Source organism: Ammospiza caudacuta, chromosome 24 (assembly GCF_027887145.1).
Source record: "Ammospiza caudacuta isolate bAmmCau1 chromosome 24, bAmmCau1.pri, whole genome shotgun sequence".
Taxonomy (NCBI): Eukaryota; Metazoa; Chordata; class Aves; order Passeriformes; family Passerellidae; genus Ammospiza; species Ammospiza caudacuta.
Genome location: NC_080616.1, coordinates 8,563,894 through 8,706,540, shown reverse-complemented (window position 1 = coordinate 8,706,540; position 142,647 = coordinate 8,563,894). Strand labels below are relative to the sequence as shown.

The window sequence follows — 142,647 nt, the reverse complement described above, 5'->3', positions numbered from 1 at the left end:
GCAGCCCCCTGAGGGGTCATTTCTCTTTGGCCGGAGAATACAAGGTCCAGACAGGATGTTTCTATGTTAGCAGCATTTTCTGTCTCTCACACATGAGAATTTCTCTCACTCTTCATTGCATTGTTACTAATTTTAGCCCCTTATTGGGTACAAGCACCTTACTGTGGCAGCTCCTCTCTCTATCCCACCTGCCTTTAGCTCTTCCAGAGCAAACACATGAGCTTCCAACTTATTCAACTTCCAGGACTTGATGATCCCCATGGGTCCCACTCAACTCAGGATATTCTAAGATTTACTCCCCTAAATTTCCAAACATCTTCAAATGCTCCATTTAAGCCAATAAACTTCAGCAGTGATAAATACCCAACTTTGATAGTGTGGTGGCACCTTCCTTACCTTCCTCAGCCACCACTGTGAGGGTCACCACGTTGCCTGCATCTTTGATGAGTTGCACAATGCTGTCATGGGAGAGCTCCACAATGGACTGGCTGTTTACTGCTGAGATTCTATCACCCACTTTCAGCTTCCCACACTGGTCAGCCGGGCTTCCCTCGATAACCCGCCCGATCTTGTGAGGAATCACTAAGAAACAAGAACAGGCACAGCAACACTGTAAGTATTCACAAAATTATGGAATATCCTGAGCGGGAAGGGATCCACAAGGATGAAAATCCAAATCCTGGCCCTGCACAGGGCAGTCTCAAGAATTCTACCATGTGCACAGCAGATAAGCATCACATAGACCCAGAACTGCCAGTCACAGAATCACAAAATATGCTGAGTTGGAGGGACGCACAAGGATCATCAACTCCTGGCACTGCAGAGGACATCCCAAAATCCAAACAAATCCCATCTTATGCCTGAAGAGTGTTGTCCAAACACTGCTTTAGCTCTGGCAGCCTTGGGCCTGTGACTGCTTCTTGAGGAGCCTGTTCAGTGCCTCACCACCTCCTGGGCAAAGAAGCTTTTCCTAATATTCAACCCAACTCTCCTCTGGCACAGCTCCAGCTGTTCTCTTGGTCCTGTCACTGGTCACCACAGAGCAAAGATCAGTGTTTGTCCCTCCTCTCCTGCTCCAAAGGGTGAAACTGCTTGTACAGGACACACCTGCAAATAACGAGGAATGCTTCACTGTGAGTGAATGGAGATGCCAACCACACAGCATGGCCTTGTCACGTACAGGGTGCTGTGCCTGAAGGAAAATGGGAAAGAAATGGATCATATTTGCAAAGGGATGAGTGAGAATGTATGTCCCTGGAGTGCACCAGAACAGTTGGTTTTACCATATATAGTGTAGTTTTCCATTTCATGCATCGACCCTGACAGACAGTGTGGGCTCAGAGAGACTTACGGCCATCCACTGTAACAGAGACATCCAGATGCATGGGCAAGCTCTTCCTACTTGCAAACAAAAATTAACCCTTAACACACTTTAAAAATATATCAAACTTCTCCTACTGGGGACTGATTCTCCTGCCGGCGACTGATTCAGTTAGGGGAGGACCTGAGCAGGGAGCCTGTGCAAGACCAGCAAGGTGCTACATCAGATTTGCATAGACCTGACTGCTTTTCCTGGTCTCTGAGATGAATATGCACTTGTAATAATTGTCTCAAATTTCCTCCAACTCTCCTGCCTTGGTTCCCTCAGTTCACCGCAGAGCGACACCATGCCCTGCACAGACTCCTCCAGAAACCAAAGCTTTGGGGCCAGAACAGACAGACTGGAGAACAGAAGAAATGTTCTGAGAAGTAGAAGGCAAAAAGTTTGATTTCAGTCCTTTTCCCAGAGACGAACGCAGAGGCAGAACTAAAGACAACTATGCCTGAGCCGCGTCAATATCTCACAACTGCAATACCAGACCAGACTACTTTTTCATTTTGATGATCTTTCTAGACAAACACACTCAAAGACAGTAACAAGTTCATAGTTTTCCACCAAATACTGTACACTGTACTTCCTCAGATCTCCAGAATAAGAATTTTTACCTGATTAGGTAATATAAAGCCACAGTTGAAATTATGCTTCCATTAAAATGCCAATGAATTAATGCAACATCACTGGAGCCTGACAAATATCTACATCCCAAATGCTGCCCTGGGACAAGTGCACACTCTTGGGTGAGATATAAATTCCCTTTTCCGCATTTCTGTCACAGTTGGGTGAACAAGAGCGTAAGTATAAAGAAAGACATACCAACACTCAACTGGCTGGGCTGTGCCAGTGTGAGTGAAAGCTGACTATGAGGGAAACACCAGCACTGCACAGGAAGAGATATCCGTGGAGAAGCCCCAGCGAGGTTAAGCAGAGGCAGAGCCACCAGGACATGGCACTTACCCCCAGGAGGAGGTTTGGTCTTGGAAGTGAGGATGACAAAGCCAAATCCTTCGTTCTCCTTCCGCTGCAGACGGACGTCGTAGACCTCCGGGCATGGCTGGTTGGCAAAGTCGACACGGTTCAGCCGAGGAGAGCCGTTCTGTGTCAGGACAGGCTGCGGCTCCTCCTCCTCTGCCTGCTTTTCCCCTTGCAGGGAACAGACAAACAACAAATAAGGTACAAATCACACAAAGCAACTTCAGCACAACCCTGAAGCTCAGTTGTCAGTACCAGCATGAGGTGGCAACAGCAGTTACTAATCAGAGCAGGGGGCCCTTGTCAGCTGTAAATCCCACCCCAGCTTTGTCATTCATGTAGTCACAGACTAATCTTCTCTAAAGTGTTGATCTGGACACTGGTCTAAAACTGCAGCATCTCAAGATCTTGCTCTGAAACAGCTCTAGTTTGAATACAGTTAATCTTCCTACACTCTAATGCTAAAAGACTTGAGAATACAGCATATAGAAGGTGCCCCTGCCCACGGCAGGGTGTGGGAAGAAATGTGTTTTAAGGTCCCTTCCAACCCAAACCATTCTGGGATGTTGAGAAAACAGACCGCATTATCATGCAATTTCCATAGCACTAATGGCTGTTCTAACTGCTACCTGCAAAAAGGTTTGAAGAAACCACTCCTGCATCATAACTTTCAGAGCCTTACCTGTGTCAGCAGTGCAAGCTAGCGAGCAACAGAGTCCAAGCCTCTTAAATTCTGCTTTTCCCCATTTAAGAGTTATAGCTCACCTTCCTCAATCTCAGGCTGCTCGGCCCCAGTGCAGTAATTAAGTTCCAGAGCAACTTCAGTGGATTTGATTACAAGCCCTAAGTGCTCTTTCTAGGCAAGCAGACACCTACCACTGAAGAAGATCTTCCTCCGGACAGTGAGCAGCACCTGCCCGTTTCGTGCAGCACTGGTCATTAAATCCAGAACTTGCTTGTGTGACTTCCCTTTCACAGGGACTCCATCAATGCACATCAGCTCATCCGCTGCACGCAGCCTCCCGTCCTTTTCCGCTGCTCCCAATGGGATTATGGCTCCAATATAAATCTGTGAGCAGAGTCCAGGGGTTTGAAAGGGAACATGAGTTCATCAGAACACACAGTGGTTGGAATCCACGTGAATCTGTGCAGAAGAGGTCTTTTGGGGAACATTTTTTTAAAGATTACCTCACTGTCTAGCTCTAGCAGAAATGCAGCCAGCAAGTGACTCTGCACAAGCTGATCTAGTGGAGACAATCTGGAGTCTCAAAGCATTCACTAAATACTTCAAAAATCTTTAATCTATATTTTTGTCAGTTCTTCTCTCTTGAGCATGTTTGCCAGTTTATTAGAAAGAAAAATTTTTGAAATGAGCACACACCATGTACTTATTATGTATATGATTTCCTAGATATTTATGACACAAAAGCCTCTGACATTCAATCTACTCTATTTTTATTTTTTTTTTACCAAGACTGAGGAAGAATGACTGGGGAAGAAATAAAAGCTTTTGAACAAACTCAAGTTTGTTTCTGAAAAGTTGCTTATAGACAGTTCCACATTTCAAGTTGCTTCAGTTCTCAGCTTTTGGTAATTAGATAATGAATTCAAACACCAACAGTTCTGCCTACCCCCCACCTCAAAAAGTGCTACTAAATATAATACAGAGAAGAACACCACACTCAATTTCACATGCTACAATCATTTTCAATTAAACAGAAGATTAAGGGTAACCACAGCTAGTATTGCTGGAGGTTAAGAATGGCAGGCAGCTCATCAGTACACAGCACTCAAGACCTCAGCTCCACACTTCCTAACAGCTATGGGTGTTATGGAAACCAAACACCACAAATGCTATAAACAGAAGTAACAGAAGTAACATTCTCTGTGTTTGCTTTTTACTTTAAATGCATATTAGTGAGGGAGAAATGAAAAAAAAAAGGCTAGCACTGAATCACAGCTGGGAATGGAAAAACCTAATTCCTTCACTGTAATTGGAAAACAATCTATGCAGATCTATTCCAAAAGCTTTTTCTCTCCACTTAAACAGCTTAAAGAAAGGTCCCTGATATATAGTACAAGTCTTAGAGCTTCTTCCCAAAGAGAAATTTATGCATGTTTGAAAATACAGGGGAGTCTCCTAAAACCTGCCCTTGGAGAGCAGACCATCCAGGGGTATCTGGTCTGGCATTTGCCCAGCTGCCTCCGACACAATGCATGCCTAAAAATCCAGCGGGAGAAGCAGGGAATAAAAGGGGTGTGTCACCATCTCAAACCTCATTTCACTGGGCAGCAAGGAAAGGAACAGCCTAATGAAATTTTGACAGAAGGAGCAACCACTTCCTTCCACTCAGCTGCTTCCCAGGATGCGCTGCTGTGCACAGCTCACCAATGACTGATCACTACTGGGATCAGATGACAATGGGCAAAGGCTGGGGACCAGCATGGCCCTTCCGAGGGCTCCGAGACACGGCAACAGCTGTAGAAACACCGCCAGTGTCCTCGGCCCGACAGAAAATTGCGGCCAAGGATGGGCTCGGTAGCGGGAAAGGTGCAGAACCTTGGAGAATGGAGTCCACGAAGAGGGGAAAAAATAAAGGTAATGAGGACTAACTCCTGATCTCTGAAAGGCAGGTACGAATCAGTCAATTTTGCCATCACTGAGCTGCCTGGATGGGATGATGGGAAATGGGGATGACAGAGTAGGATCATTCCAACAGCAATATTGTGAATAACTGCGATCAGTTTCACTTACAGGCTGATCTGGTCCGTCCCCACCAAGCACCCGGAAACCAAAGCCTGACTCTTGTTTTCTCAGGAAAACATCTAAATCTCTTGTGTTTGGAGCTAAGAAAAAGAAAAACAGTATTTCAAAACATGTAAGGAGCTATCCTCGATATTGAGGAGTTCTTGAAGGATTATGCTTTGGTGGTACACTCTGAGTCTTCTAGTGACAAAACACAGCAACCAGAAGTACAGTGATATTCTCTTTCCAAAATGGTAACATTAATTTTCAAAGCAGAAATCTCAACTACATCTGTGCAGCAGACCAGGATAAAAGCCACTCTGTAACACAACTCAGAACTACTTCTATAAGCAGGTCTACTGCAGTTTACTTCAGAACCACCCTTGACATTATTTCTGCAATTAACTGTTTTACTGAAAATACGGCTTAAACATAAACTTTATCTTTTTTGTCTTTCTGATTGCTGTTTGAATGATGCATTACTTGAAACGTTTTATCCACAGCAGGTTAACAAACTTAGCAACAAAGTCTCAGTAGTTTTACCACACATGCAAGAAGAGAAAAAATTCCCTCATAACACAGTATTTTCAAGATGAAGATGATGTACTTACGTTTGTCCTCGTAAATTGTCTTAGACTTCAGGTAGACTTCAGACGGGTCCAGTTTAGGAGAGCCTGGTCGCACAGCAGAGGGCGGGAAGGGCATCGGCTGCGGAATGGTATCGCTGACAGCTTCCAAACTCCCGGAACTGTCCTGCCTGTCCTTCTGAAACAGCCCACAGATGCAAAATCCACATTAAATAAAGGCATCACTACACTTCTGTGTGCAAAGACAATGAACACCATGCAGAAGAAATAGACAGGAAGAAAGGAACAAAATTACAGCTTTTCCAGTGGGTATGTCTGACCAGAGTACTAAAGTCTTCCTCACTTGTACATGAGTTTCTACTGGAGACTAGCATTGGAAAGAGTTTGAAGTGACTGAGTTTTAAGGTCACTCAGAGACGAGTGAAGATGGGCAGATGCTGGTAGTTACCAACACATGGGATGAAGTGGGGCAAAAGGACTGATCATGTTTGAAGAAGACACCGAATCCTTGTCAGGTGCCTGCCTGGCTGTGGGCCACAATCCAGCACCAAAGGCACACGCTACTCCTCACCAGCACTGCCTCCTGTCCTTTGCCAGGCTCCTCCCCACAAGCGCCAGGGGTGCCCCTAGCATGAGCTGTTTGCTGGAGCAACATACAACGGGGCAGGAGGACACACCTGGGCAGTGTGAGGTATTAACAACTTGCCTTTTTCGTCTTTTCACGATCTGACAGCTGCAACTCTCCTGTTCATGAGGCAAGGACACCTTGTGGTCCCTCATCTAAATCCTCAGTCAATTATGCAACAAAATAACTCTAAATATTTCTTCTGCGCTGAAATCCAGCCTGGAAAGCTGGCACGTGGCAGCGCATGCCAAACCACAGCAGGAGCAGAACAGATGTAGATCTGCCCTTTCACCAAGAGCAGAAGAAACTGCCCAGAGCCATTCAGCAGTTTGACACTTCTTGTATGTTTATAAACACAAGAACTTGCCCTTTTAAAGTGAATTATTTTGCCACACTGCTTAATGCCACTGAGCATCAAGCACTCTGTGGGCTGCTGCTGCTGTATGTGTGCTGGAATAGAATGCCAGTACCCAAGTCCAAACTATTTTTAGCACATTGCCATGGGATCCATGCTGACAGGACCAGGGCCCTCCAACTGCAGGGATTTCTGCTCTGATTTATTCAGTGCGGGCAGGTGGATGCTTGCAAGGAACTGAATCTGAAGATCTTATTGAGCACAGTCATCTTTGAGCATGCTGAACATGTGTGCTTGTGTCATTCCACTGCTGGGACGCAACTAAGGTTGCACTCAAACAAGAGGATAAAGATAGAAAGAGAAGTTACAGCTATGTTCTGGTAATGGGGTTTTCATAAATTTCCCTGATTTGTTCTGTACAAGAAGCATTTTTAAAGAAGTATCTGCGTTCGACCAGTCTAATTTACAACAGAAACCTTCATAATAAACATAAGCATTAATATCAGCATTATTAAATCAGAGGTTGCTCTATTAAGACCAAGGATTCTTTACTGAGCTAATACATATTAAAGATGTCCTGACAGATCAAAATTCCAAGAGCAATGAGTATTGAGCTAGGAATGTACAGCTCCATAGAGACTTGCTGAAAATATGGATCCAAAGATAAGCATTTCCAAAAGAGAGCACTAATCAGTCCATTAATTCTATGCGAGGACTGAGAAGAATCAAAGGGTCATAAACTTCCTTTAGGAATGAAAAAAACAGATACTGTATTTTGTTTCCCTTTTAATGGGTACTCTAACTTAGACGAAGAATTTTTGCCTACCAAGCAGATGTGGTTTTGCTAAACCATCTTGCAGGTTATCACAGGTACTAAAATCCAGAGGAAATGAGATTACAAAGCAGGTCAGAAACAAGTTAAATACATCACCAATACTCACTCCTTTGGCAGCTTTAGTAGGGGAGGGTGGACCTGAAGAAAACAGAAAGTAACTTTAATAGCAGGTTACAAAAAGTTTCAACAACATTTCAGCAATATAATCAGCTGCCCCTGGAGTAAAAATAATAGCAGCTGATTCACTGTGCTTTTAAATGGCAAAGTGACCAAAACCACCACTTTAGAGAAGTCTCAGTTAGAACGGAAAGCTGTACAACAATGAAAAATATCTATTTCTCCTTCTGCTGGAAGCTGGTCAGCCAAGTCACCCCTCAGTTCACAGGATAAGGAGACTTATGAATTTGTCTGAAGGAATTTCACTTGCCACACAGAAATCTAATTATTTCCTTAGCTGATTAAGGAACAGTAGTGTTTATACAGAAAAAGATCCAGAGACTTTTGCAAATACCAGAGGCCGAAGTCAGGGTTACAATAAAGCCTGAAAGGACACTGAATGGCCACGAGCTGCCTCATAATTAATTCAGATTGAGCTTCCTTTGAAAGACGGACACTGTCTACTACAGTTTCTGGGGAGAAGATGCATTCTGGTCTGTGACTGACAATCAAGGAAGGGGTATGAATATGCAAAGGAAAACAGATTTTTTTCTGCTATTTCCAGTGATCAGCACCACCTCTTCGCTAATCCTTCTTCCCATCTCCTGCAATCCCCTGTTCTTTACAGACACAATTACTAGAATATATTTGAAGAACCGCACAAAACTCAGTCCATCATATGCTTTGCATTACACTGGAGACCATGTGTTTGCTTTAGCACTCCCGAGAGACTTGGAAGAGACAGTGCATAAACATATCACCATATAATTGTTGAGGGAAAAAGACCCAAAGAAAAACGTAACTAAAACTTCAAACAAAACCCCAGCAACATGCTCTCACCCTAAATAGTGAGGGGTATAAATCAAACTTAGAACATAATAGCTCAGAGATAGAATGAACTGCTGCTTAGCTGTCAAGACTGGACACAATTTAGATATCACACTAAAATAGGACTTTTAAAAACTTATAACCAATATGACAACTGCAATTTTGTCTGTACCTCCTCTTAAGATAAGCAGGGGCACCTCTGCTCCGACTGGAAACTGCTTGAGCACCTCCACCACCTGCAAGTGGGTCAAGCTCTGCACATTCTGATGGCAAATCTCCTTGATGACATCCCCTTTCTGTAGGCCTTGGCACCACTGGCTGTCCAAAATCATCTTCACCTTCTGGCCTGTGGGACTGTCTGCAATGGCAAACCCAAAGCCTTTAGGCCCTTTGATCAGAGGGATGGTGACCAGCTCTGGCTGAGAGCCTCCTGAGGAGGCAAAGGAGACCCTTTGCTCTGCTGAATCCATAGAAGGGCCGTTCAGGCGACCATTGACCAACACTTGCCCATTCTGGTCCAACACAACTGTTGCCGCTACTAAATCTTGGCTGGACATGGAAGCATCTCCCTTGGCCACCGGCGGACCATTAATGACAGGCGTGGCTGTCACTATATCCACCACAGGGTCTTCATTGTCATCAGGAAGAGGGTACCCACGACACAAAGTCATGTTCACATACTGATTGATGGGAATGAGCTGAAACATCTGGACAACATCTGCATGGGTATGGCCAAGGACACAGCTTCCATTTATGTCCACGATGACGTCACCTGTTACAAAAGAAATTTTGACGGTGTCAAAAACAGAAGTGAAACCTTCAACAAAAGCCTACCTTGCAGAAATCACAGTGCTGTCTTCAAATTAATAACTTAATAACAACTTAATAACTAGTGTCTGGGATATTACCTCATGGCTAATATTGTCAAAAAGCATAAAGGATTTCCTCTTTGCATTTATTCTATTTCATCTCAGGACACAGTGTGCTAAATATATAAAGTTTAATCTGCAGCAGATTTAAAAAATGATACTGTACAGCCACAGGAGATGAAGCAGAGCACGCACACTACAGCAAGCAGATGTCTTCTACTTTAATTTATATTGCAGAGCATCCTAAACCCAATGCAGAATAAATCAGATTTTTTTGGCCTCGTGTTTATTTTAGGTCTGGCTGAACTTTAAGCTAGGATTGAGCACACACACATACTCTTACACTGCTGCCACACGTGGCTAAGAATACATTTTCAAAATGAACTTATGTGGGCTTCAGATCCCAAAACCTTGTTTCATGTTTTCATAATTTTGATGCGAAACTTTGCATGTGAGGTACAACATGTCCTGCAAACTGTCCTAACCCTTTAATGCCCAGGCATCAGTAAAACAGGATCTCCCTTATTCCATTAATTACAATCAGAATAGCTGCATGTCTTTTCCATTCCAACAGTTCTGCAGGATTGTTTACATTTTTGCAAAGGTGGAAAATGAACCACATACAAACAAGTTCAAGCAATACATCAGCAACAAAACAGGAAATTGTTCCATTTTGTAAGTTAATAGTATTTATCATTCAAAGTATGAGTTCTTTTACTCATTTGCTCAAGAGTAAGTGTTTATGTTATAGGCAAAGAAGCATTTCACCTTTTCTAATACGCAAACCAGAGGTTATGGTAAGGTTACAGGTAACTTAATTACACATGTAATAACCATGAAAAAATGCATAAGTCCTCATGGGTTGTTGATCCCTCTTCTCTCCTCCCTTGTCCAGCTCACACAACTTTGCTTCCTTACTCCTGCTGTTGGCTTTTTGCAGTTTTAATAATCAGTGTCATAGTTTCTGGCAGCAACAAGGCAAAACAGACTAGGATTCAAACACATTATTTTTACTTCGCTTACAGAGAGAGAAAACATTCTATGAATAAACATGAAGATAAGTGTCTTTGGTAAAGCAGAAATACTGAAATCTCCAGAAGTGCCCTTAAAGTCAATTTTTATCTAGAATGCTGCTTCTTTTCCTTTTCAGCCACTGCTCTGCACAGATCTTTCACAAATATGAAAATATTTTATTTAGTGAGGCTGTGTATGGAGTCCTCTAACCTCCTGTGCCTCAAGCTGTGTTCTCCAAAGTACCCCAGGAAATGGAAGTTTACAGAAATAACACTTGACCTGGAGCAATTCTTCCATCTTGCGCAGCGGGTCCATCTTGTAACACATTCTTCACCTGAAGAAACTCGTCAGGCCTGTCCCCTCCGATGATTGTGAATCCAAATCCCATAGTACTTTTTTTCAGGGATGTTCTTATGAGTGCTCCAGTAAGCTGGGATGGATCTCGAGTGAAGAGAGACCTTCCCGGTCCTTTAGAATTATTGAATACAGAGACAGGAGGGCAGTAAGCCAGGGTTAATTCTGGTTTTTAAGGTGTCACAAAGGTTAATGACTTGTCAGCTTCTGAAGCAGTTTTAAAGGATAAACAGACAGGGAAATGCTACACTCATTTTCCAGCTGAATTCAGTGCATGGAAAAGAGTTTTTCTGAACAAATTGCAACAGAGCTGTATGCAAACCTCCCACCTCAAATTCCCAATTTTTGTCCTTGAATACCAAGCTTAAAGTAGATCAAAAGCATAAAAACTCCAGGTGTGGCTTTACCTGCACTTCCAGATGGCTCTTCTAACCCTCCAGATATTCCAAAGCTGTTTATGAGAACCGGCTTCAGAACAACCAAAATTATTTAGAAGCAGTCTTAATGTGTCGGTTCAATTTTAACATGAAAAAATCCTTCAAAAAACCCAAAAGATCTTGGAGGGTAACATTGCAATGGCTAGCAAAAAGACAAGGCTGATGCCTTCATGAATTCCAGAACGGGATTTTTATAAAGCATACTTGCAGATAAAAATATGTGTGACAAAGAACACAATATTCAGTGATACCTGATTTGGAAGGGCCAGCATCAGTCTGTCCTAGCTGTTTTTTCCTTTTGGCTTCCAATACTGGGTTTTCAAACTGAGTTTTCTGGTTAATATGACTGCAGACATACAAAAGGTAGGTCAGGATTTCAACAGAAAACATTGACTCCTTCCCAAAAAAGACAACCCCAAAAAACCACATCTACAAACACTGTTTTTTATTATGTCAGATGAATGCTCTGGAGAAATGAACAAAAAACCTCTCATAACTAATACTGAAAATATGCTCACTCTTCCAGCGGTTTAATTACTTTGAGGCAAATAAAATTTTACTTCCTTTAATCGCCAGGCAGAGTTGTGATAGTTTAGATCTGAGCAAATCTGCTTTTTCTTTTGACCCATCGACCTATACTATTTACAAACTCAGGCATCACCTTTTCCCTAGCAGATGATAGAGAAGTACAGCATAGGAGGGAAAAACCAACGAATTTGAGCATAATTCAAATTTTGCTAAGTGAAAAATGTTTGCTCGTTCTCTGAAGCTACATTTTCAACTGTACCATTTTTCTTCTCCATGGTTAAGGAGAGATTTAATTTCCTCTGGCCTGAAGGAGATTCAAAAGAGCTCCTGCAGCAGTTTGGTGGTTATTGACTTGGCGTTTTGAAGACAGCAATGATCTACAAGTTATTTTTACTCTTTTGAAGTTATCAGGTGCCACTCTTAAGTCAAGTGACTCTGTTTTTGTTAGGCTAAGAAAAATGATATGAGCTCATTTCCATCTATAAATTATTTTGGTTGCAAATTGCTTTCTTTCCCCAAATGAAAAACAGTCCTTAAGTCTTTAAGGTCACACTGTGGATTTTCCCTCATGCCCATGCTACCAGAAGTTTGTGCCATGAGTTTGCAACCCAAGAACTGGTTTTCCTGGATATATTTAATAGTTTCACAGAATGTCTTGGACTGGAAGGAACCTTAAAGCACATCCAGCAGTTCCACCCCCTGCCACGAGTATGGATACTAGACCAGATTGCTCCTAGCCCTGTCCAACCTGGCCTTTCACTGCATTACAATCTCTACTTACTGGGGATCAAGGACTTCAGAGTTTCATGCTCAATTTTTTATGTATGCCAAATCAATAATTAGCACTTACTCAACGTAATATGTCCCATATTGAGGGTCTTCTATTTTCTCCCATCCATAAGGAAGTTCTGCAATCAGAAAGACCGTATTTTCCATTACAGGGGAAAACTGTCCACAAATATCAGAGTTTTCATTAAAGAACACCTAGACTCATGAAAAATATGAGGAAAATTCAGGTCTCGTTTTCTTCCCGGATGAAAGGTAAAAGCCTGTTCCAGGGAATCTGAAGCCCTGCAACTCTTACTCCTTCTTGCACAATGATGAGCCTTGTATTCAATGAAATCACACAACTTAAAACATATAATAAACTTAAAGACCTGTCTGTACTGAAAATTACATGCAAAAGGCTCCTTTTTATGGCAAATTCAGCATCTGGTAAGAGGGTGCCAGCAGCTCATGACTGACTGAAGGTAATAAGCAGTTACCACAGAGGTCAGCTTATCAAGTTTATTGTTCTAGTTATCTTGACCATGGAAATTTAAATCCTAGAATAATGAATATAGTCAGCCAGACATTTTAAGGATAAATTTGCCCTGCAATCTTGTTTGAGGCTGTCCTAAGTTTGACAATAACAGGAATTTCCCTAGCACATGACAGCATGTTACCAATTACTAATAGCAGTATTGCTCCACAGGGTCTGACTAAAGACCCAATGGGTCCATGAATTTAAATATTGTTCATTTGGATATCCTGCATCTCTGTTTAAAGAGCTGCATGTACGTTTAATAAGCAGCAGTATGCAGCCATTGCTCCAGCTGGCTTCATTATGGATACATGGCTGTTAGGCTGGGCAATTTTGGAGGATGACACGTCATTCTGAGCCTGCTTCAGCTTTTGGAACATGTCAGGCATTTGCTGAAGATAGAGCTACCGACAGAGCTACTAGCTACTGAAACTCTTTCCTAGCAGACTAAATTGCCCACCTGTGTAGGAAATGGTTGCAGAAATTGCCTGGAGGCTACTCACCTGGAAGTCTTGAAGGAATTTAAATCAATCAGTCAGATTGCTCCCTTAGCTTCTGCATTCAAATACTATGTCATATGCAATAGTTATCATCAGCAATATGTATTTTGCCACACCTTCTTTGTTATTCCTCTATTCTGTTACTTATGGACCTTCTTCTGCCATATTCCTCCTATACAACTGTTTCCAGTGAGATCATCACTCACGTGCAGCTTTCTCCTTAAGAATGACACTGGAACAAAACATCTCATATTCTGCTCAGGAATGTAGATACACCTTTTGTTTGGCCAGATTCTACTATTTCAGGGAAAATACACCAGCAAGTGTTAGAGGCACAGATCCTCCTCCCAGCCCCCCCAGTCCTATGTAAATTCCTACTGCCACCAAACAGGTGACACTCAGCACTATGCTGCCAGCTCCAGAGTCACATCTACCCAGGAGAAGCTTCTTCCACAGAAGTAATGGACTGCATCCAGTTGGAATAAACTCATACATTTATCAGTGACAGGTGGCAAATGCATTCTGAACATCTCACCTCCATCTTCACAATCTTCAGGAGCTTTGGCCTTCTTACAGAGTCGGGGATCAAGCCATGTCGTTGTCTTGGTGTTGTGACTGTAGAGCAGAACACATGCCAGTAAGAGAATTCTCTCACACTGAAGAAACTTTCCTTCAAGTATTTACTATTGTAGGAAAATGTAGACTTTAGATAATACAACCTTTATTTGTGCCTCAATCACATCACAAAATGCTAAAAAGAAAAGGAACCAGCACACTGGAGACTCTCCAGGGCACACAGGAAGTGTTAAAGGCAGAGATCCTCCCCCCAGCCCCCCAAAAGCTCATATGGGAACAACAGCTGTTTCTACCTGATAGGAAAAAAAAATGTCTAGCCTCCTCATATGCTAAACTCTCAGGAAGGTTTCTGTTTCATTTTTGCCTTAGAACTCATAAATGAGGCAGTTTTACATGTGCACACAAAAGCTACTTTCCTACCCTGGGCTTTCATCTGGGCTATTTGTATTTTGAAACATCCATTCCCAGTCAAGGAACACAAGCAGAGAAGAGAAGCTAAACAAGGTCTCAAATTTCAGGGAAATTTGACATAGAGAAGGTTTCCATGTCACGTGTCACTTAGCAATACTCAGCCAGCTCTGTATTTGTGAGATACAAAACTTAGAAAAAACAAACTGACTTTGCAGGCGGAACCATAAGGTCTTCCAGCACAATGGGAATTGTACCGAGCATTCAACGAGTAAGGAGTGTAACAGTAGGAAAATAGTAAATTTCATAAAGAAACAGAAGCAGCATGAGAAGAAGAGAGTGAAAGAGCAAGCTTTCCAGACTGCAGCCACCAGCATTTGTCTCCTCCAAGGAGTTGAGTTACTCACTCAATGAAGTAGATCATGCCAGTATCCGTGTAGGCCATTTCCCAGTTCTTGGGTAGTGGTTCCAGGGTCTCATCCCTTGACAAATAATTTCTGAAGTCCATGTTGCTGCTTGTCTGATTGTAGCTGGGAACAGGTTTCATCCAGTCAGGAGAATCTGAATATTTTTCTTTGTTTTCTGCAGTTGTTCAGGGAAAGTGTTTGTCAGATGCTTATGTTGTTTCTCACAAAGAACCACCCTCTTAATCTGGCTACGAGTGGATGTCAAACATGTCTCTCTATGTGATGTGCATTTTTTCACGTTTTTTTTCAGCTGTGAACTTCGAAAAGCTGACATGAAAACACTGAACTCTGCTCTTCCCCTGCCAAACAGAATTAACCTTGTATTATGTGCCTGAACCTACTCTGAAAAATCAACACTGGCAGAAATCCAAGTTGACTATGTTCTGTTGACTTTTCTACAGAGAGAACAGTGTTTGTAATGCCATAAAACAATCAAAAAATCCTACTAATATTCCTCAAAGAATCAGAAGGAAATGTAGAGAAGACCCAAACTGCCAGTAAAATAAACAATACCTTGCTACAAGCCACAACTAGAAAAAAGATCCCAAAAATTCCGGCAGGAAACTTTAAATAGAAGTCTCTATCCTTCAGAACTGAGGTTATGCTTGATACCCTCTGTGACATGACAATGTCCACGACCTTCACCCAACCACCAGCCTGACCATTGGCCCCTCTGTGGTGTTGCCAGCCCTGAAGATGACAAGACTAGGTCAGGTCTGGTCAGTGTAACACTGTCCTAAACAGTCACACACAGGATCAACTGCAAATGCAATGTGACAGTTCCTCTCCACCATCAATTCTCCCCCCTCCAGATGAGTAACCATGGCAGCAAAAGGAAAAGGGCATCTTGCCAATCCCAGAAAGGTCCTGCTGGACACCACTCCAGTCTCAACATGCTTGGCCTTGTTTCTCACTACAAGCTCCCCCTTGGGTGACTTCAGGTTGTATGACAGTTCCCCTAGGCAAAATCTGAAAATTTTACAGTATGAGCCAATGTTGCCCCTTCAACCAATCACTGCCTTAAAATTTCCTGTGTACAAGTTCAGTGATTGCCTCAAAATTCAACAGTAACATTTTCAGGGTATGAATTCTACGCTGTGAAGGACTCTGTTATTTCAAGAGTGGACAAATTTTTCCTTCCTGCTCGTGTAACTGGCCCTGGTCCATATCCAGCACCACATGTTCTGGACCAGCAGTGCATTTTATGATGCAACTGCACATCTGGCTGGGAGAACAGCTGGTTTTTTTTAAAAGGTCATCTCAAAATCAAATAGAAGCACCAGTCTGAACAGAAACTGCCTTCATACTTCACCTAAACTAAGGAAGCACAAATGTTTTTTGTATAGTCCTTATCCATTCATACAATACTCCAGGGAATTTCTCCCCTTGTCAACCAACCTATCCCTCCACTGCCATTAACTGCTTCCTTTTCTTCCTCTTCCTCCTCCTCAGGGAGAGAACTTTCCATTCTTTGCATTTTGCTGACGGATGTGGTTCTTTTCCTCTGCGATTCAGTATCAAAATCATTGTCAAAAAGAACTTGATCCACTGGATCAGGCTGAAAGGGGCTGGGCTCTGCTGGAGGCTTTGGAGTACCATAAAAATTACCTGAAAATGAGACAGAAATCAGGAGCACTGAAGCACAGATACTGCTGAAGGCACTAGCAGTGGCTGTTACCAGTTTAGTGCCCATGCAAATGTATTTTGGTGACATTTTAAAGCCTCAAAGAAGACATCAGCACTACCAAAACCCAATCAACAGTCAAAGCCTATTTATTCATACACTGACTTCTTGCTAAGGCAGCACTAATTGTCAGAAAACAAGAGGTTATCTGAAAACTTTTATCCTGCTACAAATTTTCTAAAGAAATAGATGGATTCAGAGCAACAGAAATATTGAAGTCAAAAAGCAAATTACTTTTACGCAGACACAAGGCATTTGTTTCCATAAAACCAGTTAACAAGTAATTGATTTTTAACACTTGCAATTTTCTACTGACAATATACTTGCAAAACAAAGATGTTGATATGGCTTCATATCAATATTTTCAAATCAATAGGCTGATATTTTTACTTCAGAAAAAAGAACAAATTTTTCCTTCAATATTTTAATCTGAAGTACAAAGGAATCATCTGCTGTTTTCTGGAAAAGAATTTCAGCAATTGACCTCTCTCCTGACTGCTCATATGATTTTTATTAGGGAATTGAGCACAAAGCAAGGAAGCTTCCCAGAATTCCTGCTGGAGTAACTTTTAGTGCCTGGATACGGTTTTGACCATGGAAATACATATACAAAAAAACCCTTCTGCAAATATCAAGCAAGGGCAAGGCTCAGAGAGGGGACAGTCAGATAAAGTGCAGCTCAGGGATAAAGAAAAAAACCTACTAGTTTAGCCTAAATTTGCTTACTAGATTTCCACAGACTGGACAATATTAACAGATAGTGTGGGATAAGGAAAACAAGAGGCACAGAGCCTTTCACGAGATTGATCACCATCTCCATTACAATGTTTTTCCTCAACACATTTAACAAACCCAACTTTCCTACAATCTGGTCTAGTGCTGTTCAACTTTTCATTGAAAAATGCTTTAGTTTCTCTGCTGGGTCAGAATTTCTCTTGCCATTTGTCTTTTTGATGCACACCTGAGAGAAGAACATGGCTCCGTTCTCTGAGGTGTACACAAAATTTACTAAATTCTCTTAAATTTGTACCAGGCACAAACAAACCCTTTCAGAATGCTTCCCGAAAATGCAACAGTGAAAATAATCTGGCGGGATTAAGAGCAGTTGAAAGGACAATCTGCAGATTATTAGAAAGCTTTAAACCAAGATTGCTCCTCCTCTTCACCGTAATCCAAAAACAGACTAACTATTGTCTCTCTACTACTGTCATGACCATCAAGTGAGCAGGAAAGCTGGTACCACAAGGAGCTACACCTGGACACAAGTATTGGGTCCTTATTCCCATTCCATTAAACATCACTGACATACCATCATATGTTCCACTTTCTAGTAAGGCTCCACTTTCTTCCAATGCTTTAAACTGCTCAACAGGAATGAAATTATAGTCTACCCCAGGGACTTCCCCATCTCTGGGAGCCCTTGTAGTGCCTGCAAAGACAGAGAAAACACTCTTGTAAGACACATAAATGCTGCTTGTTACCAAATGCTGCCTGCTGTACAGGTCAGTAAAAACAATGTATTTTCAAATCTTTATACAAATATTATGTCACTTCAGTAAGAGTTAAAACGACTCTTGGTAAGCAAGTGAACAATAACATATAAAAACTGAGACAGTAAATTATACAGGAACGACACTTCTGGTATTGGGGGAGGAGGAGAGAAGCAGCTCGGTGAGGTGGCAATTAATAGAGAATTCTTTCTCATGGTCAGTGAACCAAAAACAACTTTTGTGGCAGCTGACAACACGCAATCTCAGTCTGGGTTATTTTATTTTAACCCAGCTGTAAGGGTGCTGCATCTTTCCCTATTTCCACCAGCACCAACTCTCTAATTTGCAATGAGGTCATCATAACTAAGCACATTTGATTTTTGGGCCACCAAATCCATAACTCAGCACAGACTTTATTTTTTAACCTACGATTCAAAGTATAATTCAGCCACACTCCAACCCCTGGCCGAAGGTAAACTTTATCAGTAAACTGCTGTGTTAATGCAGAGGTTCTCAGTGTTTTGTCTATAAAAACAAGCTTCCCATAGTTATAACAGCTTAATTAAAGCTCTCCTGAAAGAACTTCACTGATTCATTACAATTCATTACTGCCTACAACCTAATAGCATTTTAAAAGCATGTATCATTTTTTTCAGGCAGCAGCACGAACAAGGGCTAGTAAATAAAAGCTAGTAATAATGAAATGCAGTTTAAGAAAGCCACTAACTCTCAGGTGTGCTCAGAGAGAAGAGAGTAGAATTCCTGTAGATAAAAAAACTTTACTTGACAAAGTTTTTAGTGTAATGAATATTTAAACAGTCAACGATGAGCTTTTTAATCAGTCTTCTTAGGGTGAGCAAACAATCTGCCTGTACGTTCTGCCACTGTCACCCCTTCTGCACCCAATCCCTCCTCCCACCCTCCTTCCAGCTGCCCTGCTCTGCCAAATGCACTTGACACTCAAGGCCTCAGTTTGCTCTTTGTGAAGAAAAAAACCATAACACATTGACAAAATTCAGGATGTTTTGGCACTGCTTGATCATACTGGGAAAGATTTATTTCTTGTGGTGGCTGGGCCATTCTAACAACTACTGACAAATTTGTGAAGAGCCACACACAGATATTACTGAAACAATCTGAACTTTGAATTCTCAAGTTTTTGCTGGTTTTCAGTCCATACTGGCTGGACCAATTCATGGCAACTTCAGATGTGAAGCTACTGTAGCAAAGCCAGAAGTCTCCACTACAAGGTAAAATCTAAAACAGATTAAGAGAGAAGGTATTTCAAACTCATAAATTATGTGGGAGTTAGCAGGAACAGATGAAATGAGGCTGATCTTTACATACTTACAAGGGATGGTTCTCAAATAGAGATTGTCTCTGATCACTTGCTGAAGTTTGTGGTCTATCGAGCCCTTCTGGAACTGAAGGCTTAGGTAGTGGCGCAAGTCCTTGTTGATGACTTTTCCTTAGAAAGAAAAAGAATAAATTAGAATAATCTGTAAAGCAGGATCTCACAATAAGAACTGTGTTTTACTGCTATAGTAGTTTCAGAAAAAGCACGCAGCTGGAAGAGCTGCTTTGTTTTAAATACAACAACCTTGATGGAAAATATCATTTTGTGCTATCAAATCACAGAATCCCAGAATAGTTTGTGTCAGAAAGGAACCTTAAAGCTCATCTTGTTTCACCCCTTGCCATGGGCAGAGACACCTTCCACTATCCCAGATTGCTCCAAGCCCCATCCAACCTGGCCTTGCATGCTGCCAGAGATGGGGCAGCCACAGCTTCTCCGGGCGCCCTGTGCCAGGGCCTCACCACCGTCACAGGGAAGAATTTCTTCTGGCACTGTGGTTTTCAACAGAGCTGACTAACAACCATTCCCCCTCATCTCCCGAACAAGGCAGCGACAATAGTCTGGAATTGTTTGAAAATCAATATAAAGTATTAAAATACAAGACCTATTATCAAAATTCAAAGTCTCTACAGACAAGAAACTATTTAACTGCATTTTGAAGTAGTTTCCATTCAATTTACACCTACTCACCAGTCACCTGAGTTCAATATTTTGTCACATGGGAACTTGCATTCTTCAAATTATAAAAAGAAAATATTTCCTTCTTAAAAACATTGCATAATAGAAGGGAGTTGGGTTTTTTTACAGTTAGTCCTTTACAATACTTCTGTCAGGTATCATTAGTGAATCTGTCACATCACTGGAGAACCATGGCTCCTTCAGCGCACAAATAACTGAGCTCTTGTATTACTGCCTCATCCTTCAGACAGGAGGGTACAAACCAATCTTTTGTCCCCTGTCAGCCTCCCAGAAAACACAGTAAACAGGGTTCAGTGACCTTGGTAAATTTAAGTTACGCACTACAGCAGAACACTCAGGGCTTTAGGGAAAAAGCTCAACCTTTGTCTCCAAACCTAGAGAAGGAGATGGGCAGCAGCAGATGGATGCTGGTGTAGCACAACAGCAGGGAAAAAGGCTGGAACAGACAACTGCTCCTGTAAAATTACATCACCAACAGGTTATGAAACGCTTAAACCTGCCCCAGAAGCATTTCTGACAGGAGCCTTTGAAGCCTATGAGCTCAGTGTTGTCGAGGAGACCACCTCAAACAGATCACAGACCCCACAGCAGTCCTCATACAAGGCCCAATCACCTACATCTTCAACCAATTACCGTACCTACATACATGTAAAATTTGGAAAAAATCCAAACCATCAAAATCCTCCCACCACTAACCAAGTTTTCCCAACCATGTGTCACTTCTGCAAAGCTGGTTGCGTGTTTTGGTTGTGGCAAGTTTATACCTTCCCTTCCCTTTTAGCCAAAGTGAAGGCATTCCACATCTTGTTCTCAACTCTCAAACATACCCTCAGCAACCACCACTCATCAACAGCAAACTGAATTTCAACCTGCACCCTCTTCCCTACAAACAAAACCATGTCACGATGAGTATTTCAAAATAGAACTAAGATTATCTATCAGCCCTTCAGAGAGGTCAGTGATGTCCACAGATTACAAAATCACCTTAAACCCTCATGCAAGGAGAGAATAAGCCCAGCACACCCTCTGAACAAGCAGCACATCCTGTGCTGAACACAAGTCCTGAGCTCCAAATGAAATCAACTTCTCATCTCCTTAAACACCATCATTTATTTAAAAATTACTTCCAAACACATAAAAGGCATTTTGCATTATAAGGACAACACCTCAGCATCATCCTTGTGGCTGTCCAGCAATTACACAAGCAACGGCAATTCCCACTAATGCAGTTCTCCAACCAACCCCTTCCCAGGAACACACTACAACTCCACAGTCCCCACCTCAATTCCCTATTTCACCAGCATGAACTGCTCGTCATAAAATTTTGGATTTGCTTCCTGCAGCATAAGGAGCACAACATGTCGTGGAATATGGAAACAAATGGGGTAATCTCCAGCAAGAAAAGTATTTTCCCGTTGTTACTACAAATTACTTTGCAGACAAGATAGTTCCTCAACATTAAAAAAAATGTTTTGCTGCTAAAATGGGTCCATCCATCTCCTTGTCAAAGCCAGATATGCACTTCAGTAATCCCAGCATATTTCTCTTAGGCAGATCAATACACTTATATTTCACTGAGGCAGATGGATCTGTTCATCAGCTACTTTCAGAGTACTGCACATTGGAAAAACCAGTCAATATGTGAGAATCTGTTCTGGATGTAGAACTACAGACTTTATTTACTCATTGATCTTTCCCTCTTCATGTCTAAAATTTTAAAAGCTTATAAACCCTTTTCAATAAATATCCACTCAGTTTAAAGACAAAATAAAGGCAAGGCTGCTACTAAGGATACACCAATGTTGAGGGATTAATCTTTATATTAAAAGTTTAGAGACTACAGTATATTGTGAGACCAAGATGACTGAATTGAAGACTGACGGGATTGCCTGGCGAAAACAGAAAAAAGTCAAACAAAATAGTGGGCAGAGGAAAAGTTACAGAAATTCACAGAGAGGATGGTGTGCATTAGAAAGCAGAAAAATCAAGCAATTGTAAGGATGCTTTAGGCAACCTCTGGCAAAAGTCAGATTATTTTCCCGCCAGGAGCTGAGCATGCTTCTTTTACATTTTTTCATACAGGCTTTTAGGAAAACCTCATGTATCAGCCTCTCCAAAATGACCTGATAAATGTTGGGTTGGTGTTTGCTGTGCTGCTGAGCTGCTTCTAAAGGATGACACCAGCAACACAGGGACCAGTCAAGAGGAACAATATACTTTATACCACTCAGGTTCTGCCAGATGAACAGGCACAAGCCTCTTGTTTTCAGTTTTAATTTAAATTAACCAAAAAGGACTGATCAGATGAGGATATGCCCACTGGAGTTGGAGGAGGAGAATTAAGTGGCTGCAGAAAAAAAAAAAAGGCCCAAGTGCCAGTGCAGCAAAACACAGCATTGTGAATTAGGGAGACAAATTAAGGGGACAAAAGTGGGCTGGGGCTAGGGTTGGTTTCTGGGTCCCAGTGCATGTAGCCAGGGCACACCCAGCCTCTCATCCACCAAAACACAGCCCTCATAGTTCAAGGACCAGGCAGGAGGGAGCTCTCCCGGCCCAGCCCGCAGTGATCTGACGCCACCTCCTGCAGATCCCCTTAATTCCACCCCTAAGTCTCCTCACTCCCCTCCCCCAGGGGAGTTTGAACAGCACAGGGTGAAAATTGGAGATATTACATACTGAGATGCAATTTTGTTTTCTCACTCAGGACATAGCAGAGGAGAAATGTAACCAGAGTATCATCTGGTACATTCAGAGTTCCACACTGTGAACAGAATCCCAAAGTATCCAAGGGCTCCGCTCAGCTGTATGATGTGTTACATAAGCTGTGGCTGCCATAGGCCATTGACTATGAAAATTCCAGTGAAACAGACGTTGAGAGCTATAAAGCAGCTCCATGATTTCACTCACAGTCTAACTAAAATAGGAATTCTCAGGGCTCATCAAGTGGAAAACAGCTACTGTTTAATTAAACTGGGCTGTCAATACACCCACTGAGATTAAGTGATTTTTGATGTGATCAAGCAAAAACCATTTAAATAAACGTTCAACTCCACAAATCAGGGATGCAGTGCTAGGAAACACAAGCTAGAATCACTGTGTAACACATTAGCTTTATAATATTCCCCAACAACTACTAACATACGATGATTTCACATAAGTTCCAGATCTGAACACGTGCATTCGCTGAGGACAATGAATGATTTCCAAGCACGCAAGAGAATCACTGCATTTATGAAATGTAGAGAGGTTGGAAAGATCCAGTGGTGACGCAGCCGTAAGTACCTGCCATCATTCACCTGAAAGTACTTTACTGTGACCTGGCAAATACACACCTATGCTCTCAACACAAGGAGAAGGTGCGAGGTTCAAATTATTACAATTAATACAGAAAAGAGACTAGATCATTTTGAGAATGTCCAACCCAGTCAGCAGGTGCTTCCCCATTTTGTGGGTTAGAAGCATAGATGGACTCCTGTGCAGAAGCCTGCTTTTTCTTCAGGGAAGGGGGCCCACAGTCCTGGGATTTTTGAGGAGAAAGGCTGAGACTAGCAGCAATGCCGGGCAGCTTGTGTCCCAGGTCACCAAGGGCTCCATGGCATGCTCACACTCAACACCTCCCTGTCTCCCTTCCAGGTAATGAAGGTAGGAACCCGAGTTGGTACTCAGCCTGTGGAAGAGACGAGTTCCCTCCCAAAAGAAAATCCAGGCCACTTTGGGAGGTGAGGTGACAACCATGCCTGAACCAGTGACCCATGAGGGAAAACAGATCTTGGCCCTATTAGTGACTCAGAATAACTTCTGCTCATTCCCTGAAAAACTGCAGCTTCTTCAAAATGCAGGCAAGTTCCTTGTCAGGTGAAGCATTACATTTCAAGGCTCTTCACAGCCACAATAATCCATTAAACCAAACTCATTTACTATCCGAAAGCTGAGAAATATAAGACAGGGTTATACCAAAAGGCTTGTTTAGCCATAGTTTGCTATACACCATCCAATAAATTCCTGGTAATATTGCCTAACTTACAGAAATTATGGTAGAGATAAGCATTACAGTATTAATAAATCATTTACCAGGCTGCTCAAAATACTGACAGGGCATTTACAGTACTAGTGAAAGAAATGAAAACCTGTTTATCCAGATTAAGGAAATAAAGTAACCACAAACTCCATTACAGAATGTACATCCCAGTTGACTTTGGGGATTTTCTTACTTTTGCCAGCAAGAAAATCTCCAGAACCACCAATAACTATGAATTTTGACTTTTTAAGCCTCCAGATTTAGATCACTCATTACTAAAAACTAAGAGGTGTTCAACACCAGCCTTCACAGGATGCCTTCAGATCCTCAGTTGAGGTGGTGACCAATTCAGAGAGACAAAGCTTCTCATTCCACATTCTTGAATATCTCAGGATTCTGTGCTGTTTCCTTGAAATCCTACAGGGTTGTAAAGATTCTCCCAATAAACCTGGCCACTGTAAGTAAACCAGTGGAAAACTAATATAATTGTGTTTGCTCATGAAATTCCATCATTAAAGCACTTCAAATTCTGAAGATAACTAAAATATCCTTTCAAAGGCATGTCACCAAAACGTATTTGAGAAACACAAGAAGGAGTGGCAAATCACATGTTGTTCATTCCAAAATATACTTGGAGCTCAGAGGGACAACATATGAAATGTAAACAGTGGGAGCTTGGACACAATCCTCCTGGATTTTAGTTCTGTCATAGAAAAAGTCACCTGTAACAGAAGGCTCTAGAGTGTGAGTATCTATGGGTGGGTTCCTATCTGCCATGAAAAAAAAAAAAAAATCTAGCTAGAGCTGCCAGTGCCATTCGGGCAGTGTATGAAAATAACACTTGGTACCCAGTTAACACTTGCTATTGTTCACAGATATACCAGAACCACAGAAGCTTGGAAATGAAGAATAAGCCTGAACTGCAGGACAAGGGCCAATGGCTTCCCACTGCCAGAGGGAAGGAATTCCTCCCCATGACGTTGCTGAGGCCTTAGCACAGGTTCGTCAGAGAAGCTGTGGCTGAAAGTGTTCAAGGCTGGGTTAGACTGGGCATGGAGCAACCTGGTCTAGTGGAAGGTGTCCCTGCCTATGTAATGAGACAATCCTTAAGGTCTCTTTCAAATGGAATCATTTTGGGATTTTGTGATCCAGCACTGTGAAACCAAGAGGTTGTTAACCTTTTGCCACCTACCCTGAGCTCATTTCCCTGCCTGCTCCAGCATATGCATGGGCAGGGTGGGGGGACACTCTCCTGCACCCACAGAGGGTAGCTCTGGTCTAAGAACAACCAGCAACAAACAGCTTTTTTTTTTAAACCACCTAAATGCACAAGCACTCAGCTCACGTGCCAAAACACATTCTGAGCAGGGAGAGCATCAGCAGAGCTCCGGGCAGATGCCAGCCCCTTCCCTTCCATCTGCTCCTGGGACATGGCCATGCCTCCGCAGGGCATCCCCAGCCAGCACATGGCAGGGCAGGGTCACGCACCACTTTGGAACTAAGGAAAAAGTAGGAAATTGAGATCAGCTGCATTTGGAAACCTGTATGTAGGGCAGCCATACTACTCAGTTACACGGCTCCAGCATAGGTCTCTACTTTCCTTCTCTGTATCTTGTTGCATCTTTAGACATTCTCAGCCTATGCATGACTTCCACAGAAAGGCAGCATTTTAAGTTGGTTTTATGCCCTGCACAGGCAGTAAAAAAACCTGCATAGCCTAATGAATTGCCTACAACCTTAAGGATTTTTAAATGAAAATTCTTTTGAGTTAAGTAGTTAAAACTTTCAGACTCCAGCTTCACACACACCAGTATCAGATATGATTACAGTAATACATCGCATGCACACAAAAATCCATTAACTATGGGAATACAGTTAGGAGAATTACCAGTGACCAGAGTTTACTCTGATAATGCCAAGTATTTTAATGTTCTATTATTAAATGGGAGAACAGCAAGGCTGAAAGGTCTGTGCAGCTGTTTCTGATAGAAGATCAGACACTGAAGGAGATATACACAGAACTCAAGTAATTTAAAATAATGAATGGGCTTCAAATAAATTGCACACATAACCATTTCCTTCAACTTATAGTGGGGAAAAAGAAAAATTCAAAATAACTTTACACAAGGGAAGTTTGACCTTTTTTATTATATATGGAGACTTCCCCTTAATTTGATATTTTCTCGAGAAGTGAAAAAACACTGAACAGATTAACAACATTTTGCCTATTTATAAAGATTTGCTGTATTTTCAAAAATGGGGTAAACTGGCCCATGATTTCCATTTCAAGTCAGATGCATTGACAGGGATGGTAAAGTACAAGAATCCAGATAAACTGCACCCTATGCACCTCTGCCACTGTCAGGTTTGAGACAGAGAAAAGGATTTACAGGGATGCATGGAAAAATCCCTGAGCCCAGCTGGGAGGTTGAAACACCTCACAAAAACCAAATGTGATGCACAAGATCTAATTATGACTCTCAAAGTGACAAAGGGACGTAAAGCACAAAAGGAAACAGGCTTTTGACACCACAACAGAAGATGAATCAAACACACTGAACAGAACGTGGAATTGTTAAGGTTGGAAAAGAACTCTAAGGTCATCAAGTCCAACCATCAACCAGCACCCACTATGTTCACCACTAAACCATGTCCTCAAGTACCACATCCATATGTTTCCTGGAATGCTTTCAGGGATAGTGACTCCACCACTTCCCTGGGCAGCCTGTTCCAAAGCTTTACAACCCTTCCCATGGAAAAAAATGTCCCAACACCTAGTATAAACCCTGGCCTCGGTGTAACTTGAAGCCATTTCCTGATCATGATCTACTCAGACCACCATGCAAGTGATAGAGCTGGTACAGCAACACACTAATGGGTTCAAACATGTTAAAAGGATGTTACAACACTCTAAAAGGTCAAAGTAACAATCAGAACTTGTAATACAAAGACACGTAAAAAAATTAAAATATAAAATTGTTTTAACAATAGCACTTTATTAAAACTCCTTAACTATGCACTCAAGGCCTTGCTCAGTTTTAATCATTGTGCAGCTCAATACATTACAGAGGCTATTCTGGGTAAGTAGTATCTGTTGCTGCAACACTTGCACTGTGAAGCTACAGCCATGAAATAGTAGTCCTCTGTAGCTGCCACAGGTTACAGTAATACATAAATCATTTAGTCTGCTCTTAATTGAAAAGTGGAGCACCAAAACAAAGACAAGTAATCTGGACAATGGAGATGATTTTCTTAGGGCTAACTATGGCTTGTTTTTCCCAATTTATAAATAATCTTCCACTCATTCCCTTAAATTTACAATGTGAGGTTTTAATTTATTCGCACTACAGAAAATGCTTTACTGAGACAGCAAACAAACCCATTTGGTCTGGAAAGCACAATTAACATATCCAACTGAACAAAATGTTACTTGAGTCCCCTGACTGTTCTAATATTAATGCTTCCCTTTGGAAATCTCCAGCTTATGTGCAAATTCAAACTTACTGACATTTAATATTATTCCATGTCACAGTGCAACAAGGGACTGTACACAGCACACCTGTGCAGGTTAACGTGTCATAGTGCTTGGCAGAAACTGCCAATCCTTCTGTCTGTCTAGAGAGTGCAGCATGTTTCAGATGTGATGTATGTCCAACATACCGTATCGCATTGCTTAAGCAGCGTGCATCTATACAGAATGACACACTTCAATAACATCCCCAGAGAAAAATGTCCTTGCAGCTGCTCTGTTACACAAGCCATTTAATCTGCTTGGGACTTGGCACTGCTTTCCCAACAGAAGGGTACATGTCCACATGTCAAGACCTTTTTTGAGTATTCAGATTAGAATAGAATTTACGCAAATCACAGACAGGTTTATTTTTAGCCTACTTTCCATAGGAATCAAGATATGCAATTACACTCTGCATAATGTCTAGGCCCACTAACCTATTTCAGTATGAAGTTTGGCAGGGCAGGAGTCTGACGAAAACACACTATTGACAAAGATGCTGCATGTCTGTTCTCCTTTGAGCAGACAAACCTGTGGGGTGACCATCCACCATGGAAAATGGAAAATGTTCCCAGCAGAGGTGTCCTCTAGCTGTGTCAGGGAGCAGCAGCGGGTGGACTGTCATAGCTGGACCTATAACTAACTTACACAACAGCAAACTGGGCTTTTAAATACCAGCCTCATTCTGAAGATAGCTGCTTTGCACTGCCTGCAAGTGTAACACCTCTTGTAACAGATCATTTCCATACAGGAATGTCACCCAAGGGCATTTTAGTGGCTTCTCAATGCCACTTTCCCATGAGATCTCCCCTCCCCAAGGTCCCACCACCACAGAGCCCCCCTGAGCACAACGGTAAAGGAGCAATTCCTGCTCCAACAAACGAGTCATTATGCAACCTTTATAAAGGAATTAGAGCTTCCTGAAAACGGCTTTTCAAGGAGCCTGGGAAATCCCAGCACTGCTGCAGGAAGGGCTGCAGCATTCCCAAGGGACAGCTGATGCTTAAGGCTGCAGATTGCACTGCTGTGACTCACCACACTCTGCAGGACTCTCAGGAACCTGGAATCACCAAGATCTACATGCCAGGGCAGCACTCCTCTGATCAAACCCATAGAAGTGCTGTGTCGCAGCAGTATTGATTAGAGACATCTCACAGTTTAATTGGAAAACAATCCCCCACAGTGCTCACTGCACAACACAGGCAGTCAGTGAAATCACTGGAAGTCCAGATGTGTACCAGCCATGACTAATGTCAGTGCCTGACTCACACAGTTCACACGGCAATTCTACACCTAGGGATGCTTTACTCAGTCTCCTGTAACACCCAAGGGCCAGGGGCACACCAGTGTGCAGCAAGCATCCCACAAAGTGCAGAGACACTGATCCATGCTGATCTATCACATCCATGAATCCCTCTGGTGTCACTGCATGAACTCCAACTCTATTATAACCCAATTTTCCAGGGAAGCCTCTGTTTACAATCTTTATCACAGGCAGTTGTTTAAGTAATCAAGTAAAAGAAGAACCATTTCCCTACATATTCAGTTAATCATCACATAATATTAAAAAGTAAAGGAATTTCTCTTTCTGCTTGCACAAGATAGCCTATTATTTCATCACTATTCATTTAATAAGACTTATTTTTAGTTATGGAACCCAGGATTTTCAATTAACTATGAAAGAGTGCTTTCTCCAAGGAGTACACATGTGAGGAGCTGGATGCCAGCAATAGAGGAATTGCTCAGCCGCTGAGATACAGCTGTTTTCTAGTGAAGTACAAGCATGCTGGACTTGCCCAGGCAGTGCTGGCACATCCTATCACAGCCCTTTCCTGCAGGAACACAGGTCACAGCAGCCAATCTGGCACAAATACACCAGAGGTGCTGACTGATGAGCTCCAAAGCATGTCTAGGAGTGGTACAGGATCCTACTGACAGCCACGGCTCGTTCAAAGAGCTGCCAGAGGTGCTCAACCTCACTATTTGGCACAGTCATTGGAATTTCTAACAAACCCAGACAGCTGACGGCGACAGACTTCTTCTCATTACTGATGCAGCATTTAACCTGAAAAACCCATGCACTTCCCCATCACCAGTTTGCAGGAAAATATGACTAAAACCAGTTCTAAAATCAGCTTGGCTGACCTTGGTGTGACTTACCAAAATACAGTCAGCTCTTCAGGAACACAGGTGGTTGAACTGATGCTGCCAATGTTTAATGTTCAGAAATTTCTTCTTTGTTTTTCCCTAAATTAATATTATTATTTCCGCATGCTGTGTTTACTGTTTTACGTATGCCTCTGCCTGCCAAAGAATTGTTAACTAATCACCATGACATTCATTTTGTTAGCACACAGCTGGGTACTTGGTCTTGCAACATCTGTTTCTCAGCATTTCTTTTTCTTATCTATCCGTAGTTAGCAACAGAAGCGTCTCAACGGAAGATGTCAGTATGTGGAAAAAGAAGCTGGTAACCAACAGCTATTAAAACATAAACCTTCATATTAATAACCAAATCACAGAATCATAGAATATCCTGAGCTGGAAGCGACCAACAAGATTGTGAAGTCCAACTCCTGGCCATGCACACAACCACTCCAATATAACAGCAATACGATGATCTCTTTTCAAGAAATACTTCTGCAATAAAGTGTTCGGACCACCTGCATTCAAGAGATTGACAGATTAAAAATGGGCAAATAACCTATTCATTAAAAGGATAAATTTGATTTTCATAATCGGAATTTACTGAACATTAAAAGAAGACTTGCTCTTCAGTGGTCAGTTGTATAACAGATTCAGTTCTAGCTGGCATGTGTAAGTACTTCCTCACCTATGGAGAGGTCATTCCACACAGGGAACACCACAGCTGTATTTCCAATTATCTGTAACTTCAGAGCAAACTTCTTCCACCACTCTATACAATAAACTAGAACTACTCAAAGCAGAGAAAAAGAACACGGGCAACAAATCCACAGTAACTTCATTTTCATGCTATGATTTCCAGCACAAGCCATGTACAAACACACTTCAAAAACCTAAACCATCTGATTTTAGAAAATCCTATAGGGCCATGGCTGTAGTCAGGGCACAGTCACTTTGGCCAGCTTCAAAGATACCTACTAGCCATTCTCCAAGTACAATAAATGACAAAAAAACCCACATTTCAGCAGTGAACAAGAATCAAAGTCTAGAGAACAGGGCAGCAAACAACTGCTCCCCGGCAGACATCTGCAACAACTGATATGCCATTAAATCTGGCTGGCTGATATGCCATTAAATTCAGTGATTAACTTGCACCAGTTGTGTTATTTCAATTAAGAATGCCCAGGGAACTGCTGGAGTCGCCATCCCTGGAGGTTTTTAAAAAACATATTGATTGAGGACATGGCTTTGTGGTGCTGGTTGATGGCTGGACTTGGTGACCTTAAAGGTCTTTTCCAACCTTAACAATTCTGCAATTCTATAACTTAATGTTTGCGCAGCCATGTTTGGCACAAGGTGAATGTTGTAAGCAAAATAATAATGCTGTCTAGGTCATGAGACAGAAAGAGTCCTCAGTTACAATAACAGAAGTTTCAATGCATTCAGAGTGCAGTGCATTCCACTAGGGAAACTCGCCAATCAGCATCTGTATGGAGCTGTTTCCAAAGGCTGGAGTCATTTGTATTTGCTTAGAGAGCTCACTAAATTAAAGACTGACACAGAAATGGAATCCTTGAAAGAAAGCACTTCAAATAAAGAGACAGCTTTGAAGGCAAAGCTAATTCCAATTTCTGTTCGCAATTCACAATTAACCAGACGACAGTTATGGCTGTGCAACCCAACAGGAATTAACAGCACAGAGCTTGTTCCTGTATTTATTGCATCATTCCTTTACTATCATCCTTGTCTGACCATACAGGATCTGCAGTATTCAATCTGAAATGCTCCATGATCACTAGAGCACAGAGTTTGTTACCCTCAGTAGATGGCTTTTTTTAAAACACTCCCTTTTCTCCTCACTTCCAGGACACACATGAACCTGAAGGTAGAGTTTTAAAAGGTTATATTTTTATCTGAATACCAGTATATGTTATATATCAATTGACCAATGTAATAAAACATTGAGCTAGGTGATGAAAACCCATGCTGCACCTACAAGCATAAGAATTACATTGGACAAATCTGACAGCAGGCACCTGTCCTAACCACATTAATCATTTCACAAAACTGCAACTGGAATGTAGTCAAGACCCTTCCCAATTTTACTCTTCATATTGAGTCAGAATTAGTCAGCAATTACATAGCAAGCACTTGATTGTTACTAAATAAATCCATTTAAATTCCCAAATTCATTGTTCAGTCCCCATTGGCAGATCTACAGCAACAGCAAAGAAAAGGAAACAGACATCTTGCTGTTCAAATAAATCATGGGATGAAATAGAGATTAGCTTGTCTTTACCTGCCAGTTTAAATTCTTATTAAGAGACTTAACGAGGCTTTCCCAGAGGCCCTGTCAGAGCAATCAGGTGAAGCCAAGGCTGTGCTGTGTGTGCAGCACATCCTCACCCACCCAGTACAGGGCACCTGGAAGATTTATGGTACCAGAAGCGTCTGACTGGAGAGGGCCAACTGCATCATTTGTTACTCTAAAAAATAACAGTGCAAGTCCAGCATGCAGGTTAAGAATAGTCTTTGCATGCAGGTTAAGAATAGTCTTTGCACAGCAAAATTCCAAATATGTTCTGCTTCTTAACATAATTTGCCACAGCACTGAGGTCCAGCTAAGTTTGCAGGCAAATTTTCTGTGTTTGAACCAGATGCTCATTGTTACCTTAAAAAGCAGATTTTATTTTTATCTATGCTTATTCATTAAATAAGCCTAGCACTTTGCATTTAGAATTTGAGAAAAGCCTTGCATTCAGCATTTAAAACTTAGACTGCCAAGAAAAAACGAATGCTGAATTTTTTCAGCACTCAGATCTTTCAGATCGCTGCAGTCTGAAGTGAGCACCCAATTCTGGTGTCCCAATTTCAAAATCTTTAGATAACACCAGGTTCTGTCAAAGAACTGGATGTTTTTTTGAAAACACTGTTTCTGTCTTTGCTGTTTCCTTAATATCCAACATCTTTGCTGCCCCACACCAGGAAGAGCAGCAGACCTCTTAAGAACATAGTTCAAATAGAAAAAAAAAAATCTATTTGCCAAAAGGCAATAAATAAGGATTTCAAACAAATTTCCTGCCACCCAAAGGTAATTCAATAAAGCATAAAGTGACTCCAGTCCTTTTTCTTTTTGCTGCATTTCACCCACTGTAAGAAACAGCTCACAGATAGAACTTCCTCGTGTAAAAGCTTTTTTACTATTCCTACAGCAGGGCACTTCACATTACAGATCGGGTTTTGATGCCTGAATGGAAGAATACCCTATTTTTAGTAGGCTTTTCACTGAGAGAACAATTGGTAGTTCTGAATACTTTCCAACTTCCCTGTGGACACACTACCCGCACTTGTGTACAAATACAGACTGATGAAAAGGTTAATGAATACCCCGAAGTTCCCATCCTCCACTGCCCCCGACTGGCTGCCAATGTCTGATAAAAATAACTCCATTTTAAGCAGTATCCAACACCACATTTTAAATAGAGGCTCACCTACACAATAGTTTTCATGCTCCCTCATTTCAGGTTCCCTCCCTCTGAAAAGGCCAGAGAAAGTAAATAACCTCCTGCTTCGTACCAGACACACCTGTCTTGCCTGTATTTTGTTACGGAATTTGTGGTAAGATCTGACTGTGTCAAAATCTATTAAAGCCATGCAAATCACAGCACAGTAACAGAGTTTTCCAGTCTCCATAGAGTTCCAATTCTCAGTATTTCAGATAAGGAATTGCTGGAGTAACACAAATGCTTCCAATGCTTCTTTATGAGGCAAGTACCAGCTCCAGTGTCAGACAGCTAACAGCTGGAAATGAAGAGCTGTGCAAATAAGTTTAAAAAAATGTGCTAAGAACACTGTTTCAACAATAAAAATACCTCTGATTTAGAAAAAGTTGTAGCTTCAGGTTCAAACCACAACTTGAGTTTAAATGAACTCAGGGCAGACTCTGAACCCACCAGATCTGACCAGCACCCACCAACAGGGAGACACCAAAAGCCAACCAGAGCCATGGCCACAGGGCATCTCACCTGCTGTCTGGGCGGAAAGTTCAAGGTTATTTCCAACTCAAGACACCCAAACCTGCATGTCAGCTTACAGGTGATGTTATTTCTTCACTCTTGTTGGCACTACGCAGGGGCCCTGGGGCACAAAACAAGTTGTCACCATGTTCTCAAGCACCTCCTGTGAGCTATTTACTATGGTAGAAAGATAACATGAAAAATTCAAATTAGTAAGGCCATTCAGCCACCCAAACTAAGTCATAGTGAAGCGTTCCCAGTGTGGTACCTTATGGCTGAGCCAACATATGTAACTTTTCTCCTAAGTTCCTCAATTCCATATTGATAAAGTGACAGGAGATTTAAGAGATTTATGCTATAAACCTAAACTTCATTTTGAATCTGGACACTTTAAAGAGGCTAAAAGACATCCTTGGCTGTGGAGGACCCACATATTCTGAAACATTTTGCAGAACAGAAAAATATACCACACAGTACAGTGTAAATAACACTCACTTCACTGCATTTATTTGCTGTTCTGATGAACATTAAGAGGCCCACTCTAATTAATTCCTTTAGGTGCTAGCAGCTTCTCCTAATGAGCATTAAAGTTTTCCAGCATCTCTACCTTCACTACAGAAAAGTAATTACTCACTGCTGCTGTACAGAGAGGGAAATAAAATCCAAAGGATTAGTTTTTTTTTAGAGTAAGTAACTAGGGCAGAGAGGAAAGCCTGCAAGTTGTGTAGTCTGTAATTCCACAACATGACCAATACTTCAGGCCCTGGATTGAGTAAAACTGTTTTGTTGCTGCCTGTAAATAAACCACTAAATAGAGTTTAATAATAGTACCCAGGTGTGTCAAGGACGTAACTACTTGCCTTTTTCAAAATGTGTAAGAGGACACAGCTCAAGCTATTACCTCAGCTGTTCTGCATGGTTTAACCCCCAGCTGCACACACCCATCCACAGTTCATACCTTATCTAGCAGGGAATACATTTTAAAAATACATTAGTTGTATATATGGCATATTATTGCCATGTGAAACAAAAAGTACATGCATAAGTGGCATCTGAATATGTCAGATCTTAAGTCATAGAATCATCATAGCATAGTCTGGGTTAGAACAACTTTTTAAATATTGTCTTTTTTTTTAACAGGGACCAACACTCGCTATGAAAGAAAAGTTTGACAACAAAATTGCTGTGGTTATGTCATGAGTATTTTTTTAATATGACAAATACAATTTATTGAAGTTCACATTCCAAACATCATCTTCCAAGGAAGCACTGACAACTAGAAGGAAAGCCAAGGCAGTACATCTTTCAATACATTCCTTAGCACTGGAACACCACATTTGTTTACTTACTGGTATTTTCCCTCGATGGCACCCACAGCACCAAGCAATTTTCACAAACAAGTCCTCCCTGCACCAAAGCATTTCCAATCTAATCTCACTGAAAAGAAGATTAGTGAAATTACTGAGAGATAATAGTTGCAGCAACAGAGGTAAAAATACTTCCCTGGTACTTTTGGTCAGCTGATTTTTGAGGAATTCTTTAGAGCAATAAAGGATGAAACAAGCCATTAAACATAATTCCCAGGGCTCTGACTCTCTTTTACATAACAGGATTCTGAAATTCCTCCACTGGCCCCCTGCCAAGTACACGCATTAGGAGGAAATAATTTCTACAAACCTAAAACTTTAAGGCTTAGTTATTTCCTGATAGTTCTGTGGTTTTAGAGGAAATAAACTGGATGTTAATCCTCTTGCATTTAATGAATAGTACCAGCACACTTTGCTGCTTTTTGCTGCAACAAGGTCATGGCAAACCTGGTGTACAACCAAAGCAAAGTTGCATCTCCGAGCAATGAAATCTCAAAGAGGGAGACGGCTTAAGTGGTTTGGGTGTTATTGTTGTCTATTTGGGAAAAAAATTGTGTCAAAATAATTTTAAATGCATAGAATTAAAATCACAGAAACATTTCATAGGTTTTTCATAGAAATAACTTAGAGGAGGGAAGTACTTAGTCAGCATATCAACTTACACAAAATTCAAATTATTTATCAATGGGTTTATGCTTTGTTTATTAATAATGTCAGCAAATGAAGTAAGTTACATACATGCACCTCTATACTCAGCTGCAGGACAAAGCTAGTGGGCAAAACCAGCTGCACAAACACCAGAAATGTGCCAGACACAGCACATGGCCCTCACTTCTGCTTCAGTTACACTTTTGCTGTGATCTTCCAAAGACTCCTGTAGGGAAAAGGAAATCTTATATGAAAACAGGCACTTCTGCTTTGTGTTTCAATTAGTTTTTAAGAGAGTGATTTAAGAGAGTGATTTTCCTGCCCAGACTCACTAAGTTTTAAGCTGAATATCCCTCCTCTGATACATGTTGTGCGTCCAGAACGCACAGCGCACACCCAAAACACCATGCATACTTTTTCCTAAAGTTTGACTAAACTATAGCAACTAATGAAGGAACACAATACTTTTACAGAGATTAATAAACTGGACAGCAAACCACCCAGTCATCTAAAGATCACGTAAGAGAATTCTGGAATGTTTGGGTCAGAAGGGACCTTAAAGCTCATCTAGCTCCACCCCCTGCCATGGGCAGGGACACCTTCCACTAGACCACGCTCTAATACATACTTCCTTTTCTTATCTTCAAGCTAACTCTGTGAAAAACACCACACAAAGAAAAGCACAAAGTTACCTATCTGCTGCTTTGTCTAATTCGTTATAACTTTTACTAACAGTCTTAACCACCACAGGAATTTCATTCTCAATGACTTACAAGACTCTGTTCTTTATAGATAAAACCAAATCAGGTAATTTTTTCTCAGAATACCAAGAATTAAAACTCATTTAATTATTTGGATTCACCCAGTTGCCTGATTTCATGAGCTAAGACAGACATATTTACAAATAATCTAACACCTACTCAAATACCTTAAACCCCATATTTTAAATTTCTTTCTGGGAATATTTTTGGTCATTTGCCAGAAGCCGCAGCACTGTCAGACACCCTGCAGCAGTGGGTTCCAGCTTGAAGCCATTGAAGACCGAGATGCCCCAAGTGATTCTCACAGTGTTAACTGAATTATTTAGGAGGAGCAGACAGATTTCAAGCAGGCTTAAGTTTGCCACACAAAACCTGGTGACACTGGAAAATTCAGATAAAGAAGTTGAAAGTTACTGCTCCAGGGAAAAAAACACTTTCTAGCCTAACAGTACTTCCATTATTAACTTAATTTAATAAACTACATCACTGTATCCAACAGTAATTAGGAAGATGCCTCAGAGAGAATTTTTTCTTTCATCTCTTCTTTCAGCAACATGAAAGAGATATTTTTAATATGTTTCTTCCACCTAAACACAACACTGGTGTTTATGCCACTGTGCCCCGCTCCTACCTTGGCTGGAGGACTGCTGAGAGGGCAGTGATGGTTCCAGCTTCTCCCACCAGTGCCAGAGACAGTGTCCTGAATAGTCCCACCCTTACCAAACCAACGCAGTTTTGTACTACTACAACTGTGGTTGTAGTCAGATTTTGTTAGGCTCTCATCAGGGAAAACTGGTCTGGATTTCATCTTCACTAGCTCCAAATGCACTCGAATGAAGAAGAGAAATACTAACAGACAATCACATGACCACATTAACCTTGTTAATTGCCTCTACCACCTTTTCTAAAGAATACTTTATTACCATTTTGATGGAAAATGCATTTCCAGATTCCAAAACCCAGAATACTGCTGATATTCATATAGCACCCTCAGTCCATATTCATCAGCCACCAGCTGCCAGGCTGATTGTATTTATTACCAAAGGTAATAATGAAACAGCACTGAAGTAGAATGCAGTAAGAACCACCATTCAAGTGCACCATGATCTGACAGAACTACAATTCAAGCTTTACTTTTTGCTTTTACAAGTAACTGAAGGGACATGACAATTCAGAACTTAAATTATTTCACTTTTTAACTGTATCTCAGGAAAATAATTTACAATGGATCAAGTTATACGAACTACACTATTCAGCAAGTGAAGAGCGATACAGGATGGATAGCAAACACACTAGAGATTTCCAATTTGAAGAAGTTGCATTCAACTGAGAACAATCACCAATTCATAAAAAATTACAGGCTTGAGACTCATACATATTGAAAAGTAGCTTTAAGCAAGCTTTTTTAAATGTAGCCATGAGAACACACTTTAAAAGCTTCCTGTCAGAGTTACAACTAACAACCTGGCTGTGCTTTGCAAACAAAATCACATTTCCACACAAAATCATTACTTTAACAGGTTGCATAAGCACAGTGATATAAGTCTGAACAAAAGGCTTGTGTTTCATATTGAAAGCTGCACCTGGGCTAATGGCAGAACACTGCTGTGTGTAACTACTTGCATCTGCACCTTAAACAACTGGGGACAGCTTTACAAAGGTTTTACAACCCCCTTGTCACCATTAACACCTTTAGTGTCTCCTTGACAAACACCCTTCCTAAGCTACCACCCTTACCACCTAAGGTACTTGCTCCTGCTTTTAATGCTGATCAGATTGGAAGCCACGTTATCCAGCTTCTGCTGAAATAGCACTTAGGAGAAGATCCCATTTCCATCATGACCCACAGAGGGCCCAAAAAAAGACCAATTTAACACAAATTCAAACACCAATTAACAACAGAGATGACAAATTACTAGTAATTCTGATTTTTGTGATGACGTAGCAGATCAACACAAGTCTGGAATCTTCCTATTGCATTTTTCCTCTCACCTTCTGTTCAGCAGAACTACATAAGTAATTTATTCACAAATATAAAGAGCTCCTATTTTTCTGAATTCAAATCTAGTATTCTCAAGAATACGGTTGCTTCGAAGAAGAAAATTGTTCCCATTCAGGAAACAAGAAGCAATTTAACTAACAGCCCATGAACACAAGATATTTCTTAAAAGGATGCATTGTGAATTAAAAACAAGAACCAGAAGAATGAATTTAAAGATCTTCAAGCAGAGCAACAAAGAAAACTAGAATAATTTTTTCACCTGTAAATTTGAATGTACAATCCTTGTCACATTTTAAGATTCTTTTATGTTTTACAGCTGAAAAATAACTTGAAGCAGATGCTTCAATAATAAAAGAGCACAATGCATAACAAGTTATATGAGCATCACTTGCTTACTTTAGGAAGTTTCCAAAAAGACTGTTTAGTTTCAAAGTGTCTTTGCTTTATCAAAGCAAAATGAAACTTCCTTTAAAAAATTAAGGATATTGTATCTTCTGAGATAAAAATGGCCATTTTCTACAACTGACTAGCATTTCATTAAATCCAGACAAGAACTGAAGAGTCATACCTAGACAAAAGTCATTGAGATTAAATCTGCTGTTGAAATCATGACTTCTAATAAAGGTTCATCTTTAGTTCATTATTGACTTCATTCACAGATAAAAGAAATTCTCCTGCCATTGCAGAGTAGGAGCAAAATTCCTCTTTAGTGATTTTAAGCAAGATCTCTGCTGGTATGGACATCTAAGGTTGGTGGGGGCTCAGTAAAAACCCAACATAAACATATATGAAAGAATTTCAATTGAAACTGTCTACCCGCACAAGAAAAATTCTTTCCAGGAATATCTGGAATACAAGTACTCAATTGTACAGTCCTGGTGAAAATCTGATTCCCCTAAAACAGGGGATCCAAAGAGGTGGGTTTAGAGAACACAGACAGCACCACCTGCCCCACCACCAGTTCCAGATAAATGCACTATCCTACAGGGTCTCTCCTGAGAGACATCAAGGATGGAAATAGAGAAGAAAACCGTTTTCCCGATAGGAACAACAAAGTACAAATTAGTTGCAAAAGCCACACGAGGCCTCCTTATCATCTGAAATCACCACACCAAGAAAGAGCAGAATCATTAGAGGGCATCACTGGTGCGATCATTACCACAGGACTCAGTGGAGTAAAGTTTAAACAAGGAAGTATGTGAAAGGGAAAGGCACTAAGGTCTTGGTCAAGAGTACATTTATATAAAGAGGAATATTAGAAGCATGATTATAAAGTGAACATCCTAATACCCAGTGGTAATAGTGCTTAATAGTCCTCTGCATTCATACATTTAAGGTGCAAGCTTTTTGTGCAAGGCAACTCCCAAACTGATATAGGACAGTTTTAGAGAGACAACATCCTCCAGCAGAAAGCATTTCCCCTTCCGTTTTCTTTTTCAAGACAGTATCATCTGATGAAACTGGGATATCTCCATTCATTACAGCGAACCTGTACGCTCTGGGCTTTTTGTAGCATGACTAAATCACTCAAGCTTTCCTCTGCAGTCCAGAACAGGTCAATTCCCCACTAACTCTCAAGCAGGGAGGGCAGTTTCCCACAGCAGCACTCTGTAGCCTCTACCCAACACTCACCAAGGGCTATGGGACCTAAGCTGGATGCACAGCTCCTTGGGCTTCCTGAGTAACACATTCCTCTCTTCCATCATAGAGCTCCACCACTGCCAGCTTCCACAGAAACACAGAATCAGGGTAATGCCTGTCCTCTGAGAGACAAAGTTATCCTAGTGTATGTACTCTGGTCTCTGTTTCAACATAGCACCTTTAGAATTCATCCAATTTTGTGAAAATTGCCAGGGAGTGTGGCTCGCCTTCCTCTCTGCCTTAATTGCTACACAAGCAAATGTTTACCCCAACATGGAGGCTTTGTGCCTACCTCAAGCACAAGAGGAAATGTAAATGAACCTCAGATGCCTGGCTTCAAATATTGTGTCTCAAGTGCTGAATCCTGCTCCGAGTCACTGGATTTGTCACCATTTTCATTCATTCTGCAACAGAGAAAGAACCCCCCCACCATGCACAAACCAAGTCATAGCATTCCCATTAACTCCTGCTGGTAACAGAGGCATTAGGGATTCATCACAGTCACGTGAAAAAACAGATCCAGCGATAAGTAGTCTTCCTGTAAGCTTCCATTACATTTTGATCAGGAAAGCTCTTTGGGAAGGTAAGGCCACAGACTGAAAAAAATCAGTTTGGTATGAGTACATCCACCTGTCAATCCTCTCATCCTCTGCACTAATGTTCTGTAATTCAAATAAAGCAATAGATCTGAAGCACTTAGAGGTGTCACATCACAAAACTGCAGACAATGGTTGAGTGCACATAGAGTAGCAACACATCTGCTTTGGACTGGGGTGTACTGAACCTATGGAAAACTGCATGAAGGACTGGAAAAAGATCACATCAGTTCTGTCAGTATGAGCTGGGATGTCCTCCACATGTTCCACTGGAAAAAAAAAAAAATCAAAGCACAAACTGACACTCACCAGAGGCCAGGCAATCCTGACTGGAGACACAAAATAAATGCACCAGCTGGAGGAAGAGCTCCAACCACAACTGAAGAGAAAACTATAGGAAACAAAACTATAGGAAATCATGGTTTAACAGCTTCAGGAGCACTGAAAAAAAAGTTAACCCGAAGAAGACTTTTCATCCTTTTACATCTTGCTGCATTTTTGATTAAAGATCAGTTTTGACACAATGGAGCCAAGGTGCATTCGCTCCAAAACCAAGGAACCAAACTATGTGCTCTGGAAACATTTCTCAAGCGGAAGAGCCCTAAGACTGCCCATTTCCTCCCACATCCTCCTCATAGTGGCCATGAAAGGATAGTAATTGACACAGAGTAGCTGTATTCATCAAAGCTCCTTTATCTGGAAGGAGAACACATTCCTTCCTACATAGTATCTGGCAACTCAGCCTGCAGAAAGAGGAACCTGTAGATACCAGTAGTTTTTCTTACTTTAAGTCTCCAGTCTAGTTTTGGTGTATTTTAGTTACCATGCTGCTGTGAAGAAAGTAGGCAGCCAGGGTTGTCCTGATGAGTATTTTAGCAATCCCATCTGCACATACAAACATCCTTCTGCCTAATTCTGAATCATCACAGAATCACAATCCTAAAATGGTTTTAGGTTTTAAGGGACCTTAAAGACCATCCAGCTTCAATCCTCCCACCACAGGCAGCGATACCACGCCTAGATCAGGTTGCTCAGGGTCCTTAAATATGCATGCAACCATAAATTTTATGCAATCACAGAATCACAGACTGCTTTGGGTTGGAAGGGACCTTTAAGACCATCAAAGTTTTACGCCGCAACCACATTTCTCCAATCTCTGTCCAACCTGACCTTGAACACTTCCAGGGATGGGACAGCCTGGACAACTTGTTTCAATGCCTCATCAGCTTCACAATAAAGAATTTTTTCCTGATATCTAATCCAAACCTACTCTCTTCCAATTTGAATCCATTCCCTTTTGTCTTATCAGAACTTGTGCTTCCAAAAATATCCATCTTTCTTGTAGGTTCCTTTCAGGTACTGGAAAGAAAGTAGGTACCTATAGAGGATGAACTTAGCACTCAAATACCATGGATATGACTACAACGTTCTATTTCACTAATGGAAATACAAGACCCTGCAGCAGCACTGGCCAGTTACAAGGCTAATACCCTAATCCAAGTAATGCCAGACAGGGAAGGTCCTTAAGCACACATCAGCCATTGTTTGAATGCATGTAAGCAGGCAATTAGCTGAAAACCAGCACTACCCAAGCACGGCTAAAATACAAATGGACTCATTAGGATGAGGCTGGCCCCTGGCAGCTTGCGTGCACATCCATACTGATACCCCACTGCACAAGCTGCCCTAGCTCTCTGTATGGCTGCTTTGCTCATCTAATCAAGATGATAATGATAAACTACACATAAACAGAGGCATGGTTATCATCTCAAAGTTCCTCTAGAATTTAAGTTTTATTTAGACAGCTTAGATCCCAGCATCAGTCCCAAGCGCCACTGGCAGAGTACTCAACATTGGTCTTCCACAGACTATGCTGTGTCAATCCCTATCCATAATGGACCTGTGGGTTTTCTGGCTAGTCTGCACACACCTGAGACCATCCTCACATGGGACATGATACTCAGCCCTGGCACACTGGCCTTGTTCTCCCTCCTCAGCAATCAAGTTGGACATTAAGAAGAACTTCTTCACAGAACAGGTGATTGAGCATTGGATTGGCTGCCCAAGGAGGTGGTGAAGGTGGTGTTTAAGAAAAGACTGAAGTGGCACTTAGTGCCATGGCATTGGTTGACAAGATGCTGTTAGGTCATAGGTTGGACCTGATGATCTCAATGGTCTTTTCCAACCTAGTTGATTGTGTAATTCTGTAATAAAGACAGAACAAAAACAGGAAGGACAGATTTCTTAACCAACAAAATGGTCCATCATTTGTGATGTGCAGTTAACAGATGGCATTCAAATTAACATTCATATCCTTCAAGTGTCTTATCAAACAAGCCTAAACAGCATTTTGAAATTTCCATTTAAAATTTTCTATGAGTTTGCAAGAAGTATCACAGATTTTACTGCCGTCAACTAAAGCTGTTACCGCCTTTAATGAGGGAGTGACTATATCATGACTTGAACTAAAGCAGTCCAGATCCTGCTGCCCAAGGTCACCAGGTCACCTGCACAGACTTCACCAGGAAGATGGAGCACCAAACTCACGCTTTAAATTGCACAGGCAGACTGTGAGCATCAAGACCTTAAAAACACCTTACAATTCAGATTCAAGGAGACAAATCCCTCACTGTCAACCCCTGACACGGGATCCCCTCAGACTTCTGTCCCAATAGCACCCAAACCTGAAGAGCCATGGGGCACACAAAGGTACCTCGAAATGCAGTAACGCAGTTACATGTCCTTGAGAATTCAGATATTATGTGCCTACCAGGGACCACCAGCTCCTGGCCCTCACTCCCTTCACCTCAACCACCCACATGGTGCTAAGCGCCTTCCCAGATGCCTTCCAAAACTTGACAGGTTTGGATGGCTCTGGATCAAAAGGGAAGCCAAATTCAAAGTCATTGGTCTTCGTAGAGAATGCCTTGTCAACAACTTTCCTAATTACATATACTCTGACTGGAAAACCGCCACTGAACAGCTGTGGCAGCCTTGCAAAAAACAACCAAAAACCAGTATGTTTTAAAATACCGTATTCAAGGACACTAAATCTAACAGAGAAAAGGACTACAAATATCATCTGATGTGGTACATATGTTCCAGTATAGGAAAAATTGCTGGATCTGAAGATTCAGTTTTATCTGTTCCAAAAGTTACATAAAATCAGCACAAAAATGCTACTTCTCTTTGTGCAACTCACCAGCATTGGGTTTACAAGCTCTAGATGACTATGCTAAACAGCACAGGTCCTTACAAGACTCCAGCAGCAGTTTTCTTCTGTTGAAAAAACCATTCCTCTGTTTTAACCAGTTACTAAGCCACAGGAGAATTCTGCTCTTGTATTTTGGCAGCTACACGGCCACACCATGCTCACTCAGCAAGATCTTCATCCAAGTCAGTGATACCTTACTGAAAGCCTACTTGAAAATCCACCTCACCAAAATACTCAGATTTGATTAAACCAGCCAGTGAAAGCAGCCCACTCTCCTCATTAAGTGGTATTGGTTCACATCCCCAGTATTCTCCCTCTCTTCTAAAACTCAAATTTTAATCAACTTGCTGGAATCACCAACCAGCTTCTGTTGATCTGGATCCTTTTCTCATAAGTACTCTATATTCCCCACTCCTATTCCTTCCGCACCACCCAGAATTTAAGGAACAGGTAACACACTACTATTTATATACTATTAATACTTGATACCTGGAAGTCCTCATGAACATCATCTGGCTCTCACCATTTTCTACTGTTAATTTCAGCAATTTCTTCTAAATCTTTTTCTGGCAGTTGTGACAGTTTGACATCGCTGCTATAGAAATTCCCAACGCCAGAAAACTCCTATTTCCCTCCATAGGAAATAAAAGAAATCCCTTTGATCTATAGTTTCATCTTCCACAAGCTTTCTCTTTTAAGAAGAGATTATTTTCTATCTTGAACAATTTGTCCCTCTTTTTAAAATCCTCTTAGTTCACATCTAACTTGCAGCTGTTTGTTCTTTTCCATTTTCTCCCTTCAGAAAGGATTTCCAATTTTGTAAATTAAGACCTTTTTCAAAACCTACCAGGCTTCTGTAGGTGTTTTTAAGATGTGTGTCTGTTCCATTTTTTTGATTGTTGTTTTAATTTAGCAAGTCATATGAATCAGGACCAAGAGCACAGTCTCTACATGGAAGACAACTTTCCATTAGTGGTCAAACAGGGAAAACCTGACTTAAAATATGTACTACATGAAGTCAAATAGCACCCAGCAATTACCAAAGAAGAACAAGACAAGTGTTCAGCAAAGAAGCTCTATGAGAAATATTACAGACCCCAATCATAGGGGGTCTATAATACAAATACTGAATATCCACTGGGATTCAAAGAAAAATATTCTTTCCCAAGACACCTTCATATAAGGCAGCAGGCTCACATCTAGGTTGCCTGACCAAGAAAGCAGTAGGTACCTCTGGAGCCCATGAATTAACTCATGCAGCTGCAGGTGCCACTATTCAGCATTAATTTGACATTTAACAGGCACGTTGATAAATTTATGATTTTACCACAAGCATTAGTTAATTGAAGTGCACTCAAACATAATACAAATCTGTGGAAAAAATAACAGCCGGAATTTGTTCTCAGGGCTTTTATCTCTGCCAAATGGGAAACCAACAGGATGAAGCGATGGCAGTCCGGTGCTCCATGCCGGCCATTCCCCAGCCACCCTCGACCTCTGCAAGCAGCGGATTATATAAACACCACGGAAAGCACTTCCTGCACCTCCGAGAGGAGGACGCAGGCACCGGACCCTCCGGGGGCCATTGAGTCACCCGGAGGCCCGAGAGGGTCACACCCGCACAAACACCGCAGCGCGGCGGCGCCAAGCCGGGCATTCCGGGCGGGGAGAAGACCCTCGGGAGAAGCCACCGGGACGGGACGGGGAAGCGGGCACCGTCCTGGGGCCGCCCCGGGACTCCGGGACCGCTTCTCGCCTTACATCACCCCCCTCGGCAGTGCCGCCTTCCCGAACCCGCGGAAACTTTCCCAGCGGGGCACCCGCGCCCCGGGTTCCGCCCGGTTGCCTCCGGGCGCCGCTTCCCGCCGCGGCCCGCCCGCCACCCCGCAGGGCGCCGGCGCGGCCAGGCCTACGCGCGGCCGGCTGGGCGGCGGCGGGAGGGCCTCGGTCCAGCTCGGCGGCGGAGGGCGCTCACCTGGGCGCACGGTCTTGAGGCGCACGGGCTCCCTGAAGTGCCGCACCACGGCCAGCGTGTCGCGGTGCGTGAGGCCGCTCACCGGAGTACCGTTCACCTCCAGCAGCACGTCCCCCGGCGCCGGCGCCTTGCCCGAGAGCACCGCGGGGCCCGGCGCGCCCTCGCCGCCCGCGGGCAGCCGGCCCGCCAGGTACGGGAACTCGCCGCGCTCGGCGCCGCCGCGCAGCAGATCGGGGTCGGGGCCCGCTGGGCCGCCCCAGGACACCACGCACTCCTGCACCTTGCTCAGCCAGTGCCGCTTCTTCCGCAGGGTCTTGGACATGCCGCAACACGGGGCGACGCAACCCACCCCGCGCTGCCGCCGCTCCGGCCCCGGCCGCGGCTGCCGCCCGACTGCGCCCCGCCGCGCCGCCCCAGCTCCGCCTCGCCGGCCCCACCCCTCCAGTCTCCGCCCTTCCCGTCTCCACCGCGCCCTGCCGGCCTCACTGGCCGCGCCCTTCCCGGCCTGCCGCGCCCGGCACGCGCTCCTGGCGCCGGGCTGCCTGTCACAGACCGTGCGGTACTGGGCCGGGCCCGGCCTGCCCGGGGCGGGGCATGTAGGGGGCTCAGACTCGGCCCCGGCGGGACCCTCTAGGAGCTGCGGCACGTTCCGGATGTGGCCCCCTGCTCCGGAAAGAGCCCCTCAGGCAATCTCCGCCTAGGCCGTGATATCCCCTCAGCCAGGAGTTCTCCAGCTAGCGCCCGTTGCAGCAGGGTCCCCTCTCAGCGAGGGCTTGCGTTGTGTAGTATCTCTCCTCAGCCAGGAGCTCCTCAGTCAGTGCCCATCCCAGGCAGGGTTTCCTGTCAGCAAGCATCTCTGTCAGGATCTCTCCTCAGTCAGGAGCCCCCCTCAGCCAGGGCCTTTCTCAGCTAAGAGCCCCCAAGGCAGCTCCCACCTAAGGAAGAGTTTACCTTCAGCCAGGGTCATCCCTTAGCCAGGAGACCTCCTTGGCAGCTGGGTTCGAGATAGGTGTGAGAGCTGAGGTGGGGTGTGCATGATCCGCTCTCATGTTTGCTCTTAGTGCCTGCACAACCACACAGGCAGAGGCACCACTCCTGTGTATTCCCAGCATTCCCATGGCTACTGCCAGTGGAACCAGTTGGTTCAAAGTTGCTTGAGCACCTCAGGCCAAAGCAGAGCTCAGAACAGTGAGTACAATTTAAATATAAACAAATGCAGATACTTTTTCAACTGGAAAACACAAACCCAGTGGGTTTTCTCTTCACATGAGCCTGTTTATTTAGCTGTGATTCACAAATATATTTAGCTTTATATATGTCACTCACATATAAAGAAGTTCTTCATATTCAGGTGGAACTTCCTGTACATCAGTTTCTGTCCATTGCCTCTTGTCCTACTGTTGGGCACCACCAAGCCGAACCTGGTCCATCTTCTTGGCAGCCCTCCTTTAAACACTTATAGACATGGATGAGCTCCCCTCTTTGTCGCCCCTTCTTGAGGATGAACAGGCCCAGCTCCCTCAGTCTTTCCTCATAAGAGATGCTCCAGTCTCTTGATCAACTTTGTAGCTCTAAATTTAATGACTGGGAATGGTCTGTGCTGGGATAAAACCCTGGCTAATGGATGTCACAGGCCATGTCTCATCTGCATGTGGAACTGACTGGCAAAGTACACTATTCATCCATTTATTAGGAATGGCCGAAGCTATTGGTTTGGTGACGTTTTATAATTTTTACTATCCATTCAGCCATTTCTCTCCACTTGGGTGTGTTTCTGATCATCACCCACTAAAATCCTTTGTTTGACCTTCCCCTTGCTGTCAGCCTCCTTCACCAGCAGTGAGTTAGCATCTGTAAGCAGTTCATCTCTGTCAGTGGTTTTACATCTTTAATCTTTAATAGGACATGAAATATCTGCAGCAGCCTTATCAAGTTTTATAACCCTGTTCACAGGGATTTGGGATAGCTGACATGGTCCAAAAGCCTGTCCCATTCTGTCTCATAAAAGTAATCCCCAGCACCTCTCTGGTTCCAGCTCCTTCTCAGCAGTCACTTTCTCTCTCTTCACTGAATATCAGCTGCTTGAGCAGCCTGCGGACACAAGGAGGACCAGTCAAAGCTCACAGAGCAGCACTCCCAGCCCTCTGTGTCTGTGCACAAACTTCTCTGGAGAATGCCAAAGGAAACTCAATTTTCTTGAGAGTTGATGCCCACTCCTGTCAGTCATCACCTCCCAGCCTGAGTCCTGCACATGAGGTCTGAGCCTGTCTTTCACAGACACCTTGAAATATCTAAGTGGACTGGAACCAGTGACAGAGGATTGAGGGCGTTATCCTGCCCTCTCCAGTTCCACTAGCCCTACTGACAGAGGACAGGGGGTCTGAGCTGCAACAACACACTAACAATTCTCTTGACTTCTAGAAAAGAGGATGAAGGAAGAGCAGTGGAGTGTTAGGAAGTGAAAAACAAGTCTCCTTCCCCACCCCTACAGTTGCAGGGAGCACTAAGGTTACCTGTGTGTGCATCAGTCCTCTCCTGGGATCATTCCCTAGTGTTTGAGGTGTGATTTCAGACTGACACAGCCAACCTTTCTTTGACTGCTATTGACATCACCGAATTCATCACTTTTTTAGTCTTCCAACTGCTTGTACCTTCCAGAAAGCCTCATTTGAGCAGATCAGCCTTGCCCAGCATAAGGATGATTGCCTTCGTTATTCTGAGCAACAGCTCATGCAGATCTGGTTACGTTACTTGAATAAATCTATATGATTAATACATTTCTTGTCTTTCAATGATTAGTATTTAAGCAGCAGCATGCAAGGGTTTACACCGAGTTATTTAGAAAAGAATGTCCCCATTCTTCTTTTTGCATGTTAATAATGTAGCTAAAGTCTCAGTAGATCTGTCATAAAAAATATTATCAAAGGAACCAAGATAAGTGTGGAATTATTTGCTGTTTAGAAAATCCAGACGAGTCACAGAAAGCAATAATAACACAAAATAACTTTGATAAAAGTTTTACAGAGAGAATTTTTTACAGCCCCAGCTGAAATTACAGCTCATATTGAATAAGCTGCTTACAAAGGCTTTAAGTTAATTTACATTTTAGTACAGGAAGTAGAATAACGCACTCTGACAGAAAAAAAGTTCACCTCAAGGCAGAGGTCACCCAGCTCTGGCTACAATAAAGACAGAACTTTGGAAAAAAATATACACCTGGAGTCCCGATCCCTTGGGTTGGGGCTGTACATGGCAACTCACCCAGAGCTCCCCATGCTTGAGATGTAAAAGTCTCCTTATTTTCTGTGACTTCCACAACACTCTTGCTGAGAGGTGCCATGGCTGAACATCCACTGAGAAATAAATTGTCTTCCCATTGCACTGTGTCCAGTTCTGGATCAGGTTCCTCCCTTTCAGCATGGCTTTCAGCACATTGCAGAGGCAGTCTCAGAACCAGAGCTTATGTACAATGTCACCATTCCTCTGAGAACACTGGTGACACACCTTTCTCTATGTTATTTCTTTGTTACTTTTTCATCCTGCATCAGCCAGACAAAAATCCCCCCACTGCATTATGACATCCATAATTCTGGAGCTCCTGTCCTATTATAATTTAGTTATTAAATTATTGCTCTAAATACAGGGAGAGTTTTTCTAGGTTCTTTTTTCTCCTGACAGTGTTTGTACAGCAACACATGTCATTGTAGCCAAAACCAGATTAATATTGCTGGCTTTTGTTAATAAGTAATTTGCAAAGTACTGTTTGGAAGTAAATGGGATCTAATAGAAGCCTCACAGGTTTCCCATTATACTCCACTGTTATCATTTAGAGGCAGCTTCTTTTGCAGTCATTAATGAATAATGACAATATGATAATCTTCAAAGCTCACCATTCCAGCACCAACCTTTCCTCTGACTTATAATGAAGATGTTAAAGTTAATTTCCCTCTCACAAAGCAGGGACTTTTCTTTCTTTGCTGATGCATCTGTTTTAATGATATCACTTCTCAACTCCCACTGCTGGGCTCAATCTCACTGAAGGATGAGGGAGGGAGTACACAGTATTTCATCTTTCAATGTCAGCCCTCAAAACCAGTTTTACAAAAAAAAAAAAAAAAAGAAAAAGAGCATGTCCTGTTGTTAGATGTCTCCTGCTTGTGGGTTTTGGATGCTATTTGTTATTGACATAAGGGTCAGGAATCATAAAATCATGAAATCATTTAGGTCAGAAAAAACTTTTATGACCATCGAATCCAACCATTAACCCAGGACTGCCAAGGCCACCACTAATCCTTGTCCTCAAGTGCCACATCTACATATCTTTTCAATCTCTCCAAGGATGGTTACTCCACCACTGCCCTGAGCAACCTGTTCCAATGATGGACAACCCTTTTGATGAAGAAATTTTCCCTAGTATCTCGTGTAGATCTCCCCTGGTGCAACTTGAAGCCATTTCCTCTCATCTTGCTGCTTTACTTGGAAGAGGAGAAAATCATTTACGTTGGAAAAGACTTTTGAGATCCTTGAGTCCAATGTCAGGATACTTCACTGATCTTCAGAGTATGGTGTGATGCTTTTCATTTTTAGGTGAATGAAATAAGATCCCTTAGGCAAAGCTGTGCTCCCTGCATGTTAGACATGCTGAAATGCTTCCATACATCAGCCTTTTGATATGTCTGACACCCAGACTCACACTGGGCCTGCCTAAGTGTCATCCTCAAGAATGGCCTTGTCCCTTTAAACATTCATGTGCTCTTGCTTCTGCTCATGTATTTTTATTACTAACAGGTTTCCCAGCTGATAACACAGCAGTGAATACATTATTCAGCCTGGATTGCTGACTTTACTGCTGGCTGTGTCCATTACAGCAACATCCTCCAACACTTATGGGTAGGGATCTCAAGATTCATCTGAGTGTCCTGGCAGAACGTGGCTGATGCTGCAGGGCTTAATGGGGAAAAGCAATGGGATGGGACCAGAGCCAGGGATCTCTGTCCAGACTCCACTCACAACACCAGAGCACACAAGCCCAGCTCCTCCAGTCTCCTGTGAGCCCTGGGAGGTGCAGGGGAGGCAGGAGACACTTCTTGGGGCTGAAGTGCCACTTATGCTTCTTCTATTACATTACAGACCTGCTACAACTGTGCCACATTCCTTTCCCTCTTCTCCCACATGAACCATGAACTGAGCAATTACCTCTGAATTGCACAGTGGGGCTGTGAACTTTAATTAATTTGTGGGTTTCAGTTCTTCATGCTCTCAAAATTCAGTGTGTTTAATTCCTTCATTACTTCCCAGTTAATAGCATTATTTATTTGAGTTAGGGTAGTTCCCACCAAGACTGTGCGATGGTGGGTTCCCAATAACACAAGATATGCTGGGCAGGCACAGACTCCCTGTCCTCCCTAACACTAACTAAAACAGGAAATAATTAGGTTAACTATTAGGAAGTAGTTCTTCCCTTGGGAGGGTGCTGAGGCCCTGATAAAAAGTGTGGCTGGTAAAAGATGGCCCTGGTAAAAGGTGGCCCAGAAAAGCTGTGGCTCCCCCATCCCTGGAAGTGTCCAAGGCCAGGTCATACATGGCTTAGAGCAACCTGGGATAGTGGTAGAGTTTCCTACCCATGGCAGAGGGTTTGGAATGATCTTTTAGGTCCCTTCCAACTCAAACCATGATCACCCACCAGTGGGCCTGGGGAGGCCCTCCCCAAGTGGGTTTGTGTCCATGCATAGCTGTAGGTTGGGGAAAAGATGCAGGAATGTGGCCATACCTGAATGCACGGTCGTCCATGAGGAACAGGAATCCATGTTCAATGAGTGGGGTGATACAAGAGGAAGCTGAATTGCAAGCAGCCTTCATGTCCAGCTGCTTACAGAGACCAAGCAAGACAAAAATTAAACAGGCCATTAAGCAGCACTCCAGTGGATTAACATTTGTCTGTCTCGCTTACGCTGCAGGATTTCAAAATTCCTTTGAAGTTTGCATATTAGAAAATCACTTTCCAAGCCACATAACTCTGAGGAACAGCTGACTAATCCTTTAGGATTTAATGAGGTTAACTAACATGCACAGTTTTGTAGGGAGCTGTTGTTTATATTTTGGTAGCAAACATGAAAAACATTGACAATAAGTAATGTTCTGTAAAGAACCATAACGGAAGCATGGCATCATTTTGGTAACTTTTGTAGAAGCTTCAATTTTCTTCATAGAGCACAGGCTGGGCTTCTGATCTTGTTCAATTATAATATCTAACAGTTAACAAAACTGTTTGCTTTTAACTCTCACTGAAATCAACAGGATTACAGTTTTCTGTTCTCCAGGTTAATTTATATTCTGTAGTTTCTTCTCTGACTCTTCAGGAACCCTATCCATGGACTGGCAGAACATCAGCAGTGTTTTCCAACAGCTGGGCTGGTGGCAGGGGCTGCCCAGAACTGGTCTGGCACTGGAGCCACATCCCACTGTTTGCCCAGCAGAGCCCAACTCTGTCCCTGGCAAGGTCTGGCACTGAGCCCTTCTCCATCTAAGCTCTTGGAATAATTATAGAATAGAATCATAGAATCATTAAATTTGGAAAAGACCTCCAAGATAATCAAGTCTAGCCTTCTCCATTTGGGAGGTTGTTGTAGACTACTTGTGCCTCAGGTGCCTCAAGACTGAACAATCAACTTAATTTGGTATTTACAGAACACCAAAGTTGAGTGTAACAAGCTGACACATAAATTCATTAGGATGCAATTACAGCAATCAGAATGTAGGCTACTCAACTATTTTAGCAAGAACGCATAATTAACTGCAGGTTCATGTTGAATGCTGTCTGGTGCCATGAAGCTGGTTCCAAGGATTGTCTTGCATGGGTAAACACAGCAGCGGGGCTTTTCCCAGAGCACAGCCTCTGGCTGAGATGCAGACTGATGGAAAAGAGCAGTGGCTGGATTGGTGGGAGACAAGCCCGAGCAAGACAAGAGGAGCAGAGCGTCTTGTCCATCACCTAGCAGCCCAGCTGACAGAGCTGGAGCCTCTAGGGATGTGAGCTCAATGCATCAAAACTCATTGGGTATTATCACTGCAGCGCCACTGCTGCCTCATGATTAAACAACATGAATATTAATGAGCTCTTATAGCTTCTTTGGAAAAATCTGCCTGCTATGGCTTATAGATCATAAGCAGTGGTGCTGGGAGAAAATAAAACTATGTCAAACTGTTTGCCTGTTGCTTATTTGAAGCTCTCTCCTTCACCTCATGGGAGCTGGGACACTATTCTGGAGAAGTTGTTTCCTCAGCATCTCTTCCACTTCTAAATTATTTCATGGGAAGCTTTGTCCTAGTAATGAGTGGAAAATTCAGTGTGCAATTAATATTTGTCACCCTCGGGCCTTCACAATCCTTGTCAAAATATACATTACACCAGTAAAAATTCCATACAGAGCAGCAGGCAGAGAGGTGGCTATTCAGGGTCTGTGCATGGAGAGAAGGAAGAGAAAAAAGACAAGAAATCTCTCAGGATTTACAGCATACATAAAGCAGGAGAGCATCATGTGCCTGACTGGCACAGCAGGACCTGGGAGCTGTGGCACAGAATCCTGTGTGGTGAGGAGCAACCTGGCCTGGGAAAGGAGTCCCTGTCCATGGCAGAGGTGAGGGAATGAGCTTTCACGGTCCTTCCAATCCAAACCATTTCATGATTCTATGAAGTTAATTTTGATAATTGCTGTCCCTCATTCCCAGGGCAGTGCCATGGGGTGCATGAGTTCCATGTCCCTGGTCCCATTCCATTGTTTTAGGAGGAAGCTTCTGCAAAAAACCTGATCTTCCCACAACTCATTTCTAACTGGAATTTAACGGACCCCCGTCTGCCAAATAATAAATAAGAACCTTTACATGCAACACTCTGTTAGTTAAGCAGAGCTATAAACAAAGCCTTAACAGCAGCTGATTTAGGGAATAAGGTCAGGAAGGCAATGCTGCCATAGCTGCAGCACATGGGTGGGATGAACCACCCAGTCCCGTATAGTCAGGTCCCCAAAAACCAAACCTACTGCCAGACTTAAAGCCACCATCAAGACCTTTACCCTGTGGCAGTGAAGGGAAGTCTCTGAAAGTTTAAAGAAAATCCTAATTACAGCAAAATAGTGTGGATTTGGTTTTCTCTATCACCACTCTGTGGGGAAAGCCCGATGTGGTGAAGCTGGTGGCACGGCAAGGGCAGGACCAGCACTGGCAGCTGCGTGATTCCCAGGGAGAGCAGAGCCAGCCATGCTCACAGACTTTCCAGGCCAGCCTGGGAACCAGCATGCACCAAACGGGGACAGGAGCCTGTGCACCAACTTGCCAACAGCCGGAATGGGGTTGGTAGAGACAGGGCAACCGCAGGGCTCATGGCACCTCCACACAATGGATCTGTGGGCTGCTCTGAGCTCTTGACACACTACTAACTCATGTATTTCCCTGCTGCATAATTCATACATTTTAGCAGAAGATAAAAACTTCATAACTGTTAATGTGCAACTGTTTATTAATGTGAGTCTTCCAGACAGCCCTTGGATTTGGAAGGAGCTCTTGAGAAAGAGCCAAAGTCTGTCCTCTGTAAGCAGATTTTTTTGAAAGCTCAGAGGCTGGTGGATACCCGTCTCCAAACAATTCTCCAGTGGCTGCTGAGCTGCTGCTTCATCCTGGCTCCCCTGAAGAACTTGGAGCATCACAGAAGCAGAAATAAATGAATAGATAATTTCCTTTACACAAGGCAATGTGCTGAATGTGCTGTATCGTTCATGTCTCTCTCCTGCACAGAGCAGTCAACCAAGCACAGAAAGGAGATAAGAGCATTTGTTCCCACAAGGAACAGAGAGAGGATGAAAAACAAGATTTCCGTTGTGTTATGTGCAAGGTTGCTTATAACTCCTCTGACTATTTTTAAGCCTGAGAAATGAAGAGCTGCCAGCTACAGCCTGCTCTTGAGGGAAGGTGCATTGTGTTCTGGAGTACTGTCAGGTGAACCAGAGCAGGCACTCGTTACCCGGCAGCCAGCATGGACACATCGGTGACACCATCCTCCCCATCCCTGTCCTTGGCAGGAGCCTGGCTGCCCTTGGAGCATCTCAGTGGCTTCCTCTGGCCTTGCTCCAGCAGCTCCACATCTTCCTGATGTTGGTTCCCAGAGCTGGAAGCAGCTCTGCAGGTGAGATCTCACCCGAGCAGGGCAGAATCCCCCCTCCCCTGCTGCCCACACTGTGCGATCAGCCCAGGGCTCAGGGTTGTTTCTGGGTCCCAGCACATGTGGCTAGTGTGTGTCCAGCACCCCCAGGTCCTTTTTTCCATGGCTACTCCATGATATTTCGCAGTGACACTCATTGGGATGGTATGTCAATGGAGTGTCCTGCTGATCCTCAGCACACTGTGTGCTCAACTGTCCCACTGCCTTTAGAAACACCCATGGAGAGGATCTCTGCTATGCTCCCAGCCTTGCAATCCATTTTGGAGAAAAGCAGTGAGCTGAAGGGTAGACTGGCAGGCAGATTCATGTTGTTTCTCTTTTCTAGCTGGACATATGGATACAGGAAATCTTTAGAGACCTTGAAAAGGAAAAGTACCTCCCTTTGCATTGCTAAACCGATGGCGTGGCTAAGAATAGCCTCTGAAGGGAGAGGGAAGATGAATGACATGAGGCATTCAGCACCTTTTCTTACTGTGCAATAGTCTTGAAATTTAAAATGTGAAATATCAAGGCATGTGCAGGGGAAGGGGTATGGCCAGTCATGCTGAGGACATTTGGAGGAGTGTGTTATTATGTAAAGCAAACTGGGGAAAGGTTAGCAAATACCACTGCTTCCCTGGGGAGCCCTTCTCTTGCCAGAGTCATTAGTGCACTGGCAGGATAACAGATCCTCTCTGCTAATTCTCTAGGTCATAAGCAAATTAAGACAGAAAAGTTGATCTGCTATCAATCTACATTAGGCACAGGAGTCCAGCTCACCTGTCCAGCAGCTGCTGGTTTACAGAAAGTTTAAGGCTGGAATATGAAAGTCTTGTCATTAAAGGGAGCCCATTTTCCTCTCAGCTCAGGTAGGCTGAGCATGGAGCTCTGGGACAGGGCTGCATGGTTCTGGCACCCCTCGGGTGAGAGCAATCTCACAGAGGGTGCCCCAGGACCTCTATCGGTGCTGCTCCATCCCTTCAGGGGAATCCATGGCCAAGGTGTTACAGCTATGGTGCATGTCAAGGGGCTCTGGGGTTGCAGCCCCACAGGGAGGGCTTGGATTCAGCCAGCTCGTGCTCACGTCAGAGTCTTGATGCCAGCTTGCAGTAGTGCAGCTTGCGATTTGGAAAGGGACAGACCAGGGAAATGTTCCTCATGGGATGTGGGAAACTCCTTCCCTAGGCAGGAAGGAGTGAATGAGGGTAGGAGGAGGCAGAATTTTTGCTAGAAGCAGCCCAAGTATCTCCCAGCCAAAAGAGCTTTTGATACCCTCAAGATAAACTGCTTGGTGTGATTAAAACAACCCACTTCCAGGGAGGATTCAGCCCAGGTCTGGAGCTGCTCCCTCCATGGACACACCACTCTGTGGATGAGTACCCTGGGCATGTCAGGTGCTGGGAGAGTGGTCTTCTCTGCCAGGGCCATTCCATGGGTGCTGAGAGGTTTTGGCTGGATATTAGGTAAAGATTTTTCCCTAGAGGGTGGCTGAGCACTGGAACAGGCTCCCTTGTGAATGGTCAAAAGACTGCCCAAATGCAAGAAGCATTTGGACAACACTCTCAAGCACAGGATGGATTTTGGGGTTCTCTTGTGCAGGGTCAGGAGCTGATCTATGCAGGTCCCTTCCAGCTCAGGATGTTCTGTGCTTCCACAATTTCAAACAGAAATGGTGCCAGCAAAACCTCCAGAGTCACATTTGCAGTGAAAAAAACCACCCATCTTCACGCAACACAGCATTTCAAATCCTGCCTTTAATCTCGGGTTCCAGTATCAACCTTCTCACCAATTACTTGTCTTACAATTGACATAGAAATATCAAATTCCTTAGAATTAAAGCACTTTGAAAGTGTAACCTACTTTTAAAGAAGACAAGATTTATAGTGGAAGCATTTACTTTCTAGTCCTTGACATTATCGAAGTCACTGATGCCTCATCAGCAGCTCCATAAATGAGGCCTCCAAACACAATGTCTAGTTGCCTTTTGCTGGGTACTGTTTGCTGGCTGAGCCTCTCTGACTGTGTGGCAGGTGACAGCCCTGTCACTGTCCCCTATGACCCTGAAACCAACGTGTGCCCATGGTGTGCCCTCGGCATCCTTTTGCTGTCACACACTGCCTGGCGCAATCAGGCCTATCCTGCACCCCTCTGACCATTTTTGAGTAGCAGAGGCAGCCGCTGGCACTGTGGGCTCACTGCTGCCAGCCACAGCATCCAGAAAACAGCTCAAATAGAATCTGGGGAATCTGCACTGGAGCAAGCACCAGTCTTCTGGCAGCAGCAGTGGCAACGGTGCCCTCGTCCCCACCTCTGCTTGGCCCCAGCCAAGCAATAACAAATTGTGGCACTAACCTACATGGAGAGTCATTAACCTTCACTCCTGAATCTGGGTGCAATGGTTTCAGTTGGGCATATAAGGACACCAAGTGATGCTAATTGCCCTCTAAACTATGAATAGAATTAAGCCAGAGAAGCAGAAAATTAGCTTTGTGGGAGATCTGCTGCAGAGTTTAACTGAACAAGGATGGTGGTTGGATTGGCAATGAAGTATTTGTCTTTTAACACCAGTTCACAAGCACCTTGACTATCACCCTGGAAATCATCCAGAGTTTTAATTAGCCATTAACTCTTCCCTGCACATTCAGCAGTGTTCAAGGAGACCATTGTACTGGTTTCACACCCTTGCCGCAGCCTCAGGCTATCTCAAGGTATTTTGTTGATTAGTAATTGCTTCCAATAGCACATAATCACTGACCAGCTCTGCTCCTTGCAGCCTGCCCAAAGATCCCATTTTATCCCCCCCTCCCCGTGATGAGCAGGGACACCTTCCACTAAAAGAGGTTGCTCCAAGCCCTGTCCAACTTGGCCTTGAGCACTTCCAGGGATGAGGCAGCCACAGCTGCTCTGAGCAGCCTGTGCCATTGCCTGTTCCAGAGATGGGCAGCAGCCTTCCTGGGAAGTCATGGTTCCTGGAGCTTTGCCACCAAACCAAGCTCCAGCCCCACTCCTGGGGTGTTTGCATTGATGCTGCTCTGTGCCAGTGCTCCTGCTTTGCAGAAGTTCCCAGGTCACCACCAAATGTGATGGGGACAGGACTTACAAAACAAACTGGGATCTGCCCCAGGTTTATTCCCCTGCAGCCCTGAGGAAACCTGTTCATCAGGATGCAGTCCAGCTGCTATGCAGTCCAAGTGCTTTCTGACTCCAAATCCTTCCCTTGCACAGATCTCTTCTCTGGCTGATGCACCCAAAGAACCTGAAGCATCTGTGGAGGAGCTGGAACCCAATCAGGACAACTTTGGGACTCTATGGCTAGCACATGCACGGGGATGTGCCACGAGCAGACAGTGACAGCCCTCAGCACAAGTGGTTTTCAAGACTGATCAGCGATGGTGATTTGAAGTTTTCACCCTTCAGATCATAGCACTGAGCTCAGAGCTGCACCCAGGACAAAGCCCCCCGCCCCCAGCACAGCCCACTCAGGGCTGGAATTCCCCACAAAAAGCTGGAGGTAACAGGGAGTTTTATCCAGTGAAAGCCACATGTATCCAAGACCTCAGGGAGTTTCTGCCCCATCTGTTCCAGGCAGGTAGGAAGCACACAGTACTGTGCAGCTCCTGGGAATTTTAATAGTAATTAACAATCTGTTCTACTCAAGTATTGATGGTAAGAGTCTAGGAAAAGCTGTCTGTCAGGATCTGGAGGAAGAAGAGCACCAGAATGGCTCTGATGTGGCTGCAAATGCTCCTGAAATGAAAAATATCCATCTCTCCCAAGGACTGTTGCCTCAAGAGCCTCCTGCTTTCCCTATTGCTCTCTGAAGTTCATATATATAAAACCTTTTTGTTCCCATCACTGCTACTCCTGGATTTATGCTTATGTGAAAAGCTCGTGGAATGTGCTGTGGGAACTGACAATTTTAAAAGCAATTTGAGAAGCAGTGCAGGGAATGTGCTCCCAAGAACGGCTGCCACTGCTCTCCCTGCTGTGCAGGACTTGCTGTACCTGCAGCACTGGCTGCTTGTTCCAGCCTGGTTCCAGCTCTCTTCATTTACAAGATGCATTATTTACCAGCCTGACATGCAGCTCATTTAAAAATCAGATTTATCAGCAAAATAGTAGCACTTGCTATGGTGGCTTCCAACAAGAGTATCGTGCTGGGCTTGTGTTGACTCGGCAGTTTTCTGCTCAATTCATCACCAAAAGGCACTAGCACAGAGCCCTCAGCCCCTTCCCAGCCGCGGTGCTCTGCTTACAGCACCACTGGTATATGGACCACTTTGGACTTTGGACTTCCACCAGCAAACCAAGCAGGAGGAGGCCCACACCAAGGGAATGACCTTCATGGAAGCACAATGAACTCAGTGCTGCAAAGAGCCTGGACCCTGTTTGGGCAGCTGGATGCTGTGCTCAAGGGACCATCAGTCTGTCCTGCTCCACAGCACTCACAAAGCAGGGTTAACACAGTTTGTGACATGTACCGGTGGTGGCAGCAGGTCCTGTGGAGGGTCCCAGGATGCAGCACCGGCACCAGGGGTGTCATCCCTGTGTCCACTGTTGGCAGATCCCTGTGTGGCTGCCTGGGAGAAAGGCCAAAGGAACAGCTGAGCATTGGCCACGCTCCTATGTGGCACAGGAGGGTATAAATATGTATGGGAAGATCCAGGCAGTTCTTGTAAAGCTGCATCCCGGAATGTACCACCTACCCTGTGCCTCATGGATCTCCGAGCTGCCACTTCCCACACCTAGGAGTAGGGTCTGCCCTGCTCCTCTTGTTCTGCAGCAGTCCAGGTCTGTTGTACACAGTTTTGGGGGTAGGAGCAGCTCACACCAGCTGAACCATGCTGCAGGAACTGTGCTGGTGCTAAGGACCTTTTAGCATATCATGAGAAGTGTCAGTAACTTTGCAAAGGTGGGACTGTTCATGGAGTGAAGTGTAACTAGAGTTCCTCAGCAGCTCAAGATCCACCCTAGAAAGGGAATACTAGTGCTCAGAGGAGCAATGTCCTTCCCCTGTGTGCTCCCTTCCCAGCCAGCACCCTCTATCCTTTTCCTCCAGCTCCTGCGACAGGTACCCCACTGGGCCATTAGCCAGTGCCAGTCTCAGGTGGAAACAAACCAAGGCCCTCCAAGAGCAGCAGCAGAGTCATGGGCACAGGAGCCAGACCCAGTCATGTCTGTATCACCCATGGCTGAAGGGCCCATGGCCACCTTGTCACACCTATGTCTTCACTCCACAACATGTGTGTGGACACTCACTGCTCCGAGCAGCCCCTTCTGCGCAGCCAGGAGCAGGAACACACTGTAAACATATGTAAATATTTCTTCTTCAGAGAGAGAGTTTTTACCATTACCCAGATTTCTTTCCCCCTGATGCCCCACCAGGACCCAAGGGGATTGAACAAAATGGGAGCTTGGATGTGGATGTGCACAGCTCACCTCTGTGCACAGCAGCCCCCAGCCCAAATCAGCCAGGACGCCACGTTTTCCCTGCCCACTGTCCCATCCTCACAGGGCTTGTCTTTGAGCCATGCCTATAGGTGCCACACTGCTCACCTGCAATGGGGACAAGCACAAAGCGGGAGAGTGGTTGCCTTGCTCCCTGTGAGGTGCAGGAGGAGAAGCTTGGATGCTCCAAGCAGCATCAGCCCCTTTCCTGCAGGCTTCTCCTCCAGGAGAGGTGCCCGACAGGAGTTTCCCAGCCTCAGATCCACCTTGATGCAGCATTGCTTGGTTCTTTTCACCACCTGCTCAGGTCAGGGGCGGGTTGACTTCCCTGGGAGCACCCACAGGCACTGGCAGGGCTGAGCATTGCTCCACAGCTCCTGCTCCAGCTCACAGTGGAGTTGTGTCCTCCAAAGGCAGTGCTGCCTTATCAATAATAGAAGGCAATTTCCCCTGTCAGAGCCAGATTACTCAGCCCTTCACGTGCTTCATCGGCAGCTGACAAGATGGGAAGGAGTTTGGGAAGATGCAATTTGACAGTAACACAAAACAACACCAACATTAAGGGAAAAATAATGGCAAAGGCATCTGTCACAAACTTTGTGTTCCTTAACCAGGAGCAAGAAATCAGAACAGCCAGATCCAAGCAGAAGCTGAAAGGGAGGGCAGGAGTGCAGCAAGGAGCCAGGTACCACTGCCCATGGGGCATCCCGGCACCGTAGGATCTCAGGTTCAGAATGTGGCTACGGGGAGGATGAGAGGATCCTGGTGTCACCTCAGCCAGCTCAGAAACTTGCCAGCTCCATGACCGCAAGTGTGGTTGCGAGGACTTGCCTGGGAGAGAGGCAGTGCTGCAGGAGTGTTTCAATGAGCTATTGGGCTCTGCTGAGTGAGGGCTTCCCACTAACCAGAAATGCTTCCATCCCATCCCCTCACACAGACCTTCTCCTCCAGAGAGGGTGTCCCTGACTCTCACTAAGGACCTTGGGGATCCCCCATTTTGGAATGAGGGTCTAACTGACAGTGTGGTGGGTGCTACAGGCAGATGATTACTGTGAGGGACTGGGGGGACCCCACATGAAGACTGTAATTCCCATCATGAAGCCACACAGGAACAACATATCCTGCTGTCTGTCTGAAGTTACCCCTTCCACATGGAGCCAACAATTGTGCAAGCCCCTGTCCCCTCTGGAGCCAGGCCCCTGCCGAGCCTGACGCTCATTTCTCCCAGGCTGGATGCTCCTGCTTCCTCCAGGCACTCAGTTTAGCATAAGTCACTGTGGGGTCATGACACCCATTTTACAACCCACTCATGAACATTGCAGCTGCTTTGGGCAGCCCAACTGGCCTGGGCAGGTGCTGCATTGGGAAGCAGCAGAGGGAAAACTTCTTCAGAAAGCCACTGGCACGGTCCCAGCACCACCAAGGAGCTGCAGACCTCTGCAGCTGAGGACAGTGCCAACACAGGGCAGAAAAACACCAGATGCAAAAAATGACATCCCCCTTGGAAGGACACCGAGAGCCCCTCACTGTCAGAAGCACTGTCCTGAGATTTTACAGCCTGGACACGGACACCAGAGCTCAACCAAAATTTCTCTGGATCTGGCCATGTCGGAGCATCTGAGGGAGAGAGGACACCTCCTGTGTGTTATCCAGGCTCCTAGAGCTGCTGCTGCTGATAATGTGTATGCCTGGACAGACAGAGTAACAGGACTTAACAAACCGTTATTTTAAAAATATAATTTTTAACTTAAACGTGAATTGGGTGCTGTATTAGCTGTAGGTCACTTGCACAGACACACTGCTTAATTAGCCCGGATGAGGCTCAGGAAGCAACAGCACAAATGGTTGGCCCTTTCCTGGGCATTTATTTTAATGAAAATTTTTCAGGACAGGATCAGTCCTGTTCTACAGAACAGCTCCTCACTGAGTTCAGCCAGACCTTTCCCAAGCCCCACATGCTCCCAGGGATACTCTCAGCAGGCTGTTAGCTATTAATGGAGCAGGGTACATTTATTTCTGCATCACAAAATCCCCTTTGGCAAATCACAACACTCTGTTCAATAGATACTCCTGCAGCATCCAGCATCAGACAAATGGTGTCAGTCATAAATCTGTGCAAGGACAGAAGAAATGTTTCCAACTGCTGGGGCAAATTACATGGGTAAGTCTTTAGAAGATACATTAAACCTAATGTGAAATCAAACCCTCCAAGTGGTGAGCAGAGCAGTTATCCTGTGTTACATGCAAGTTATGTGCAAAAGGGTCTTGTTCATAGAAGATCTGCCTCTGCCAAGAGAGATGAGCTGGAATGAGAGCCCTGATCCAAGAGAGAGGATGCACTGATCTCTGGTCAGGGCTCCTAGCATGGAGCTTTAACCATTCCCTCAGCCCAGCTCTTCCTCGTGTGAGAGAAATCTTGACATGAAACATCACGAGGAGATGGAGAGGACAGAGCAGAAGTGACCCTGTGGCTGTACCCGTCAGTAACCACTCAGAGTTCAATCAGTGCCATGTCCCTCAGAGAGCAGATAAATGGCAACTCACTGGGAGAAAATGAGATAAACAGTGGCCTTAATAGCGCTCCATTGCCCTCCAAATAGCAAGCCCAACCAGGACTGCCTCTGGCACAGCAGGAAAAGCCCCTTGGACTAAAGAACATGCTCTGAGGTTGTCCCTTCCCTGCTGTGCTGTGTTTAAGCCCATTTCCATCCTGGTCAGCTCAGAGCAGACCCAGAACCAGTTGAGTCATACACACAAAGAAGCACTGGGTGAAAGCCCAGGGCTTGGTATGTGCTAGTTCTCCAGGGGGCTGTTCCTTTCCTCCCTCAGTGTCTGCAGTCTGGAGGGGACAAGCTCACCCATCCTCCTAAAGGGTGTTGGAAATCTCATCTCCACTGCACAAAGGGAGCTAACCACCCCTTTTCTCACCTGGGGAAGCCCCCCATCACTGCCTGCAACGGCAGACATCCCTGTGTGATCTCTGCCATCATCTGCTCATGTTGCTGGGACTTAGTGCTCCCATGCCATCAACGTCTGATGCTCTCTGGGGTGGTGATCCCTGCTGCTGGTGTTCCCGGTGAGCCACTCACTTCAGGGCCAAAGCCATAAAAATTCAGAATTGGAGTTTATTTGCTCCCTGTACTCCTGTTTGCCTATGAATATGTGGGTTCATTCTGAAAAAGGACCCTGTGTGTATCTTCCAGCTTCCTATGTGCAGGGAAGAGCAATCTGGAGTTGATGGGGCTCCCAATGCAGGTAACAGCCCTGGCTGCTTTGGGATTGAAGTCCAAAGCCCCTAAGGCTGAGGGTCCCATGGACCCAAGGACTGTCTTCTCCCTCCAACTCAGCTATTTGCTTATTCCCTTGCTAAGACCAGACCTGAGGGTCTTGAGGGTCAATTTAGCAGAAGGTGACAACATCAACCCACAAATGAAGGGGTAACTTTTCCAAGTGGGTGTCTGGAAGTACCCCAGGGACACATGGGGCTGCTCCCAGAGGGGGCTTCACCCAGCCCCCTGCCCCTGCTCACGTCCCCATGTCACACAACCCTGCCCACCACACTGTGCTCATCAGCTCCTTCACTCCATGGTGCCCAGGCTCATGCTCATTGCACCAGCCATCACACTGGAGCGTGGAGACACATCCAAAGGGGCCAGAAACTCCTGCAGGAGGGAAGGAGAACCTGGCAGGCAAAAGGGAAGGTTTAGTGAAACATCCAGTATTAAAGCACTGAAGACTTAAAGAGAGGAAGGACTAGGATCCTCCACAAAAACCCAGTCATTAGTGAAGCCCAAGGGTAAATACAATTGTTTTCTGTTTTTTTTCCTGTCTTTGATGACCCAGTTTTTACTCTCATCAGCACCAGGCTTGTGTTAATTTTTAAATATGCTTGGGTAACTGAGAACATTAACTATTCATGATCTTATCTGCAATAGCTGTTGGCTCTGGCACTGTGCTAGGGAGAGCTGAACTTGCCTGGGAAGGCAGCAGCTGGTTTTTCCTGAGCATCTTGTTGAAATGATCACAGGGGTGGGGTTCCATAACACTCCTGGATAAATCATGGCTTATGGGGTTGGTTAGGATCATTGAGGCCATTCTCCTGCAATTCAGGTGGCTTGAAAATACTTAGGAGGACACAAAAAGCTGTGATCTGGGGAATGCTGTGGACACTCTGAATGCTTCAGCTCTAGGGAAACCCCAATATGGTTTATAAATATAAGGGGGTCCCTCCTGAGGTGGCAGGGGACTCCGCTGTCCCCTGCCCAGCCAGGTAGTGTCCTAGTCCAGGCAGAGGCTGAAGGAATCCCTGATTATCAGGAATGTGAGCTGATAAATCACAGAATCATGGAATGTTTTAGGTTGGAAGGGACCTAAAAGCTCATCTCATTCCACCCCCTGCCCATGAGCAGGGACACCTTCCAGTAGACCAGGCTGCTCCAAGCCCTGCCCAACCTGGCCTTGGATACTTCAAGGGATGGGGCAGCCCACAGCTGCTCTGGAAAATCTGTGCCAAGGCCTCAGCACCCTTACAGGGGTAGGGAAGAATTTCTTCTTAATAACTACTCTAAACCTTCCCCCCTTGTCCTGACACTGCATTCCCTTGTGCAATGTCCTAGTCCAGAATAAGCATGGAGGTCAGCGTGTCTAGGGTGGGGGGAACAAGGCACATGCAGGTCTTGGGAGCCCTTTCCCTGGGTGTAAATATCTGTCAGCAGGAGTCGGGGACGAAGTAGCTGCAGGAGCTCAAGTTAACCTGGGAAAAGCTAGTTGGTGCGAAGATCTGGGAACAGGTACAAGAGTGAAGAACACAGGACAGAGCACAGGAAAACAAAGGTGATTATCAGAACATGAACCAGCAGAAGAATGCAGGGAGAGAGAGAGGGAGTTATTCAAAGGAATAAAAAGCTCATGCTGGTTTTCAGGAGGGATTAGGCTAGCAGCACCTCCTGCAGCTGGCACGTGGGAGATGCTCCCACCAACTTGTGCTGACAGTTCATTGCTAGAAAGAAAATCATCTTTGCAGAGGATCCAAAGTGCAGGAGGGCAGCATTGGAAAAGCAGGAGAAAAGTGGGGGAGCACAGTGATCTGCAAGGCTCCTGGCACAGAGTTAACACTACCGCGGAAGAACCATCCCTCCTTCATTTTCCAAAAAGGGTACAGGTACTTCCTGCAGGAAAACTGAAATGACAATCACAGAATCACAGAATGGTTGAGATGCGAACACCCTCCAGAGGTCACCTTGTCCAAATCTCAGAGTCCCAGAACCACGTCCAGTTGGCAAAGTTAACTCTATTTTTACCCCCTATGAAAATTAAATACCATAGGACAAAATATAATTATTCAATTTGCAAACTAACAGAGTCACACTGAATGCTCAATGTATACAGCATTTTATTGTTTGGACATATATTACAATGGACAAACATATATTACATATGCTATACAAAATATACATTCTGCTGTGAAAAAAATATAAATAGACAATAGGAAATAGCAAGAGGGAACAGAAGCAGCTTTGCTCTTGCTGCTTCTGATCCCCCTCAATTCCTGTACCGGTAGTGCTTTGGCATTGATTGAGGCAATTGCTTGTTTTTACTGAAAAAAGAAAGGCCACTCTGTCCCTCTGCAAAGGGGAAACAAGACACACATGACTTTCTCCTCCAAGTCTACCAAAGAAGTTTTTCCACAGTGCAGAAAAGTGTCACCTACTTACAAGCATCAGCTATTTACAACCAGCTTATGGACTTTAAATGCTCATGGAAGGATGTAAATGCCTTAATTCAGGATTCAGCTTTTATAGGCCAATCTCTCACAGAAATCAGAGCAGCTTTAGCTGCACTCTCTGACAGCCAGCATAGTCCTGGTATAGACAGTAGTGATTTTAAAGCCCTGACCCAGGACAAGCAGGTCTCACCTACCTAAAGTGAATTCTCTTGCTCCAGGGAGTTGTACCCCAAGTACTCTCAGGGTCTGGATGATGCCAGCTGCACTGTGACAGATGTGTGAGCTCAGCTCCTACAAAGCGAGAGAGGAATGAAAGAAACAGGAATAAGCATTTGCCAAATGGCGATGAGAGAGCAGCAGCAGGGACGTAGTTTTCCCACTGCTGGGAATCACAAATGCCAGCAGCACCTTGTCCCAGTAGCCTGAGTGACTACGGGCTGAGAGAGCAGCCCACAATGATAAGGCTTTGCTGCTGCTATAGTTTCATGGCACGACCATTTTCATCTGGATTTAAACTGACAGTGCTGGGTCCCTGCAGCAGGGAGCACTTTGGATTCAGAATAAGCACCGTGCCTTAAATGCTGCCTGGGAAGGAAAAGTCTGGAGGAAAAAAAACCAGAAAGAAACAAACTGATAATTTTTTTTTTTTTTAAAGACTTCACCTGTCAGAATCCCAAAATTTACACACCTGTGTTTCTCTCTATTTTACCCAAAGGTCAAGGACAATTGCATCCCCTCCCCACTAAAGCTGCTGTCTACCCAAAGCAGTCATGCTGGCTTTGAGAGCATGGGAAGAGGCCTTAAAAATATTTACTCATTTGCAAGGTTTTGACTATTACTCCTGTCCAAAGAGCCATAGGAAAAGCATCATTAATCCCAGTGTTTCTCCACTCATTTACTCAAATACTTCAGTCTCTAAATTCTGCTGTGATTCTGCATGACTAGACCTAACAATTGAGTTGCAAACCTTTCAGTCCAGGAATGGATCAATGGGAATTCTCACACACCTACAACTGAACTGGGCCAAAAAGGGGTTTCTTTATAAAAATATCACACAGATGGTTTTATTTGGGTGCAAATCCTATAGCTCCAAAGCAGACAGTAGTGACCAGGGAGTAAGCACCTCACTCTAAAGGTGTGACCACAGAGCACAATGTACCTGCTGAAAACCCATCCCTAAGGAGTCTTTTAACACCTTCTACAAAAAGGGGCATTTTCCCCCAAAAAGAACAACTTTCCAGGAAGCCTTTATAATGTCATTTGTCATCCTTATTTTCTCAGGCACATCTCACTGAAACTATGGAGTCTGAGCTTCCCCTGTGTCAGCAAGATCTTTCAGTAGTGAGGGGTTCCCTGCATTGTATCATTTCTCACCTGTCAAATATTTAAATATTTTGACCACACCAAGATTTAAGGGAACTATTAGTTCAACAATGTAGCCTGATATTTTACAACAGAAAAGGATCAGTGTTTTAAATTCCATATGCCTTTGGCTATGCAGAAAAAATAAGTATTCATCAAGTGCTCTCTCAATTTACCTCATGCTTTTTATCACCACATTCTTTTTAAGTTCACTTAACTGTCAGCTAGGAAAAAAGTTCACTGAACAGTCAGCTGGAGACCCTCTCAGCAGATACAATACAAAGGGTTTTTTTATAGATAAAAGCTTAGATACACCTTGAAATTCTGCTACTATCATGAAATGAATCAGCTAGCAGCCAGGCACACAGTTGTAGGCAACAATGAAATTCATCAATATCACAGTTCTACCACATATCTATAAGTAAATGCACTTTTCAAAATAAAGACAGCTCTATTCCCTCACAAACAAGCTTTCAGTCCCCCCAAGCTCCCCATATGGCTTGATAAGCAGCTGTCAAGACTAACAGTATGATACATACTTTGGCATAATAAAAAATAATTTACATTACAGTCAACACATTTATATGCTTAGTGTATACAAAATATTTATAAATGCGAGTTTATTTACAACTAGAGTCCATTATTCATAGAAGAAAACAAGTCCCAAATTCAGACTGGCAACAGACACCTGCCAACAGTCTAAGGAAGGAAAAGCTGGCCAAGAGTTTTACACTTACAGTTCCGGGGGAATTCCATGAGGAGGCCCTGATGGTTTGTTTCCAAGAAGACAAAACACTGAAATAGCTACACACGTTCTTCAGAGCTTTCCAAAACATGCACCACCACAAAGACTGCTTTCAGCATCACACAATCCATGTTTTAATGTTATTTTTGCAGATAGAACTAATTTTCCATGTGTTCTCTGGTGCACATTCCCATTTCCAATGGAAAAATTGCAGAAAAAAGGGCATGTGCCATCTCCTCCAAGAGAGTCTGACTCTTTAGTACTTGCAGACACATATACAAGCATCTTTGGCCTTGGGGTTAGTACTGAGGTAGTAAATACAGTCAGTCAAAATGTGGATTTGTTTTCAAGGCTTTGCGAGTGTTTTATGTGGTTTCACTGTGGTCATGAATGTTCCGTGTCCTGTTAAAGTCAAACCTCTCCTCCCGCAGCCTGTGGCAGGGCCTGGGTGATGCCTGGTCCCGGCCACTGTTGGCAATACTGTCGCTCCGGAGTGGCTGTGGGGCCTCATGGGCCAACGGATGGTGCAGGAACTGCGGGTGAGAGCAAGCCAGGTCTTTGCTGCCTCCCCAGAGAGGAACCTGGAAAGGCTCTGAAGGAGAAAAATTAGAAGATAAACAGAAGCAAGTTCATAGAATCAAGGAATATCCTAAGTTGGAAGGGACCCTCAAGGATCATGGAGTCCACCTCCTGGCCCTGCACAGACACCCCAACAAATGCCACCCTGTGCCAGAAGAGCATTGTCCAAACATTCTTTGAGCTCTGGGCAGCTTTGGGGCCATGACCATTCCCTGGGGAACCTGGGCAGTGCCCAACCACCCACTGGAGGAAGGACCTTTTCCTGATACCCAATCCAAACCATTCCTGACAGCTCCAGCTGTTCCTCAGGTGCTGTCACTGCTCATAAAGAGCAGAGATCAATCACACTGAGATTTTAAAAAGATTTGAGCTCTGTGACTCAGCAATTACAATCCTTCTGAGATTATTTTCTCTGCTTTTGAAAGTATATTTTACTAGATTCTCTCCTTTTCCAGCAATCTCTTACAGTAACCAGGAACACACAGAGCTTCAGTGCGAATTTTTAAAAAGGTGATCTGGAAGAAAGTCAACAGAAAAATAACCAATTTAGGGAGTTCTTTGAACTTCAGGCCAGCTCAAACAGAAAGGCTATTTGAATTTCTTATGTGAAGCTCCAACTTTTGGTTAATACATGTCCCTGAAGTATAAGCAAAGGCTCACATTCACAAACTTAAACGTGCAAATTAAGAAATTCTATCTTTTTAACATCACCCTCTTCAATCTCAGGTACTGGATGCAAGCTGTTGCTCGCTGATGAAACATGGGCATTTGGAGAACAAGTGGTTTAACGTGTGAGTTATTCCACAAACTACTGGCATTTGAAGCTGTTTGTCAATAGTGAAGGGCAGCATAACGAAAGCCAAAGTTATTAAGGAATACAAAGCAACAAAAGGAAAAGTGGACACTCACCAATAATCTGCTGGGAAGAGATTTTCTTATCACTTTTTTTGTCATGGTTGGCAAGGAAGACAGGCACATCTCTGTCTGCTAAGAGATTACCCAGAGCATTGGTTTCATTCTGGGTGTGTGCTGTGTACGTTTCCTTGGGCATCTGCACCATGAGATTTGGAAGGGCTTGATCCAGGGGGTCCTCCTCAGTGATGAAGGCATAGGGACAGTACTCTCGCGTCCGGGAGTAGATGTTGGCATTGTCATAACAATCTGAGCAGATCACTAATGGTGCTGCACCACCTGATGAACACAATGGAAAAATAAAATACTCTCAAAAGGATGAGGATGCCAGATTTCCACAACCTTTATGTCCTGGTATAAGCATTTATTATAGCAGCACAGATTGAAGGGTCTTTTTACAGTTAAGGGAGTAACAGAGTACTTGGCTCGAGAGGTCATATGAGAAATCGCTCAGGTTCCCCCATCCAAATTCTCCACCGCAGTCCCCTTATGAAGCTGACCAGGGGAACTATAGACATGTTCCCCTATTTCATGGGCAAAAAAGTTCAATGCAGGTGCAGTCAGCTTGGGCACCAGGGTGAAACAGCCTAGGGATTAAACTGGGATACCTGCCCACATCCAGCTTGGACCTGGCTTGCCCCTGCATGCCCACACACATCAAAGCTGATGATAAACCGGTCACTTAGACGAGCTGCTTCTCAACTCCTTCCTCATACAGACTCTAGTGCAGTGGGACTGGGCTGGAGGGACCATGGATGGGTGTGAAAAATTTACACTGAGGATCAATTTTCAAGCCAGCCTATATAACGAGTGATGAGTCCTCAGCATTTTGATGACAAAGAAGGCATCTCTGTAAGCTCAATGAAACGAACATCCAGAAAATTGTCCAAACAAGGTAGGGAAATAGTGCAGACCCTTTAGTTATAACTGTAACTAGACAGCCAACCTTAAAACAATCCAATCAGCCAACCTTATACCAAGGATAGGAGTCACAGCTAGTCATCTTCCAAGCAAAATCTATTTTCCACCTCTTCTGCCTGGGCTCTTGAGATGCCAAAGGAAAGAAACAGGATAAAGATCTATCTTGACACTTAAGCTGTGAGGATGAGACTGTGCACTGGCATCCTGATGAGGCACTGGCAACACACCTGAGGCCTCTGCTTACCATCTGTCCCTTTGTGCATGTAGCTGCCAGCTGGAGGCATCAGCTGCTGATGGCTCCCTGCCTCCAAGCTACTGTAGCCTTCCTGAGGCTCAGACAGTGTTCCTTGGGAGGACAGGTAGCTGGGAATGTCAGCAGGTAGGTTCATCTCCTCTGCAAGGCAGAATTAACATTGGCAACATTAAACAGTGTAAAGATTTCAAGGTATTACCACCACTATTCCCCACATTAACAAGAATATCCAGAATTTCAACTTGCATGTAGGTATCATTTTTCTACCTCAATAATTACACAGCCAGTTCAAAGTTGACAGGGCCAGAAAGATACTTTCCACCTATTATTCCAGGCCCTGAAAACATTTCTAAATTTCTTCAAATATCTACTTCCAAACTTTACTGTTTTCCCTCAATGTAGGGCAACCTGGTGTATAAGGAATAGAATTAGCACGCTTCTGGTATTTAAAAGAACTAAAATTGAGGAATTTGAGCAAAACCCTGAAGGGATTTTAGAAGGAAATCTTCAGTTCTTTAATCTTATCCATTTGTAAATAACCCAGAAATATCAAGTGTTTTGCACTAAAAACAGGACCAGAGACTGTTGATTTGACACTTAACCCGTGTTAGTGATGCTGTAGTCCTCATTCTTTCTCCTCATGTGGTAGATGACGATAACCCACACCAAGGATGTTCCCACCACACAACACACAACAACGATAATCACAATCCCTACTGTTGTCCAGCCATCCTCTTCATGGACAATGGCACTCTGGGAAGAATCACAGTTGGGGGAAGCCAGGACATTTAGGTAAATATGGCCACGCTCAGTGCCTAGTGTGTTGGACATGATGCATGTGTACTTCCCAGCATCCTCCAGTCCTGCATCCACAATGATGAGGAGCTGATTTGCTGCAGCGAAGAAATGCCGCTCGGTGACTGTCAAGGGACCATCGTCCTTGGTCCAGTTGAGGCGAGGGGCAGGACTGCCACCAGCTATGCACTGCAGGACGGCAGTTTCACCTCGGGTCACTGTCCTGTCCTCCAGGGGCCTCATGAAGGAAGGAGTTTCTGGGACAAAAAGTGAAATTGTAAGATAACTTCCAAGAATCATGGAAAACTATTATGGTTTGGGTTGGAAGGAAACTCAAAAATCATCCTGTCCCATCCCCTGCCATAGACAGGGACACCTTCCACTAGACCAAGTTGCTCCAAGCCCCACCCAAGCATCTCGAGCACTTCCTGGGATGGGGCAGCTGCAGTTGCTTTGGGAAACCTGTGCCACTCCAATTCTAAATTTGGCCATAATGTTAAGAGTCTGGAAGGAACTGACCTTCCATTATTACTCAGCATAGTTCACAGGATGGGTCAGCTTGGAAGGGACCATAGTGGGTCATCTGGTTCTACCTCCCCGCTCAAGCAGGGTTATCCCAGAGTACACGGGACAGGATTGCATCCAGGAACATCTCCAGTGAGGGAGACTCCACTCTGGGCAGCCTGTTCCTGCACAGTAAAGAAGTTCTTCCTCACATTCATGCAGAGCTTGCTGTGCAACAGTTTCTGCCCATGGCCTCTTGTCCCATTGCTGAGCAGCACCAAGCAGAGCCAGGTCCATCCTCTGACCCCTCCCTGCAGACATGGACACACATTGATGAGGGCTCCTTTCAGCCATCTTTTCTCAAGGTTGAACAAGCCCAGTTCCATAAGCCTTTCACAGAATCATGAAATCATTTAGGTTTGAAAAGGCCTCTAGGATTATCAAGTCCAACCAATCACCATTTCCTTCTAAGAGTGATGCTCCAGTCCCTTCATCATCTCTGCAGCCTCTGCTGGACTTGCTCCAGGGACTCTGAATCCTTCTTGTCCTGAGGAGCTCAGAACTGGACACAGCACTCCAGATGTGCCTCACTAGGGCTGAGCAGAGGGGCAGGATCACCTCGCTGACCTACTGGCAATGCTCTTTCTCATGCATCCCAAGATCCCATTGGTCTTCTTTGTGGCAAGTTTGTTACCTCTGACAAAATTTGCTATAAGGCGACACAAATTACTTTCCTGATCTACACTGCTGGACTAAGATATGCCCCTCAGCTCCCTGCAAAGATCACACTAACTCCAACTCCACCAGGCAGCTCTGCAACTCAGGTTCTAAAGCTTCACTGTGTAAACATCACACCAAGTGCTGCTCCATGTATTTTAACTTCATTTTCCACCATTTCAACTTGCTACTTATAGCTAAGCTACACTTCCACCGCAGATGTGCAGGGATCCATCTGCCAGTACAGGCCAGTCACACTTACCCAGCACAGTCAGGGTAGCATTGGCTGACAGTCCCCCTGCGACATTCTGGGCCATGCAGCTGTAGATCCCCATGTCCTCCATCTTCACATTTGCAATGAAGAACACATCATCCTCAGGCATGACATGCATCCTCCTCTCTCTTGCAGCAGGGAAGTCTGTGCCACCATCTTTCTGCCAGGAGATCTGTGGGGGTGGGTGGCCCTCAGCAGCACACTCCAGGCGGGCCATGGCCCCGGTGCGGATAGTGAGATCCATGGGAGTTTTCAGGAAAGAAGGGAGCTCTGGAACAAAGGGGACATCAATTCAGCATTTTCATTGTCAGGTAAAATGCAGCAAAAGCTCCACAGTAGAGAGGAAATTTGAAAACGTATCTGAAACACTCCATAAGAGAGAGCAACGGATTCTTCTGAAGAACTGCACAAATTTTCAGTGGTTATTTTTAAGAGTCTTTCTCCCAAAATTTAAATGCAGTACCTACAGTGCTCATAGAACCACAGAATGCTTTGATTTGGAAGAGCTCCTTAAGACAATACATGCCCAAGGGCAAGGACACCTTCCACTCTCCCAGCTTGCTCCAAGATCTGTCCAGCCTGGCATTGAACACTTATAGGGATGGGGCACCCACAGCTGCTCTGGGCAGCCTGTGCCAACCTCACAGGGAGAAATTTCTTCCTAATATCCAATGCAAACATACTCTATTTCAGTTTAAAGCCATTAAGTTCCTCTAAGATGATGAAGGGAAGAAGATGATTTCTCATGGAAAGAATAAAGGGAAAAGTCTTTGTCACATTTTTCTTCTCTGCTAACAGGGAAGGCAAGCTTCCATCTCATCACCTCTGCTCTGAGGTACTGTGGGGACCAGTGGTCTGCTGACTGATGTGAACATTATTTATTTTGAGGGAAGGGAGGTAAGAAGACAATCATGATGGCTAAAAATAAAAAAAAAAAAAAATACTTCACTTTTGACTTTTCAGAGTTTTTACCACTTATTTTCTGATGAGTCTTCCCCAGTTTTACAAACATGTGGGAAAGGTGCTGAGTTCTGAGGAGACAGTAGAGGGAGCTTTTAGTTTAAAGAATTCCACCTCCCATTAACAAAATGAACAACTAATTGTGTTCTAATAACATATGGAAGATAAATGTCACTGTCAAAAAAGTGAACAGAGGCTTTTCATCCACAAAAAAAAAAAATCACTTCTTTCCAGCTTTATAAAATTATGTGTGATACATCTAAATCCCATTGATATTTGCAAGAGTATTTTGGGCCAGCTTTAGTGAAAAATAGACTTGTAGCTACCTAAATGGAGTTTTGGGTTCAGAGTGTTTCTCCTTTTTTACCATTATCACTTACCATTGACAGTCAGCTTGGCTTTATTGGAATAATTGGAGCCAAAGTGATTGGTGACAATGCACTGGTATTTCCCTTCATCAGTGAAATTCACATTGAAGAGGTGCAGGACAGTGGTGTATTCCAGCACCTCCCCACTTTGCTGCTGGTACCTGGCAAAGTTCTCAACGTCAGCATCATAGAGGACCTCGCTGTCTTTGCGCCAGGCCGTGACCATGGGCGAGTCACTGCTGCTCACAGCAGTGCACATCAGGGTCACATTTGTGCCTCGCAGGGCCACCGTGGTCTCTGGGTGCACTCTTATCTGCGGTTTAGGGAAATTATCTGAAAAGAAAAGCACAAAGATCAGCTACTTTCCTCTTAAACTTGAATTAACATTGCAAAAAAACTCACTCAAAAGAATGCAAACAAAACCAAAACTTTGGGAACAGATGTCCTACTTGAGGGGCACAAATTCAGCTATTTTGAGCTGGGAATCAAGCTGTGAAGGAGGCAGAAGAATCAGCATTGAAAACAATCAGTGTAGAAATGTGGTGCTGAGCAGCCCTGCCTTTTGTCCAACTTCTGAAACTTGCTATATCTAAATCACACTCAAAAATCCTGCTGAAGAGCCAGACCATTTTATGAAGGACTGAGACTTACTTTCAGATAGTTTAAGTACCCTGAAGAGCCTTGAAGTTCTACAAGCACAAAGCATAACAAGCTGGAACTCCACTAACTCATCCCACTTGATGAAAATTATTTCCATATCCATAAATTCAGCCAAGACACTCCCACAGGCACATGCAGAGCTCTGTCAGATGCCACTGTGGTGGTACTGGAGTGGAGAAGTGGGTGCATGACCTACATGATTACTATTGTAGCCTTTGCCACCAAAGCAATGAAAGAATTGCACATACACAAATAACTGTTATAAATTTGCTCACCAGGAAAAGGAAACATCAGGCCTGCCACAGGCTTCACGCAGACTCTGGGCAAAGAGTTTCAGACCACCATAAACATCACAGTTATGGAACACCAGAAAATGTGCCAGAGCCTGAGCTACTCTAATTTTTGCCCAGAGCTGTGGCTGTCCCATTCCTGGAAGAGCTCATGCCAGGTTGAGCAGGGCTTGGTGCAACCTGTTCTCAAGGAAGGTGTCCCTGTCTATGGCAGGGGTTGGAACTGGATGATTTTAAGGTCCCTTCCAACTCAAACTATTTTATGATTCTGCAATATTCTGCTGGTACGGGCAAGAAGCAGGAAGAAAATGTCAAACAGACCTTACAAAGCTAAAGGTAGTCATAAGCAGGGAGAATGAAAGCATAATCCTTTCTTACTAGTAAGCTAAATAAAAAACAATGCCCAACAGCACTACTCCTTTGGGTTAACTTCAGTGCTCAAGCACCACAAAACAGAGCAAAGAGATACAGAATTAAACCCCAAACTTACAGCAGACTCAGGGATGTACATGGGCACTATGGCCAGGACCAAGTACCTTCCCAGAACTACAGCCTGATTTCAGCTACATGACTTGTGTTACTGCGCTTTTATATCAAAAATCACTAAAAATACAAACCACAAACAAAGTCATCAGGATCCACACTGAGAAGGCTTTGTCCTGCCAACCACTCAGGGTGAGCACAGCTGACACTGACAGCCTGCAGCAAATGGTTCTCACTCAGCCACTGGGGCAGCCATTTCAACTGGCAATCACAAAGCAAACTGCTTGTGTTCAACACTCTGCAGAAACAGGGCAAAACAAAAGGGTGAGTGAAGTTTATTTCACATGCATACATGTGATTTCACATAGCAAAGCAACTTAAAGCGTACACATACAGACATATCATATTTACAGTATTATTTTATACTTGCAGGTATTTATTATAAAATCTTGGGTATTTATGCTAGAATCAGTCTCTCTATATCATCATTAAAACCTAACATTTCATTTTAATCCTGGAGAATATAAACTCAGAGTTTCAACTCCTAAAAAAACAATCCCAAAACCACTAAGCCTGTCTTTACAATTATCTCATTCCTCTTTAAAGCAATTTAAAGAACATAACATTGCAGCGCAGCTTCATGTTTCAAACTAAACACAACTGCCATTATGAAATGAGCAAAAGCCTCAATTCTCATTTTAAATGCCAGCTGATAAATATTTAAGGCCAAAAGTGATTTGTTTCATATAGATATCAACTGCAGCTCATTTTCTCTGCTCCACAGAAAACCTACCAACAGAAAGCAATTGGTGGGTCTCTTCTTTCCTACCATCTGCTTTCAAAGTTTCCCAAGTATTATTACTCATTCGCTGGAGAGCCAGACGCCACCTCTGAACTGACTTCAAGACATGGGGGCTGAGTTTTATTTGCCATACTCCAAATATGAGTTTGACTGACTTGCGACAGTCTAGCATTTAATAAGAAGTGATCTATCCTAAGATGCAGCCAGTCATGGGAGAAAAGAGGCACCAAACAAGCCAGGATTCCATCCTGCTCTTTGCCTGCACATATCAATGACTCATCGCTTTTAAAATACATCAGAGGAGGCAACTTTAATACCTGAAATAGTCTCCTCACAGCAGCAGATCTTGCAGACTAAGTCCATCTGGCCAAGGTTAACTAATGGAGCAGCAAACAGTTTTAGACCAGATTACAACAGTCAGAGACTTTATCTCACAGAAAGGACTGCAATACAGTAGTATTAGTCTGGGGTGTGAAGGTCATTTCATATTATACTACTTCAGATGTCTGAAGACCACAAGAGACCCTATCAGCTTAAGCATCTGCTGAGCACGTAGAAAATCTTGTCTAGCTGTGAATTTTAAAGCCTTTCCCTAGCCCCCAAAAATAGGAAGAAAAACACAGGATTTGCTAATGCCCCTGAGAGATTCCTGATGAATTATTTGTTTTGTTCACTGTCTACATGCAGTACTGAGCCTGCTGCAAAATCAGGACAGGAAAAGCTTAATGGTTCAGTACTGCAAGAAAAAGTTAACTCCTCCTAATTGCAAATAAGGAAATGCAGTTGAAGATTTTATCAAACCTTAAATCTAAATATTCTCCTACCAACTTTGAGTTGATATTTTACCAGCATTGCTGCAAATATTTCACAATGAAAGCAGGCACACTTCAGAGAACTTCAAACAACCCTACAATGGCTGAAGAATTCTTTCCAATGCAGGGCTTGTAAACAATCTCTAAATAATTGCTGTGAACTTACAACTCCTTCAGCTGAGCCTGGGCAAAGGCATTTTCTTGGATGGACATTATTGCATTGTTGCTTAAATCTCTGTAAGTTAAGCAAAGAGTACAATGAGGAGTCAGTGTGATTTCATATGCTGCCTTCAGTTAAATACTTGAAATTCTCACAAAGAACACAAGACTAAAGTTGACAAATAATTAGGAGTTCTACAAATTAAAATACTTACAGATGTTTAAGTCCTTCGAGACCAGAGAATGCTTTTTTGGTAATTGACTTAATTTGGTTTCCCTGCAAGATTCTGAAAATAAAGGCCCAGAAACCAGTCTGAATGTTAATAAGAAACAAGACCCAAAAGAAATACCCTATGATGCTTAACTACATTTTTTTTTCTAATTGTAGCTGAGATACAGGACTAAATACTATTCTTTTTAGCTTAAAGGCTCAACTATTTTTCCTGAGAACAGGGCTTCTTTTCTATTTTCAACTTAGAGATTTGGATCAGAAATGTGTCAGAAAATAATTTAAGTCAGGAGGATGAAAGAGCAATAAGTAGAACTTGGGAATGGAGCAATAACAATACCAACCTGCTACCACCACACAACTTCCTGACCGCACCCTCACACCAGGCTATCTGTTATAAACAAAGTTTGTAACTACACAGGATGGAGCTTCCCAGAAAACACCGCGGCACTGGATGAAAAGTGCACAGTCTAAGTATCAAGCAGTTTGTTAATGCAATAGTGTTTCAAATTTGCTCAAAAATACTTTGTATTTTGGGGGTTGTTTTTTTGATAAGTAGTAACTTCTACCCAAACCAAAGAAACAAAATGACAATCATCACACAGAGGGAGTGAGGTATTCAATAATAAATGCAGTCAAATACTTATGCTTCATCTCATCAAATTAGTGCTGTAAGGAAATGCAGTGCTACATAGATCTAATGCCCCTGAACAAGGAACCCAGGACTACATCGAGTGGTTGTTACACACAAGTGGAAACACTGTGACAAAGGCTTTCCACCTTACGTCATTGACTGACAATTACTTAATATTTTGCACTCTCCCTGTCTGCATGCCTGGGAAATGCTGTTGCTCCCCTAATTTGTAATACATACAGTTTATCCAGCCTGCTGAGTCCCACAAAAGCTTCATTTGCATCTTCTATGGCCCAGGAGATCTCATTGTTCCGCAAGTCCCTGCAGGAGAAGACATTTCTCAGAAAGAAGACTTGGAACATCATTCTAACCAGGGCTAGTGGTGAGCTGGGGAAGACAGGCCAGGTATGGGGCTCTGGCACACCTGCAAGGTCTCAAATCTTTTACAAAACTAAACTTGTCAGGAAATGAATTTCTCACTTCAGAGGGGCAAAAGGGAAAACTTCATGATAAGTGCTGCAGTAAGCACCACAAACAAATTCCACAGCAGAACTTCTTGATGTGGCATTTAAGGAAAGCCCCAGTCTGACCAGTACTTTTCATGTGATGGACTATATGCCAGGAGCTGGGAGAGGCTCTTGAAGCAAGTTGGTTCATGTAAGGGAATTAACCAATACACCAGCAGCATTAACCTTCACAAGTAACAGGCTTATACCAGCATTAGCCCATTAAGTAATTACACCCAGGCTACAGTGTAGGCCTGCCAGGCACACCTTGGTGGCTTTTTCAAGATGAAGTTGATATTCTGCTCACAAATCTTGTTATCAGCTAATGGTATTTCTGACTGACCTCAGCATAGCACTTCAGCTCCTAGTGGAGAAGGAAGGTCTGAACAGCAAAAGCAATAGAGCAATACAGTTTGGAGAGGATTAAATGCTCTTCAGAAAGAAGATTAAATAAATTCACTTGCATTTTTAGCCTGAATGGCATGGACTGAGCCAAAAGCAGCTGTTTTGATACCACCATGCATAGAGAGGAGTGTGTTTAAAGGAAATCATGCTGATAAAAAATAGTCTGCCCTGTGTTTTACCTGATATTCTGCAAACAGCTAGATGAAGCTTCCAAACAAGTCAACTGACACAAATCTAGCTACATACACAGGGAACTGTATATACCACTGATATAAGCACCTCTTTCCCTGTGCTAATGAGGGGAAAATGAAGTATCTACTTTCCCATTATGTGAGACTGTAAACTGTGTAGAACACTATTGTGGAAGAGACTGGGATCAACCTCCAGGATATCATCAGTGGTAACAACGATTTTCTTAACTTTTCTTTCTCTGAAATATAGAAGTCCTGCTAAAACCACACAGAGAAATACATACACCAGCTGTAGTACCAAACAACCAGCACTCAACCAACAACTGAACTAAAACCACACGGTATCTCTCATTTTTTGAAGTATTTTTACACTTCACTACTCAGACCACTCAGCAAAATGAGTGAGCAGCCCAAAAGAAAACCCCTCATTGTGTGAAAGAGGAGTTGGCTCCTCATGCCTGGCTGGGCACTAATGCTTGGAGCCTTGTTAATCACCCTTGCTCTCCATCATGCACATTCCAGTCCCAAAGCAAAGGGCCAGGCCCTCACTGTTGACACCCCTGAGAGCCCAGGACAACTTACTAATTAATCTGCTCTTGTTCTTTTTCATGCTACTCTAAATCTAAGAAATTAGGTTTAATTATTTCATTAAAAGGTTGTATTAAGGTTATCAGAGTACAACTGCTTACATGAATCTCTCTGGTGAATTTGCTTATTTAAGCATTTATTTAATGAAGTGACAGAGGGGTTATAAATTTTCACTCCTTTCTCAAGTACTGTTGTTTAAGATAATTACAGCTGTTCAGATCTACTTGGGACAGGACTGAATCTCTTCAGAAATATCCAAGATCTGCCAGAAAAAGTCCTGGCAAGTGCAAAGCTGTGCCTTAAACAGCAAGAAGCAACTTTACACCCCCTGTTACGTTTGTGAGGTCAGAACATGAGCAAGATGGGCTAAACCACACCTTCTACAACACAGAAAGGTTCAGTCCTTGGTTTCTGAGGTTCCAAACCTAAGGAAACCCTCTAGAATAAAGAGCTCCAGGCTATTTGCTCCACAACTGGAAACACAAGGCACCCACACCTCTCAGAAGCCACAGGACACACATCTGAGCACCCAAGGTCACCAAGTCATTGTTTCTTACTACCTCTGCAATTGAGCAGTTGGCTTGTTTTAGCTGGGCTGGAATTCTGTCATCTTGGCAAGCCAAAAGATTATCAGCCCTTCCACACCTGCAGGCAGGACAGCACCAACAACGATCTCAGGCTCCTACAGTGCAATATCCATTGTCTCTACTTCCAAAAGCTCCACTTAAACTAAAATTGCATTAAACTGAAACTTCTGTTTGAAGTTTTCTGTACTTACAAGGTTTGAAGATTTGTCAGACCTCTAAAGACACCATCAGCAATGTGACTAATGCGATTGTCACCCAGGTTTAACTTCTCCAATAAACCAAGTCCCACAAAGGCAGATTCTTTGAGGCGAGTGAGCTGATTGTATGACAAGTCTCTGAAAACATTCAATACACACTTTAAAGGCATGCAATTATTAAGATACTATCTGACTTGATTAACTATTGTGTTCTAATTTCTCCAACAGAATACTTATAATTAAAATAAATCATCACCATGGGCCTAGCAAGGAAATTGAGTACTTCCTTCAGTAATTAATTCTTGCCAATCAATAACTGCAACATTTCAAAAATCCCCAATGAATAGTAGCCCAGGACTTACAGCTCAGCAAGTCTTTGGCAGAATTCCCATGCATCTGGGCTGATCCTGGTGATGGCATTCTGGCTAACATAGAGTTGTTGCAATGTCCGCAGCCCATACAGCCAGCCCTTGTTTACTTCTGTTAAGTTATTATGTTCCAGTTCTCTAATGAATTAGATGGAAAAAACATTTGCCAAATAGATAACCAATGAAACATCTACTTACAAAATTTCACCTTATGGATGTCAAAATTATTTATTAACTTTAAGCCTCAGACAACACAAAATGCATGATTCTTTCAATCCTGTTGAATTTTTAAAAAGTGACTAAAGTATATGAAGAACTGAGTAATTAAACACCAGGGACGGGTGGCAGAAACAAAACTATAATCTCTATTCTCAAAAATAGTTTCTTAAAAAAGAAGTCTTCTGCTAACATCACATCATATACCCTTCACACTGTCACACTGTCAAAGTCACAGTGGAAAGAACAACCCCATGTTATGGAGACTGCAAATAAAAACCAGCAAAAAGCAACTACAGAGGCAAACATTCTTGATCAGCATGTAGGAAGAAGCTGGAAAGAGGACCAATATAAAGGAATCACAAGACTAGTTTGTGTTGGAAGGGACCTCAAAGATCTTCTAATTCCAGCTCCCTGCCATGGGCAGGGACACCTTCCACTAGACCAGGTTGCTCTATTCAACCTATTCAGCCCTACTCTGCCTGGCCTCAAACACTTCCCCAGGAACGGGGAAATGTATCTTACCACTTCTGAAGCAACCAGACATGACAAAAATAATGGGAGAACTACTTTCCTATGATTTTGTCAATATCTCAGCACAGCCTTGATATAAGGGGAACCATACAGGACACAACCCCAAGAGCCATTTTCTTTATGCTGTAAAACTCCACAACTAGGCATACTCACAATTCCTCTATATTACCCAGGCCAAAGAATGCTCCATCCATTAATCTGCTAATCCCATTGCGCTGCATTTTCAAGGATTTTAAGGATTCCAATCCTTGGAATGTAAGACTTTCCACTATTTTAATCCGGTTCCTTTTCAGTTCCCTTTCATAAAGATGACAGTCAAATATTAAGACACCTTGCAACAAGCATCACTGTGTGAAAGTCAAGAACATGCTGAGATTAACAGCTCAGCTGTAAATGTTGTTTGGATGTTTTCAAGACTGTTACTTACAGAAACTGCACATGAGGCAATCTGAAGATCTTTGGTGGAATCATACTAATCCTATTTCTGTTCAGTTTTATCACCATTAGTGAGCTAGATAAGTTATCAAGGCAACCTGCTTCTAGAGTAGTTATTCTGTTGTTACTCAGGTTCCTAAGGAAGAAAGGAAGAAGGAAGGAGGCCTTTCAGAACACAGAAAATTTGATGAACACAATGGCACAAGCACCTCAGAGCAACCACTGATTAAGAGAACCCAAGACCCTTGCTAAATCACATGAGAAATCTGAATCACCAAGCTAAAGCCTTTTTCCCAAAGGAATAGGTGTGAGGAGCTGATTTTTACAGCACGTCCATGTTTCAGCTAGAAGTGGTTAACACAACGTCCACAGTGATCTACTCAAACAGGGCAGAAATTATTCCCTGTCCCTGATGGCTTATGTACCTGCATTCTGAAAACAGCAATTGCTGTTTTCTGTGTTACTTGGGAAAATACAATACAGATTGGTATGAAAACTATTTTATTTCAAGGACATCTGTAGCTCCATTAAGCACTGCTATCAGCTCAAAGCTGTATAAGGATGTTGACTTTAAGACACTAATTTAAGAGTAAATGAGGTCTCCAACACTATCATTGTGGAGCCAGGAATCCCAGAGACAGAAGATCACTCATACTTACAGGTACTTCAGTTGCATTCGTGGAAAGGAAGAGGCTTTGATTTCTGAGATAAGATTAGAACTAAGATCTAGATTTTCCAATGAAAGGTAGACCTGGAGTTGCTCAGCATTTATTTCTGGAATGGTATTGTGCACCCTGAAAAAGATCAGCAATAAATAGGATTATCACAATATCTCATCCTTCTGGATGCACAGCTGAAACAGCAAGAGGGCTCTGTATATCAACTGTACTACTGAGCTTCATGAATGGGACATGCACAACATGCTTACAAAAGTGTTAATTCCTAAAGAGATACTGCAAATCCAAGAGCTATTTGCCACCATGACATATGAACAGATTCAAATGCTGAGGCCGATAGATGAGCTGGTCCTGTGGGAAGTTCCTGGACTGAATCCCACCTGTTTAAAGCTGCCTGCCTTGGCTGACTGAATTTTATTGGTAATTTAGGGTGACTTGATTGTCCAACTGATTTGTATTTCTTTAAAGAGTGCTTACATATTCCCTGATGCTCTTCATGTGAGCAGTATTTCAAGAAAAAGATGTTTGCCTACAATTTGATAGCAGAACTCTAACATGGTTCTCCCATTTGTCAAACAACAAAAAGGCAGATGAGCTATTACTTACAATGAAAGAAGAGTTATATTGGAAGTTGTTTCTCCAAAATATGGAATTTCACTTAGCTCATTGTAATTCATTTTCCTTAAATAGAGGGAAAAAAAAATTACATCAAAGACACTTCAAAGAGGAGAAAAATCCTTCTGTATACAGAAATAATTCATATCAATGCATTTAAAAATTTTACTGTATTAACAATACTTAGTAGTTGACAAAAAAGATTCCTCAAGAGCTTAAATACTAACAATTTGAACAGTGAAACATGTTAGCTTTTCTCATTTTCATGGATACTATTACTTCTCTTTCATTTAAAATCAGCTATAGCCAAAACAAATACTCCTTATTGCTCTTTAAAAACACTGGTCTTCTGCTCCTTCATGAGAAAGGTTTCTGCTCACAACACAATAGTTTTATACATAAAATGTGCTGCCAATATGGAGCATCAATTTTTAATTAACTTGCACTGAATATTTCTGCAAGACAGACCACGTATCTTGACATGCAATAAAACATTCTAATTAGAAAGGATAACTTTAGACTTTATCCTCATAAAAAACAACTTACACTTCTTGGAGTGTAGGGACAGACAAATCAATGCTCCAGTTGGATGATAATAAATGATTATGACTTAGATCCCTAGAGAACAGAGAAAAAAGTTATTTAGTTCCTGGAATAATAATAAAAAGCTCAACAAACCCAAAACATGTATACATTATGCAATCTCAAGTTTGAAACTGCATTTATGTATTTTATACGGTTGCTCCTTCACTAAAGAAAAGAGCTTGTTTTAGTGATCACTCACAATTAAAAGTCTACACAGTTCTGTTTCTCTATTTGAATAAAAAAAACTTTAGTTAAATCTTCTTGATAGGAACATTGTACTTGACCAGAGAATTCTGGCTTTAATCCAGAGCTTTATTAACAACACTTGTCCACTACAAGAAAGAAAAACTTTGCAGGGACATGACAGTAATTTCTTACAAAACACCCGTTATTGAACCGCTTCCATTTTCTCAGCTTTCCAAAGATGCTGACTAACCAAGGCAGGCTTATTTTAAAGGAACAATATACACAGAATTCCCAAACAAGCTGAAGTAAAGAGAACCCTGACGCTGGGAATATTACAAACAGATGCTTTAGCACCAGCTGGTTTTACCTATTAGAATCAAATGCAGGAGCTGGACTCTTTCAATGGGCAAGAGTCATTAAATCCAGCTTTAATGCTCACATTGGGTGTTGGTGCTATTCCCATTGCTGTAACTTTACAGAGTATCTTACTTTTGCCTTGGACTTGGTGCATAAATGCGACAGATGCATCCATTTCTGAGCACAGGCTGCCTCTAGTCATGATGGACCAAAAAAAATCAGGTTTGTGATGGAAACCTGGTCCCAACCACACCAGAAAACACAGGCAGATGTCAGTCCAAAAGGTGAAACAAACCCATCTATGTGACATTTTGCTGGTACAAGTCCAGCACAGAGGTCAATCTCTGAAAGCTCATGCCAAGAGCCTGAATCATTGTGTATCAGGCAGGCAGCAGCTATGCTGACACAAGAGACAAAAATCACACTTTGCAACCAAAACTCTATCTATCTGTTAAAATGAATATTAAAATGCAAATTAGTATAATTCAAAATATTTCCATTGACAACCATGTTTGGACAAGCCACAGCATCCACACATTCCTCTGTTCCTGCAATAGCTTTGGGCCTGTGCTTGACTCCAAATACACCAAGAGCCAAACTTGATCCTGCAAAAATCATTAAGTCCAGTTCCTGGTCCAGAACAGGTCAACCTCAAAATTCCACCGCATGCCTAAGAGCATTGTACAAACACTCCCTGAGCTCTGGCAGATTATTGTTGATCTGTAAGATCACAACCTACTAAAAGACAACATGGACTGAAAATTGACAGACTACAGTATAGTTACAGTTGTTAACTTTCACTCAGGTTCAGTGTAAAGATTCTGCTTAATTATTAAAATCCTGGGTGTCATGGCAAGTCAGGCAGTTCTTAATGTATTCTTTTAATTACACCAAGATGCAAGTTATACAGATAGAGCAGTGTGGATTTGGAAACAATTGGAAAAGAAAGACTCAAGAGAACCTGGAAAGAAAACTGCAGCCAGTCGCAGAACTATTCTGCAGCTCTGCTTCCTCAGTATATGTGGTAATTAAGCCAGCCCTAAACACTAGGAAAAACACAAAAACAACCAAGCATGAGCTGCTTCTGAGGAGGCTTCCCACCTCAGGGGGCTGAATGCTCAAGACACTCTCTCCAGCTGCCCACATTCCCCTGAACCCTGCTCAGCCCCAGCCTCTGGGCATCCACAGGAGCCTGGCACAGACAGGTGGAGGGAAATATGATCCCAAATCCCAGCAGCAGAATTTCCTGAATTTTTCAAACATGCAGGCACCCAGCCAGTGCTGGCAGTCTAATCTTGGAACAGAGTGTTTAACCAGAGCAGGAAGTACTAAACCATGCTGTTTCCAAAGAACCAGTGCACGACAGATGGAGGAAGGAGACAATGGACATGGAAGATAACGCTGCACCCCTCAAGGTGTGCAGATACTCCACTAATGAGCAAAACCAGGCCACGGGGTTCTGAGCCAGACCAACCTGTATGTCAGGCACAGCTAGCGGGCACTGACATACATCTTGGAAGCAAGATTAATACACATGGAAAACTGAAACTTTATTTTTCTAAGGCTTTCAGGAAGACTATAATAGAATATGTTAGCTGGGTAGGGAACCTACAACAACCTTCCAAGTCCACCTGCCTGACTACTTCAGGACTGACCAAAAATTAAAATTATTCAGGACACTGAATTCCTCCAAATCCCTCCTAAATACTTGGCAATGCGGCCAAGGTGATGAGGATGTGCTAACATCCAGTTATCACCCCCAGAAACCTACTGTCGAAATAACGAGTTAGAAATTAAGATTTTAATTCAGAAAGCACGGGAAGTATTTTTCTATTACTCAGATTTGGACTACAACAAAGTTTTCATTACAATAAGTCCTCTTTCAAGAAGTTGGGTAGAGTTGATATTTAAAGTGATTCTGACATTATTTATATCTACATTTTGTTACTAATGCTTTTCTTTTTCAAACAGACCAACTGATCACAAAAAACAGAATTAAATACACTGGATGATTTTCTGTGTTTAGAGATGATTCAATCACACAGCTAAGATTCCTGCTATTCTGGAGAACCAGATGCCATTCCCTTGTTCTGGAAAAGCCAAAACCAAAGAACCCATCCTTTAAGCAGCCTTTGTAACTGGGAGGCCCACGCTGTGCAGAATACAGAGCAAACATGCAAAATTTGTATTTTAGAGACTCATCTGGTATTGTATATAACATCATCTAAACATTCATTTTCAGCTTAAGTGGTACTCATCACTTAAGTAAATAAAACAGAACACACATACCAAAGTGATTATGGATGATGAAGAATGATCCTAATTCAGCCAAGCTAAGCATACTGTGGCACTGCAGAGGTGTTGATGCAGAATGCAGGCAGCCAGTTGAGCTCACCCAAAACATCTCCTGGGAACAGAACTTGCTGAACTAATCAACTGATACCTGAACTACTTCTATTCATCGGCTGTCTGGTTACCAGGATGTATAAACACACCTGCCACTATGGGACTAGAGGCAGTGACCACCAGCATTGTGCTTCTCTCTGCTCCTACACACAGGGCTGGCATTCCTTACTCCAAAGAAACTAATGTTAAGAGGCAGACATACCAAAAAAAAATTCATAACTCCCAAACTTCACAACACTTTTCATCACCTACCAGGTTAGCCATAAAACATATATAACTTCAGAGGCAAAATGAAGTTAGTTTCCTGAGTACTTCCATCATGAAAATCAAGTTCTGTTCTGCTGGCTTCAATAAAAACAAAAGGTGAAAAATAAAACCAACCTGCACACACACACTGAAAGCACCACCTGCAAGTAATTTGAGAATTAGGAAAATGAAGAATTTTTAGTCCTCAGCGCCAGTTGAAATGGTATCACAGAACTAATAGAGAGAAGCACATCAGGGACTTAATTATGTGAGGAAAATTAGGCTTTTATTAATTTTAAACAGCTGGTATACATTATTTAGATACAGAATTTCTAGAGTAGTACTAGTGAAGAAAAAACATCACCCATGCTTCATTTGCCAAAATCCTGAAAGCCACAACAGAGGATAGACACAGAATGGATAAAGAGCAGCTCTGAGGAGGACTTGGTGATGTTGGTGGATGAGAAGTTCAACAGACACGTGCATCTGCAGCCCAGAACACCTTCCCCCCCACGAGTCCTGGGCTGATCCCCAAGCATGAGCAGCAAAGGAGGGGGCGATTCTGCCCCGCTCAGGTGAGACCCCACCTGCAGAGCTGCCTGCCACCCTGGGGCACCACTGCCGGGTGCTCCGCCCGCAGCCCTCCGGGCTCCGTGGGAACATCCCGCGGACAAAACCACAGAATCTATTAGGTTGGAAAACATCTCCAAGATCACTGAGTGCAACCTATGACCAAACAGCACCCTGTCAATCACACCACGGCACTGAGTGCCACGTCCAGTCGTTCCTTGAACACCGCCACCTCCCTAGGCAGCCCCTTCCAATGCCTAATCATCCTTTCTGTGAAGAAATTCCTCCAGATGTCGAACCCGAACCTCTCCAGGCACAGCTGAAGACTATGTCCTCTTGTCTTACCGCTTGTTACCTGGCAAGAGAACCCGATCCCCAGCTGGCTGCACCCTCCTGACAGGAGTTACAGAGCGAGATAAGGACACCGAGCCCCGAGCCCTGCCGGCCCTTCAGCCCGAGCCTCGCACCGCCCCCGCCGCCGGGCCCCGGGCCCGCACCCCCGCCAGGCCGAGACCTGCGCACAGCCCACCGCCCGTCCAGCCCCGCAGTCCCCCGCGCTCACTCACAGCCCCGTGGTGCCGGCGGGCAACGGCGGAATCCTCCGTGGGCCCGGCCCGCTGGGCAGGCGCTGCCGGCTGCAGTCCAGCAGGCCGCGGCGGCACGAGCAAGGCGCGGCGCAGGGCTCAGCGACGGCCACTCGCGCACACAGCGCTGCCGCCGCTAGCAGAAGCAGCGCCGGCGGCAGCGGCGGCCCGCGGGCGGCCCGCACGGCCGGCCCCGCTCCCCGCATCCCCCGGCCCGGCCGCGCCGCCCCGCCCGGAGCTACAGCAACGCGCAAGCGCCGAAAGGCAGAGCCAGCACAAGCTCCGCCCTTCGCTGCCTCCCGGCTGATTTGCCGGGCTGGGCGGGGCCAGGGAAGCGAGGAGCCACCTCAAGCCCCGCCCAGCGCCCCCGACTGATCTCTCGGGGCGTGGTACGCATGCGCGGCGATACGGCCGGCAGCCCGGGCGGCCCCGCGGCCCGCAGGCACAGAGGGGGCGGTGCCACCGCAAGCCCCTCCCACCAAGACTTCCGCTTGGCAGCGTAGGGGTGGGGCCTGGTGCCGCCTGAGGCGGCCTGAGGCGGGGCGGGTGGGCGCTCTCGGTGGCTCTGCTTCGTCCATTTGCACCGCCAGCTTGTCCTTCGGTGGGTGTCGGGGTCTGCACGAAGGGCTCAGATGACCCACTGCTGTTCCTTCCAAGCGGACCCGTTCTGTGTCCCCACGAGGGTGTCATGCTCTCCCCGGGCTGTGGCTGCAGCGCACCTGTGCTCAGGTGTCCCCAAAGCTATGCGGCTCCACTGGCACCATGGCCTGAGTCTGCACTCCCACAGCCACCACGAGGGCACACAGACCTGCAGGGCCCCACCTGGATCACACCAGCATGGCCAGAAATGGCCATCGCCAGTGCCCAGCCTGGCTACAGCACCTGGGCACAGACCAAACCACCGGCTGTGTGCCCAGTACTGTGTGCCCTCTGCAGCCCCTCCATGCCATTTACGTCCTAACGGGGGTCTCAGGCTGCTCCCATATCCCACTGCCATGGCCACGGCCTCCAGGTTGGCCAAGGTCACAGAATCCTTTAGGTTGGAAAAGAACCTCCAAGATCGAGTCCAATTTGTGACTGAATACCACCTTGTCAACAAGATCATGGCACTAAGTGACACATCCAGTTGTTCCTGAAACACCTCCATGGATGGTGACTCTTTGAGTGGCCTGTTACATGTCTAATCACCTTTTCTTTGAAGAAATTCTTCCTAATGTCCCATCTAAACCTCCCCTGGCACCTCTTGAGGCCATTTCTTCTTGTCCTGTCATTCATTCCCTGGAAGCAGAGCCTGACTCCTGGCTACACCCTCCTCTTAGGGAATTATGCAGAGTGAGAGGGTCGTTGAATGAGGAATTGCTGAGATCACTTGGTTTGTTCAGCCCAGAGAAGGGACGTCTGAGGTCAGACCTCATCAGCATCTGCTGCAGCTTCCTCCCGAGGCCAGCAGAGGTGCAACTCCAATCTCTGCTCTCTGTGACCAATGACAGGACCCAAGGGAATGTCTGGAGCTTTGTCAGGGGACAGTCAAAATGGATATTAGGAAAAGGCTCTCCCAGAGGGTGGTCCGGCACTGAACAGGCTCTCCAGGGAATGGGCATGGCCCCAAGGCTGCCAGAGCCAAGGAATGTTTGTACAATGCTCTCAGGCAGAGGGTGGGATTTTGGGGTGTCCTGTTCAGGGCTTGGAGTTGGACTCGATGATCCTTGTGAGTCCCTTCCAACTCAGGATATTCTTTATGATCTGTGCAAAAAGGGCTGAGCAAGGACAGGGAAGATGTCAGGTGGGAATCCGCTGCCTGCATCAGGGTGGCCGCTGGCAGTGCTGCCCCCAGCTGCCACAGGCTCAGGGGAGCTCAGTTAGGAGAATCTGCTTAGACAAAGTCCAGGGCCCAGCACAGGTCTCTCCAACAATTGTTCCCAATGCAATTTGCATTTATAAGACAATTGCCATGGCAGCAGAAATTTGCATATTAATAGAAGCCAGTCTTAATTGCTGAGCTGCTCCTAACAGCTTGGAGCAGAAAGGAACCTGCTGTGATTCACCAAGCTACAACTGCCACTGCTGGGGGCCCTGCCTTCTCAGGCAATTCCCTTAAAATTGCAGGGCAGGGATCTCTCTCCTGCTCCCTCTGCCAGTCCCAGTCCAGCACAGCTCCAAGACCTGTGCAGCTGCCCACAGTATCCATTTAGACATGACATCCCTCTGAGGGTCCTCTGGGACGATGCCTCTGGAATCCATTTGCCCACGCAGGGCTGGTGCTATAGACAGAACACCTCCTGTGTGCCCAGCATTGCCCACAGGTGTTCCAAAGCCCAGTCCTGCTGACCGTGCTAAAGTGGGCACCAGCCTTTGCAGGGCAGGTACCGAGGGTACAGCTGAAACAACCCTGCTGGAGGTAATTACAGCCCAGCCATCAGTGTCAGTATGGTTTAAAATGGAAGAGGCATTCGATCCCTTCCCTGTTGGGGACAAGACAGATGGAGTGGTCAGGGACTTGCCATGGAAGGACTTTAACATCTCCCCGAGATGAGGAGTCTCCCCACTCCGCAGCACAGATCCTGGATCCCTAGGGAAGGTGCAGAAGGCTTTGCTGCAGCCCAGCCCTGGTCATCACCCTCGGGCCACTCTCCCCTCCCAACATCTGGATTACTTCCTGGGCATTTCGAGGGGAAGCCTGGGATCCTGCTACAGCAGGAGGCTCCCTGCCTCTGCCAGGAGCATCGTTGGCCTGGGCATGCTTCTCCGGCCGGGTGGCAATGGAGACTCAGCGCATCCCACTGCTGTCTGCAGCTTCCACACCGGGTCCTCCACGGCGAGATGCTTTCCAGGCTCCAGCTCAGCACGATTCTCTCCTTCGCGGCGGTGGGCGGCAGCGTGGGAAGGCTCAGCCTGCGCTGGAGCTGAGCCTCCGCCACTGGATGGCACACGAGCCCCAGCAGAGGGGCCTGGGTGGCCTTGGGGTGCTGAGCCAAGCGCTGCTGGCTGCGGGCTTGGGGGTGCCGAAGGCTGCCGGATGTGCTGGCAGGTGCTGGGCTCCCGGCCCCTCGCGTCTCTCCCTGCACGCCGCGCTCGGGACTGTCGGAGCTGGGTCGGAGCGGGACTCTGACCTTGGCTGAGCAGTATCTGCCGCACCTCCGGCTGGGCGTCCAGCCGCTCCTCAGGAGCACACAGTTTTCTTCCAGCACTCCCCCCAGATAAGGCTGAACTTACCTCCCTGCTCCTCGCAGGCTGGAAATTCAGGGAGGTTTTGAAACCTGCTGGCCTTCACAAGCACGGCCTGAAACGAGCTCTTTATTTAATATGTTTGTGCCAATGACACTGCTGGAGGGCAGAGGATGCCAGCCTGGCCAATAACTCGCAATAAAAACTCTTCTCTCCCCCAAATCCACTTTTCTATCTGCCCCTGTTGCCCTCTCAGCCCTGTTCTCATCTGCATCCCTTTCCTCACTGGGACATCTCCACCAGCATCCAGGCAGTGCAGGGTGGCCCTATGCTGTGGGATGCCCAGTGCTGTGGTGCTGGGATGGGGGCGTGCCAGACTGCTCAGGCTGTGGCCCACCTGGGGGGTCACCCTGCCCCAACTTCTCCCTGGTGCTGCCACCTCATCAGCTGTGCCGCAGGTCCCCGTGGCCCAGCTGTGCCCAGGAAAGTGAGCAGACAGCCAGAGGAACAGACAGGTTGTCTCTGTGCTGCCCTTGGCCCCATTGTTCTCCCACGGCCACTGTGTCAACAGGAGCTGGAAGAGGAAACAGGGGCTAAGGAGATGCCAAGACCCCTGCTGCTCAGGGAAAGATAAGGAGGGAGGGGGCATTTATGGAGTGTCCAGGGGTGGCGGATGCAGGAGGTTCCCCTGTGGTGCAGGAGAGGGACAGCATTGTGTCCCCAGACAGCTTTCTATGTACCATGCTGAGTGCGGGCAGGGACTGGGGATGTATGGCATGCTTGGGTGGTGGTTTAAGCCAGACGTTTAAAAAGATTGAAGTGATTTGCCTGTGAAGCTTTGGACGGAACTCCATCACCCACAGACCCTCCTCATGGCACAGAAATGGCTGAGCTCTGGCTGGGGTTCTTGGAATGTTCCTGTCTCCTCCAGTCCATTCCCAGGGTGTCTGCACCATACCAGAGCCCTGAGGGATGGGATGCAAATTGGTGATCCTGGCTGTGTCTGCCCATGGCCCCCAGTATGCAGGCCAGTGCACTTCTTGGGAGGAAGGGATGAGTGCCAGGGGGCTGGTGTCACTGCTGCCTCCCCCGGACAACCCTGGGATGCAGCAGTCTGCTGTCATCTGCTCCAGGAGCAGGACACTAACCTTCTCACATCCACTCTGTCAACAAACCAGTAGGGAACTTTGAACTTTGCCCTTGAAAGGGGTGACAAAGCCCAAAGAGCAGTAGCCATGGGCCTGGTCAGGGCTCACAGGTCTTGCTTGGACACACACGGGAGACACCTCCATTGCCACAATCTCCTTCCTGGTTCCCAGTCTATGGGTTTGGTGCCCAATGGACCACAAATCTGCAGCTGCTGATGGGAAGCAGCCCAGGAGCTGCTGTGCCTGTGTCCTGGACCTCTCCAAGTGCACCATGTGCATTTCTTTGCAGACACCCACTGTCTGTCTGGGAACCAGAGCCAAGCCTTGGCACGTCCAGCCATGTGTGCTGGAACTGGGCGCTGATGCCTTGTCCAGTCCTGCAGGTTTGCAGTCACGTCTGCTCAGGATCACATTCATAACATTGTCAAAAGCCTCCAGTACCCCCACAGCCTTCTGGGTGCCCCAAATCCACACCCTCCCAGTCATCAAGTGCTTCCCAGGAATAGTAAGGAGATCTCCAGGCCTGTTTTTCCAGAGAAATCACTGCAACACAATAGCATTTTCAGCTGGAGTCTGGCTTGGCTCCGCTGACATGTGGCCAACACCTACAGCCCTTCCTCTCCCTCCCAGCCGTTTGTTTTGTTTCCTTTAACATTTATAGGTCAGCTGGAGTCAAGAGAGCTAATGAGCAGGAGCATGGCCTCAGGAACTTCCCAGGCTCTTATGGACTAGCAACAGGGTGGGATGGAGATGGGGTATGCTTCAACAGCATACAGCTGATATGGGAATCCCTGCGTTTCAAGGATGGTGCAGGTCCAGTTCAAAGATGATAGAATTGGCTTGTGGTGAAAGTGAAAGGTGAAGGTCTTCGTAGAGAAGGTCTATGAAAAGAGAATTAGGAACAGTTTAATATTTATCACATCAGGGAGACTAAACAACATTTTATATTAAACAATAAAACAGAACGGTTATTTTGTAACCTTTAAACTATACTCAAATTTATGTTCTCGCCCTCAGACCAGATCAAAGGATTTCCTGGGGAATTTATTTAAAGAAGAGTTTTGGGACATACACTTGTCATGCTGCTCTACTGGGGCACTCAGACTATGACACCAACACAACTCTTGCTGTTGTCACTCAGCATTATTTCCAATGTGGGAACCAACCTGCACATCCCCTTCTCTGGTGTGGAAAAGCACTGGATCAAGGCAGGAGACTGTGACCTCCAGCATCTCTGGCAGACCACTGGGTGTGCCCACTTCAGGGAGAGGTGAAATGTGAAAGCCATCTCCTGGTCCCTTGCTGCTGGTAGGTCCCACTCAGAGGACACAGGGTCAGGCTCAGGAGCCATAGCCACACCAGTGCAGAAAGTGAGCACCAGTGAGAGCATGAGGCCTTCTCCTGCCACTCGTCTGCCCTGCAGCTGCAGCACCTCCCAGCACTGCTGTGGCAGGAGCTCCTGGAGCCAGCATGGGATCCAAAGAGCACACATACGTCAGAGCCAGGACAAAGTCTGGCAGGACACAGAAAGGTGTGAAAGGCAAAGGGCGGTCACATGTGCCTGATCCACGTGACTGCCAGCGCAGAACGTCGCCCGCACCGTCTGCCCAGCGCTCCACACTGGCAGCGCACATCGGGCCAAGATGGAGATGTCTCCCACCATGCACGTCTCCTGAAGCAAGCACAGGAGCAGGGAGAATCATCCATTTCTGTGACTATTGAGTACCTGGGACATGCTGTGTGGTGTGTACCAAGACAATCCTGGTCCCCTGACATGACTGCGCCAGTCTCTGGTGGGGTGCGGGATTGAGTGGGTGCATGTGAGGTGCCCATGCACCCCAGACAGGGCATTGCCTTTCAGGGGGCTTTGTCCACACCATCACTAATAATATCAAGGTGTTCTGCCAAGTTCCTTCCAGCGAGCTCATTCAAAGTGACAGGGGACCTGATTTATTATACTAACGAGCCAGCGATAAATAAACATGACCTGAGAGAATCCCAATCCCACAATTCCATTCTTGTTTGGCTCCTTGGGGGAGATGAAAGGTTTCCTACAATTTCCCAGTGCTACCCAGAATCTCCCCTACTTGATCTGCCAAAGCTTTCTCCTGCTGTTGAGCCTGGCATTTGATTGAATTGACAGCAGCGGCTTATTAATTGTACTAATGAGGGGCTCAGCAATATGGAGCGGTGGAGAGAGTCCAGTGTGGCTAATAAAATGCTCAAAGCTGAGCAGAGCATAAGGTCACCGTGTTGCCAGGCTACTGGCTAAGCTGCCTGGAAAACGAATACGTGAACCAGTAGGTGACTCTGGGAAAAATATTGCTCCAGAACTCACATAATTAATAGGACAGTGATGCTTTATTTTCTTAGGAAGAATATAGAGCAGGGAGGGTGTGAGTGCACAGGCGTTGCAGCTGAGCAGCTGAGGTGGCTGGGGGCTGCGGGAGCTATGCTGGGAGTGGGATAACAGGGTCTCCTCCTCTCCTGGCCTTTTCCCAGCACCATTTACTCCTCCTCACAGACATACAGGAGCCCAGAGCCTGGCTCCAGGAGAGGCCTGAGGAACGTGTCCACATTGTGACACTTTGGTGTGGCCTGAAGGGAGATTTTGGATATCTGGTAACAATAAGGGAACTGCCCCATGTTTGACCTGAGCTAGTTCCCCAAATACCACTGCAGGGAGAGATAAACAAGGCTAATTAAAACTAACGATAACTGTAAATTTGGCAAGGGGATGTTCTCGGGATCTCTGATCTCTTGAGACAGTAATTCCCACTGGGAGTTTACCACACAACCCCCAAGGGTTTATAGCAATAAACAGGAATATTTTTGCTCCACTAGGAAGGAAAAAGGAAAAGAAAAGGACAAATACTGATCTTAATCTCTTTATTTGCAACTAGTTTTTTAGCCCCTATTCAAGTTCTCCAAATTGCACCTCACCAGGGGTGCTTATTCTCATACCAGACTGTTATCAGAGCAAAGCCCTGGAGCACGAGCGTCTGCCTAAAGCAAACACTGGGAAAAGGTCATTAATCTTTTAGGCTCGTGTGGGACTTGCAGCTGTGGCGCTGGGGGCTCCCACGTGCCCCCTGTGCTGTCTGTGAGGCTTCACAGGCTGCCAGCTCTGTGCTGGGAAATGTCAGCAGGGTCCCTGCACACAGAGGGATCTCCAGGGGTCTGGAGTGTCCCCCCAGCACAGAGCTGCAGGCCACTGTGCCTTGTACTGGGTGGGCACTGACAGGTTCCCACTCTGTTGGCAGGAACAGCCTTTCAATCTGCCATCAGGTGGGCTGGGATTGCCTTTGGAAGGGACAGGTTGATGTGGCTGCAGTGGCAAGCGAGTGGCCACTGCTCAGCCACAGAAAAGACACTCAACAATTTGGCAGAAAGTTCTCTTACAAAATCCATCATGGTAATGTCAGGAGAATGAGGCAACATGACAGAAATGGCTTTGCCCGGAGATGGGACCATGGAATATTTATCCATCTAAACAGAGAGGGCCACAGAGCCCCTCTAAATGCTGTGGGTGTCTCTGTCTGTGTGGAGCTGGATCCTGGCCCTGCTCCTGGCTGTGGATGGGCTCCTGGGGAGGTGCTGGTTGCTGCCACACCGTCCTGGGATAAGCCAGCTGCTGTTCCCCACAGTGGTGGGGTGTTGGGGCAGGCAGAGCACAGGGTGCCCTAGACCCACATTCCTGAGGGCTGGTGGCATGTGGCCTGGTGGTAGGGCTCAGATACCACCTGCAAGGTGGTGGGGTGGGAGCAGAGGTGGAGGGGCAGGAAAGTAGAAAAGACAGCCTCTCTCCATGCCGTGCCTCAGCCCCGGAGCTGCCAAACAATGGCTGGAAAGGTGATGGGAAGATGGGAAGTGTGGGGGGAATGGCAGGACATGCTCCAATTGCGTGTGCGCTGTCCCTGCCAGATCCGGGCAGGCTCCCTCCTGCTGGCACTTCTCTAGGGCCACAGTCTCAACCCTGTCCCCATGTTCTGTGCTCTCCCAAGGACCTGCCAGCCCTTCCCTTCCAAATCTTTGTTTCCCAATCTCTGGAAGCCAGAGGCTCAGGTTTCCAGGGTAGAAAAGCAATTTCTTCCCCTGAAAATTGCCCCTGTTTTGTTTTGTCTCTCCTCACACAGCCGTGGAAGCCAGGGCTGCTGCCCCTGGGGCAGCTCACAGGTGCTGTGGTGGGCCTCCCTGGAACCCAGGGCCACCCCAGTAAGTATGATCTCCCTGTGAACTCTGCCCAAACCTTCACATGACCGGGTGTGGGAGCCAGGTGCCTTTCCCAGCAAGCTGCCTGCATCCTGGGCTCAGCAAGTGCAAGCTGGCCAAGCACAAAGCTACAGCTCAGTGCAGCCCCCCATGCCACAGAGTGAGTAGACAGCATAGCAGTAGAGAGCAGGGCCACAGTTAGAGTTCCTGGGCTCTGGTATCCAGATGGGACACAGCCCCAGCCTCAGTATGGTCTCAGCTCTGGCGGGATTCTGGTTTTCTTCAGATAGAAATGAGTGATTAATCCCCTGCTCACCCCAGGGATCCACACCTGGGGTCACAGCTTCTGAAACCTCACCGAGACCCATGCAGCATTAAGGATGTACAGAGGTGCACACCTTGTACCAAGCAGGCTGATCCATGGATTCTGCCCCGTGACCGTGAGTTTCATCTGAGTTCCCCCACGAGGGAAGTGAAACTAAAGATTTCCTGGTGTGGAGGCTCTGCCAGCACTGATGCAGCCTGCTGGGGTCTCTTGGAGACCACTCCACAGTATCCTGCCTGCACTCCCACTCCCCTGGCACTGAGGATATTGAAGGTCCCTCGGCCAAATTCCTCAGCCTGGCTCCTCTGACCAGCTTGAAATTCACTTGGGAAAAAAATACTTAGACTAACAAATAACAACCCTGGCGGCTGGCCAGTGATTCAAAGCCTCCAAAAACGAAGCTGAAATTTGCAGCTGGCCACACTCCCTGCCTGACTTGGCAACAGCGCTGGTGTCTGAACACCTGCCAGGGCCAGGAGCGACCGTGGCGCCCGCAGTGGAGTGCGCCGCGCTGGCCGCGGGGCACCGTGCGTGCCCTGGCACTGCTACTGGGCCGCCCAGTGTGGCTGTACCTGTGCCCTGGGCTTTATTCTCACAGAAAGGGATCTTCTGGCTCCTGGGAGCAGCTCTGCCAGGACAAGGAAAATGACCTGGAAAAACAATGTTTGCAAACAACGCTGCTGTGGGAGGCAGGGTGCACACCAGAGCTCTCTGGGTTCAACACTGCAGTGTGCTCAGCACTCCTGCACACTGTGGGCCATGACCAGCCAGACTGGCCCTTTGCCCCACCCCGGGCAGGCTGGAATCACTGCCTGAGCCAGCTGAGCAGCAGCTCAGCTGGGACAGGTGCTGCTGGGGTGGTAAGGGAGCCGGGGCTGAGTGGGCAGGGGGTCGGTGCAGTGCTGGGGAGCGAACAGGTGGATGTGAAAATGCAGCAGAGCCTGGCAGAGGGTTGGAGCTCCTGCAGAGAAACACAATCTTTGGTAATCCTAAATGACAAGGAGGTAGAGAGGTGCAGGGGAGTGGAGGAGCTGAGCAGGAGGCTGTTGGAAGGGCAGGGCACTAGGCTGCAGCCCCTTGGCCTCCCCATGCTCAGGAAGGGGTGTCATGTGGAAAGGTAATTGGATCCTGGGATTTACTGAATGATACTGTGGATTATTTCATGACCATCATGTCGCAGTGTAATCTTGTTATGGCATTACACAGCCACGTGCACGTGTAGCCCTATTGGGCCCATGGCTGGTGACACATGAGGACCTGCCTGGCCTATACATTTGCTGAGGCTTGATCTGAGACAAGACAGCAGAGGAGGGGTCATTCAGTCAAGGGTAGCTGGTGACAGCTGGGACCTGGGATTTTCCATGACACACAAGAGGCTGGGACAGGGTGCCGTGGCTTTGTGGCAGAGAGCTGAGCCCCCAGGTGCAGGGGGAACACTGGCAGGTGGCAGTGTGACCATTGCTGCCCTGGAGCTGAGGTTCTTTCCCCCAGCATGGGCTGAGGGGCAGAGCAAGAGGCGGCCATGCAGCTTGCAATGCCGCAGAGGTGCTGGGCTGGTTCTGGCAGAGCTCAGACACTTAGAGGGAAACTCTCCATCCTGGGATACCTGAGCCCTGGGCATCCTAGGGGAGCATGGTCAGGGCATCCCGCAAGGCAAAGGGGGCTGGGATGCTGCAGGAGACCTGGAAGCAAGGTCTGCAGCTGCTGCTAGCCCTACGACAATTATCTGCTGTGAGCCCAGACCACGTGCCTCCCCTCCCGCTCTCTGCACCATAGTTGGCTGCTTTTCCAAAGCATAACAGGCAAATTCCATCTCTGAGACAGTGAAAACACAGCTCACCCCCGCAAGGTAAGAATAGCAGATGAGCTTGGGCAGGCAAACAGCCTTGACCACAGCTTCCTGCCACAGACCCAACGAGATGGAGCTGAAGGAGTCCCTTAATCCCTGTACTGGGGCATTTGGAGCCAAATGGGGACTCGGGGGACTCACGGTGCTGCTCAGAGAGGAGGGCTGCCGGTGCAATGGTCTGAGACTTTAGTCTACCCAGGCCAGTGCCTGAATCCCCAAAGACAGAGGGTGTAAGGAAACTCTGTCATCCTGCTCCTCTTCCCTCATCCCTCCAGCTCAGGACAGGGAAGTGAAAATCACAGGGCAGCATCAAGAGCTGCCGCCACCCAAGCCATGGCACCGGGCATTGTGTGATTAATCACGTTTGGTGCTTGTGCCCTAATGAACTTCCACCTAGAAAGTAAGTATTTGTACCCGGCACCAACAGGCTTAATAAAAAACAAGCTTTTTGAGTTTTTTTTGTTTGTGTCCAACTGACACATGGAAATCTGAAACTGCAGATCAGCCAACTCTCCCGCAGCAGCTTTCCAGCCGGTTAACTTTGAACTGGGGTGATAACAAATTATCTGCTAAACACACATGTGGAGGGAGCTCAGTGCCAGTCTGTCTGACTTGTCTTTAGCTGCTCCTGCTCAAAAATCTAATTTTCTTTGACATTTTGTATCACTGAATTTTGTGCCTTTAAGCCTGTAAACCAGGGAAAGGGTAGCAGCGCCTTTATCCTAAGAGGAAGCATGACCTCCTGCTTTAAAAAAAGAGCTGGCTTTATTTGTCCTATCCCCAAGCTGGGCTTGGGGAATAACAGAAATGTTTGTTGTCCCACAAAAGACTGGTTTATCAGCTATTATTAGAGAAGTAATGGCAATTTAGAATGAGCTTATTAGGCACATTTAACCCTATTCTCTGATTATGGAAGATCAGGGATTTGTAACGGGGGCTATTGCAACTATTTTCTGCTATGAGTTTTTGAAACCAGCATGGTGCACCCACCCTGTGCCTATGTAACTGTTGAGCCAGGGGTGGTTGTGCCGCCACAATGGGTCAAAAGTGAGTTCATGGGGTACCTGCCAAGTTGAAGAAGAAGACCTGGCTTGCACAAAAGACTGATTAAATTGCTTTATGTAACTCCTCCTGCCTATGGAGCTCAGTCACCAGAGTGTGTGCAAACCCACCTTAAAACAGCACGTGGAGAAGGTGGAACTGAATTTGCTGGTGAGAGCTAGTTTTGATGGACACTTCACAGTGTCCAAACCTTATATCCAGTAGTGTTGACTTGGAAGGTAGGAGTTGGGCTATGTGAATATATTTTCTTCCCCAAAACAACCTTCTTTCTGGTCACCACTATGGACAACACTATTTCAGAGAGAGGAGTGAGACCTGATCTAGTGTGTAGCATCTCTGCTGTTGTGGGGAGGTGGAATGAAACTGTTTTGGAATGTTACTATTTGTAACAACCTGAATGTTTCTATGATTCTATGATTCTGTGATGACCTGCAGAATGGGCAGAGCAAGTAGGGTGGGTGGGCAGAGTGGGGAGACCATCCTAGTGGGATGGGAGGGTGCATGTGGCAGTGAAGCAGCAGCTTCCCAAGGACAAGCCAGCTGCATTCTGACCTGAGTTTTGCTGCTGGCAGCGCATGAAATCCCATCTCCGTGGCAGCAAAAGGCAAAGTCCCCAAAACCTGTTCTGGGCCAAGGGCTGCCTCAAACTGTTAGTGTACTTTGGTGGTGTTGGACTTAGGCCTGTGTTTGTGCAGGGAGGGCACCTGACCCACTTCAGAAAAACCATCTCCAAACGAGCCAGCCATGGGCACTCTTCCTTGCTCCCATTTGTCCAGGGTCAGAAACGATGCTGGGTTGGCCCTGTCAGGGAACAGAGCCTGCAGGGCGTCCTCCCTGCTCAGACCTGGGGCCCACTCCCTGTCAGGAGCAAACCTGTGTCAGGGCACGCAGCAGCAGTGAGCTCCTCTCCGGGGATCTTTCCTCCAAACAAGCACGGTCAAACAAAGCCAGGGGGACAGAGGCTTTCCTGACATTGTCAGTCCAGGCTCTTTGGGAACAGAACAAGAGGGGTTTTGGAAACAAGCAGCACAAATACGTATTTACACATGCACACAATAGGTTGTGTGCTCACAGTGTGGGATGTGAGCACACTGTGGCTGTCCTGCCACTGGGCCCTGCCAGCAAGGGGAAGATGGAAACAGTGACACACTCAGCCACCAAGAAACTGTCAGTGTTGGCTCTCCTGTCTCCCCTGCTCACCTACATGCAGCCTGATGGGCTGGGGGCTGGGCATTTAAAGAGACAGGCAGCTGCACCGGCCAGGGCGTTGCTAGCAGTGTGGTGCAGGTACCCCTTTCTCTCTCTTTTCATTACGGATGGCCTCTGGTGGGCTATTTTGGGGGAACATTCAGGTATTGAGCAGCCCAGAGAGGGAGAATGGGGCTGAAGTGTCCTCATGCTGCTGCTATCCATGGGGGCAAGAGAGTTCAAGGCACCTGGGTACGGATGCCGGGGAAGAGTCACACAGACTATTGTCCCCTCTGCCTCCCCTTGGCACTGCAAGTGGGGTCATGGTTACTGCACAGGCATACATGTGACTCCAGAGGTGGTTCTTCTCAGAAACGCAATCTGAACCACCAGGAGCTCACCTGAGGGCTCTCCTTGCTGGTGCAGGAGAATGGCAGCATGTCCCTGCCTTCCTCACTGCAGTTTCTGCCTTCCCTGACAGTCTCCCAGATACAGAGCAGCATGGGGATCTGCCCTGGTGCTGGCTTGGCAGAGAGAGAGGGCTCAGTGCCTTCCCCAAGGATGGAGAGGTGCTCAGCCCCGAGGAGCTGTACACATGGGCCAGGTGTGACCTCATTGCCCATGCTACAAGTGCCTTCCTTCCTAAGTGCTTGTCATCTTGGCCATCCCAGTGCACTGATGCACTGACAGTCAGGGCTCCCCAGTGGAGCAGCAGAAGCAGGTTCCATGCTGTCCATCGGCTGGGTGCCCAAGCCAGGAAATCCTAGCCATCTGGTACTTGCCAGGCTCCAGTCTAAAAATACCTAACGAAAATAATCCTCCAGGCTCATCAAGGCCAAAGGAATTCTGAGCAGATTTCTGGACAAATACTGGGGTTTGTGTTTTTGTCTGTTCTCAGCATGCACTTGTCTCAGCACTCACTGCCTCCCCAGGGACTTGTGGGGTCGAGACATCCCAATGGCCATCCCAGCCATGTTGTGACTTGGGAGGGGAGTGTCGGGCCAGACAACCACAGCTTGCTGTGGGGCAGGAGTGGCCTGAGAGCAACGGGGGAGTGAGACCAGCATGGCCAGGGACTGAGAGATATCTTCACAGGTGTCAGGGTCAGCTGATCAAACCTCTTGGCTGTCAGGCTGCCTGCAGTCCTTTCCCTTCCTCTTCACACCTACAGGAGTGCCCCAAGCTCTCCTGAGATGATGCAGGACCAAAAATGTCAAGTACTCCAAGAGAGAAGCCTGGCTTTGTGCAATATTCCAAGAGAACAGCTGCTATAGATGCTGCAAAAGAGAAACGGAACTGGAGCACAGCCCCAAGCTCCAGCTCATCCCCATGGTGAAACTACCCTGAGCTCACAGAAGGTAGCATCCTCCTAGAAGCAGCCCAGTCAACAAACCCCTCTGCAGTGGAAACTGATCCTAAAGATGCATTGTGTGGAGAAGCAGAGATGCTGAATCCTGTTTGAAGATGAAGAGACATGGCTAGGAATGCCATCAACCTCTTGACAGCCAGGGACCATGCAGGGCAGGCTGGAACCAGGAGGAAACAGCCTCTCTGGGCAGGGATACAACAGAGAATGAAATGCAGGTGAGCTAGTGTTATTGACATGTGAAGTTATTTGGTGTAGGATATGGTTAAATTATTTGCCGAGCCCCCACCTTTTCCTCCCCACCCCAAGAACAGGAATAGAGTCATTAAAACAGCATGTTCTGGGACAGTGGAGATCCCATGGGACAGCAGGACACGGCAAGAAGTACACCCACTGCCATGGCCTGACTGAGTACCCTTGCCTCTTGCCTCAGGGGTCCCCAGCTCTGCCAGAAGGCTTTTGGATAAAGACGATCCCAGCATCTCGTGTATGTAGCAGAACAGGATCTTGTGCTGGTCAGACTGGTTTGGGTGACCCCAGCTTGAAGACAACAACACAACAACAGTGTGGCTGGGATGCAGTTGAGTGTTCATCCAAGCAGCCTCACCTCTGTGTGTCCTCTGTGGTGATGCTCCATTCCAGTGGGCTCTCACTCCCTGGGGTGACATTCACACACCAAGCCCCTCATGCCAGAGGAAACATCAGCCCCTTTCCCTGCCTGCCTGGAGGCACTGGCAGCAGTGGCTACAGACCCCAAAGGATGGACCTGGTTGAGTGAGGACTGGTGTTGCCAAGATGTGCTAGTCAGGCAGCCAGCACTTGGGAAAGAAGGAAGGAGAATGTGGCTGCACAGGGAGCATATGGGATAGCAATCAGGGAAGGACAGCAGTCCACACACTCCTTGAAGAGGGAGCAGAGGGCCTCATGAGTGAGTCCTCACAGAGCATTCAATTAGTATTGCAAAAAGGACATTGAACAGCCTCACTTTCCTCTGGTCCAGGAACGGAGGGGCAGGAAGAATGGAGATACTACTTCTTGTGGCAGATAAGTTCCTTGGCAAAAGGTGACGTGCTTGTGCAGGCTGCAGCATGAGGAGCCCATTGAACAGAGCCAGGGAGCTCTCACCCCAGAGCATGAGGAAGAGGCACAGTACAAGGGATAAGGGAAGACTACCCCAATGGTGACATCTCAGTTTTGCCATGTGGTCTCCCTGTGGTCAAGATTCACTTATTTCTAGGCAAGCTCTCCAAGGAAAGCATGCTTCTCCGGGCAGCAAAGAGCAGGAGTGGCAGTTGCCAGGATGCAGCTGGAGCCAGCACAGCCTTCTCTTTCTTAGGCAGGATGCAGGAAAGCCAGGTCAAAGCAAATGCCACAGGCAAAGCTCTCTACAAGGCACAGTTACCCTCTTCCCATCTGGAACAGCTGGACCAGCTGACTTGCTGCCACTTGCCTCTGACTGCCACCATACCACACCATCCTCCTCACTCCCCTTCCCCTGGAGCTCACAGTGAGGTGGCAGTCCCTTTTGGTCAGGGCTTATGAGAAAGACTCCAGGAGATTACCCTTTTTCTGCTAGCTTTACATCATCTCATGAGCCAAATCACTGTCTGTCTCACCACTCACTGGTCACATGGTGGTCCAATGCCAATTTTGATAAGGAATTATCTCCACTGCCACTAGGTAACAAGTATGGGGTTCTTCATGCTGGCAAATGCAGGTCTCTCTGACATGGCCACAAGTGTCAGGATCCAAGGGAGATCTTTGGGGACACAAAACCTCATTAAATGCTGGTCTGCATTGCTGAGGGACATATGTGTGAACCCGACACAGGCAGCAACAGAGCAGCAATGGGAGTCCAGGCAGGTAAAAAGTGTTGATCTAAATGAGCATAAAAATGAACACAACCACAGAGGTCTTCCTCAAAATGGCGATAGCGGTCATTTTGAACATCTTAGCAGGCCCTTTCTTTCTAAGGCAAATTATTTTCTAAACAACTGCTAAGGCTGCTACATCAATACAGCCCTGAACAATGTCGTACCTATATCATCCATGGAGGAGAACTTGCACATTCCATAAGGACAGTGATTTGATGCCTTCTCTTCTGCTTCCGTTGTCATGGGGTAAACTCAGAGCCTGGAAAGTCAGTTGAAGTGAAATGTCAATCCAAAAGCTCAGAAAACCCTTTTCCAAAGCCTAGTCAGGAAACTAGGATGGATATCTCAATGGAACAGACTTTCCGAAGAGATTTCCAAGAATTCCTGGATTTGGACTCACGTTGTTACCTCTCTTATCAAGCAGGACACACGTATTCATGACAGATGAGGACTAGACTTCTGCATCTGCTACAGACATTAATTCCAAGAGAAATCAGAAGTAATGATTATATTTTGAGATTACTGGAGGTCCATAATGTTTACAGTGGAACACAGAAAACCCGGATTTGTACTGCTCTGCTGAGGCCTCTCTCACATTCTGGAAATGAAATCGTTTGGCTGTCCCGGATGTTGAACTTGATTAGTGTCCACCAGAAATGCAGTCAGAAACAGGACTGCGAGGCTGCTTAGTGTTGCTTTTCAAGGACAGCTTTGTTGCCCAATATCCTGAAACAATATCCTGTTTTCCTCACAAGAAAAAAATTCTTAATAGGATTACTGTTAAATCCGTCTTTTAAAGGAGACAAAAATGCAGCAACACAGAGCAGGAAGGACTCCTTGCCATTTTCAGTAAGATGGAGAAGCAGCAGGAGCAGTAAGAGCAGGAACAGCAGAGATGTCCTGCAGCTTCTCACCTGCCCTTCCAGTCCATCACTGTTCTGGCAGCTCCCTGCTCCCTTGAGCTCTGCCATCTTTGTTGTTTAAGCAAAACAGAGCACAGGCCTCTCCCTGCTCAGTCACATAGGAACAGATGGATCAAGAGATCCTCCCACCCACTCACTCTTTGGGTTATGGTGTCTCACCTCAGAAGTGGGTGAAAGAGTTGGTTGTAGTCCCTGGCCTTTTATTGAGTGCACCTGGTCCATTCAGTGCCTCAACATGCTCAGAGTACACCCGTGACCATGCTTGGTGTGATGGAGGAGCAGTGGTTCCTTTGATATGGAAGAGCTGGTTCCTCCCCACAGCTGCTCTGTCTCCATCTGTGGAGCATCACTCTTTTTTCCCTTCCTTGACTCACAGTTGAACTACACCACTCTTCTTTTGGCTATGAAATGAATTAGAGCATTATATAGGCAACCAAGAAGTCAAGCAGCATCATTAGGCTTTGGGAGACAGCAGCCGGAGAAAGGTATGCCCAGGTAACAGTCTCTTCGTGTAGGACTTGGGACATGCAGGGAGTGAAGAACATGGGATGCACGGCTGCCACAGACTGGTTTGCATCCAGAGATGAGGAGCTCTGCTTGGGATGGGAACGTGCTGCCAGCAAGGGCCTCTCCCATGCACCGTTTAGCACGCAGAGCCTGAGACTGTTTCATCCTGCAGAACCAAACAGTGAGTGAAATGGCAAGGGCATCCAGCTCCTTCACATCTCTGGGTACAAAGGCCCAGCTGAAATAACTGTGATCACCACAAATGACCCCCCCAGCAGTGTGTCCTTACCTTCATAGGAGCACAGCTGCCAGCAAGGGCTGGCAACGCTAAGAAATGTGGTGAACACAAAAGCACAATCATCAGGCAATGTATTTTAATTTTCATGGATTTTTAGGTGCTGCTGTGTTTTAATACAGACACTGTGCAGCATTCTGCACCTGAAGGGGTCTGGGACCACCGGGTGCAGGGCCAGGTATGCTAGGAATGGGGCCAGGACTCCCGGGAGTGGGGTCAGGGCCCCCCAGGAGCCGGGCCAGGATCCCCAATGGCGGGACTAGGAATCCCACAAGTGGGGTCAGGACTCTCGGGAGCGTGTCCAGGACCCCCAGGAGGGATGAGGGCAAGGGGACCCCCTGTTCCTGCCCAGCGAGTGGAACTCCTGTGCCGAGTCACTCCGTGGGACAAGTTCAGGGAAGTCCCGCGCTGCCGCTGCGCCGGGCAGTGTCATCCGGGCTGGCCTCCCAGTACACTCGGCCCCAAAGCCCGTCCCGCCACCACCGGGGGCCCGTGGCGGCCGGTGCTGTGGCGGCCCGTGGGGCCGTGCCGTGCTGTGCCGTGCCGGGGCAGCCCTTGCCGGGGCAGTACGTGCTGTGGCGGCCCGTGGGGCCGTGCCGTGCTGTGCCGTGCCGGGGCAGCCCGTGCCGGGGCAGTACGTGCTGTGGCGGCCCGTGGGGCCGTGCCGTGCTGTGCCGTGCCGGGGCAGCCCGTGCCGGGGCAGTACGTGCTGTGGCGGCCCGTGGGGCCGTGCCGTGCTGTGCCGTGCCGGGGCAGCCCGTGCCGGGGCAGTACGTGCTGTGGCGGCCCGTGGGGCCGTGCCGTGCTGTGCCGTGCCGGGGCAGCCCGTGCCGGGGCAGTACGTGCTGTGGCGGCCCGTGGGGCCGTGCCGTGCTGTGCCGTGCCGGGGCAGCCCGTGCCGGGGCAGTACGTGCTGTGGCGGCCCGTGGGGCCGTGCCGTGCTGTGCCGTGCTGTGCCGTGCCGGGGCAGCCCGTGCCGGGGCAGTACGTGCTGTGGCGGCCCGTGGGGCCGTGCCGTGCTGTGCCGTGCCGGGGCAGCCCGTGCCGGGGCAGTACGTGCTGTGGCGGCCCGTGGGGCCGTGCCGTGCTGTGCCGTGCCGGGGCAGCCCGTGCCGGGGCAGTACGTGCTGTGGCGGCCCGTGGGGCCGTGCCGTGCTGTGCCGTGCTGTGCCGTGCCGGGGCAGCCCGTGCCGGGGCAGTACGTGCTGTGGCGGCCCGTGGGGCCGTGCCGTGCTGTGCCGTGCCGGGGCAGCCCGTGCCGGGGCAGTACGTGCTGTGGCGGCCCGTGGGGCCGTGGCGGCCCGTGGGGCCGTGCCGTGCTGTGCCGTGCTGTGCCGTGCCGGGGCAGCCCGTGCCGGGGCAGTACGTGCTGTGGCGCACGGCCCGGCTCGCGGGGCCCCCGGGGCTCGTGAGGGCGGGCGGGGGTCGGGGGGGCCGCGAGGCGCACGTGGCGAGTGGGAGGCGGAGCGTGGCCGGACACGCCCCGCTCCCGCCCCCCTCCGCCCTTATAGCGGCGGGGGCGGGGGCGGCAGCATTCGGCGGCGGCGGCGGCACCCGCAGGTAGGGCGCAGGCGGCCCACGTGGCGCGACGGGACGGGCGAGCGAGGGGGGGGCTCGGGGTCAGGCCCCGGAGTCAGGGTCTAGCTATGGGAACCCCACGCACTGTGGCGGCTCCGCGCTCCCCGGGACCGCAGCTGCCGGCCCGGCTGTGAGGTCCTGGAGCCGGTGATGGTCCTGGGCCGTTCTTGGAGCGGGGGGCCGCCCCTGTGGCCAGTCGCGCAGCCCGTCCGTGCGGTGGTCGGTTCGTTCCGCACTGGCGTCTGTGGCTGTGTTGGAACCTCCGCTCCGGTCTCCCCCGCCCCCGGACTGAGGGGGGAGCCATGTTTTGTTCCCGCTCTGCCGTGGCCGCGTGGTGAGGATCCCTCAATACCCTGCCCCGAGCGCCCTCGTTCCTCTCTTACCGGCAGTAGCGCCCTGGGGTGGTGGTGTCCCCGGCCTCCTTCTCCCGGCGAACGGTGAGGATGTATAATGATGGCCTCGGGGGGGCCTGGGTAGCCCCGTTGCCCCGAAGTGGGGGTTCCCTGTCCTGGGGAGCTCCTCGTTTCCCCTGCCCGGCCTCTCAAGACGCTCCCCTAGCGTGTTTTTGGGGCCGCGCGGGGGAATCTCCGCACCATCTGAGGGTGCTCGATAAACTCCGCGGGGCAGGAAGGAGGTGATCACTGTGTGTGTTTGGCCCTTGATAAAGGCAGGGAGGGCCCTTGATAAAGGCAGGGCAGCTGCGTGGGAGCCATGTCCTGGGAGTGGGTCTGCGGTATTGGGGTGGACAGGGGTAACTCTCGTCGCCATGGGGAGCGCTCCTGCAGCCTTCAGGGTGAGCTCTGCAGCATCTGGGTAAGCCCTGCAACGCGAAGCCGCTCATACCGGCCTTCAGGTGACTCCTCGTGGCAGGCTCAGAGCTGGACCTCGGGCATTCGAGGCTGCTCAGGTGGGTGAGTCACCCGAGGCATTCAGCTCCGTGATCCCCTGGTGGCTGTGCAGGATAGACTGCAGAACCGTGCTCCGACTCCAGGAAAGGTGCCTTTAGCGCTTGTTTCTGCCCTGCTCAGGGAGGAGGTAGTCGTAAGGTCACGTTGGCCCCATAGGTGTTTGAGGCGTGCATCCACCCTCTGGTGTGCGAATCGGTCAGCTGGCGAGGCACTGTGATGACCAGCAGCAGAAAGCTGGGGCTTCTAGAGCTCAGTGGTGGCTGGTGGTAGCTTACACTCGCTGGGCAGCAAGGGGCTGTCAGAACACTCCTAGAGCCAAGACCGACCGGCTCGGGTCCTGGGGTCTGCTGTGGTTGAAGCCTGGTGGCCTCTGGCAGGTGTTTGCTGGCCCCCGGGGAGCTTAGCGGGACTGGACTCCAGACATGCTGCTGGCATGCTTCGCCCAGGGTAGGTATTGCAGGTCGGGCAGGAGTCCTGCAGCTGAAGGGTGCACGAATGTATCATGAAGGTGAACAATGCCGGAGGGTTTGAAAGTTGATTCAGGCAAAGGGGATGAGTGTGAACAGGAGGATCTTCGGCAGGAGAGGTGGGATTTGTGTCCTGAAACAGTAAATGGCCTGAGTGCTCGCACCCTGCCCCTTAAGTGTGGACCTTTTGCACAATGGTTATTCATGCTCTCCAGCTTCAATTTTTTTCTTAGGAAAAAGGTGGGTTTCCTTAGTTTCATCACAAGGAAGCAGGTATAGTGATTCTGGTTTTGTGCCTTTCTGTGAGCCTTAAGTCTTTTTGTGGTGTACAGGCATCCCATTTTCATGCTAAGTGAGATAATTTAGTGCTGTTGGATTGTCCTGGGTGTCTTTGCGCTGAGGTTGCCTTGGCTGTGTCTGGAAGGATAGGAGCAGTGCTGAGAAATGGGCTAGGGCAGGGAGCAGGAGTGTGCTGGGCGTAAAGAAACTCCCCCAAGCTGCTGATAGTGCCTTTGTTGGGGAGGAACTTCCTTGATTTTAGATGAACCGCCGGGGTGAAGGACCTCCCAATTACAAACAAGTTCTGCTAGTGTATGTCAGATATCTCTGTGGGGGTGCCTGTGGCTGTCCTAGCTCCTTGGGAAGGTGTGAAACATTGTTCCCTTTCAGGATGTGTTACCTGGAAAAGGTGTGAATTGTCGTGTGTGCTTTCTCTTGGCTCCTATTTGGCACAGTTGGCCTGATTTATCTGGCAGCCAGGGTGGGAAATACCCAGTGACTTTCACGCTGTCAGATCTCCTTTATGAGTAGTTGAAAAGCTGCACATAGGCTTGGGAGGTGCATCTCATTAGGCCCTGTAGTGCAAATCTACTGTTGCACTTCTATGGCATTTCCCATTTCCTCTTCAGGAATCAGCCTATAACAGACTTAAGAAAGTGGGAGCCTCTCACTGGTGGTATCGGTATGACTCACTGTGTCCTTAGAGCAGGTTCAAAGTAGTTCTGTAGCTAAGGAAAATCCACCTGGGGCTGTAGTTAATTACTGAAACCACAGCCACCGAAGTGCTACTGGGCCCTCGGTGTGACTCCTCTCCTGCCTCCATCCCAGTGCTGCCTTGGTCCTGGTTTGAGGGCTGGGTTCTTGATGCGAGTTTCCATCCATGTACCCCTGGGTCCTTGGTGTGACCTCCTCTCCCACCTCCACCCTTGTGTTTTTGAGTCCTTGGTGTGCATATCCCACCTCCATCCTGGTGCTTACTCATCTGTAGTTTGAGGGCTTGAAGGTAGCTATAATGTGGCAGTGGCTGGGATCAAAATTCAGACTCCTGCTCATAGGGAAGGGACAGCCAGTTCAGTTTGATGGTAACCGCTGTGACTTTTTCTGATTTTGCAGCCCCCTGCTTTGCCAAGACACCCGGAGCTGTCTCTGGCTGGCATTGTGGGTCTCTAATGAAAGAATGCCGATGCTAGTCCATACTACATTTTTCTCATTCTGAGGATTTCTGTGAGGGCACAGGGTGTCCTGGGAGCGTTCCTGAGCACCGCTAGTGCAGGGAGGATCAACTCTGTGTCCTGGCAGAGCACAGCTTGTGCTCAGGGTGTGACAGGGAAACTGTGTGCAGGGGCTTGAGCATCTCCTGTCCCCACCTGAGACAGGGGTTTGGCTGGAAGCTGGTGGCATGAGAATCTCTTTCCCTAGGGATGGGGGGACTCTGGGTGCTGTGCTGGGGGCTAAAGCTGATGTGAGCCCAGACTACATGCAAGAGCTGCTTGCCTCACATAATATTCCTTTAACTGGTCTGCAAACCCCTCTGGCTGCAGGATTTTGCATTAGAGGGCTCTAGAAGAGCCATGACCACAGCCAGGCTCTGGTGTAGAAATAAGCCAGGCTTTCTCCCTTGGGCTTGTTGGTATCTTGCTTAAGCTTAACTTCATGCTTCCTCACACCAGTAAGATGGTTGATTCTTACTAAGCATTGGTGATGCTAACAACCAGGCGCAGCAGCCCCAGACGGGAGCTTCTCTGGTGGACACAAATAGCTGCTCATCTCTATGGCTGGTTGGCTTCCCTCAAAGCTGCCAACAAACTATCCCAACACTTCACTTTGCAGGGCAGCTTGCAGCCTTTCTTGCCCTGTGCCATGCTGGGGGTGTTTTGGGGGCTGAGGAGCTGTGTCCACCAGAAAGACCAATTGTGAGTGTCCAGGGAAAGACCGTGGCTGTGCCCGGTGGGATGAGCAGGATGATCTGTGCCTCTGCGGGCTGAGGCTTGTGCTGCCTGTGGGGGAGCTGGAGGAGGGTGGCTGCCAATGCTGTGCCCCATGGCGTCTGTCTGTCTGTCTGCGTGCTGGTGCTAGCTCACCGGGCCGGCAGACCAGGGCATGTCTGGGAGTGTGTTGGCCATTTCTGGTGGGAAGAGGCACTGAGTGGGCTGGGCTGCTCCTGGGCCAAAACTTTGAGCTTGCCTGTGCGGGCTGCTGGCCTTGAGTGAGCCGTGCCTGTGCTGCTGACCTTGGCTCACCCCAGCAGCACAGGCTGGGGCTGAGCAGGGCCTCAATTGACTATTGTCCCAGTGCAGAGCCCTTGGAAGCACTGGGGAGTCACGTAGGCCATGTGCTGCCAGGTTAAACCCTGCCTGTGGGTGCCTGCTGGAATTAAAGCTCTGTGCATAATGCTCTAAACCCACTTAAAACTGGTGAAAGTGGTGTCTCCTGACAATCTCTATTTTGTCTCACTTCAGGCCAGAAAAAGGCCAAATTTGAAGGTATAGAGTGTTACAGGCTGTGAACAGCTGGTGATTGCCAGCCCCTTCATTTCCCCAGCAGGAGATCTCAGTTTAGTTTTAGGGATCAGAAGGAGAGATTCTGGGGGCCTGCCAGCTCCCCATGTTGGGCAAATGTCCCATGGATGTTTATGGCCCTGTGCTGAGCACTGCAAGAGCTTCTTGTGGTGAGCTGGGCTTGGCGGGGGGCTGGATGTGGCTAATTCTTTGGGCTGGGCTGATGGGAATGAGCTCCTGGGGAACAGCATCCCCCTTTCTGCTGGGGGCTTGAGGGGAGAGCTCCCTCTGGGAGTGCCAACTCTGCTGCTAGCAAGGGGCAGCTTTGTGCCCATCCTTCCTGGCCTAGGTGTTTCACTGATGGCATTTCTAGCCCAAAGGCTGGGTCCAGCTTACAAGGGCACAAGATGCCCAAATGGCTGTTGGATAGCTGGGACATCCCTGAGCATCTTTTTGCTGTGGAAATCCTTCTCTGGACAATGCTATGTCCATCTCAATCTGGGGGAGCACAGGAGGAACAAAAAGCAAAGACAACAGGGCTGGGATGAGCCACTGTGGATTTCACACCTGTGAAGATACCAGATGAACCTCCAATAGCTGCAGCACAAACCTGTGTGGGCACTAGGCTGATGGTGGGTTGTGAGAGAAATATATGGGTCTCTCAGCTTGTTCTGCTCCTTGGAGCAAGAGTTGAGGCCCCCTGCCTGCCCTGCTCTAGTTCCCAGGTACTCAGAGAGCCCTGCTCCAGTGGAAAGGCTTTGTGAGCTCAAAGGGGGCAGCAGGTGCCACTGAGTGTATAATCACTGTAGGGAAGCCTTGAGCTGGAGGGGTGTGTGAGTAGAGGCAGAGGTGTGTTGTGCCTGGGCAGGGTCTCTGCTTGGATGGGGGAATGGTTCTCTTCCTTTGACCCCAAAAAGCAGTGATGTGAACCACTTCAGTAAAGGCTTTGCCCCAGAAATACTTTGGGGCATTTGCAGTGCTCTATAATGTGAGCCTCTGTCTTTCTGTGCTGGAGTCCTGCCAATCTGAGCTTTCAAAAGCACAGCAATTTACTGCATTATGTAACTAAAAGTCTTGAAATCATACTGTTCCAGGCCCCTTTGGAGAAAGGATAACTGCTTGTGGGTGGGACCTAGGAGATGACAGGTTTTTAGTCTTCTGAGGGATCTGTTTTGGGGTGATACCATCCTCATTGTCTCAATTCCTGCTCTCACTCTTGCTGTGCAGAGGAGGGTGGCTGTAGGCTACCCATTCCTGCAGATTAGTCAGGACTTTTATAGGGAGCAGTTGTGATACTCAGTCATTACTTGGTCTCATCAGTCTTAATTACTGCAAATATGGTTATTTTAATTCCTAATAGGATGAACTGTAGCTGGCTGCCTGGCAGCTGTGAATTTGATTTCTAATCACATCTTCCATGCTGCAACTCTTCCAAAACAGCTGAAAATGTCCTAACTATGTGTTCTCGTTGTTTTTTGTTTTTTTAATTTCCCTTTTTGCAAAAGGGAGGGAATCTTCCCAGTTGGGCTGGCTGCCTTACATGTGCTTTATTTTTTTTCCTCACTTGTTTGAAACTAATTCCGTGTGGGGGCAAGGAGTAAATTGTCAAGAAGCCTAATGCAGTTGAATGATGAGCTTTCTAAAACTGGTCTTTCTTAATAAGGATTTTCAGTGAGTCAGGGAAGAGTGTTGTGGCATGCAGAACTCTTTGTGTAAATTCTCTGGCGTCAGACTTTGGGAATCTTTGGTCTCAAAATCTTGTTCAGCTCAAGGTTTTTCCTTGTGCTTCAGCCATGCAAGAGAGGTCATGTCTAACCTGCCAGAAGCCTTTTATTTTACAGAGAGATGCCACCTCAGGAGGAGAAATGCTGCTTGTAGGGGAATTAAAAATAAATTAACCAAGCCACAGTCATTTTGGAGCAGTTGAGCTCCTTGGGAACGGTGGAAGAATTAAACCAGTGTATATGTCTCAGGAACAAAAGGGAAAAATCTCCAACACCTCATCAAAACCTCCTCAGCCTTTGCCTTGGATGGCTTTTATTGCCTGTAGTTTTAATTAGTGCTCACAAGTAGATTATATTCTTTGCTGGGAGCTTTTATAGCCAACACCTGGTAGTTTCAGCTTTCAAAAATGTTTTGGATAAATCATTGTGGTTGGATGATGCTTTAGGGTTTGCTGAAGGCTGTGAAAGCTCAGTGTGACTCAAAGCAAGAGGTGGCGGAAGCTCCAGTGTGCAGCTTGTGTGGGGAGGGCATGTTCAGCCATTTCCAGTACTCATGGTGGGTGGGTTGCTCTGTGTTCCAAGAGACCAGACTGCATTGGGAGTCTCTGTGAAGCCTGGCCACTCCCTCAGTGGTCCCACGTGGGTGCTCACAGGTGTGTGTTGGCCCAGGGATCTGCCTGCAGCCAGACACCGGAGATGCGGCTCATCCTGTTGAGTCCCAGAGAGGAAATCAGAGGAAACGGGCTCTGGCTCCTGGGCATAGTTCAGCTGTGGACGTGCCAGGGGCAGCGTCTTGTCAATGATTCCTTTGTTGGAGTGGCGGGTGGCTTGGAGCTGCTCATGATGGTCATGTGTTGCACTGGCCAGGATGCAGGAAAATACCCTGCCAGTGAAAAATCATTGTCTGGGTCACACTAAACTAGTCTTAGCAGCTTACAGAATCCAACCTCCTGTGCTTTTCTTTCTCTCACCCTGTGTGGGTCTGGGGCATCACTGCAGCCAGGTGTCAGGTGGCTCTGGCAAACCTGGTGCTGTATCAGATAACTGCTGCCAGTACCTCCAGTGCCAGGTAGGAAGGAGCAGGATCTCCCCATGACTCTGGATCACCAGCTGTGCTTTGACCAGGACGCTGGGATCCCAGCCTTGGATGTGCACCAAGTGACACAGAGCGAGTGAAAAGGCGGGAGCCTGTAGTCCTGTAGTGTGTGCTATAGGGATGTGCCAGGTAAATGCTGGCATGTCAGCAGCCATGGATGAGATGGTAATCGCTGTGAGCTGGGGCGGATGCAGGCTATAAATAGGAGGCTGCACCTCTCTGAGCCAGCACCACACTGCTTTGAAGTTGTCACTCTGCCTGGCATGACCTCAGGAGCTCTGGAAAAGACTCTCCTGCTCAAAGGTAGCTTTTTCCCTTGAGTGCAAACTTGAGCAGCAGAGAGCTGTGGTGTGTGGGGTGGGCTCTGGTGAAGGAACCTAATGCTGTCCCCTTGGCTGGTGGTGCTTAATATGAGTGAGTGAGGTGGGGGTATTTCTGGCTGTGAGGCTGGGGAGGGCTGCAGTCCATCAGAAAATCCCTTCTGAAATCCCTGGGGTTGCACAGGAGTTCTGGGGCTGGTAGTGGTTTCTGTGGCTTTGCATGTTGTGACCCTTGTTTGTGAGCAGCTGCCCTTGCTACAGTTCCTTGCTGTGATGCCTTGTGCTGCTCTCAGCTGCCTGTACCAGCTTTCATTTGGAGTAACAGTGGCTCTGGAGTGTGATGTGGTTCTGCTGCTGTATGGGCCCATGCATGAACAGCCTTCCTTGATGGCCTCTGGATTGCTCCCAGTCAGCCTCTCCGAGGGGATTCCACACCTCAGCAAGCCTGAATGACAAGTTCCTGTTTAGTTTGTTTTCTAGTCACTTCTAGTTTTGAAATTTTTAAGTGAATTGTTTTTATACTTGGGTGCTCAGTGAAACCTGCCTAGCCTTTTTGATCAAGGAGGAGAGTTTGGATGCAGTTGGGTCCAGAAGTGCCCTGCAGGGGAACCAGGCTCTGCTGGGACTTCTCTGTGTGGATCCACCTCTGCCTTCTCTGGTGGCATATGGGAGCCTTCCTTGGTCACCACTCAGGCTAAGTTTAGCCATAGCCACTGACCTTTGGGGATGGTGGGTGTGCTGTGACACCCAACTGCCCTTTTTCAGCAGAAATAGGGGTGTCCTGTTCAGCTCGTGCATGGGGACTTGCTTCCCCTCAGTATTTCTGCATTTAATATCCTTGGTGCAGCTCCAGCTCTAGGTGGCCTGGGGCTTCCTGGGATTTTGCGGTGCTGGGGTTGCACTCCAGCAACCCACATGCTTTGGGAGCTCTGCCTGTGCAGATAAGTCCTGGCTGCTGTCACAGACACTGCCTGTCCTTTCCAGGCTTAGGTCAGGGTGTCACGTCTTAAATTTGTCACTTAAAAATGTGTGCTGACTGCTGACTGGGCTCTTAAAGGCCAGCTGCAATCTGAGTGTGTGCTTTGGAGTGGCCCACTGTGCTGGAGATCCTGGGCTGCTCTCACCTCACGGATCAACTTTCCTCATGATGGTGGGGGCACTGGTGCTATGCCAGCCTTGCAGACAGAGCTTGAGCCGTGCAGTTGTGTGCCAGGAGCAGAGATTGTGCTTTCAGCTGAGGCAATGCTTTGTCCTTTGCAGATCTTTGATCCCCAACTGAGTCATTGCTGACTTGATTCAAGATGCCACCCCCCATCGGAGGCCCTGCAGGATACACTCCTCCTGAAGGAGGATGGGGATGGGCTGTGGTTGTCGGAGCCTTCATTTCCATTGGTTTTTCCTATGCCTTCCCCAAATCTATCACAGTGTTCTTCAAAGAAATTGAGGTCATCTTCAATGCCTCCAGCAGCAAAGTGTCCTGGATCTCCTCCATCATGCTGGCTGTTATGTATGCAGGAGGTAAGTGGGGTGGAGGCAGTGGTACTTGTGCTTCTGCATCACAGCACAAGATGCTACTCTCCTGCTGGGACTGGTGATTCCCACCTGGCTGTGGTGACAACAACCAAAATTTTGCTAACACTTTGAATTCTCTCCTTATCTGAGAGCAAAACCTCCCTTAATGAGTTTTCTTAAAGGAGGCTGCTCAGAAAGTTCCATTTAATGCCCAGAATGCAAAAATCGGGTTAATCTGTCCTCTGCAAAGCTGTAAAATCTTTCCGGGGAATTATGACTTGTGTAATTCTGCCCTTGTCCTTGTTACAGTGAGTTGCAGATGCTGTGTCTACTCCCAGCATCCTCCTGAAGGCCAGGGAACTGCTCTGCTACGTGTGGCAATGTGGCAACTCTGCTCTTAGGGGCACTTTCAGATAAGACATTGTGTTTTTTTTTTTTCCAATTCAGGGAATAGTGGGTGTATGTAGGCATCTGTCCTCAGTTTCTTGTCAGCACAGTTGTGCTTGGAGTGCACTGAAGCCTCGTGCCACATGTTACTGCTTGCTGGTGCCAAGCAGTGCTGTAGGCAGCTTGTGCTGTTTGAGAATGGTGGTGTGCACTGGAAGTGCAGAGACATGAGCAGAATAAGGCAAACCCACATAAACTAAAACAGCTCCACTCCCTCCCCTGTCCTTCAGAAGCTGCCTTTTGAAGACTTTTAACTCTCTAGCTGGGTACTTCATGCATGTTTTTAGTGGGCGAACAGCATGCAGTGTTCCTGGTCTCCAGACCCTGGGGTCTTGTATGTGCCTGCAAACACAGTCTTGTGCTGGGCTGAAAGAAACACTGTGAGCCTGCTGTTGTGGCCACTTCAGAGGCAAATAGGAGCTTGTCCCTGCTGCCAGTCCCCAGCTGGCAGGTTGCCTGCAGCCTTGTTGGATTTGTGCATCCAAAGGAGCTGACGTCAGCTCCCGGCTGAGCACGAGGCTTTTCCTTTGCAGGGAACAGGCTCTGCTTTGTCCTCGCTCAGCTAGCGAAGCGACCAGCACATTTTCCTGCTCCAATGTTGTAACAAGCTTGTAAACCGTGTAACTGCCTTAATGAGACCCAATCTGGGCCATTCCTCCTCTCCCAATAGCTCAGAGCTGGTTCTTCTGGGGGCACTGTCTGGAGCTGCCTGCCAGCAGGGGTAAGAGCTCCCTCCTCCAGTACTGGAGTAGTAGTTGTCCCCATGTCCCCCTCCCTTCATGATGATTCTGTCCCTCCTGCTTTTACTGAGCTGTAGCCATTAAATTCCAGCAGCTGCTGGTCTTGGTCTGCTTGGCCATGTGCTAGTGGCAGGGATGCTGAAAGTACCCCAGATCTACCTGGGTGCATTTTTCCCCCAGAAGGTGGTCAAGTACTGAACAGGCTTCCCAGAACAGTGGCCACAGCCCCAAGGCTGCCAGAGCTCAAGGAGCATTTTGGACAATACTCTCAAGCAGAAGGTAGGATTGTTGGGGTTGTCCTTTGAAGAGCCAGGAGTTGGACTCGATTCTTGAGGATTGCTTCCATCTCAGAACTTTTTATTCATCCCCCAGCTGCTGAAGCACTGGAATTGCTGCTGCCCCATTCATTCCTGCTGAAACCAGACCCTTTACAGAGCCTGAATTGCACTGGAGCAGTCCCAGTGTGCATCCCATTTTCCCTGTCTCCTAGGACACCTGCCTGCTTGGAGGCTGAAAAAGTAGTTCATCCTCTGGAGTAGTAGAACGTCGCAGAGCTGGGGCAGCTTCTGTCCTGGGTAGGGCTAGGTGTGAGGAAGCAGCACATTTCCCTCCAGCTGCCCTGTGCAGTCACTATCAGGATGCATGGATGTCATGGTGTCAAATGCTCCTTTGTCAGCCCCATGTTGGGATTAGATTCCATTATTTACGTGTTTTTGGCAGCTTGAGCAATCAAGTTAGATCAGGTAACGTTTAGTCAAAAACACTTCCAATGAATCTAGAAAACAGGTATGGGTATTGTTTTCCTTTAGAAAAGGGGGGGATGAGGAGAATTGCCCCTAGAGTACCTGGCACTGCCCAGCTGCGTGGCTTCCTGCTGATTGCCCTTTGGAGCCTGCTATTTTCAGGGGGACTTCCCGGAAGAAAGGCTGTGGCTGCATTTAGACTTTTCAGGGGCATCACATTTGCTGAGTTCAAGGTTCAGGTTTTGCAAAGTGCTGAGTGCTCTGTGCACCTTGTGATGTGGCAGCTCCCAGGTGCTGCTGCTGCCCCCTCTCACAGGACCCAGAGCCATGGCCCATCCCTGGTGGCATTGCACTGGAGCTTCTGGTAGCAGAGAGCAGAATGCTGTGAGGCTGGGAGCAGACTCTGCAGCACCAAGGCTTCTGTAAACTGCTTCAGACTTTTGTTTAAACTGGGCAAAAAGGTCAAGTACCATCCAAGGACCCATGAATAACATGTTGACAACCTCTCTGTCTGTTAATGGCAGAGCAAGGTCTGTTAATATTCAATGGATGTTCATTCAGTGTATTTAAATACATTTTAGTGTCTGTAGAGCATGCTTGGCAGTCTCTAATCACTGTTTGCTTTGGATTAAAGCGCCTGATACTGAAGCACCTAAAAGGGCAATTGGCCCCTGTCTGCATTAGGCATAGCAGTGAAAACAGAAGCACCCCTTCTCCTGGGGCACTGCTGCTTCTCCCTAAACCCTGAGGAGCTTCACTTGCACCCAGAGGTGTTTCCTCACAGCTTCATCTGGTCTTGATCAGAAACCTCTGTCAGGAGATGTGCAGTTGCTTTGTGGCTGAGACCCCAGCTCATGGTGAGTGGGTGGCTGCAAGTAGGGTAGAGCCCCCAGTGCAGCATGAGGCAGGTGGCTTTGGCCTGTCCCAAAGCCCTGTCTCTGGGGGCAGGTGGTGGCCGGGCAGCTCCTCTTTCAGCCCACAGAAGGCAACTTGCTCAGAGAAGTCAAAGCTTTCTGTGCTTCAACAATTTTCTCTCTCTTATGGTTGGTTAAGATTAGATATTTAGGAAGAAATTCTTCCATGAGGATGATGAGGCCCTGGCACAGAGAAGCCTAAAAAAGCTGTGTCTTCTCCATCCCTGGAAATGGCCAAGAGTGGGTTGGATTGTAGCAACCTGTTCTAGTAGGAAATGTCCCTGCCCATGGCAAGGAGCTGGAACAAGATGATCTTTAAGGTCCCTTCCAACCCAAACCATTTTGTGATTCTCTTGTCTCCAGCTGCCTCTGAACCTTCTGTCCTTTCCCCTTACCCCAGTTCCCTACCTGGGAGAAACAATGCTGTGTGAAAGCTGGAATCATCTGGCAGTAAAGATGCAGTGTGCTTGTGTGTGTATTTGGTCTCTCATGCAAAGATAACTCCTCTCTGGTGCATCTCCTTTGTTTGCCCAGGTCCCATCAGCAGCATCCTGGTGAACAAGTATGGCAGCCGGCCCATCATATTAGTAGGCGGCTGCCTTTCCGGCTGTGGGCTGATCGCAGCCTCCTTCTGCAACACGGTGGAGGAGCTCTACTTCTGTATTGGGGTCATAGGGGGTAAGTGATAGCTCTGCCCTAGTGGGGCAGTGAAAGGAGCAACTTCAACCCAGTAGTTATTAGTTGATGTCTGAATTTGCATGAGTTCTGGTTCTTGTCACTGCCTGGGTGCCTCTTTAGCTGGCAGCAGGGGCTGACTCCTGCTTATGCCAGCTGGGAAGTGGATGAGTCACTTGTTGGAATGGACTGTCTGGGGCACTGGTGGAATCACCATCCCTGGAAGTGTTCAAAAAGCATGTGGATGTCACGCTTGGGGCATGGGTTAATGGGGACCTGGCAATGCTGGAGGGATGGTTGGACTCCATTTTCTTAGAGGACTTTTCTAACCTAAATGATTCCATCATTCTAAGTTGGAAATGGAGCTGTGAACTCCCCAGAAGTAAAACTCCACTTGTCCTACTAGCCCTTCTGCCAGTGCTGCTGGAGGCATCCAAGACTTGAGCCGCTTATCTCTCTCCTGCAGGTCTTGGACTTGCCTTCAACCTGAACCCTGCCTTAACCATGATTGGCAAGTACTTCTTTAAGAGGCGTCCACTGGCCAATGGGCTGGCAATGGCAGGCAGCCCTGTCTTCCTCTCTACCCTGGCACCCCTCAACCAGTTCTTCTTTGGCATATTTGGCTGGCGTGGCAGCTTCCTTATCTTGGGTGGCCTCCTGCTGAACTGCTGCGTGGCTGGATCCCTGATGCGGCCCATAGGTCCCAAGCCAGTTCAGAAGAAAGAGACCAATAAGGAAGCACAGCAGGAGGCTGGGAAAGCGGGGAAAAAGGATGATGGTGACACCAGCACTGACCTCATTGATGGAAAGGCCAAGAAAGAGAAGGGCTCAGTCTTCCAGACAATCAACAAATTCTTGGACCTGACTCTATTCAAACACAGGGGCTTCCTGCTCTATCTGTCAGGCAATGTAATAATGTTCTTCGGGTTGTTTGCTCCCTTGGTCTTCCTCAGCAATTATGCGAAGAGCAAGAAGATTCCTAGTGACTCGGCAGCCTTCCTGCTCTCCATACTGGCCTTTGTGGACATGTTTGCCAGACCTTCCATGGGACTGGTGGCAAACACCAAGTGGGTCAGACCCCGCATCCAATATTTCTTTGCCATTTCTGTTATTTACAATGGTGTTTGCCACCTCTTGCTCCCCTTGTCCACCAGCTATGCTGGCTTCTGCATTTATGCTGGCTTCTTTGGCTATGCCTTTGGCTGGCTGAGCTCAGTTCTCTTTGAGACCCTGATGGACCTGGTGGGAGCTCAGCGGTTCTCTAGTGCTGTTGGCCTGGTGACCATCGTGGAGTGCTGCCCTGTTCTTCTGGGACCCCCTCTGCTAGGTAGGATGTGCTGTGCCTGGAGAACTCACTTGAGAACGCATGGTTTTAATGGGGTGGTGCTGGGTTGGTGATTGAACTTTGATCTTAAAAGTCTTTCTCAACCTTAATGATTCTATGGTTCTTTGACTCTGGCTGTCTGCCTGGAGTTGCTTAGTGGTGGTGGGTTCCCTTGAGCCATGGGCAGCCCATGGCACTGGGGCAGTAGTCTGTAGACCACTGAGAATTGGCCAAGGAAGTGGGATCTGAACCCGTGGCACAGGGTAGGGAAGCAGGGAGTAAAGGAATGTGGGACAGGTCCTTGTCTGAATGTGAGGGTGATGGGCTTGGGCTGCTCTTGGGAATATCTCCATGACCTGGAGCTGCTTTGGGGGCTTCTTGCTGAACTGTATACTCTTGTCTTTTAGGGAAACTCAATGACATGTATGGTGACTACAAGTACACATACTGGGCCTGTGGGGTTGTCCTGATCATCGCCGGGATCTACCTCTTCATTGGGATGGGCATCAACTATCGCCTGGTGGCCAAGGAGGAGAAAGCGAAGAAGGATAGGAAGGAGGACGAGACCAACATTGATGAGGCTGGGAAGAAGAAAGAGGAAAAAAATGATGTAGCCCCCTCACCTCAGAAGAATGTGGAGGGTGGTGTCAAAGAGGAGGAGAGCCGCATGTGAGGGACCAGTCTTAATCCCAGAGTGTCGGGGAAGTGCTGCTGCCTTGGTGTGGCAGCCAGGGCAGAGCTCCACTGGCGCTGGGGGGCTGTAAGAAGTGTTTAAACCGGGTGTTCATTTTTAAACAGGCTCTGAATTGTCTTTCCATCTGTGTTAAAGGTAACAGGACTACGCGTGCAGTATCCTCGTGTGTCCAGGGGCAGGGGGCTTTTATAGTCTGGCTTTTTAACAGTAACATGAATGTACTAATATGTGCCTTACAGTCTCCATATCTAGCTGAATCTGAACAAGCCTTAACTCTAAACTGTGCTTTAGCTCTGTATTCTGCTTGGGTTGGGGGCGGGGGGAATATGTGTGTGTTTTGGGGAGTTTTCTTGTTAAAAAGCCATAAAAAGCAGGATACTGGATTTGTTGAAGCACAATGGGCTTCAGGGCCGGCCCTGGATGAATACTGCTTCATACGCTTCTTACTGCAGGTCCTCTGCAGGGGAGATGCAGGCATGGGGCAAGGTGCTCCTTAACCCTCATGCCCAGTGCCTCCTGGCTCTTTAGGTGGTCTTTAGGTATGTTTTAAAAACACTTTAGCTACTGTAGTTCTTTAAAATCCCTGTTTTTGTAGCTGTTCTCTCATGGGATATTCAGGTTGAAGAAAGATGGCTGGGGTTCTTGTTGGGCAGTGTCACCCACTCCAGGGCTGTGGCAGCCCTGCTTGCCCAAGCCTTCCTTGGGGACTGTTGGAGTCCCCCCTGCCTCCCCACTCTGCCTCAATAGTGCCTCTTCTCAGCCCAGTGCTAGGTGATGTGAAATGGGTGCGGGTTGTGCTGCTGGCATTCACGCTGCTGTTGGCTGTGCTGGCCCATCCTGCCCATGGGGTGGGCTTCCACCAGAGCATCCCATCCAGCCAGGTTGTTTTGGGTGCCTGACCTTGGGCAGAGTGGTGAGGTGAGTGGAGATGGTACATCCCTGAGACTTTTTCTGCTTTTGCTCTTTTATCTGTTAGAGAAACCTCTTTTACTTGCTTCTGTTCAACTGAGATCTTAAGGTGGTGGATGCTGAACCTCTCACATCTAGGACACGTAAGGGGGAGGAAAGAATTTGTACGTATTTATTTTTTATTTTTTAGTGTTGGAAAATATCTCAACGTACGTGGAGCAGGTTAATGGCTCTCAAGTTGTAGTAATGTTGATCAGAATTCATGTTAAGAGGCTTGAGTTTTTTCAAATAAACTTGTTTTTTTACAATTTACCTATCAAATGTTGAACTTCTTTCTTAGAAGTGAGATTTCTGCGCGCCAGATCGCATAGATTTAGGGTCAATTTTGAGGATAGGGTGACTGGGGCTGTGGTAGGGCCTGACTCTACACTTGCTGCTTGAGCACCCTGTGGAAGCTGGACACATACTGAGAGGGTGAGATGCCCCCTTCCAGCTGGAAGAGGAGGCTTTGCTCAGCAGTAGGATGGCAACAGCATAGTGTCCTCATGCACTCTAGTTTTAGAAACCTATAAAAAGCCTCAAGAACTGCCTTGATTGTGAGGGGGAGGGACGTGCACTTAAAAGTCTGAATAGTGTGCAGATCCTCTTGCTGTTTCCTTCCAAGCTGAGTGGAACCACACCTGTATGGGCCTGAAACTAAATGAGGGGTTAAATGAAGGTGGTCTTGAGGGAGTTGTTCTGGGGTCTCTGAGTCTGTGGCAGCTTCAAGCCCTGCATTGCAACTGCTCTCCTTGCTCTCCCTTGCTGCAAGGCCCATTTTGCTTTTTTTGGTCTAAATATCTCATAAAGCGCCCTGAATTGTTGGGGTCTTTTTTTAAAGACTGTAGATTATTAAGCCAGGGGAGTATTTTGCAAAAGAGGATGTACAGTTACTGAGCTGTGGTATTGCAAAGCCAGATAATTGTATTTTTATAGATGGGGTGTCTGGTGGACCCCCAGAGAGATGGGCTCACATCACAATAACCAACCCTTGGGAAACTTGTCCTGTTATCCAAGTTTTTGTATCTACAGACAAGGTCCCCTCTGTGTGTGTGGGGTGGTTTCTTGTGGGATTCAGACAGAGCTGCAGGAGGGCCTGGGCTCTTCTGCCATACCAAACATTGGTGATGCCTGTTGGGAAGAGCATCTGTTCTGTGAAATGCAGAATGTGCTCAGCCCTATTCTGCGGGTCCCTACCTCTTGTCATTGGGGGTCCTGTCTGGGCTGTGTCCACAGCTGACATGGGTGTTCCTGTAGCCAGGGCCACTGGAAGAGGCTCACTTAGCTAGGGCAGGAAGCCAACCTTGCTTCTAAGGGAAAAAGTGTTTAAATAATTTCCTGCTGCTTGGATGTGGCTGGCTGGGAACACTTCAGTAGTAAATCCTGGTTGTTCTCTACTGATGACCTCCATGCCCTCTGGAGCTGGGTGTCTGCCCTGTCCTTGTTCCAGGATCTCCTGTGGGACTTGTTCCTCTGATCTGATGCTGTGGAAATGCAGGTAAGAGTGGAAGGTTGGATTGGGAGGAGAAACTTGCTCTTGCCCTGTATTAGGCTAGAAACTAAGTGCCCTGGTTGGGGTGGAGCACAGTCCTTGCTATGGCAGGTGTGGCACCACTTCAGGGCACAGCTTCAGGGGCTGCCCCTGTGCCTGCTCCTGGTTCAGCTCTCAGGAGCAGGAGAGCTATATTTAGTCATGTTATTTCTGCAAGCAAAGTTATCTACAGTGCTGGGAAGTACATGACCTGGGCTCCCAGAGCCTCTCTCAGTGTTATGTACCTGTAAAACAGGAGCTAAAATTAGGCACAGGGATTGAAAAAGCAGATGGGAGCCCTGGCTTTACCCATGATGATGGCTGAGTGGACAGTGGATGCCCAAACCAGCCCTTGTGCTCCAGGGCTGCTCTGCAGGCTGAACCCATTCTGCTGCCTAACTGGCGGAGATGGAGATCCGCTGGATGTGGTTCCTTTGCGAAGGACCACAGTACATCCATGGGGACGTGTGTGCTTCCCCGCTCCCCGTGCCAGCAGTTGGGAGGAGTGGGAGTATTGCTGGCCAGATTCCCACCATTCTTCCACAGGTTTCCTTTATGCACCTGGCCATGTTGCCTTCCTTCCTCCAGGGACAGCAAAATAAAATTCTCTTCATAGCGAGCAGAATTGAGGAAATACTTGGGAGCTAATTCCCCTGGAGTTTGTTTTCCCAAACATCTGAAGTTGCCAGCCAGGCTTGCTCAGCAGCAGCTGGGGGGGTTTGAGGGGCTCCTAGAGGAGCAGGCTGTGCTCCAGCTGCTGGATTGGAACTGCTGCTGGCTGCTGACTGCTGGTGGCAGCCAGGCCTCTTGATGGTGGGAGTGGGATAAGGCAGGCAGACCTCAGCTGTCCTCCCTATTTTCCCTTCTTCCCTCTGTGAGCCCTCTGAACACTGGTTCTGGGCTGGGAGGCTGCTGCTGCCTCTGCTGTGCTGTTGGGCCATCCTCCATTGCCAAATGCACCCCAAACCCATGGCTGCCTTGAGCCCGTTTTCCCCACTCTGTGGGGCCATGGTGCCTGTGGTTCTGCAAGAGGCCTGGCAGGCCTACAGCCCTTCACCAACAGACATTCCCAGCCTCCTGAAACAGAAACAGCCTAATCCTCCCCACAACGTATGACAATCCCCTTCCTGGGGAGAGGGGAGCCTGGCTGCAGAGCTTATTCATGTGACAAGCATGAGAAGGGGATCTGGGTCCCTGCCTGCTCCTGCTCTGCCCAGGGACTTTATTCAGCTATTTTGGGAGATTTGGGTTATGCTGAGTGTGCATCTCTGTCCAAGCACTCTGGGCTGCTACTCTGCAAACAAATGCTGCTGTTCCCAGCCGCTGCCAAGATGCTGGTGGGGCCCAGCAGGGTGGGCAGCTGCTGGCAAAGGCCAGTCAGTCCCATGGCCAGCACTGCCTCTGGCTGTGGCTGTCTGCCCTGGCTGGGATAGAGGCAGAGAGAATTAGAGAATCATGGAGTGGTTTGGGTTGGAAGAGACCTTAAACCTCATCTCATTCCCCTCCATGACATGGGCAGGGCCACTTTTCACTAGACCAGGCTGCTACAAGCCCCATCAGCCTGGCTTTGAACACTTCCAAGAAATGGCAGGGTGATCAGTGCCACCCACATTGCTACTGCTAGCTGCCACCTTCCTGCTGCAGGTGGGTGTATGGGGATGACCACAGCTGTGCAGTGCCCATCCTGACTCCCACAGAGGCCTTGAGATGAGCCATGGCTGCAGAGACACTTCCTCCAGCATCACTCAAACCACCCTGCCAGCAGCTGAGGAGCAGGAAGAGCCTGTAGGAGTAGCACTTGGCCCACAGGGAAGGCTTTCTCTCTCTTCTTCCACCTCAGGCTGCTTCTGGGACAGAGGCGTGTCCAGGTTTGTGCCCTGGCACAGACCAAACACCCTTGCGCAATGAGCAACCTGATTTAGCCCTGATGTTGGAGAGTCCTGTCTGTGGCCTGGCACGACATGGAACATGGATAGATTTACAGGAATGGGCAGATGGAGAGGGCCCCTTTGCTGCCTGGGCTGGGCTCTGGGGAAAAACAACTGCCCCTTAAGAGGAGCAAAGCTGAATTACAGTAGACAGGGCATCAATGGCTGCAGGATGATCGTCAGTTATTTTCAGTGCACATTATATTCTGTTAATGAGAGCCCTTTGCTGTGTTAGGGTGAGGGGTTAAACAATGCCCCACTGTCATCGAGCCCATCTGGGAAGGGGTGGTGAAGGATACCCCACTCTCATGGAGCTCTTCCAGAGGGAGTGAGGGGTGCCCTAATGCCATGTGGAGATGGGGCACAGCACATGCCCAGGGTGGCTCTGTGGGGCACAGGCTGTGTTCACTGCAAACACTGCCAAGGACAAACTGTGCTGCACTTTGCTCAGACTTTTCCCCTGGGCGGACCCAGAACCTTTGCCCTGCTTCAGGCAGAGATTTTGGCATCCCTGTGTTGCTCAGGTGCAGCCTTAGGGAACAGCCCTGCAGTCTGGGCTCTGTGGTGATGTCCAGGCAAGGCTGGGATGTTGCTACTGTGTCCCCGTGGAGGGCTTGAGGTGGTCTAGGCCAATGAGTTAAAGGAGGAGAAGCTGTTTGGAGGCACTCAGTGGGCAGACTGGTCCTGTCTGTGCTGTGAGCCAGACTGCATGACAGGAAGAGGCTGCACTAGCCCCATGATGGGCCCAGGCACACCCTGAGCATCCCAGGTTTTTGGGAAGCATATATATTCAAGGGAAAATTGCACCAGTTCTGGGCAAGCCTCCTATGCACCCCAAGCACCATCCTGTTGGTGTTCCTGCCACTGCCATGGGCATATGGGGTTGGCATGGAGCCCATTGTGGCCATCATCCCTCCTCACCATTCCACATGCTGCCCACACTGCTGTGTCCGTGTAGACTCAAGGTTCTAGCCACCAGAGCATCTCCTGCCTGTCACCCCAGACCTCGGGACTCTGATGAGTGCTAATCATGGAGGGGGTCTCTGACCTGCTTGCCCCAGCAGGGAGAACTTTGGCCTGGTGGGCAGAGAAGCAATTCCACGATGATAGAGGCCAGAGGGGAAACAGGGACACACAATGCCCCAAAAGAGCTTTCTGATGCCATGGCCACACTGCTGTCAAAGAGAACATCCATGCACCAGCGTGGGGGATCCCCACATGGGTGGGCAGAAAGGTGCTCCATGCTCTGTGGGGGATCCCCACACCGGTGGCCCCAAAGGTGCTCCATGCTGAGTGGGGATCCCCACACCGGTGGCCCCAAAGGTGCTCCGTGCGGTGTGGGGATCCCCACACGGGTGGCCCCAAAGGTGCTCCGTGCGGTGTGGGGATCCCCACACGGGTGGCCCCAAAGGTGCTCCGTGCGGTGTGGGGATCCCCACACGGGTGGCCCCAAAGGTGCTCCGTGCGGTGTGGGTGCTCAAGGGGCGCCCGCGGCTGCGGGGCCGGGGCCAAGGGCGAACCCTGCGACCTTGCGCGGCGGGGCCGCCAGAGGGCGCCCTGTGGCCGTGCAGAGTTCCCACGGACGAGCATTCCCACGGATGAAAATTGCCAGGGTCATTCCCGGCCGGGACCGGTCCCCCCAGCCCTGCCCCAGCATCCCACCCAGCTGCCCTCCAACAGCGCCAGGATATTCTCCCTTGTCCTGCCGCTCCACGCTTTTGTCCAAAGTCCCTCTCCAGCTCTCTTTGTGCCCCTTTAGGCGCTGGAAGAGGCTCTCAGCTCTCCCTGGAGCCTTCTCTTCTCAGGCCAGAAAGAGAAGGCGCGTCCTACAGCTAAACTAAAACACTTGCTGCTGACGCACCATGCTGTGCTGGTCCTCTGGCTAGTTTCTTGGTAGAGGTAATGGACCTTGTCTAGAGAAGAGGAGGATTGGAGGGCACCTTATCACTCTCCGCAGGAGGTTGTAGTGACATGGGAGCTGGTCTCTTCTACTCTTCTACCGTAAGAGTAAGAGGTCCGGAGGAGGAGGCGTTAAACTAAGACAGGGGAGATTCAGATTAGACATTAAATTTTTTTCATGGGTAAAAGTGGTTGGGCACTGGAATAGATTGCCCTAGGAGGGCATGGAGTCATCATCTCTGGAAGCGTTTAACAGGTGTCTGGATCTGGCACTGGGTGATGTGGTTTAGTGGCTTAGAGGTTAGAGTGACAGAAATGGGTTGATGGTTGGACTGGATGATCACAAAGTTCTCTTCCAACACTGATGATTCTATAATTCTATTTTACGACAGCTTTCTTTAGCCTTGAACTTAAAAAAAAACCAAACTAACCAAAGTAAGAAAAAGTGGGAAAAATAAGTACCAGCACTCTCAGAATGGCCTGTGCAAGTAGAACAAGTAGGATGAATGCACAGCAGGCTTGAATAAAGAAGTGCTGCTCTCTATGGCTTCAGAAAAACAAGAAAGAAGGAATGAAAGCAAAGCATGCGAGGGGAATTAAACTTCCTAAAGATGGAACTCTGAGCATTTCACTGAAATGACCTTCAGCTATGAAGCCTGGGGGAAACCCACAGGATTCAGCACTGCTGTCCCTCAAGCTTTCCTGGGAAGCTGAGGGCAAGTGCCTGGCCCTGATACTGGTGAGAATTAAAGCTTCCTCAAGGCAGAAAATCCATCTGCTGCCCCACAAGGACCTGAGCACACAGCCACCATCATTTGACACACAGAGTTACTTTATTTACAGGATTTATAGCCTCCAGTGCTTTCTATGTTTTCTCTACCCTCTCCTATTAATCCATAATCCACTATTATAACCCTTAGGAAATTATTATAGATTTTTTCTTCAGTTTCCATCTTGGAAATGGTTCCTGTCAGCATCACAAATGGCTCCAGAGCTCTGGGCTGGGAGGTTGGATAGAGATGATGGGGAAGGGCCTGAGGAGAAAACAGGGCTGCCTGCCTGGCAATGAAGTTGTCCTGTGCCCCCGTGTCCCTGCACAGCACCACGGCACAGATGCCCTGGTCCTGCCCAGACCAGAATGGTGTGGCAGGGTCTGGGTTGGAGAGCACGGGACACCAGCTGTACACAAAGCACCAGTAGCCGAATTCCAACGGCCACTGGGCTACTGGTATAAAGTAATTTTCCTGACACTGTAGCCCTGTTGGAAGTCTGAGTGTGCTGTGTCCAGAATTAATGCTCAATGGGCCCGGGGCAGGGATTATTACAGGGAAACTATGCAACTAAATAGGTAGTTAACAAGTTGATTTAAAATTCATAAATGAGAGGGGAAAAGATAACAGGGCAGAGAACAGCAGGCTCAAATTCATTTAAACTGTTTGATGAGGAATCGGTGAGGTGGGGAATGAGATAAAGGAGGAGGATTGAAGGGAGTTCCTGTTTTAAATCAGTTTGTAAAGGTGCCAGCACCCTCTCCACTGGGTCTTGGTCATTCCAAATCTTCATTGCTCCTTTTATTAGTCCCCAACTCCTTGGCTGTACTTAGTGGATCCCAGTCAGGGGGAAGGAGCGTGCAGGGGCTGACCTCCTACCAGGGGCTGCAGAATGGCCTTTCTACCCTCGTAGGTTTGCTCAGGACCACAATAGTCTGGATACTGTGCCAGGGGACGTGGAAGGGCACAGCCACGGCTGAGGAGGACCCAGGGGTGGGTGTGAGGACAAGAGTAACGTGGGGAGGGACGGAGGAGGAGGATGGAGAAGAAAGAGCAGTGGCAGAGACAGCTCCAGGTTGTGGGTTGGTGCTGGAGAGGAACAGCTGCTGCAGGAAACTGAGAAGGAAAGGAAAGGAAAGGAAAGGAAAGGAAAGGAAAGGAAAGGAAAGGAAAGGAAAGGAAAGGAAAGGAAAGGAAAGGAAAGGAAAGGAAAGGAAAGGAAAGGAAAGGAAAGGAAAGGAAAGGAAAGGAAAGGTGGCTGCAGTGCTTCTGCCAACGACTTCACCATCATCACACGTCTTCTCATGATAGGTTTGCATAGATGAGGCTTGGAAGGCCAAACAAAGTCACATCCAGTGACTCCTGTCCTGGCTCAAGACATAAGCAAAGCAGGGTAGAGAAAGGTTCCAGCTCTTGTCCTATTATGCCTCGTCCTTACTGAGAATGAATATATGTCACACAAAAGGTAATTAAGTGACTTGCCCCAGGCTACACAACACATCAGGGAAGGCTGGAGATTAGAAACCAGGTGTCCTCAGTTCCTCTGCCCTGCCTTTCCCACCAGATAAGGCACCTTTTTTTTCCTCTCCTTTGCACAACTCTCAGTTTAATTAGCTGTATCTCCATATACATGTTTGTCTCAATTCCTCTCAGAAACATCCCAAGTAAGACAAGTTTCCATCTGTAATCCTGTGCTATTTCATGGCTACTTGGAAATAACACCTTAAAGGAAAAGCCTGTACCATGTCAAACTGTCTGGGAACACTGAGTCAACAGCAAAGATAATTAGATAATAACACAGTTATTCTATATTGTCCTCTGAGCCGTATTTTTAAAAAAAGCTCTGGATCAAAGCAAAATGGAAAAAAATGCTGCTCAGGTTTTTTTGTGTCCACTAAATCAAACTGACTTTGTTTGCTCCTGTCCTCACAGCCCAGCTTCTGGAGCCTGGAATATTGGATGGCCACTGGACAAGGGATGTCCTGAACTCCTCTTTCCATTACCCTGTCCTGGTGATACCATGAGAGCACGTGAGTGTCCATGGATCTGTGCTGACACAGGGGGACACAGCCTGGCACTGGCTGGCACCAGGGGGAGATTATTGTCCCCGGCCCAGCCTGCAGCCAGGAGATGTGTCAGGACTCAGGAGAGTCCGTGGCATCGAAACTAGTCAATTTATTTATTTTCTTAATTAAATTGGAGTGGTGCCATCAGAGAGTCAGCAGAAAGAGGAATGAGAGTTCTAAATAAAAGAGGAAAAAGGTAAACTTTGTCAGTGAGGCCATGGCTTGGCTGGGGGCGTATTGGGGGTCCGAGGGCAGGAACAGACCCTCTGCCTGGAGCATGGAGGTCTCCGTGGGGCTGACAGGAAGGCTCCTCATTTTCAGAAGTCCCATCTACGGCCCTCCTGAGGCAAGAATGTGTCTCTGCCTCTGCACAGCTTGCCCAGCCACCCGCCTACTCAGGGGAGGATTAACATGGGGCAGTGGAAACTCTGCTGGCAGCAGCTCTCTCTTAGCCCTCTCATTCCTTACTGAAGGAAATGAAGAATTACCCAAGCACATTCCTATTATTTTGACATTAATATTTTCAATTTAAAATGCCACGGCACATTAATCTAATAAGAACAGAAGAACTTCTTTCCTGCTTTGGCCCTCCAGCAGGTTTGGCACATGCTGGATTATTGCCATGACTCCTTCACCCTGAAATTGCTGAAATAGGAAGGCTAAAAACTAGGAGTATTTTTGCACATATTACTTTGAAATACAAATTCTAATGCCAGTTTAGATACCTGTTCTGTCTCACGAGGTTGAAGGACAAAGGCCGGTTAAGAACTTGAAAAAAAAAAAACATTTCCACATAACACTTTATACTATCAGGCAGCATTAAGCCCTTGTTTGTTCAACCTGTCTGATTTCCATATATCCAAGAGTGAGAGCTCCTTTGTACTTTGCAAATAGCATGGAGGTCCAAGCAGTGGCTGCTTCTCATTTCATCCTGTTGGGATTCGCAGTGAATGCCAGATGCTGTGGTGTCAGGGAATTACCAGGCTTTGCCTGTCCATCACAGGGAGTTCCCCTTTTCCTCTCCTCTCCATGATTACCTAAAGCTGCTGGCTTTTCCTTCATTGTTAATGTTACTTAAACCCAGATGGATTTACAGACTCCCAGTCCTAGTTCTGGGCACAGGCTCCTCTCCAGCACACACCCCAGAGGGGTGTTAATTAGACAAGGGGGGTGTTGATTAGACAAGGGTGCAGTGGCAATAGCACATGGTGAATGTTCAGTCCTCCCACTCTCTGCGTGTGAAGCAGATCAATAAGCAATTCAGCCATTAGAAATAAAGCTACTCCTATTATCTGCTGATCAATAATTCATTAGTCTTGGATGTACCTGCCTTGGAGCACCTCTGGAAGGAGAGAAGCTTGCAGCAGGCAGACCAAGGGCAAGGCAGGGGATGCAGCAATGTTTTTCCCCTCCAGCACCCCTGTGAACCTTTGGTGACTGAGGCTAGTGGGATTTTATGCACCCCAGGTGTGTATCTATGATTAAAATGCAATTGTAAACAGCTTTTTATTATTGCACACGCCCAGCCTTCCATGCCCCTGCCCTCCTATTGCTGCTCCCCACTGCCCCAACTGGAAATGCTGACAGTAATAAATGGCTGGCAAAGCAATCATACACATTAAGCTGAGAAGTATGAAGCTGAGGTCAAAACTATTTTCTTTCTCTAATTATATGGAGAATAAATTCATTTTCCAATAAAAGCACACAGAAGGTCATGGTGAGCAGGTGGGTGGTCACATCGGGAGCAGCCATCCTCCCCTGTGTCCCAAAGTCAAGGTGTTCAGATGGGGCATTGAACTAGAACATCGAGCTGTGAGAAAGCCCAAACCTAGGCAAGAGCTTTTTGCTTCATTTGTGGTTCTCTTTTTACTTTCAGACCACTTCCCAGGTTCTTGAGTCAGCGCTCAGCTGGCTGTCCTGCTCTTTGAACACGAGCCAGCCCCGAAACAAGGGTGTTCAGTCCGAAATCATGTTTATGAAACTGTAACAGGGTTTGTTACTCTGTTAATGCACCATATAAAAAAAAAGCTATGAAAATCAACTGCCAGGCATAACAACCTGCTCACTTCCAGCTGAATTGTCTTGGCTCCTTTGTAACTGATTTTATCCTCTGCAGAGGAGGGAAAAGAGCCTCATTCTGCAGAGCTGAGATGTTGTGCCCATCCTGCCCATGTCTGCTCCTACCTGCAGGCCCTACCTGCAGCTGGGGGGGCCCTGAATAATCCCCAGGATGGGCTGGGGAGTGGAGCACCCATCCCTGTGCCCCTCAAATGTGTTGTCTTGGGGCAATGCTGGTGATGGAGCCATCAGAGGCGACCTTGAGCTGCAGAACCTGAGCAGATTCAGTTATTCCTGGGTATTAACAGAGTATCCTGGGCAAAAGCATGTCATTGGTTTTCCAAGCATGGGGTTGCCTCTCACTGGATCCCACGTGTAGGATTCAACATTTCCCAGAGTCTCACTGCCTTGGGGAGAGCCTTCGAGCCCAGGCAGGACATGGCAGCACTTTTGCTGGTCTCTGGTACCCACCATGCCTCAGCCATCACCCGTGGCATACTTTCCCTTCCAGGAGCAGCTCAGTCTGGCAGAGGCACAGGGCCAGGGGGGAGCATCCAGCAGCACCCCCGAGCCTGGTGGTGACACCACCACGTGTGTCCTGGTGGCACTGGATGGGGTGAGGTGGGCACAAACCCCAGCACTCTCCCTCCACTGGGTAACGCTTCTCCTGCTGGCTGGCTCTGGAGTATCTGATTGTGTGCTGGGAAAGCATTCCCACACCTTAAAATTAGCTTTTGTGAGTTAATGCTTACTTCAAATCAAAGACCTGAGACAATTAATCACTGCCTGCTTCCTGCTCGTGCAGTTAAAATGCCCAGTTTGAAACGGAAACCAGAAACAAGAATTGATCTCTCTGTAACAAGGTCTTCAAAATAATCATCACTATGCTACTGTTGCACTGAAGGAGCTGTTGTGGCAGCTTGCAAATGGAGAGGATCCTGCTCCAGGTTTCAGCAGCAGCCAGGAGTGACAGGATCACCCTGACACCACCACCTGACTCCTGCCCTTCCCACTCAGGTGCTGAGTGTGTCCACAAAAGGGAAAGACAACAGGGTAGAATGGAGGGGAGGTTCTGTGATGAGCAACCAAGGGCGCTGGGCGTCTTTAGCTTGGAGAAAAGGAGGCTCAGGCAGATCTTCTGGCTCTCCACAACTCCCTGACACGAGAGGGCAGCCAGGGGGGTTTGGGCTCTGCTCCGGGGAACAGGGACAGGGTGAGGGCAAATGGCCTCAAGCTGGGCCTGGGGAGGGTCAAGTTGGATATTGGGAATAATTTCTTGACTGAAAGGGTTGTTAAGCATTGGAATGTGTTGCCCAGGGAGGTGGTGGAGCCCCCACCACAGGAAGTGTCCAAGGAATGAATGACTGGACGTGGCACCAGTGCTCTGGGCTGGTTGGCAGGTGGGGATTGGGCACAGCTTGGTCTTGACCATACTGGAGGTTTTTTCCCAAGGTGATTCCTCATGCGTCGGGGTGGGGTCTGGGGCAGCAGCTGTTCCTGGAACCATGCAGCGCACTGGAGAAGGAGGAGGAGGGCACAAAGAGAAGGAAAAAAGCTTTCCCAGCCTTTCCAGGCACCATGCTTGTGCCGAGCCCTCACACAGGGCTGGGCAGGGCAGGAGTGGGAACAGCTCCAAGGCTGTGCTTGTCAGGGATGGGGTCCCTGTCTGCTCAGGAGCCCTCTGCTGCAGACAGAGGCTCAGAGTGGCTCATTGCCCCCGGCACTGCTGCCTCAGCGGGCTGCTGACCTCCTGCTGCTCTCAGAGTCAACATCTGGCAATACCTACTGAAACTGCACTTTATTAATGGCTCCCATGCAACATTTACAGCAAAAGGGCATTTCCCACAGCTGTTTGGGTTTCAGCAGAGGCGTGGGCAACCTTTCTGTGGGATCCCTAGGGCCCCACTTCGGTAACAGCATTTGATAAGGAAAATTCAAATCAACTCCTTTCCATTTTTTTCCTCTTTCTTTTTTAGTTCACAAACCATGAAGGAAACAGATGGGAGTTAAAGAGAGATTGAAAATGACAAAGGAAGTCTAGAGACACTTATTTCCACTCAGAACAGATTAATTAGCATGTCTGGGGACAACTGATTAAAGTTCCTGACAGAGAAAGGGAGCTAAAGCACCATTCCTTCTCTGTAGAGGGAATGCTTTTGCACACTCCATCACCAAAGTGGAGTGACTGGGACGAGGGGACCCCAGCACAGGCAGGGCCAGGCTCACTGTCCACTGGATGGGATCTGGGAAGCTGCGCTAGAATCCTGGAATGGTTTGGGCTGTGAGATACATTAAACTCACCCTCGCCATGGCAGGGACACCTTCCACTGTCCCAGGCTGCCCCAGTCCCCGTCCAGCCTGGCCTTGGACAGTCCCAGTGATCCAGGGGCAGCCACAGCTTCCTGGGCACCCTGTGCCTCCTCACCCTCACAGGGAACAACTTCTTTCAGCCACTCTGCTTTCCAAACTCCCAAGGCACCTAAAGACTGATTTTTTTCTTGTTGGGTTATTCTGAAGTTTCGTACCCGTATTATTTAGAAAGAAAAAAAAAAAAGTAATTTAAAGATAATAATTTTTCTCTTTCTCTTTGATATTGGGCTTTCTCTCCTTCCCATTTATTTTGCATGACTACCAAAGGGGAAGAGAAATTAAGAAATAAAGTGTTAAGAGAGTTAAATCTGAAGTCAAAAGGAGAAGCAGTGGGAGAAAGACTGGGAGCAGCCTTTAATCTTAGAGATGTCCACCTCAGGGGACTGGCGTTCCTCTTACCAGGCAATTAAAGCCTTTATTAGGGAGCCCTTCATTAGTACCCATGGGAGCTGCTTCTGCACCAAACGCCTCTGAAGCTGCAGCAGTGACTGCTCTGACCAGGAGCAGAGGAGCATGAGCACCAACAGGTGTTAACAATCACCTCTAATGGGAGTCCCGTGCCTCAGTCAGGTGCGGAGTGGGTGTGACAGTCCAGGTCCTGCCCCATACAGCAGCAACTGTTCCGAATTTTGGGAGGCTGGTCAGCACCCAGAGCTTTGCAGCTGGCTCTGGATTTCATTCAGCTTTATTTCATGTTCATTTAGGTATTTCCAGGCAGTTTCTGCTTAATGTGCTTATGGCTCAGACAGAGCCGGGAAGAGTCCGGTTTGCCCCATTGGGGATGTAGGTGGTAGTTACTGGTTACCATGCTGGGATGTGCCACAGGGATGTCAGATGCTAAATGGGGTTGTGGAGAGCTTGGCATGAGCCCCTTGTGCATGCTGGATATCACATCACCACCCTAAATTAATTAACTCACTACTCCAGACTGCCCTGCAGCAAAGAGCCATTGCAGCACCAAAGGTTTGTGTTTGCAAAACAAGGCAGAACAGGGGTTTCCATCCAGTCCTATGGGCTGGGATGTCAGATCATGGCTACAAAACAAAATGCAGCTTTTCAGGATTCCCAGTGTCCCTTCCTGGTGCTGCTGCAGCCAAAGGAGGAGAGTGGCCCTGACCTGTGATAGTCCCCGAGGCCATCACTCCCACAGGGTCATGGTGCTGGTGCCAAGGTATGCAAACTCCTCACGCCTATCCTGGGAAATGACAGCATAATGAGCCATTTCCATGTGCTGTCTCCTAATCTGGCCGGAAACATCACAGCACATGGCAGCAAAATGCTGTGTTTAAATCCATAATGACTCCTGGCACTATTCCTAATATAAATCAAGGGGGTGCAGTTGTGGAGAGAACGTTTTTATGACCCTATCTTCATATCATCTGTCAAAAAGACATTTTGGCCTCTGCAGTATTCATCTATTTTTATCTAGACATGTGCAGTTGTTACATCTATGCTATCACCTTCCAAATGGTGAGATTTATTTTTTCCCTGTTAGCCTCAGGAATTGCTTCCACTCCCCTGGATGCTGTGGGTGGGTAACTAATGGATACACATTTATGGCCTGATGTAGAGTGTTTGAGAAGCCCTTTGAAACCCACTGAGTGGGTTGGAGATGGCACAGAGTGCCACAGAAGTGGCAAAGTGTTGGTTGCACTTCTGTTGTTGTGACAGCTTCCTGTTCCTCATGGAAAGCTGTGACAACACCCTTAAGGGGAAGCAGTCTCTGCCTGGGCCTCGAAAAACCTGTTCCAGCAGACCAACAGCTGGAAATTGCTCTGTTCTTTCCCTCCCATTCTGTGAAAATGCCCTTTGGGCATCACATTATGTAAGTGGAAATTTGCCCATTTTTTCTGGAATAGAATCTAGTAGCAGTCCTGTCGTAGCTTCCCTGTGCCTGTGTGTTTGCAAGGGGACACCAGGACAGACTCATATACTTTAACTTCTGCAGACCCTGCTGTTAGATAGTAACATAGATATGGAAAGCATGAGGGAGTCACAGAAATAATGATTTTTTTCAAAAAGATATAATTTGGAAACAGCTTTTCTATTTCCACTTTATTGGATATTTTTAGTTGAGCAGCTGTTGTCTTGATGTTGATCTTAAACCTGTTTCTTCCATTCCTAAAGAAAGAAATTTTTTATTTTTGTGGTTATAGAATTCAGCTTCAGAGGTCACTTACTGTTTCCAAGTTCAATGCACTCTGGAAGGAATCTATATTCTTCTCCTATGGCTCCTGGGCATGAAAGCAATCTCTAAATACTCAGAGGATGAAATGAGGTCAAACCTGCAATTCCACATGGCTACTGCCGAGGGAAGCCAGCACTCCAATGCACTGCTTTGTTTCTGTCAAAGCAGTTTAGAAAGCAGCAATGGGAAATTATTTTGCAATAAATAGAAACTTACAAGCACAGATGGGCTGCAGCCTCGGGTTTTCCTTCAAGCTATTCCCCTAGAAAGAGACTGGGAATTTCAATTGACTGCATTAAATTGGTAGGTGAAGGACAAGCTGTTTTACATACAAATTGTTACAATTGCGTCATTTACAAGTCCCTCTCATGCACTAAAGCCTTCATGTGTCCAACAGCACAGGGCTCAAGCCTCAAGATTTCCCTTTGCATGTGGGTAAAATGGTGCTCAGAGGTGGGGCTATGGCATCCAGCAGCTCACAGCTCCTGGGGAATGGACACTTCTCTCTCTGAGCACTGAAGCAGGAGCTGAGGAAGCGCTGCCCGTGTTCGCACACAAGAGCTGAGACTCTTCCTGGTGAGCTTGGAGGAAAAGCTCTCCAGTGCTCATCTGGGCCAGCAAGGCCAGACTCGCTCTCCATTTCCCAGGGGAGAATCACAGAACCATTGTCAGTAAGGCTGGAGGATCTCCAAGATACCAAACCCAGCCTTTGGCCAAACACGGCCGTGCCCAGCCGGGTGTGTCAGTGTCCCCATAGCGGGGACAGGGCGTCCCGAGCCAGGTGCTGCAGAGACACCCCTTCACCCCAATGCTGGAGGCTGCACATCAGCCTGGAACTGCTACCAGAGCTTTTCCCTTTCTTCTCTGAGCTGTTTATCTGGAAGCCTCCATTGTATCTGAGGCTCGGTGCGGGTGTTAATTACACTGTGCTCATTTCCAAGGTGGGTATTACAATGCTTTCCCTGCTGTAGCTGTGGGATTTTACAAAATTGTTAATACCTCATTCTGGAGAAAATCGAGCATTCTGAATGTTCCCCAAAATGTGTGTAAAAATTTCACACAATTCAGCATTTGCAGGGGCTGCAATTAGCTAAGCCAGTGCAGAACCTCCCAAAATAACCAGCTCCTTTCTTTTCTAGTGCTTGTTATAACACACAGAGGTTGTTAGATGTTTTCTCACCATCAGATTGTAGTTAGATTCAATTCATACAATAGAGGATATAAACCCCGTTTCTTTTAAAGCCTGTTCTTACAAAAAACTTCCTTTCCTCCAACCACCTGCATTTGAAGTAGCCTGAAATTCTGACAGAATTTTGCTATATGAAATCCAGGAAAATGTCAACATTCATGAAACATACACCTGCTTAAGTTGTCCCTTTATGTGCTCAGAAGCTCAAACCCTTTATAAAGTTAAACTGATACACAAACTAGAATTTATGTATGTATAGATATACATACACAGTCTACCTTATCTCCTGCATTTCCTATTTCACGTGTCAGCAACTCTGTATAGAAAAAATATTATGTGTATAAAGAATCTTTGCTCTGGCTGTAAAGCTGCAGGTGTCTCTGGGTGAGAAACATTATCTGTTTAACTGTGCAGAGCAGCACCACAAATCCATACAATATGAGGCAACATTATTACATTGCTATTTCCCACGGAGTTTGGGCAGCATCCTGTCCGCCAGGATGCTACTGATTTTCTGTAAGAAACAGCAGAATTTGAGCAGGGACTGCATAAGGTTTCATTTCTTCCACAGTATTCCTGGAAGTGTTCAGGGCCAGCTTGGAGGGGGCTTGGAGCGAGTGGCAGTGGTTGGAATGAGATGAGTTTAAAAGACCCTACCCTTACAAATCATTCTAGGATTCTATATATTCCTTCTCTTGCAGAAAGAGTTATAAAACCTTTAATTGCCTAAGCAACTGGGTTTTTTCCTTACCTGGAGGAAGATGTGGCTTTCTGTGCCCTCAGACTCCTGCTGTGCCATCACTGATATAGCCCAGCAGTGCTGTCTGCTGAAATAATAAAGTTTGCTTTCAGGAGCTGCAAGTCCCTTTTTTTTTTGAATCTGTCAGCCCAGAGTTTTGACCAACAGTGAAAAATAAGCCGTTTAAAAATAAGTTAAAGCAACTCTGTGTGTGTAGCTCATTGATGTAAAAAAATTGCCTACTGCAGCTTCAAGATCTTTGTAATTAATACACATAAGTGATTGATTGACCTCAAAACTTTGTGGCAGAAAATCTATTCACTTGTCAATCATCTCAAGAAGAGCTGCCATTTAAAAAGGACAAAGACAGATGGCACCAATGAATTGTGCCACAGTGAAATGAAGCCAGGAATGCGACATCAATTTTTCACTTTCATCTACACTGGAGTGTCACCATGTTCATTTACAGAACCTATCTGCAGGACCATGCACTGTATGTAAAACAACTGATTGAGGTTGAGGGAGGGGTAAGAATTTGGTAACAAATTACAGCAGGAGATGGAAACAGAATGAGAAATGGTGTACCCAAGATATGGTTTGCCAAAGGCTAGGTCTAGTGCATCTAATGGAAAGGAGGAAGTTCAGTGCTGCTTCCTGAAGCTGGTGGCTCTGAACTTCTACCTGATCTTCCGTTGGAAGAGGCTTAATCACGCCAGCTCCCTGGTGCTTCAAAAGCATCACCAGCAGAGAGACCTGAGCTGACAGCAGGAACCTGAGCGGGGACCAAGGGCAGAGGGAGCAGCACCATCCTCTGGTCCCTCAGGGCCCTGGCTGCACACGGCGAAGGCTCTGCTCAAACTGCCTCCCACGGAGTGCCCATATTTGCCCTGAAGCCCGGCTTTTATAACTACATTTTTGTAAATTGATAAAGATGACAGCTTTATCAGCATCCTATTCCAGCTCCTGCCAGGCTGGTTTTATCACCCAGCCAACTGCTCCTATTCATTCCTACCTGGATGCTGTAGCTGGTGTTTTGTGATTCATACTTTTGGTTTCCCTAAATTGGATTATTTCAATCTGAGGTCCTTTGGGCTGCTGCAGACTGTTCTGGCATAGTGCTGGGCTGCAGCTCAGTGTAACACAGAATTTTTGGCTGTGATCCCTGTTATGGGAAATCTTCATCCACTTCCTTGCAGAGCAGATTGAGCTAAAGCTCTACGGGGTGCTCTGCCCTCTTCACCCCACAGGAATTTCCCTCCTTCCTCTTATAATTCATGTGGTTTTGAGCCAGCCGTGGGGCTGCAGACCTGGGGTATGTCCAAGTCATGTTCTTAACCCAACTTTGAACTTACTTGCAAAGAGGATGTTACCAGGTTAAAACTAATTTTACCTTTCTGAGTGGAGTTGCTCTTAGTTCTGCTGTGTCAGTTCACCTCCCATTTTCCACACTGACAATAACCCTGTCCTGGGGCTGATCCTGGTGGGACTATGTCAACATCCCAGCCTTCATCCTGCCACTGTGTCACTCAGCAGATGGTATCCAAAAGGTTATTTTGTTGGCATATACTGTATTTACTGTACACAGTAAATAGACTTAAGTATTTGATTGAGGGAATCAAAATGTTTTTCCTTTGCATACTCCTTTACAGGAGTTTGAGTTGATTTTTAATTTGTCATTGGTAATTAAGGGGGAAATTACTGCTTCTAATTCCTCATTTTATTGTCCTATGGTGCAGACAAGTTTCTGTGGTATCAGGGAATTTGCTGTCTATGCCAGGCACTCACATGGGTGAGAGATGGTGTGGAGTTTGCTGGGTAAAGAACCATTAAAAGTGACTCCAGGAGTCAATAAGCTCCCAGCTTCAGTTGTGTTATCAGTATTGATTCAGTTAAAAATTATTTATCTTAATCCCAGGCCTGCGGCTGCTGTTGGTTTAGCCCTTTGGAGAAGGCGTGTTATGAATGAAGACATCTGCCCGGCTTCCAGG

General features: G+C 46.8%; 3 protein-coding genes and 1 long non-coding RNA gene across 9 annotated transcripts in view; 1 reads left to right on the top strand and 3 right to left on the bottom strand.

Moving 5' to 3' along the window:
* The window catches only part of MAGI3 (membrane associated guanylate kinase, WW and PDZ domain containing 3), a 55,552-nt gene extending 9,168 nt beyond the window's left edge, over window positions 1-46,384 (bottom strand). For 2 of the 4 annotated variants that reach the window (XM_058819240.1, XM_058819242.1), the window contains exons 1-16: window positions 46,063-46,384; window positions 19,464-19,580; window positions 17,932-18,051; window positions 16,337-16,546; window positions 14,879-15,053; window positions 14,023-14,102; window positions 12,535-12,592; window positions 11,408-11,502; window positions 10,645-10,833; window positions 8,655-9,254; window positions 7,605-7,636; window positions 5,708-5,861; window positions 5,106-5,197; window positions 3,227-3,419; window positions 2,336-2,521; window positions 397-582 (exon numbers count right to left, since the gene is read on the bottom strand). In XM_058819240.1, the coding sequence (XP_058675223.1) occupies window positions 397-582; window positions 2,336-2,521; window positions 3,227-3,419; window positions 5,106-5,197; window positions 5,708-5,861; window positions 7,605-7,636; window positions 8,655-9,254; window positions 10,645-10,833; window positions 11,408-11,502; window positions 12,535-12,592; window positions 14,023-14,102; window positions 14,879-15,053; window positions 16,337-16,546; window positions 17,932-18,051; window positions 19,464-19,580; window positions 46,063-46,384 (2,809 nt within the window). Of the gene's footprint in view, window positions 1-396; window positions 583-2,335; window positions 2,522-3,226; window positions 3,420-5,105; window positions 5,198-5,707; window positions 5,862-7,604; window positions 7,637-8,654; window positions 9,255-10,644; window positions 10,834-11,407; window positions 11,503-12,534; window positions 12,593-13,490; window positions 13,629-14,022; window positions 14,103-14,878; window positions 15,054-16,336; window positions 16,547-17,931; window positions 18,052-19,463; window positions 19,581-46,062 lie in introns of those variants that run through there. The other 2 variants (XM_058819241.1, XM_058819243.1) reach the window with 2 other exon arrangements.
* A 19,742-nt stretch (window positions 46,385-66,126) lies between these two features.
* On the bottom strand, window positions 66,127-89,346 carry LRIG2 (leucine rich repeats and immunoglobulin like domains 2). The gene is made up of 18 exons (XM_058819239.1): window positions 89,123-89,346; window positions 84,753-84,824; window positions 84,198-84,272; window positions 83,574-83,708; window positions 82,907-83,050; window positions 82,633-82,776; window positions 81,724-81,867; window positions 81,356-81,499; window positions 79,128-79,208; window positions 78,240-78,311; window positions 78,032-78,100; window positions 76,386-76,549; window positions 74,831-75,151; window positions 73,479-73,760; window positions 71,803-72,252; window positions 71,192-71,341; window positions 70,024-70,305; window positions 66,127-69,127 (listed from the first exon to the last, which is right to left on the bottom strand). The coding sequence occupies exons 1-18, from the start codon at window positions 89,344-89,346 to the stop codon at window positions 68,901-68,903; spliced, it is 3,180 nt and encodes a 1,059-aa protein (XP_058675222.1). The 3' UTR covers window positions 66,127-68,900.
* A 4,755-nt stretch (window positions 89,347-94,101) lies between these two features.
* Window positions 94,102-109,141, bottom strand: LOC131567634 (uncharacterized). The gene is made up of 3 exons (XR_009275650.1): window positions 109,016-109,141; window positions 105,494-105,588; window positions 94,102-94,334 (listed from the first exon to the last, which is right to left on the bottom strand). It is a non-coding gene; the product is annotated as an uncharacterized LOC131567634 (long non-coding RNA).
* SLC16A1 (solute carrier family 16 member 1) lies at window positions 108,512-124,194 on the top strand. Of its 3 annotated transcripts, none has more exons than XM_058819328.1 (5): window positions 108,512-108,614; window positions 117,185-117,442; window positions 120,815-120,958; window positions 121,422-122,282; window positions 122,687-124,194. In XM_058819328.1, exons 2-5 carry the CDS (start codon window positions 117,226-117,228, stop codon window positions 122,950-122,952), a joined length of 1,488 nt encoding a protein of 495 aa, XP_058675311.1. In that variant the 5' UTR covers window positions 108,512-108,614; window positions 117,185-117,225; the 3' UTR covers window positions 122,953-124,194. The 3 variants fall into 3 exon arrangements, with proteins under 3 accessions (XP_058675311.1, XP_058675309.1, XP_058675312.1); XM_058819326.1 differs by lacking the exon at window positions 108,512-108,614 and adding an exon at window positions 109,365-109,539; XM_058819329.1 differs by lacking the exon at window positions 108,512-108,614 and adding an exon at window positions 109,387-109,445.
* The last annotated feature ends 18,453 nt before the right edge of the window (window positions 124,195-142,647 follow it).

What these genes read in the sequence shown, in the direction of transcription:
- LRIG2 (XM_058819239.1), bottom strand. Translation starts at nt 89,346, where the DNA reads ATGCGGGGAGCGGGGCCGGCCGTGCGGGCCGCCCGCGGGCCGCCGCTG. An exon ending in CTGACAAATCTTCAAACCTT is followed by an intron (nt 79,209 to 81,355) that starts GTAAGTACAGAA and finishes CTTCTCCTGCAG; the next exon opens with GGACTTGCGGAACAATGAGA. An exon ending in CATGCACAAAGGGACAGATG is followed by an intron (nt 70,306 to 71,191) that starts GTAAGCAGAGGC and finishes TGTGTTCATCAG; the next exon opens with GTGGTGCAGCACCATTAGTG.
- SLC16A1 (XM_058819328.1), top strand. Translation starts at nt 117,226, where the DNA reads ATGCCACCCCCCATCGGAGGCCCTGCAGGATACACTCCTCCTGAAGGA. An exon ending in GGCTGTTATGTATGCAGGAG is followed by an intron (nt 117,443 to 120,814) that starts GTAAGTGGGGTG and finishes TTGTTTGCCCAG; the next exon opens with GTCCCATCAGCAGCATCCTG. An exon ending in TCTGGGACCCCCTCTGCTAG is followed by an intron (nt 122,283 to 122,686) that starts GTAGGATGTGCT and finishes CTTGTCTTTTAG; the next exon opens with GGAAACTCAATGACATGTAT.